The sequence below is a fragment of the Neoarius graeffei genome, chromosome 10 (genome assembly GCF_027579695.1).
Source record: "Neoarius graeffei isolate fNeoGra1 chromosome 10, fNeoGra1.pri, whole genome shotgun sequence".
Classification (NCBI taxonomy): Eukaryota; Metazoa; Chordata; class Actinopteri; order Siluriformes; family Ariidae; genus Neoarius; species Neoarius graeffei.
The window spans coordinates 90,511,817-90,655,995 of record NC_083578.1 but is presented as its reverse complement, the minus strand read 5'-3'; the positions used below and the strand labels follow the sequence as shown (position 1 = coordinate 90,655,995).

Genomic DNA, 144,179 nt, shown 5'->3' with positions numbered 1-144,179 from the left:
TAAAAGGACATGATGTTGATCTTTACTGCAAAATTTCCTGAGCATCTCCACAGCGAGAAATGTGTGATCTAACACTGGCGATGGAGAGATGGAAAAAAGAGGCATTATTGATTTTTTTCCAGTAGTTTGACTGAAAGGATGAAAGATGCTCTTGTGACTCAGGGAGATGTGTTAGAGGAAGAGTTGATATCCAGGAAATCCAGATTGATCAACATCAGACGAGCTAAAAACAACACAGCTCCACCAGCTCACAGCCTCGCACTCTGCCTGCTGATGAGCTCATCTCCTCTCCTCTCCTCTCCTCTCCTCTCCTCTCCTCTCCTCTCCTCTCCTCTCCTCTCCTCTCCTCTCCTCTCCTCTCCTCTCCTCAGGGTGACACATCAGCTGGTGGGTAGAGGGACACTTTAGAGGAAAAGGTCTCAAGCTGAGGTTAAAGCATCTAAACGTCGCTGAATATCCAGAGCGTTTGGGTGAACTGATGTGAAATGTTACTGCGAGTTAAATGGAGATGTTTCACGCTGCATTCGTGCAGGATCATAAATAAAACAATGGACAAATTTCTACAGTGAAATCTGAGCGCAACAGAGCTTCATTTCTTCAAACGAACACAACAGTTTTCATTACAGATGATGTCACTGTTATATAACAACTTGCTCCGCCCACTTTTTGCTTTAATGACAGCGTGCACTCGAGCTGCATGGACTCCACGAATTTGTGCAAAAACCCTATAATCCATTTTAGATCAAATGCACTGGAGTGTCGTCTGATCGCACGCTTCAATAGAAGAGATTAGACACTAGGAAAATCTGACCTTTTTTTTCTACAAAGGTCAAAGTCACACACTTAAATCAGGAACTAGAAATGGTGCAGAATCTTCGATATTAAATCTCATCTCATCTCATTATCTGTAGCCGCTTTATCCTGTTCTACAGGGTCGCAGGCGAGCTGGATCCTATCCCAGCTGACTACGGGCGAAAGGCGGGGTTCACCCTGGACAAGTCGCCAGGTCATCACAGGGCTGACACACAGACACAGACAACCATTCACACTCACATTCACACCTACGCTCAATTTAGAGTCACCAGTTAACCTAACCTGCATGTCTTTGGACTGTGGGGGAAACCGGAGCACCCGGAGGAAACCCACGCGGACACGGGGAGAACATGCAAACTCCGCACAGAAAGGCCCTCACCGGCCACGGGGCTCGAACCCGGACCTTTTTGCTGTGAGGCGACATCGCTAACCACTACACCACCGTGCCGCCCTCGATATTAAATATTCAACATATTGAACATTTCCTTGTTCAATTTAATTTTATATGTATATTTCAAAAATTCTAATAGGGCGGCACGGTGGTGTAGTGGTTAGCGCTGTCACCTCACAGCAAAAAGGTCCGGGTTCGAGCCCCGTGGCCGGCGAGGGCCTTTCTGTGCGGAGTTTGCATGTTCTCCCCGTGTCCGCGTGGGTTTCCTCCGGGTGCTCCGGTTTCCCCCACAGTCCAAAGACATGCAGGTTAGGTTAACTGGTGACTCTAAATTGAGCGTAGGTGTGAATGTGAGTGTGAATGGTTGTCTGTGTCTATGTGTCAGCCCTGTGATGACCTGGAGACTTGTCCAGGGTGAACCCCGCCTTTCGCCCGTAGTCAGCTGGGATAGGCTCCAGCTCGCCTGCGACCCTGTAGAACAGGATATAGCGGCTACAGATAATGAGATGAGATGAGAAAAATTCTAATATCTTCTGTTTATTTCCAATTTTAATTGAAAAACATTTAAAAATCCCAGATTGTCAGTTAGTGTGATCTCAGACGTTTGGAGCTCACCAGACGTCTGCTGTTAGCCTCGATGGCATCAAGTGACTCTGACTTACATGAATTAGAGGAAATGTTTATGAAAATGTGTTGAAATATTTATTGGATATGGACGTCCTAAATTACAGACCTGGAATTGGAACTGTAGGGCGGCCAAGGCTCGGAGTTGCAGGAAATTCATGTCCTTTGAGGGTGATTTCTCCAAAAGGTTTTAGAACTCTTGGATTAATCCGTAATAACTGATATGCCGGGATCACATTTTGTCACAGAAAATCTGCAAGTAAATGTATAAATTATAGAATGATTGGATGATTGTAATGATATTTTAAAAAGAAATAGTTCTCAGATTGTGTGGATTTATTTCCCCTTCAGTTCAGAGAATAAAGAGAGGAAGAGAAGGTTAGAGCTATTTAGAGAGAGAGAGAGATGAGAAGGTGATGAGCGAGAGAAAGGATGAAAGGGAGAGAGGGATGAAAGAGGAGAGACCAGAGAAAGAGGGATGAATTAATGAAAAGAGGATGAGAGGCTGCTGAGGGTGGGAGGTCGGCTTTGGTGAAAGGAAGTCACACTGACAACCATCTGCATTTTCTCTCCCTCTCTCTCTCTCTCTCTCTCTCTCTCTCTCTCTCGCCCCCTCCCCATCTCTCTCACTCTCTCTCTCTGTGTGATTTTCTCTCTCTCTCCCCCTTCTCTCTCACTTGCTCTTTCTCTTCCTTTCTCTCTCTCTCCCTCTCCCCCCCCCCCCCCCCCCCCCACTGTATTAGCTGTATATCAGTATATTAATTGTCTCTCAGTAACACACAGCCTGATCTCAGCTCTTGATTCTCCCCCCAAACCCCACACCAGGTTTATGGGACGTTCCTGCTGACCTGGAGAGACGACGGCAGGTTTTTGGACAAAACTTCATCCCTCCAAAGAAGCCAAAGACATTTCTCCAGTTAGTCTGGGAGGCGCTACAGGACGTCACACTCATTATCCTCGAGATTGCTGCCATCATCTCACTCGGCCTGTCCTTCTACCGACCGCCGGATGGAGAGAGTGAAGGTAAACAAGGTCGCGATTCTGGAATGAAGTAAATTCATCTGAGTGGCTCTTTTACAGCCGCAGGTGTGTTTTATCTGAGTTTCATCACATCACTCGAGTTCATCTCAAGAATGCTGAGTGTGATCACCACATACAAGAGGTTTATTCACTCAACTGCATACTGTACATTATTATTATTATTATTATAGACTACTACTCTACTTATGATACTTTATATAATTATTGATGCTCTTCATATTTAATTTATCTAAACTGTTGTAAAAACATCACGCTAATAAAATACACAAGTTTGATTGTAAAACTGTGTTGAAAGTGAAATCAATGACAACAGAAATTGTTGGTGGGATTTGCATACGTTCGTGTTATGGACTGATCTGATCATCTATAAATTCCAGCGAGAGTTTACATATTCACCGATTTCATCTCCGTGTGATTAAACTCACATCTGATTGGTGTTTGCACAAATTTGAGCATCATAATTTAACAACCTGAAAAGTGTTTGATCTGCAGTTATTAAATAATCCAAATCAATAGTAATATACAGTAATTAATTATTCTAGTAAGTATTGTATCTCGAAGAAGAGTGACAGTAGATAGATAGATAGATAGATAGGTAGATAGATAGATAGATAGATAGATAGATAGTCACAGGAATGGTGGTGCAGTGTTTATCACTGTTGCCTCACAGCAAGAAAGTTCTGGGTTCGAATCTCGTGGTTGATGTGGCATGTTCTCCTCATTCCTGTGTGGGTTTCCTCGGGGTGCTCCAGTTTCCTTCTACAGTCCAAAGACATGCCTTTGAGTTCAACTGGCTGCTCTAAATCCTCCAGAGGTGTGCGTGTGATGGGTTTTCGTCTCTCTGGCCTGTCCAGGGTGAACCCTGCCCCTCACCTGAACTCAGCTGGGATTGGCTCCAGCTTCCCCACAATCCTGACAGTTAAGCAGAAGAGCTATTGGATAAATAGTCACAGGATGTAATTTGTAATTGTGAATACATATGTTATAACATAGCGTAGCAAGAAATTGTAGCTATGTTATAACATAGCGTAACTAATCCCTCTCTCTCTCTCTCTCTCTCTCTCTCTCTCTCTGTTCCCACAGTTTGCGTTAGTGTGGTGGACGGAGTGGAGGATGAAGGCGAGGCTGAAGCTGGATGGATCGAGGGAGCGGCGATCCTCCTCTCCGTGCTGTGCGTGGTGTTGGTCACTGCCTTTAATGACTGGAGTAAGGAAAAGCAATTTCGCGGCCTTCAGAGCCGCATCGAACAGGAGCAGCGTTTCAGCGTCGTCCGGAACGGCGTTGTCGTCCAAATCCCTGTTGCTGAGATGGTGGTTGGGGACGTGGCCCAAGTCAAATATGGTCCGTAGCAAACCTTTATGTAGTTAAATTTAAAGCACACAGTACAAAAAGAACAACATGTGTTAGGATTAGGATACAGAGTTCGTTTTGGGAATTAAGATTTAAAGTTGGAATTAAAGGAAAAATAAATTTAGACCTTAAGTGTAAATGTAGTTGATAAACCAGGAGATCTTTTTGCAGTGCAGCATTGAGAATAATCTAGCTAACAAGCAGGGATGAATTACTGACCATGGCCACTAGGGGGCACTCTGTGAGCACAGATTTTAAGTGACTTTAGCCATTAAGTTGTCACATAAAACATGATACATTACACAGAACATGATCAAATCACAGGATCTGAAATAAATTGAGAAATGTTGTTGGTGTGTGGCTCTGAAATTGTAGCCAATGAGCCGTCAGTCAGGTTCTAACTGTTTTAACTGGAGCTAGATACTATAATATACTACACAATACTACGCTATACTATACTACACTACACTACACTACACTATATTAGAGCTAGATACTATACTATACTACACAATACTACACTACAGTATCTTTTGTATCACACTAGAGCTAGATAAATATATGTTATTTACCAGCTGGGAGGTCCATATTGTGGAATACCGTGACGAGGTCTTGAAAGTACTGAGCGAGGCCCTCTGGGCCGAGGTCAGTATTCAAGGCCGAGGTCACGGTATTTCACCATATGGACCGACCTTAAACTGGTAAATAATATATTAATTTTTTTCTTTACCAAATTCTAACAGAAAACGAGAGCACCCGAAAGGGAAAACCAAGCCGAGCCACCATTTTGAATCCTCATTCACGGTTGTAATGCAAATTGCTTCCTCCTCGGTTTACAAGTGCACTTCCATGGCAGGAAAAATACTACATTTTGCCGCCTATGTAGTTCCCTATTTATACAAAATTGAGTCATTCAGGATTCAGCCATGTTTTTGCTCAGCGTTAGCAACAGTTACAGGTTTTTAGCTTTCTCCTGAAATGTTTTCTTTTATTTCTTCTTCCTCAGGGTAGTAAAACTCGCTTTCGCTGTGAACACTGTCGTTATCGCTATCCATGCTGTGAAATTAATGCTATTCTCCTGAGAAATGCGAAAATAAATGTTGACAAAAATTGCTACTATGTTTGTTGTTGTTGTGAATGAGCGAGTTGCCAGGGTCCGTAACTGGGGTCCATACCGTAGGATATGGACCCGCTCGCCAGCCAATCAGAGCGCAGGATTTGATGGAAACCAGACCATGAAAAAAATAATATATTATACGATACTAGAGCTCGATACTACACTACACTGTACTAGAGCTAGATACTATACTATTTTGTATTATATCCCTCATCAACCAATTCCCATGCAGGGATTGGCCAAGAATGGCTCATGTGACATAAAATAGTTCTACCATTGATTAAAGGTAGGCTGGCTTTTGGATTTTTCAAGTGTAGGTTATAAAAAGAATTTTCCCCGACACCCAGTTATTTTTTGTTTAGTGACCAAAAGCTACTGAATTCGAATCACATACTTCCAATTTAATTAGTTTTTTTTCTAATAGAACAGTTAATGAATGTAGGGCCATGTGGCCCGAAATTCTCTGCTATTTTTTCCTGCTTCACCATGACCCAATTCAAAATATTATGTCATGCATCACGTGGTGGGCTTTCCCCGTTCACACAAGGCATTGTGGGATACAAATTTGAAACAGGAGAGAAAAATGGAGGACATGAGTGTGCGAATGAAATGTGAAAGAGCGACTACAGTAACGGAAAGAAAGCGAGAAGAAAAGACATTATGTTATATATGAAGGAAAGGAAACGCAGGACCAAACTAATAAATATGGGCGCTCAGCGAGCACCTCGGTGTGATCAGCTGTTCGTTTAGCGACAGAATGATGGAACTGTCAGTGCATGCTCAAAGGGAAACCTGTAGATGGCAGTAATGTAACACTATGGATGCCAGCTGCCGTAAAACGCAAAAGAAGAAGGTAAACCTGCACATGCGCACACGGACTTCCTCTGTCTGCTTGACTGCATGAAGCGAGCGATTTCATGCACATTATTTGCTTTAATCCCCTCAAATTAAATAACTTCCCAGCCACAGAACGGCCTGATATTTTGTGAGATATTACAGAAATATCTTCTTCTTCTCCGTGCTCTCACGGAAGGCAGTCACATTCTCTCCCTCTCCCTTCCCTTATCTTTCCTGCTTCTGCTTCTGCTGTCTCGTCTGTCTAGTGTCTATATTTCTGAGAGACTCTCTCCGCATTGCTCTCCGAACTAAAACCCATGGAATTGATAAACTGGTCTCTTCACGCAATTGACACAATCTTCTCGACGAGAAGCCTGGGTTCGGGGGAACCCGCCTGTCCTACTGGAACGTTCGCAGCCAGCTACACGACGGATGCGTGGGAGCGGTGGTGGGTCATGTGCCTGGCAGTTCTTTCTGTGGAGGACATTGAAGACATCTACCTATTCGGAACCATGATTACAGGACTTTTGCTGATTGGATTAGGCATTGCCCTGGTTTATCGAGGAAATCAGAAAACGGTGACAGCTGTTCAAAGCCCCATAAAGCTGCCCGACATGATTGAAGCGGTGGGCAGAGCTGTCGGCACTCGGACTGTGGCTATTCAGAACTTGAACTGCAACGTGGATAATATCTTGGAGAAGCTTTCAGCTTTGCAATGGAAATTAGATCGTTTTGGAGACCAAGATGGACATACAGCATAGGCGTAGGCATGCAAAAGAATGCGTCTGCTCGCTAAGACCAAACAAATTCCAATCTTATCTATTTCAGCTCCCTAGCCAGCACTGGCCTTGGCCAAGGTCGTTGCTGGGACAACAGTTCCCCTGGAGAACACTGCTGTTAGACTCTCTCTCGTATTCCTTCCCCCACTTCCCACGGTCACCGCTTTCACCCCCAGTGTGACAAGCGGGTGCATGACCAGCGCCCTCATGGCTGCAGGAGCGGACGGCTGCTTGCTTGCGCTGGATTACTGCTATCTCCTCCCCTCCCCCCCTTACCACCCCTGATCGCCCCCCCTTTCCCCTCTTCCCCCCCAAGTCCCATGTTTTCATGTTGTAATGTGTACTTGTGTTATTTTGTGCTTATGTGCTGAGGTTTGTTTAATGTTCCCACACTGTACTCCTCACAGGAGCATAGGGTGGGGGTCACTTTTTTTCTCCTCTCTTTTCCTTTTGTTACTCTGTAATTTTCTTTTTTCCCTGTCTTCCTGTCCTGTCTACTCCCCCTCTGACAATTATGTGTATGTATGTATGTAAGGACAGGTTGATGGTCAATTTCACTGGTACAGTGATAATAAAGGGTTCATTCATAAAAACCATGGAATTGATAAACTGGTCTCTTCACACAATTGACACAATCTTCTTGACGAGAAGCCTGGGTTTGGGGGAACCAGCCTGTCCTGCCGGAATGTTCGCAGCTGGCTACACGATGGATGCGTGGGAGCGGTCGCGGGTCGTGTGCCTGGCGGTTCTTTCTGTGGAGGACATTGAAGACATCTACCTATTCGGAACCATGATTACAGGACTTTTACTGATTGGATTAGGCATTGCCCTGGTTTATCGAGGAAGTCAGAAAACGGTGACAGCTGTTCAAAGCCCCATAAAGTTGCCCGACATGATTGAAGCGGTGGGCAGAGCTGTCAGCACTCGGACTGTGGCTATTCAGAACTTGAACCGCAACATGGATAACATCATGGAGAAGCTTTCGGCTTTGCAGAGGAAATGGATTCGTGAGACCAGTATGGACAATCAGAGTAGTCATGTAAAGGAATGTGTCTGCTCGACCCAAGACCAAACAAGCCCAATCTTATCTGCTTTCGGCTCCCTCAGACAGCACTGGCCTTGGCCAAGGCTGTTGCTGGGAAAACAATTCCCCCCCAGAGGTCACTGCTGTTAGACTCTCTCATATTCCTCCCCCCTCTTCCCGAGGTTGCTGCTTCACCCCCAGTGTGACAAGCGGGTGCGTGACCAGCGCCATCGTGGCTGCAGGAGCGGATGGCTGCTTGCTTGCGCTGGGTTACCTCTACCTCCTCCCCTTCCCCCTCCCCTCCCCCCTTTACCCCCCACCCCTGATCACCCCCTCCACCCTTCCCCCCCTCAAGTCCCGAGTTTTCATGTTGTAAAGTGTACTTGTGTTATTTTGTGCTTATGTGCTGAGTTTTTTTTAATGTTCCCACACTGTACTCCTCACAGGAGCATAGTGTGGGGGTTGCTTTTTTTCTCCTCCCCTCTCCTCATGTTACTCTGTATTTTTTCTTTTCATCCCTGTCTCCCTGTCCTGTTACTCCCCCTCTGTCGATTGTGTGTATGTGTGTATGTAAGGACAGGTTGATGGTCAATTTCGCTGGTACTTGTGACTAGTGATAATAAAGGATTCATTCATTCATTCATTCATTCATTCATTCATTCAAATAAACATATATCACAATGACCACATTTCAGAGGGAACTAAATTTCACTGGTTTTATGAAATCTAAAGGCTGACTAGCTTTGATTAATGTAACTTGTGATGTCAAAGATTAAAAAAAATAATGGATATGGTGTAAGTCACTCATGGCATATCCTGGATATACCATGAACTGATGTCACAATTTCAAGCTATATGGCCGAGTTGAGACTTTTTTTTAATTTTACAATAAAGATGGTAATTAAATATACCATGCACTGAGAGGCACTGGTAATTATGGATTCTCTTTGATTACTGGCATAGTACTATTTTATTTGGGGCTGCGCCCTTTAGTCACCACAGAGAATCCATAATTTCAACTGGAGCCTCTCAGTAAATGGCACATTTGATTACCATACAATAATCTACTATACTGGAGCTGGATATTAGATACTGTACTATTCGATTCATGTACCTTAAATTCTGATATTTTATCAGTTTAGTTGTGATAAACGAGTGACTCTTGGCTAAACATGTCATAGATGATTGACTACATTTGGTGTGAAGGATTTTTTAACATTTCTTTCTGGTCAAATTTTTAGGAAAGTTGAGCTAAGACTATATTTGGCTACAACACCTTTGAGGTTGCAATCTAATTTCTGGTGTTGTGTGTGTGTGTGTGTGTGTGTGTGTGTGTGTGTGTGTGTGTGTGTGTGTGTGTGTGTGTAGGTGATCTCCTTCCTGCAGATGGAGTTTTGATTCAGGGAAATGACCTGAAGATCGATGAGAGCTCTCTCACCGGAGAGTCGGATCACGTACGGAAAGCTGTTGATCGAGATCCGATGCTGCTGTCAGGTGTGTAGCCGTGACTTTCGAGGACATTAAAAGAAAACTCCACACTGATATACGTTAACTATGTTGATGTTGAAATATTTGTGATGAGTTCTCATCTCATCTCATCATCTCTAGCCGCTTTATCCTGTTCTACAGGGTCGCAGGCGAGCTGGAGCCTATCCCAGCTGACTACGGGCGAAAGGCGGGGTTCACCCTGGACAAGTCGCCAGGTCATCACAGGGCTGACACATAGACACAGACAACCATTCACACTCACATTCACACCTACGCTCAATTTAGAGTCACCAGTTAACCTAACCTGCATGTCTTTGGACTGTGGGGGAAACCGGAGCACCCGGAGGAAACCCACGCGGACACGGGGAGAACATGCAAACTCCACACAGAAAGGCCCTCGCCAGCCACGGGGCTTGTGTTAGGACTAGGACTGTTTTGGCCTCTAGAGGCCGCTGTTATTTCCTTTTCATGTCGTGTTTATTTTGGCCTCTAGAGGCCGCCACTGTTCCTGTGTTTTGTGTTTGTGTTAATTGCCTAATTATCTTCACCTGTGTCCTTAATTAGTTTGTCTATTTATACCCCTGAGTTCAGTCCTCTTGTCACGGAGTCTTTGTGCTGTTATGTTTATCTCCAGTTTCCTTTGTACTGTGTTTTTTGATCTTCTTAGCTTTTGAATTTTTGCACTTTGCTTTTCTTTTGGATTATACTCTTTGGGTTTTTTTTGTCTTTTGTTTTGCCCTGTATATAGTGTATATAGTTTAAATAAACCTTTTGATTCTTTTTCTACTTCCGCCTCACGCCTCTGCATTTGAGTCATCCCCCTGGTGGCCTAGTGGGGGTTTGCTGGATTATCACACCAACGAACCAGGTTCGAATCCCAGCAAAACCCTAACAGAAAGACTCCGTCATGACCGACTCAGCAGAGGCTGCTTCAACTGTCTACCCGGCCAACCTTCAGGGAATTATGGCAGCTTTGACACGCTTCGGAGCGACCATGGACGCTCATGGACGTACGCTCACCAGCCAACGTGAGGCCCTCGCTCGCCACGAGGAACTGCTTCAGCAAATTGGGAAAACCCTGGCACAGCTGACATCTCTGCCTGCATCTCCTGATCCAGTTCCTGCTCCTGATCCAGCTCCCACTCCTGCTCCAGTGCCTCCTGCAATGCTGCCTTCTTCACCTCGCGAACCCAGCCTTCCTGCACCACAGAGGTATGACGGCAAGCACAGTGAGTGCCGAGAGTTCCTTACCCAGTGTCAACTCACCTTTGAGCTTCAGCCTACCACCTACACTACGGATCGCCGCAAGATTGCCTTTGTGATCACCTTATTAGCTGGTAAGGCGCGAGCCTGGGCTACTGCTATCTGGCAAAGACAGGGACCTGAGTGCTTTGATTTCCAGCTGTTTTCTGAAGAGATGCTTCGGGTCTTCGATCAGGCAGACATCAGTACCGACGCAGCCCGAAAGCTCATGTCCATCCGGCAAGGAGGAAGCGTCGCAGATTACGCCATCTCGTTCCGAACACTCGCAGCAGTAAGTGGATGGAACGAGACTGCCCTGGTGTCAGCCTTCCACCATGGTCTGTCTGACCCCATCAAGGACGGTCTGGCCTCTATTGGATGCCCAAGTGACCTCGAAACCCTCATCTCACATGCTATTCGTCTGGACAACAGGATGAGAGAACGCCACCAAGCCTTGAGCCCCCCCAGCCTCCCTACCTCTACCTGGAGACCGTCTACCTCCTTCAGGGACTGTCCAGAACCCATGCAAGTGGGTCGTACTCGCCTCTCCGCATCTGAGAGGGAGCGCAGAAGGAGGGACAAGTGCTGCATCTACTGTGGCAAGCCTGGTCACTTCCGAGCATCATGTCCCGAACTCTTGGGAAAAGGACCGCCCCGTCCAGCCGAGGGAGGGTTGTGACGGGGCCTACCCTCTCTCCCGGACTCCCTGGCCAAGGAATCTACATCCCGGTCTCCATCTCCTGGGGTGAGTCTGTCCACTCTTGTCAAGCTTTGATAGACTCAGGGGCGGCTGGGAACTTTATGGATATTCACTTCGCCCAAAGCATCAATATTCCGACTGCACCTCTTGAAGTCCCACTGTCTGTGTCTGCCCTCGATGGCCAAGCGTTAGGTGATGGAAGAGTCACCCAAGTTACTTCTCCAGTTTTCCTCCAGTCTCAAGGTCACAAGGAAGAAATATCCCTGCACCTGATTCCTTCACCTGAGTTCCCAGTTATTCTAGGCCTTCCTTGGCTTACTCGCCACAACCCTCGCATAGACTGGGTAACAAGCCAGGTTGTGGAATGGGGCCCTGCATGCCATGCCTCTTGTCTTCTCTCTAGCTCTCCTGTGTCTCCTGCCGAGTCCCCTGATCTCACCGAGTTATCTCAAGTTCCCACAGAGTACTGGGATCTCAAGGAGGTATTCAGCAAGAGCAGGGCCGCCGTTCTTCCTCCGCACCGGGCCTACGACTGTGCCATCGACTTGCTCCCTGGGACTACCCCTCCTCGTGGCAGACTGTTTTCACTCTCTCAGCCAGAACGCAAGGCCATGGAGGAATACCTCAAAGATGCCCTGGTCTCTGGGTTTATTCGACCCTCCACTTCACCTGCTGGAGCCGGCTTCTTCTTTGTCGGCAAGAAGGATGGGGGGCTCCGACCATGTATTGATTACAGGGGCCTGAATAAGATCACTGTGCGCAACCGATATCCCCTTCCGCTGATGTCCACAGCTTTCGACCTGCTCCAAGGCGCCACCGTCTTCACCAAGTTGGACCTACGGAACGCATACCACCTCATCCGTATCCGACAGGGAGACGAGTGGAAGACTGCCTTTAACACCCCGTCTGGGCACTACGAATACCAGGTGATGCCCTTCGGACTCACCAACGCACCAGCTGTTTTTCAGGCCCTAATCAACGACGTCTTAAGGGACATGATTAACCTATACGTTTTTGTCTACCTCGACGACATCCTTATCTTTTCCAAGACCGTGCAGGAGCACCGCCACCATGTCCGCCAGGTTCTCCAGAGGCTGCTACAGAACAATCTGTTCGCCAAGGCCCAGAAATGCGAATTTCATGTTCCCGAGGTCTCCTTTCTGGGATTTATTGTACGGACAGGCCAACTCCAAATGGACCCTGCCAAGACCCTGGCCGTCCGGGACTGGCCTACTCCCAAGTCCGTTAAGGAGGTTCAGCGGTTCTTAGGATTCGCTAACTTCTACCGCAAGTTCATCAGGAACTTCAGTTCTGTGGCAGCACCCATGTCAGACCTCACCAAAGGGACAGGTGGATCTTATGGCTGGTCTCCTCAGGCAGAAAAGGCGTTCAAAGACCTCAAGGACCGCTTCTGCACGGCACCCATTCTGGTTCTCCCGGACACCTCCCAACCATTCATCGTGGAGGTGGACGCCTCGGACAGTGGTGTCGGCGCGGTGCTCTCTCAACGTTCGGAAGGAAAGCTGCACCCCTGCGCTTACTTCTCCCACCGCCTGAGTCCTGCTGAGTCCCGGTACGATGTGGGGGATCGAGAACTGCTAGCGGTCAAACTGGCCCTTGAGGAGTGGAGGCACTGGCTGGAGGGAGCACAACATCCATTCCTGGTTTGGACTGACCACAAGAACCTGGAGTACCTCCAGCAAGCCAAGAGACTGAACCCTCGACAGGCTAGGTGGGCCCTGTTTTTCAGTCGGTTTGACTTCACCCTCTCATACCGCCCCGGCTCCAAGAACACCAAACCTGACGCACTGTCCAGACTGTTCTCTGCCACTAACAGGGAGAATGAAGTCGGGCCTATTATCCCTGTGTCCCGGATTGTGGCCCCTGTCCGCTGGGGTATTGAGGAGGCTGTCCGACGAGCCCAACGCCAGGACCCCGGTCCTGGGACGGGGCCACCAGGCCTCTTGTACGTCCCACATCAAGCCCAGGCCAAGGTTCTCCAGTGGGGTCACTCTTCCCCTCTCACCGCCCACCCGGGAGCTCGGAGGACCCTGGACTTCCTGAAAAGACGCTTCTGGTGGCCTAACATGGAGAAGGAAGTAAGGTCATTTGTCCTGTCCTGTGAGGTTTGCACCAGAACCAAGAACCCACGACAGCGTCCCCAGGGTCTCCTGCATCCTCTGACCATTCCCCGGCGTCCCTGGTCCCACGTGGCAGTCGACTTTATCACGGGTCTCCCTGAGTCACAAGGTAACACGGTCATTTTGGTCTTAGTTGACAGATTCTCCAAGGCTTGCCGCTTCATACCACTGTGCAAACTCCCCTCTGCTCTTGAAACTGCGAAACTTTTGTTTAATCATGTCTTCCGAGTCTTTGGTCTTCCACAGGACATCGTCTCAGACCGAGGGCCCCAGTTCTCCTCCCGAGTGTGGCACGGGTTCTGCAAGGTCATCGGAGCCACTGCCAGCCTCTCCTCTGGGTTTCACCCACAGTCCAATGGTCAGACGGAGAGGCTCAACCAGGACCTGGAAACCACCCTGCGAGGCCTGGCTATGGATAACCCGACATCGTGGAGCACCTGGCTGCCATGGGCGGAGTACGCCCACAACACCCTGCAGTCATCGGCCACCAAGCTGTCGCCATTCCAATGCCAATTCGGGTTCCAGCCACCTCTGTTCCCGGACCAGGAGGAGGACGCGGGGGTGCCCTCGGTCAACCAATATGTGAGACGGTGTCGCAAGACCTGGAGCAAGGTCAGGAAGACCCTCATACAGACCTCCAGAACCAACCAGACTCAGGCCAACCGCCATAGAAGACCTGCACACGCTTTCCGCCCTGGGCAGCGTGTTTGGCTGTCCACTAAGGACCTTCCACTGCGGGTGGAGAACCGCAAGCTTGCTCCTCGCTACATTGGCCCCTTCAAGGTGGTGCGCAGGGTGAACCCTGTCTCCTACCGGCTCCAGTTGCCCCGGACTCTGAGGATCAACCCCACTTTCCATGTTTCCCTGTTACGGCCCGTACTGACATCTACGTATGCCCCTGCCCCTAGGAACCCCCCACCCCCCCGCATCTTCCAGGGGCAGACTGTGTTCACTGTGAATCGCCTGCTTGACTCCCGCCGGGTCCGCGGCGGGTTGCAATATCTGGTGGACTGGGAGGGCTATGGTCCTGAGGAGCACTGCTGGGTTCCTGCTCGGGATGTCCTTGATAAAGAACTATGTCGGGACTTCCATTCGGCCCATCCGGATCGCCCTGGGAACGTCAGGAGACGCTCCTAGAGGGGGGGGTCCTGTTAGGACTAGGACTGTTTTGGCCTCTAGAGGCCGCTGTTATTTCCTTTTCATGTCGTGTTTATTTTGGCCTCTAGAGGCCGCCACTGTTCCTGTGTTTTGTGTTTGTGTTAATTGCCTAATTATCTTCACCTGTGTCCTTAATTAGTTTGTCTATTTATACCCCTGAGTTCAGTCCTCTTGTCACGGAGTCTTTGTGCTGTTATGTTTATCTCCAGTTTCCTTTGTACTGTGTTTTTTGATCTTCTTAGCTTTTGAATTTTTGCACTTTGCTTTTCTTTTGGATTATACTCTTTGGGTTTTTTTTGTCTTTTGTTTTGCCCTGTATATAGTGTATATAGTTTAAATAAACCTTTTGATTCTTTTTCTACTTCCGCCTCACGCCTCTGCATTTGAGTCATCCCCCTGGTGGCCTAGTGGGGGTTTGCTGGATTATCACACCAACGAACCAGGTTCGAATCCCAGCTAAACCCTAACAGCTTGAACCTGGACCTTCTTGCTGTGAGGTGACAGCGCTAACCACTACACCACCGTGCCGCCCTTGTGATGAGTTGTTATTTGTATTTATTGGAGAAGTTGCATGATGTCATAATGCCAATGCAGTTACTGTGATGTTTAATACAAGCAAAATGGACCTCAAAGATTAACAAGAAATCCAGTGGAGACGTAGTGGAGACATTGGAGCAAATACTGGACTCAAAGTCCCAGAATGCAGTGCAGCTACATGACACAGTTGCACTGAATGAAGGCAGAGGGTTCGTTCGACATCTCAGGAGGAGTCGAGCACGACAGCAAGGCATCAAGAACCATTCGAAACTGATCCAACTCTCGATTCCTGTTTTCTAAGATGCTTTCAAACAGCTCTCAGTTGAAGGCAACATCACTGTATCCTCCATGCTGCCTATTATCCAGAAATCTGTGTGGCTGCTCCCTCAAACAACAGAAGAAATAAAAAAGATGGTGGACTGAACTTCACAGAAAAGTGATTTTGTTTACAAGTATAAATTTTTGGGCTTAAATTTTGAAACGTTTCCAATAAATAAACATTACACTCTTATAACTCTGTGACTGTAACCAAATCAGTGTGTCTGATATGATTTGTATGATTTATGAGGCGTCTGTTAGCCAACTAGCTACTCTTTGGTTTAGTTACATGGCGTGCTGACGCGTCACACGTTACTGTAAACACCGTCCTAAAAGGTCGTTCAAAACAAAGACACCTTCAGTGGAAAGTCCTGCCTTATGAGACACCTGTCTGTTACAGCAGCAAGGAAACAAAGCAGCGACCTTCTGTTTCGAACACAGCTAGTTCACGATTTACAAGATGTTTGAAAAATGCTTGCAAAGCGCTTTGACGTTGATATTAAATGGACAGATTAAAAGCCTAAAGTGCCGCTGCATTGCTCTTGCGCTCATGAAATAGAAATGATGTGAGGGTTAATCCCACTGCCCCGCTTCCAACAGGAGCTGAATGGCATGGTGGGTAGCAGAAGTGAAGACAGAATAATCAGAATCTGATTAGAAAATAAATCCATTAAGGGTCACGTTTTAATTATAAGTCATGAAGATTAATATGCACATCGTTGTGGGTGGATTTTTCCTTTCATGGCTGCTGGTTTGATCAGATTTCCTTATGTAAGCTGTATTATCATCGATGCATCACAACACCTCGAAATAGGATCCGCCCAGGCCTCTTCACTCCGCCGTGCCCTATCGTGGGCATGTACCTACAATTTTAATGTTCGAGAGCAAACTGGAGATTTTCCAGCCCACACCTGAAATCCCACACAGTATGGAGTGAGCTCACTTACGCTGGGGCAGAATTCATCAAAACTCTTCATCAAAACTCTTCATCAAAACTCTTCATACTGTATCTGAGGATGGCTACGAGGGACAAAGTCCATTAATGGTTCAACTATATCCTCCCTCTCTCTCTCTCTCTCTCTCTCTCTCTCTCATGACGCTAATAAAGAGCTAATCAGATTTCTGGTTGTTTTCTGTTTCCTGGAAAATCACCATAAAGCATGTTACCACCATTACACACGATGCTCTGTTTGTTTAATCATCACGACCCACAGCAGCATCTCGACTTCTTCCTCATATCAGACCTTCTTCACAATTACAAACAGACAACATTTCTTACTAAACACTCTTTATTTTAATTCGTATTGTATTGTAGTAGTGTCAGAGCTATATACAGTACTGTGCAAAAGTCTTTTTTTTCCCCATACAAACTTTGTTATAGATTTCTATTTTATGACTTCTGCAGTTGTATCGAGTCAAAACATTACAGAAACATTTTAGAGTTCCAAAAGTTTGTGGGTTTTTTTCCCAGCACAAAATTAAATGTTACAGGAAAAAAAAAAACCCAGTTTGTGATATGTCTGAGCAGCGTATTCCATAAGAGAGCACTTTTCAGATGAAAAAAGAAACCATAATGAAGGCTGCTGGGTTTTGGTGTAAAATGAAGAAGTGAGTGTGACAGTCAAAGTGTCCAGAAGAACTGCGGCTGGTTCTGTAAGATGCTCAGGAAAACCTACAGATCATTTCCGCATAAAACTGCACTCACTGGACCTCAGACCACTATTTTGTTTTTGGTTTTTACAGCAAAGGGTCGTCTCACACCAAATATTGACTTTGTTATATTGATTTATTACGGTTTACTGATTAACGTTTATAGTATTTTTTTTTAATCTTGAAACATTTCATTTCATTATTTTTTCAGCCATTTTTGGTCGACATCATTTCTTGACGTGTCTAAGACTTTTGGACAGGACTGTATATGATAAGTTCATAGCAGTGAAATAAATCCTCCAAATTGAAACTGTATGTTTTATTAGCTTGTCATTCGGTTCAGATTTTGAAGACTTGCCTGATTATAAATCGTTCCAGCGTACAGGTGGAGAAGAATAAAGACACACATAAGACACACAGAGTGTGTTCACAGGATGTTCAATGTGAGCAGATTGTGATTAAAAGTCCTGCAACAAGCAGCTGGATGGTGCTTATGATCCAGAATGTTTATGATCCATCCAAGGACGCGTTATCCTAATGGGCTTCATGGGCAGCTGCCCAGGGCCTCGGCCACTAGGGGGCCTCGGAGATAGCAAGATCGGAAAATCTCATCTCATCTCATTATCTCTAGCCGCTTTATCCTTCTACAGGGTCGCAGGCAAGCTGGAGCCTATCCCAGCTGACTACGGGCGAAAGGCGGGGTACACCCTGGACAAGTCGCCAGGTCATCACAGGGCTAACACATAGACACAGACAACCATTCACACTCACATTCACACCTACGGTCAATTTAGAGTCACCAGTTAACCTAACCTGCATGTCTTTGGACTGTGGGGGAAACCGGAGCACCCGGAGGAAACCCACGCGGACACGGGGAGAACATGCAAACTCCACACAGAAAGGCCCTCGCCGGCCCCGGGGCTCGAACCCAGGACCTTCTTGCTGTGAGGCGACAGCGCTAACCACTACACCACCGTGCCGCCCCAAGATCGGAAAATATGAAACAATATTTTCAGAAGTTTTGATCATATTGATAACATTTTTGATGCATTTCGCCACCCGTAAGGAAGCCCACCTTGTCCCATCGCATAAATCACCCGTCATTGTCAATATGATCACTGTCCACCATGTCTTCACACGCTACGCCAGCTTGAGTTCAATGATTTAATTAATGACTTCGCTTTCCAGAAAAGTAGGAAAGTGCCCTTGTAAGTTGACCCATGGCTGTCAAACTGAATGCGCTAAGCTGTGTGCCGCTGCTGTTTGGGACATTACGTGTGTGAAAGGATGAAATGTTTCACACAGCCTAACATTTTGAGATTTATTTCTGAGAAGCAAGATATTTTTCCCTCTTTGTTATCGCTCTTTGTTTTCACAAGTTAAAAGTCGCCTGGATTCCAAAATGAAAACAAACGTTTATATACCAAATGAATGTTCTTGTTCTGAATACTAAAGAAACTGTTGTAGGCCTCGGTTATGTTCTTGACATGTTGTTCATTGACTCACTCATTCAAAGGCTTCTTGAGGCTAAACTTTAGTGAAGCAGACTTGTTAACCGTGATGTCTGATGGATTTTTTCACCATGCAGTTGCCTATTTCACCATTGCTTTTTCTCGATTAAATAGATGTTGATGGATATAAAGTTTTATCGTTCAATAGTGTTTCTAATTGTGCCACTGTCATTATTTAAGTTTCTGTGTCTAGTTAGACAGGCATGTCTGAGGGGGTGAATTTGCTGAGCGCAGTTGACAACAGGCGGGGGTGGGGCTTCGGGGGGGTGTCTGCCCAGGGCCTCGGGGGGTCTGCTCAGGGCCTCGGCAAGGGTTAACGCCCTGGATCCATCATCAGTCCAGCTGTCTATCGCACAGATTCTCCGATAAAGCGGGTCTTGTAAGTAAGAGTGTTGAGGGTGATTTGTAAAGAAGAATCGTGTATTTGATGAATTCGGACCCCACAGAGACTGGAGAAGTAAAATTGAAGCCTTTACGATGTTTTGTCATTAAGCAGTGAGTATAAAAAGGAGAATAAATGCACTAAGAGACTTCAGAAAACTGTTTACAATGTGACAGGGATTAGAAAATTAAAGTGTAGACATGAGTGTATGAGATCTGGTCATATATCAGGATGTTTAAGTATATTCAGGTTCATTTCCTTCCTTATTATATATTATACATTATTTTAAAATGTTACCATGGACAACATTTAATGTTTAACCCCAAAACGAAGCACAAATCAGTAAAAAATGTAATAAAACGTGAGATTCTGAAGAGCGGTGATTCTGTGGTTGTGTTTCAGGCACACAAGTGATGGAGGGATCAGGGAGAATGCTGGTGACTGCAGTCGGGATCAACTCCCAAACTGGAATTATCTTCACCCTGCTCGGAGCTGGAGAGGTCGAGGAGGAAAAGAGAGAGATAAAAAAAGGTAAGAAAGGTGTTTACTCTGTGAAGATGCCATTATTTAAAAAAAAAGCATCATACCTTCCTGAACTTGATTATTTTCCTATAACTGCATGTGTTTTATTCCTTTTACACCACAGCGACTTGCAAGCGATTACGATTTCTATTAATTAAAGAACATCATATGTTTTAAGTCAAGTCAATTTATTTGTATCGCACTTTTAACAAAAGCAGCTTTTACAGAATGTCAGAGTGCAGGCACTTACAGATGTATGTGCAGATGAAGGCAGGAAGCAAACTATTAACAAAGCCAAAACGAGAGACTACAATCGTGGTTGGTAAACTAGCGAGGGTCAGGCAATCAGCGAACAATGTAGAAGAGAGAAGACAAAAGGGCGAAAACATGAAAGGGAATGCAAAGAGTCAGTAATCAAGAGCCAGTCAGAAGTAACAAGGCTTGGTATGAACTGGCAGAGCAGAACAATACTTCGCACTGGAGTAGTGTGGGAAAGTGGCTTAAGTAGGGAGAGCGGTGATTAGGAGAATACGTGTCAGCTGTACTCAGTAATTGGGAGACAGAGGGTGCTGTGAACCTTGGGGATTGTAGTTTAAGGTGGCCATGTTTGTAGTCAGAGCATTGTCAGCAGGTTTACTGACACAGAAAAACAAAACCTTAAACATCTAAAGCCTGCTCATTTTATCTGTTTATAGTTACGTTTAATGCTATGGAACATCCTTGGAATGTTAGTTTGTGTTCTCACTTATGTTATGGCAGCTATAAACAGTCATCCCATCACCGGCCTCAATTTTTTAATCTCTTGAAGTTAATAAGACAAAAAAATTAGCCTAAATGAGGCTGGAGCTCATACCGGCCACTGCTGTTGTGTGTGAGTTTGAAATCAGATCAATCTTGTAGGAGGAGTAATGATTTTTGTGAAATTGCATATGTCCCCTGTGTAGCTGCATCCATGGCAAGTGGCGCCACCTGGTGAACAACTCTTGTTGGAATATGTCTTTAGAGTCTTCTGGGTGAGTTTCAGTGAAAACATCCCAGCAGTTTATGAAGAGTAGTGTTTAATGGGACGAGTCACCCAAAAATTTCAGACACCCATAAAATTGTAAATATGACAGGTGGTGCTACCATCTTGACAACTTTTATGCAGATCCAGCTGGGGAACATTGTATGTGAGTTTGATAAAAATCCGATCACTCCTGTGGGAGGAGTAGCGATTTTTGTGAAATTTCATATGACCCCTCTGTAGCCTCATCCCTGGCAAGTTGCGCCACCTGGTGAACAGCTCTTTTTGGAATATGTCTTTAGAGTCTTCTGGGTGAGTTTCAGTGAAAACATCCAAGCAGTTTATGAAGAGTAGTGTTTAATGTGACGAGTCACTCAAAAATTTCAGCTGCCCATAAAATCATAAATATGACAGGTGGTGCTACCGTCTTGACAAATTTTAGGCACACCCACCTGGGGAGCACTGTATGAGAGTTTGATCGAAATCCGATCAATCCTGTTGGAGGAGTAGCAATTTTAAAAAATTGTAGACGGATAATGCGTGATCGCACAAGCTCATCCGGCCTGGCCTGCAGCCCGATGAGCTAAAAAGCGCTGTTACAAAGTGCTAACACTGGAGACTCCTTCCATAGATGCTAAATATGGTAAATAAACGTCTCCTGTTGATTTACCTGTTACTATGGAAACAATAATGTATTAGAATGAGCAGCTGTTATGGAAATTAATCAGTGCCTTCTGACCAATCACAATCCAGAATCCAGCAGCGCTGTGGTCTAAAAGTGAAGTAAAGAAACAGCCGGAACTTTCTGTTTCCTGAGCAAACATGAAGCACCTTTAGTAGAGGTCATGTTAGCTTTACAGCGGAGTTGTTCTGTAACCTCATGAACAGAAATTTAATGTTTCATTCCCTCCATCTCTTATTTCCACAAAAACCACACACACACACACACACACACACACACACACACACACACACACACACACACACACCTGAACACACACACACCTGAACACACACCTGCCATCCCGGAAGGAACTTTGTGGCTCCATTTCCATCAGGATTGTTTATTCGGATCATCTCTGACATGAAAAGAAGAACAGGGAATGATTACTCATCCGTTTTGTTTATTTATTCTTTCTATTTAACGTTATTGTCTTCTCATTCTTTGTTTTGCATGGCCCCCTCATCCCTGTTTGCTAACCGCAGCAGAGGTCAGTAGTAGCTCATCCATCCAGTTTTCTGGCATTTCTACCAAAACGTGCAGCGTTGTTAATGGTAGGTGAGAGACACATCAGTAGTAAACTGTGCATGTGTTCATCAGTTATCAAAAAAAAAGCTAAATGTGTGTCACGCTGCAGCGTTTGAGTTTCAGAACCTGAGACTGCTAATTTTTTTTTTTTAAATCAAAGGGTCGTCTCACACCAAATATTGACTTTGTTTCATTTATTATGGCTCACTGCTTACTGTTTATAGTATTTTTTTAATGTTGAAACATTTCATTTCATTATTTTTAAGTCATTTTTGGTCGACAGCATTTCTTTACATGTGCCTAAGACTTTTATACAGTAGGTACTGTACATATATTTATAAAATCCCTAAACTGTAAATATAGATGAAGTTATTGAGCTCTTGGCATATTATTGCGATCCAGCCTACAGACTGATCGACTAATAAACAAGTGCAACTTGTGTGGACACACACCATCACACAACATGCTCATAGCACCAGGGCATTAACGACATTCTAATGATTTACTTAAAATGAATTTCTGAAATTAATAATTAACATTCAATCTATAATTTGTGCGTTTAAGCAGAGCTCATTAGTCAGTATCAAAATATCACTGAAAATAAAGAAACTCAGAGAGAAGGATCTTACTTTTCCTCTTCCTAAGATCTCCAGGAAATTCTGATGATGCAACTTGCTGTTGAACATGTGACCTGTGAAATCACAGTGTCGTGAGGATCATGCGGGACACCTTCGTTTTTGATAACTGATGAAATCAAACCAGTTCTTGGTCGTGCACGTAGTTTGGATGTGACTCGGTGACTCTGCGTTTAGTTTCAATGTTTTTTATTCCTCTAGGAAAACAAGATGGCGCTCTGGAGAACAGTCAGAGCAAAGGTGAGGGAGCAAACACACACCACACACACATCATTATCATGATAAAGCGAGTGAGGTTCTGATTGAAATGAAAAACAGGAACCTTCATTTGATGTCGACAGATAACTGTAATTTATTCCTCTATTAGTGATTTGTTTTTAGTGTTAATATATCAATCTCTGGGTGGCACGGTGGTGTAGTGGTTAGCGCTGTCGCCTCACAGCAAGAAGGTCCGGGTTCGAGCCCCGTGGCCGGCGAGGGCCTTTCTGTGCGGAGTTTGCATGTTCTCCCCGTGTCCGCGTGGGTTTCCTCCGGGTGCTCCGGTTTCCCCCACAGTCCAAAGACATGCAGGTTAGGTTAACTGGTGACTCTAAATTGAGCGTAGGTGTGAATGTGAGTGTGAATGGTTGTCTGTGTCTATGTGTCAGCCCTGTGATGACCTGGCGACTTGTCCAGGGTGTACCCCGCCTTTCGCCCGTAGTCAGCTGGGATAGGCTCCAGCTCGCCTGCGACCCTGTAGAACAGGATAAAGCGGCTAGAGATAATGAGATGAGATGAGCTGTCAATCTCTGTTATTAATGCAAAGACTAATTTAATAATAATTTAATTTGTAAATATTTTTATGGTGCAGAAGAGCTGCTGATGTGGAAGGAATTAAATTATTGTTTAATTTTTATGGTAATTATGTCAGCGTAACATCTGTCTAATATTCTGGGAATTTTTGTTTTCTGAATTTTTGGGGAGATTTTCAGACTTTCAAACATTTTTTTCAGAATTTCTGATTTTCTGGAACTTTCTCAGATTATGAGATTAAGATTACACCTTTACGCCTTCCTCTTTTATGACTTTTAGATCTTACCACAATTTTATTTTCAAAATATCAGACTGATTTTTTTAATTTCCTGATTTTATGACTTTATGACATTACATTTCCAATTTCTTGAAATTTCTAATTTCCCAATTTTCAGATTTTCTTTTTTTTTTTAGTTTTTTTTTTCATTTTATGATTTTTCAATAATCCAGCTCTCTGAATTTCAGATTTCCAAACTGTCTAATTTTTTGACTTTCCTTTTTTAGTTTAAGATTTCCAGACATTTCAATTGTCCTGATTTCTAATTTTCCATTTTTCTGATTTTCTCATTTTTTTCCATTTTCCACCTTTCTGAACTTTCAACTCTCTGAATTTCATATATTGTATTTTGATTTTATTTTATTTCTATCTCAATTTTGATTTGTTCCTGATTTGCTGGTTAACAGGGAATAAACAGGACGATGCCGTTGCCATGGAGATGCAGCCTCTGAAGAGTGCAGAGGGCGGAGAGATGGAGGAAAAAGAGACAAAGAAATCAAGTGTTACCAAAAAAGAGAAATCGGTGCTTCAGGGAAAACTCACCAAACTGGCAGTGCAGATCGGGAAAGCAGGTGAGTGCTGTGTGGAGGAAATACGATCGATACAGAGTCAGAGATCAAATCAGATCAATCTGTCCTTCTGTCCCCTCCAGGGTTAGTGATGTCAGCGATCACTGTGATTATCCTGATGCTGTACTTCGTCATAAAGACATTCATCATTCAGAGGCGCTCGTGGCTTCCCGAGTGCACCCCCATATACGTTCAGTACTTTGTGAAGTTTTTTATCATCGGGGTGACCGTGTTGGTTGTGGCTGTTCCGGAAGGTTTGCCCCTTGCCGTGACCATCTCGCTGGCGTATTCTGTAAAGGTGAGTTAGAGTTTATCATCAGATCATTTATTCAGCAACAGTCCAGTTCACTTTGTGTTACGTTTATATAAATGTGAACCACCGAGATGTGAGTTCATGACCCTTACCCGAACCTTACCCGATGTTCCCATGATCACCCAACAGGCGATGGTTAATTTTTAACGTTCGTGTGTGACACAGAGCCACGATTTCAGCAATGAGTGACAGTTTTAGCTCATCTGGCCGCAGGCCAGGCTGGATGAGTTTATGTGATCATGCATTGTCTGTCGTCATCCATCCAGAATTGACAAAAATCGCTACTCCTCCAACAGGATTGATCAGATTTCAATCAAACTCACATACAATGTTCCCCAGGTGGGTATGCTTAAAAGTTATCAAGACAGTGGCGCCACCTGTCATATTTACGATTTTACGGGCATTTGACATTTTTGGGTGAGTCGTCAGATTAAACGCTACTCTTCATAAACTGCCAGGATGTTTTCACTGAAACTCACCCAGAAGACTCTAAAGACATATTCCAACAAGAGTCATTCACCAGGTGGCGCCACTTGCCATGGATGCGGCTACACAGGGGTCATATGCAATTTCACAAAAATCACTACTCCTCCCACAGGATTGATCGGATTTCAAACTCACACACAACACCAGTGGCCGATATGAGCTCCAGCCTCATTGAAGCTATTTTTCAATTCAATGCAAATTAGTTCTTACTCTAAAGAGAAAGACAAATCCAAACAAAGATTCCTCAGACGAATCTGATGGCATTTCTTCCCTCACAACTTCACTTCCTACCTGCAGTCAGTTCCATTTACTGTTTGATGCAAAAATGGAAGAAAGACTTCTAAGCATAGTTTTTTATCTCATCCTGTCTGATATGACATGTCTCGTTAAACAGGTATCAAGAGGTTATGAATTAAAATCAAACTTAGAAGGAAGTAGCAAAGATCTTTGCTGCCTCTGGTGAATGTACGTAGCGAGTACAGTTAGCTTTGCTAATCCACCAACAAAGCTAGCATGAAGCCGAGCAAATAACAACAACAACAATAAATATTTTCACACTGATTAGCATATTTCTTAAATATTTAATTAATTTAATTTGCTAGCTTGAGTTTTTTTTAATTTAAAGTTAATTTTTTTTAAACTCTTGAGACTATAAAAACTTGAACTGACTCTTAATCATTTACTCAAACACTGTTTATTTTACTCTGATGATGATGATGATGATGATGATGATGATATCAGTGACATTGAAAAGTCAGTTTATGATATCACTAGCTTTTATTGTTAAATGTATAACAAAAGTTGTAAAAGTTGATAGTGTGAACATAGATTTAATTCCATGAGCCAGGAGAAAACAAGGGGAGTAATAATTACTGAGCAAAACACGCAAGCTAGCTCGCTAACGTTAGCCAAGCTCGCGCATATACAATTCAATTCTTTGTTAAGTAGCAGATTAAGTCTGGTGTAATTTAGTGCTGGGTGATATGATATCGATATTGTGATATAATAATATCATGATATCAAGTATCATTGTTACCATTAGGTATCAGTGCTTTTGTGAAAATGATTTTTGTACAAATTGCTTCAGTTTACCTCCTTTACGTCATGAAATACCTAAATTATTTTTATAAACACGAGGTCATATTAAACATCCCCACAACCCGTGTAAATCCTGCTTTAATTATACATCCAATATTCAAATCTGTGAGAGAAATCCTTGTATGAAACTCAACTCATGAATATTTATGTTGTGTATTATTGCCCCTGCTGCTATTAGCCAATAGGAACACAGCAAATAGGAGTGTAGAAAGTGAAGGAGATCATGATTACGAAATACAGTTTGACAACATTTGTAAAATCTCATCCAGAAAATGATGAAGGACAACAATCTGGTGCGCCATCTGGACGCATGCGAGACGATGGGCAACGCAACGGCAATCTGCTCCGACAAAACAGGAACGCTCACCACCAATCGCATGACAGCCGTCCAGATCTACGTAGGAGATCAACACATGACGGAAATCCCAGAGCCGCAGCGTATTAACACACACACACTGGAGCTGCTCGCCAGTGCCATCTCCATCAACAGCGCCTACACCTCCAAGATCACGGTGAGCAGCTGCCACAAGCAGGAAGTGTTCAAATCCTGGGTGGGAATTTCTGGGCCAGATGTCTGTGACTTATCCCAGAACTGTTACTATAGCAACGTCATATCAGTGTTTACATCTTTACTGTTATTACTTTCAGGAAACAGGGACACTTGGACTGTGCAACAAACACACACTGCTTTAACATGATACAAGCACAGGTCAGTGTGAGACTAGCGTGAAGTTGGGTTGGAGATGGCATGAGAGTGATGGTCGGTCGGTTGGTTGGATGGTGTGAGGTTACTGAAGACTAGCATGGCAGTGTAAGGCTAGTAGGATATTAGCATGACGGTATGAAGTTACTGTAAAGTTAGCATGAGGTTGGTTTGAAGTTGGTGTGAGATTAGCATGAGATTCATGTGAAGTTTGTATGAGGTTGGTGTGAGGATGGAATAATTCTGGTCTAATGCTAGCATGAGGGTGGTGTGAGGTTGGTTAGATGCTAATGAACAGTTAGTGGGAGGTTGGTGTGAGGTTGTCATATGGTTGCTCTGTTTGTAAGGTTGAACTTTAGTATGAAGTTGGTCAAATTTTAGCACTTTTGTCTTCATTGAGGCTACTGTGCGATGGATGTGATGATGATGATGATGATGATGATAGTTTATTTCAAACATGTAAACAAACAATAAATAAGCAGAAAACAAGAAAAGCAAAACAGCATTTGCAACAAGAACCCATAAAAAGCCACTAAATTAGAAAATAAACTATAAATAATACAGGTAATAATAATATCAAATCAAAACAAAAGAAAACAAAACAAAAATACAAACAAGGACGCACTAAGCAGTTTTGAGTTTACATGTCTGAAAAGGGGGCGGCACGGTGGTGTAGTGGTTAGCGCTGTCGCCTCACAGCAAGAAGGTCCTGGGTTCGAGCCCCGGGGCCGGCGAGGGCCTTTCTGTGTGGAGTTTGCATGTTCTCCCCGTGTCCGCGTGGGTTTCCTCCGGGTGCTCCGGTTTCCCCCACAGTCCAAAGACATGCAGGTTAGGTTAACTGGTGACTCTAAATTGAGCGTAGGTGTGAATGGTTGTCTATGTGTCAGCCCTGTGATGACCTGGCGACTTGTCCAGGGTGTACCCCGCCTTTTCGCCCGTAGTCAGCTGGGATAGGCTCCAGCTTGCCTGCGACCCTGTAGAAGGATAAAGCGGCTAGAGATAATGAGATGAGATGTCTGAAAAGGAGTGGGCTGAAGTAAAAACTTATTTAATCCCAGCCCTCTTCTTTAGTCAATATAAATTGATTTATCTAGCTTCCTTTTATATATATATATATATATATATATATATATATATATATATTTACTTACTTATCCTCTTCATCCCGTGTGGGACATAAGGCTGTGAGTTTCCTCCACTGGGGCCTGTTCTGTGCTAAGGACTGAGCTGCATCCCAGGTGATCCCTATGGCCGCTAGATCTCTAGCCACAGTACGTCTCCATGTAGTTTTAGGACGTCCTCGTTTCCTCTTCCCCTTAGGGGCCCATTGTAGGGCAACTTTGGGGATACGGTCATCCGACATCCGTAGAACATGGCCCAGCCATTTTAATCTTCTGGTGGAAATTTCAGTAGACAGTTGTTTTGTGTTTGTTTTTCTGTACAGTTCTTCGTTACTGATTTTGTTAAGCCAGTAGATATTACATATTCTACGCAGACAGTTATTGTGAAATACATCGATTTTCTTCATGTCTGACTTTGTAACTCTCCTGCACTCAGAACCATACAACAGGATGGACTTTACGTTGCTGTTATAGAGTCTGAGCTTTGTTTTTAGGCTGAACGATTTAGACTTCCAGATGACACGGAGGCGACTGAAGGATCCTCTAGCTTTGCCAAGTCGGGCCTGAATATCCTTTTTTACTCCATTGTCGGCACTCATGACACTGCTTAAGTATGTAAAGTCTTCCACACACTCCAGAGGCTCTCCATCAATGCAAATTGGAGGCACTGTAGGTGTGTTAGTGCACATTACTTGGGTCTTTTTCTTATTGATGTCCAGTCCAGTTTGTTTGGCATGTTCATTTAGTAGGCTGGTCTTTTCCTGGAGCTGGTTATGTATGGAAGCTAAGGCTGAGAGATCATCAGCAAAATCAAGGTCTTCAAGGTAGGTAGTGGAGCTCCATTTAATACCTCGAGGACAGTCAGAAGTTGTTTCCCGCATCACCCAGTCAATCACAATTACAAACAGGATGGGGGAGAGGATGCATCCTTGCCTTACTCCAGAATTGACACTGAACGGTTCGCTCAAACTGTTTTCAAGAATTACACTACATTCAAAGTTTTCGTAGAATTTCCCTATGATAGAAACGATTTTGGATGGTATGCCATATGTCCTTAAGATTTTCCACAGACTTTCCCGGTGAACGCTGTCAAATGTCTTTTTGAAGTCAATAAAGTTTATGAGTAGTGGGGGGTTCCATTCTATACACTGTTCTATGATGTTTCAAAGGGCAAAGATCTGGTCTATACAACCTCTTCCTTTACGAAATCCTGCCTGTTCCTGTCTCAACTTGGTGTCAATGGCAGTATCAATTCTCTTAAGGAGAACTCTACAGAAGACCTTACTCGGAATGGATAGGAGTGTTATTCCTCACCAGTTGTCACAATTGCTGAGGTCACCTTTCTTTGGAATTTTAAAGATAAGGCCCTTAGACCAATCATCCGGAATGGTTTCATGTTCCCAAATCTTTGCAAACAGATCAGTAAGTACAAGAGTGGCTGTGGCACAATCCACTTTCAATAGTTCTGCCTGTAGTGAGTCAATGCCAGGTGCCTTACCATTCTTCATTGCCCTAATGGCTGCCTCTACCTCGGCCTGGGAAGGCGGGCTGCTGTCAATGGTGTCATCATCAGAGGGTTCAGAGTCTACGGGTTCGTCAGGGTCTGGTCTATTAAGTACCTCTTCAAAGTGCTGTACCCACCTTGCTGCTTGTTCCCTTTCAGTTGTTAACATTTTGCCCTGCTTATCTCTGATTGGAACAGAACTGGTGGTGTTTTGGTTACATAACCTTTTGGTGATCTTATACACTGTACTCAGTTCCCTCCTTGATGCAGCATTTTCAGCTTCACTGGCCAATTCCTCCACGAAGGCTCTCTTATCCCTACAAGCACTTCTCTTGACTTCTTTATCCGTTGCCCTATACTCAGCCTTTACATGTTGTATCTTAGTACTGAATAATTTACTTTTCATGTTCCTTTTGTCATCTATTTTGTTCCAAATCTCTTGTGTTATCCACTCTTTGTCTTGCCTCTTTCTGAAGCCTAGGACACTTTTTGCCGTGTCTCTGTACACTGTCATAATAGTGTCCCAGGTTGTTTCCACAACATCCTGGTTCTCTGTGTCTTCTGTGTTTTCTAGGGCTTTGAAGTTGTTTCTAAGTTCAATGGCAAACTCCTTCCTGATTTCGGGTACACGCAGTTTGTGGACGTCATATACTTTGCGTCTTTGTTTGGTGGGAGGTATTGCCCTTAGTTTCAGCCTGACCTTGGCTACCACTAGGTGGTGGTCACTGCCAACATCAGCCCCACGGTAGACTCTGACATCCAGGAGTGATCTCTGCCACTTCTTATTAATAATAATGTGATCAATTTGGTTTATGGTATGCCCATCTGGGGACATCCATGTCAGTTTGTGAATGTTTTTTGTGAGGAAAGATCATCCCTCCAATTACGCACCTATTACTAAGGCAAAGGTCAACTAATCTTTCCCCGTTGTCGTTAATGACTCTGCACCCATGTCGTCCCATTGCATACTCCCTTCCAGAGTTATCGCTCCCAGCTTTGGCATTCATGTCTCCTGAGATTGCCCGTTGCAACTGTTCGTACCATTCATCTTTTGCCTCTTCTTCTGCTTCATTTGTGGGAGCATAGCATTGCAGGACTGTTAGCCTACAGAACCTAGAATCAAACCTGCTCTAATCAGCCTGTCGCTAATGGGCTCCCACTCTAAGAGAGATTTTGTTGTTTGTTTGTTGACTAACAGAGCTACACCGTTGGCATGTTGGCTGTCTTTGCCTGAGTAGAGGATAGTTACGCCATCACTAGTTGCCTTGCGCCCTGAGCCAGTCCACCTACACTCGCTTACACCAAGTATGTCTAAGTTGTAGTTTTGCATTTCTCTACTGACTTGTGCTGTTTTTGAGGTTTCATACATTGTATGCGCATTCCATGCTCCAATAGGAATTGTACTTTTAGGGCCGAGGAGACTCCAATTCAAGCTTCCGGCTTCCTGAGGGAGGCTTTCATCGGGAGCTGTCATGGTGCCTGCATGTTGGCTAGAGCCTCCTCTCTGGCCCTGGGATCTGGTTTCTCTCACAGTTTCAATAACAGGTGTAAAGTTTTACAAGATGGGGTTGTTGACCCCATGCCAACCCCCAACCTGGAGGATACATACATATACACTGTATATTACTTATTATTTCAACTATTCACATATCAATTCTCTATGACTATATCATATAATAATTATATACAGTGGGGCAAAAAAGTATTTAGTCAGTCACCAATTGTGCAAGTTCTCCCACTTAAAAAGATGAGAGAGGCCTGTAATTTTCATCATAGGTATACCTCAACTATGAGAGACAGAATGAGAAAAAAAAATCCAGAAAATCACATTGTCTGATTTTTAAAGAATTTATTTGCAAATTATGGTGGAAAATAAGTATTTGGTCAATAATAAAAGTTCATCTCAATACTTTGTTATATACCCTTTGTTGGCAGTGACAGAGGTCAAACGTTTTCTGTAAAGCTTCACAAGGTTTTCACACACTGTTGCTGGTATTTTGGCCCATTCTTCCATGCAGATCTCCTCTAGAGCAGTGATGTTTTGGGGCTGTCGCTGGGCAACACGGACTTTCAACTCCCTCCAAAGATTTTCTATGGGGTTGAGATCTGGAGACTGGCTAGGCCACTCCAGGACCTTGAAATGCTTCTTACGAAGCCACTCCTTCGTTGCCCAAGCGGTGTGTTTGGGATCATTGTCATGCTGAAAGACCCAGCCACGTTTCATCTTCAATACCCTTGCTGATGGAAGGAGGTTTTCACTCAAAATCTCATGATACATGGCCCCATTCATTCTTTCCTTTACACGGATCAGTCATCCTGGTCCCTTTGCAGAAAAACAGCCCCAAAACATGATGTTTCCACCCCCGTGCTTCACAGTAGGTATGGTGTTCTTTGGATGCAACTCAGCATTCTTTCTCCTCCAAACATGACAAGTTGAGTTTTTACTAAAAAGTTCTATTTTGGTTTCATCTGACCATATGACATTCTCCCAATCCTCTTCTGGATCATCCAAATGCTCTCTAGCAAACTTCAGACGGGTCTGGACATGTACTGGCTTAAGCAGGGGGACACGTCTGGCACTGCAGGATTTGAGTCCCTGGCGGCGTAGTGTGTTACTGATGGTAGCCTTTGTTACTTTGGTCCCAGCTCTCTGCAGGTCATTCACTAGGTCCCCCCATGTGGTTCTGGGATTTTTGCTCACCGTTCTTGTGATCATTTTGACCCCACGGGGTGAGATCTTGCGTGGAGCCCCAGATCGAAGGAGATTATCAGTGGTCTTGTATGTCTTCCATTTTCTAATAATTGCTCCCACAGTTGATTTCTTCACACCAAGCTGCTTACCTATTGTAGATTCAGTCTTCCCAGCCTGGTGCAGGTCTACAATTTTGTTGCTGGTGTCCTTTGACAGCTCTTTGGTCTTGGCCATAGTGGAGTTTGGAGTGTGACTGTTTGAGGTTGTGGACAGGTGTCTTTTATACTGATAGTGAGGTCAAACAGGTGCCATTAATACAGGTAATGAGTGGAGGACAGAGGAGCCTCTTAAAGAAGAAGTTACAGGTCTGTGAGAGCCAGAAATCTTGCTTGTTTGTAGGTGACCAAATACTTATTTTACCGAGGAATTTACCAATTAATTCATTAAAAATCCTACAATGTGATTTCCTGGATTCTTTCCCCCCATTCTGTCTCTCATAGTTGAAGTGTACCTATGATGAAAATTACAGGCCTCTCTCATCTTTTTAAGTGGGAGAACTTGCACAATTGGTGACTGACTAAATACTTTTTTGCCCCACTGTATCTCCATATGTCTACACATAAGTTTACTACTAATACCACGCTCACAATGGAGAACAAGATAAAAACAAAACAAATAGACGATGACTCAAAAAAGAACAAAATAAAAAAAAATACACAGTAAACAGCCAGTTATGATTAATTCCCTTCATCCTTATACCTTGTGAAAATCAAATTTTTGTACATCTTTTTAAACCGCTTCATGTCTGGACATCCCTTGAGCTCCTCATTCAAACTGTTCCACTGCTTCACCCCACAAACGCAAATACAAAAACTTTTCTTGGTTGTGCGCACCCTATAAATTTAAATAAACCCCTTAAATTATAACTCCCATCTCTTTCAGTGAACAGTTTTTGAATATTATGTGGTAGCTGATTATTGATGTGATTATTGTGTTGTATGTGAGGTTGGTCTAATGTTAATGTGGCGTTGATGTGAGGCTGTGTAACTTTAGCTAAAGCTGATGTTAGCATGACTTCAGGGTGAGTTGAACATTAGCTTGAGTTTACTGTAAGTTGCTCACTGAGTCAAAGATCTGACACAAGAACACACTTTCTAACATGAGGCACAGGAATTATATAGATAGTTCATAGTAGTGGACCATATGAAACATCTCTTCATTCTGTTCTCTCTCTCTCTCTCTCTCTCTCTCTCTCTAGGCAGCAGAGAAGGAGGGGGGTTTACCTAAGCAGGTAGGGAATAAGACGGAGTGTGCACTGCTGGGTCTCGTTCTGGATCTGAAACGTGATTATGAGTCTATACGGGAGCAAGTTCCGGAAGAGAACCTTTATAAGGTCTACACCTTCAACTCCGTCCGCAAGTCCATGAGCACCGTCATCCAGCTCCCAGACGGACACTTTCGCATCTACAGCAAAGGAGCGTCTGAAATCCTGCTCAAAAAGTGTGTGTGTGTGTGTGTGTGTGTGTGTGTGTGTGTGTGTGTGTGTGTGTGTGTGTAGGGCGGGATCATTGGTTATCCCTGTATTTACTAATAAACTAACAATAACCCTGAATGAAACTTAACTCAAACCAGGGGTGGATCCAGACTGATGCAACTAATGCACGTGCATCAGTCAGAAATATATGTGCACCACTTGGCACTGGCCACTGAGTGTTTGTTTACTTTACCGCTAGCCGGCTACATGGGCTATAGCCATGCTCAACCAACAGACCAATGGTTCAGGATCCGACCCCCTGTGGTAAGCGGTGATGTTTACCTGACCTAATTACTTGTATTCTCATAATCATTTGTATAGCATGACCTGAGACACAGAATCTAGGTCAAACCAATAAAATGCTCCAGAAAGAGGTCGAAAATCAAAATTCGCCGCAAATAATGGGCTGAGATGCAGTCGTAGAGGGGCGAGCCTGGGCTGTTTCGAAAGGCCTCAGGGAGAGGGAGGTGCCTGTAAAGTTTGGCAGGGCTCCGACTTTCAGTGGCTGAGTTATGAATTTTTAAATCCCAGCGTGCGCACATGGCTGGAGCCAGGGCTCATATTAAAGTTTTCAGTGAGCCACGGTCACACGGGGGGTTATGGGTGCGAATAGCAGGCTGAGCCACAGTCATAGTGGGCCGTGGCTGCCCTCTTCGGAAAGGGCTTGGCATGCTGTACGCACCTGTGAAAATCCAGAGTGATCTGGTAAAATTAGTGAAAATATTTCTGCAAATGTGCAGATTCTGTCAGATTCTTGAGCTGGATCCATCCCTGCGAACCAGGGCCGGCTCTAAGTCTTTGACTGCCCTAGGCGAGATTGAGTTTTGGCGCCCCCCCCAAGGGAAAAAACCTCTTATAACATCTAAATAACACTTTAATCTAATCACTCTATTCTATTACTATTAAACAATGTACGGTGCATGGACAATAAACAAGAAGTCATTTTTATCTTTTTCATTATTGTTATTATTGTTATCATTATTAACATAAAGTGTCACAAAGTAAAATGACCACACAAATTCAATACATATCTCCATATAATGGGCAAAAACTCTTCCGCACCCTGTTCAAAGTGTAGTGCATGGACAATAAACAAGAAATTATTTTTAGTTTCTTTTTTGCTATTAAAAGTTGTCATCTCTGAAGAATTAACAAATTAAATGAATAAAAAAGTCTACATTTCTAAATTGTGCAAACTTAAGCACCCTGTTAGGACATCAATGGGCTGTATTTTCAAACAAAAGTGCTATTATGGGTACTTTGTTATTGAAGTCTATTGCTGTTTGCATCTCGTTAGCTAGGCAGACATTGATTCAGGTGTCTAAAATATTAATTTGCCACTATAATGGTTGATATGAGAGATTAGATCAGACTTACGACTTCGCTCTATTTGTTTCTTCCTGTAGCCTTCGTTTGCGCCCTTGCGCACCCGAGAGTCTGGATTTCTTCATTTAAGCACTTGTAGTCTGGGCTACTTTTTGCAGTGGATAGCCATTCTCATTCCCCGATGAGCACCGCTCCCCCCGCCCCCCTTATAACCTATCATTGTGCATTTTTAGTAGGCATAAGGAAATCACCAACCACTACTGTGTAGGCTACACTTGTTTTTCAACCTTTTTGAGCCAGGGCGCACTTTTTCAATGAAAAAATCTCAAGGCACATCACCAATAGAAAATGTTGACTGAAACTAAAACGCTGTTGCCAATATTTACAATATACAGTCATTCTATAATTTTCCACGGTACACTTGGTGATCTCTCATGGCACACTAGTGTTCCGCGGTACTAGAGTTCGGCAGCACAGTGGTTGAAAACACTGTACACCACTGATGCACTTGGTAACATCTCCATTCAATAACTCCATCCCTCCTTTTTGGTGGGGTTTTGGTCGCCCTTGGCGCCCCTGGGCACACTTTGCACTTAGGCTATTACATGGCCAAAACAGAGAATAGCCGCGGATGCGCACTTGCGCGCCCGAAGACACACTATAGACAGGGCGAACCACTGTTGAGCGCTTATTGTTTCATGATTAACAACCACCACCCCACCCCACCCCGCTTTTTTTGACAAATCGCACCCTGACTACATGCTTTGCTGTACAATTAAATTAGGCTAAGACATTATAATGCTGACTCATTTTCAGAATAGTGGAAGTCATAATTTTTCTCCCCCCGTTTCTGCGCCCCTGGATGGACGCAGCGCCCTTAGCATTTGCCTATATTGCCTATGCCACGGGCCGGCTCTGCTACGAACCGTATCTAATCCTGATTAATCCCCTACAAAACTAACCTGGACTAATTTAATCCTAACTAATTGGGATGATGATTAAGTTATCTCTGACTGAGTGAGTACAAATCCAAAATAAATAGATTTTTATACCTCACTAACTTGACGAACTGTATCTAACCCTCCCTTGTAAAATAAACCTGAACTAAATTTAATCCTAACTAAAGGATCTCGGATTGTCCGAGCACTAACCCTAACCCTAACTCTGGCTGATCTAACCCAGACTAAATTAACCCAGTCTTTATTAACCTATGTTAAGTTCTCCTTAACTAATTTACCTGTGATTAATCTGGACCAGGCTAATTTATTCCTAATGCTAAATTATCTCTGCCTCTGTGTCACGCATGAAACACATGCCTCTGTGTTTCCTCTCTTTCTGTAGATGCTCTTCCATTTTGTCCCAGAGTGGTTCTGCTCGTCCTTTTGGACCTCGAGATCGTGATGAAATGGTGAAGAAGGTGATTGAGCCGATGGCGTGCAATGGCCTCCGTACGATCTGTGTAGCGTATCGCGATCTTCCTAGTGATCCGTTGCCGGAGTGGGACAATGAAGCTGAGATCATCAGCAGCCTCACTTGCATCGCTGTAGTAGGGATTGAGGATCCAGTTCGGCCCGAGGTGAGCAAATTAAAGAATTTAATTAAAGATTCTTCAGGAAAAGCAACCTGACTGCATTTTCAACTTATATTATATAGTTTAATTGTAGCCAGCTGCTTCTGATTGGTCAGTTTACTATGAGGCTTGTCTCTCACTGTCCAATCAGGTTCCGGATGCTATCAGGAAGTGCCAGAGGGCAGGAATCACGGTGAGAATGGTTACAGGAGATAACATCAACACAGCGCGTGCCATCGCTGCAAAATGTGGCATCATTAACATTGGAGACGACTTCCTGTGCATGGAGGGGAAAGACTTTAACCGGCGAATCAGGAACGAGAAAGGAGAGGTACAGTGTGCTGTTAGCCAATCAGACGCTATTCTCTGATGTTAGTAAGCAAAATGCAACTATAAGCTCCACCTCTCAGATATCAGAATTTTTTTAGTTGTGTAACAGAATGGAAATGTCATTTGAGATGTTAGCTGTCACCAGCCAATCAGATTGTTTTATTTGTTCCTTGATGTTGTATTTTTTATTCTTGTATGAGGAAATCATTTGTGTTTTTTATCACAGTTCTAATGGCGTTTAATTAATTAGCCATCACATTAATGAGAAACCCAGAGTAGAACTTGCGGAGATGTTGGTGTAAACACTGGACTCTAAGTCCCAGAATGCATTGCAGCTATTTGAAGCTGAGTTGAAGCAGAGACTTGGTTCGGTTAATTAGTGAGCTATGAGGTGACGAGAATGAAGGAGTTGGTTGAAGTTTTGGAAGCTGATCTTTTCGAGCAGAGTGTACAGATAAGGAATTAAATGAGCTGGACCGACTAAAGGACTAAAGTGCTGCTGCATCACAGTCTTTATGTAGAGATGAAGCAAGGCTACATTCCTAGTCAAAAGGCATTATGGGCGACATGGGAAACCTTGGATGCTGTTCAAGATCCTGTGTTAATTATAAACATTAATATGCAATTAGTTTTTACTTTAATGAAATAATTGATATCATATTCATCACCACAATAAGACAGTGTGGCAGTGGGGGCGTGGTCAAGCGTCGGTCTGTGAACAGAGGGTGGAGTCAGGGAAGGTAAGTGGCAGAATCACTACACCTGATGTTAGTTAACCTGTGTTTGTGTGTCTTCCCCAGTGACCACGCCCTATAAAAGGAGAGAGAGAGCAGAGGAAGGGAGCTCTCTCCCCAACCAGACAACTTATGTGTGTGTGTGTGTGTGTGTGTGTGTGTGTGTGTGTGTGTGTGTGCTGGGAGAGTGTAAAACACACTGAAAAGTGAAAAATAAAGAGTTTTTGGAAACTCAGTTCTGGCCTGCCATACTTCTGTGCTCCACCCACCCTCTCAAAGTTCTACAGTGGTGCTGAAACCCGGGATCGGAGTACAGATGAGAACAGCCCCATGGAGTCCTCCCCCTTCGCGGACCTAATCCACGCCTTAGCCACGGCCCTGTTGTGTCAGCACCAGGGCCTCGAACCTTTGCTCTTGCTCCTTTCGGAGGGCGACCAGTACCTGGTGCTGGCTCTTTTGGGCCATGGCGAGGGCGTGGATCAGTTCCGCAAAGTGGGAGGACTCCATGGAGCTGTTCTCATCTGTGCTCCGATCCCAGGTTTCAGCACCACTGTAGAACTTTGAGAGGGTGGGTGGAGCACAGAAGTATGGCAGGCCAGAACTGAGTTTCCAAAAACTCTTTACTTTTCACTTTTCAGTGTGTTTTACACTCTCCCAGCCACACATACACACACACACACACACACACACACACACACACACACACACACACACACACATAAGTCGTCTGGTTGGGGAGAGAGCTCCCTTCCTCTGCTCTCTCTCTCCTTTTATAGGGCGTGGTCACTGGGGAAGACACACAAACACAGGTTAACTAACATCAGGTGCAGTGATTCTGCCACATACCTTCCCTGACTCCGCCCTACGTTCATAGACCGACGCTTGACCATGTCCCCGCTGCCACAGACAGTTTATTTTATATCCCTCTTATAACTCATTCACATGCCTGTGATTATATAACACCAGAATGTCAAGGACTTAGTCGCTCATTTGTCCTGCCATCAAAATAACCATGACGACCAAAACATCAAACAGAACTGAAATGTGACGATGTGAGAGAGAGAGGACCAACCTCCATGACAAACTGCTTACAACAGGAACATCAACAAAGGACTAAATTTTGTTCCCTGAGGGAAGATCGACCCAAAACATCAATCAGAACTGAATTCGCATGATAAATGAGAGATACAATTCTAGTCAGAAGGAATGTGTTAAGTGACTTAATGACTAATTTGTTTGCAAGAAATTGAGAATACAATGACCAAGTGTTGTGCAGAAGGTCGAGTTCTTTCAAATAAAACAATCAGAACTGAAATCTATTGAGAACTGAGGGAGGAGATATGATTTAACTGAAAATAAACAAAGTTGTAAACAAATTGTTTACAACAGGAAAATCAACAAACAAACAACCAAGTCTTGTTCCTCATGGGAAGATCGACCCAAAACATCGATCAGAACTGGAATCGGATGAGAAATTAGAGAGATACAATTCTATTGAGAGGCCTGGAAAATTCGTTAATTTGGCCTAATTACCAAAAAATTTGACAAAACAACGACCAAGTTTTGTGCGGCGTGATGAGTTCTTTCAAGCAAAACAATCAGAACAGAAATCTGTGGAGACTCGACAGAGGAGATACGATTTAACTGAATTGTGGATGACGGATGCCACACCATGGCAACAACTCATCGGCCTCATGGTCAGAAGCGCTAATAAGACCATTTGAATGACATTATAAAGTCCATCCATCCATCCGTTATCTCTAGCCGCTTTATCCTGTTCTACAGGGTCGCAGGCAAGCTGGAGCCTATCCCAGCTGACTATGGGCGAAAGGCGGGGTTCACCCTGGACAAGTCGCCAGGTCATCACAGGGCTGACACATAGACACAGACAACCATTCACACTCACATTCACACCTACGGTCAATTTAGAGTCACCAGTTAACCTAACCTGCATGTCTTTGGACTGTGGGGGAAACCGGAGCACCCGGAGGAAACCCACGCGGACATGGGGAGAACATGCAAACTCCGCACAGAAAGGCCCTCGCCGGCCACGGGGCTCGAACCCGGACCTTCTTGCTGTGAGGCGATAGCGCTAACCACTACACCACCGTGCTGCCCCACTTTATAAACTCATTAATGCTAATTATCTCTTCTTTCCAGGTCGAGCAGGAACGCATCGACAAGATCTGGCCCAAACTCAGGGTACTGGCTCGCTCATCTCCCACAGATAAACATACACTCGTCAAAGGTATTCACACACACACACACACACACACACACACACACACACACTACAGTCTTTAACTTCACGTCCTTCATCTTCTAAATCCATTTTTATAGCTCTTTTACAAATAGAAATGGCCACACAGCATCTTTATAGAAATCAGTATTTATATCTTGATCTTGATCCAAGATTCTTATTTTTGTCCCTAATTTTCTCCAGAACTGCAGGCAGAAAGTAGGCCTCGAAGCTGGTCAAAGACGTCATTGTCTAGAAATATCCATGTCGAAAGTCAAACAAACTTCAAACACAATCAAACACACTAATGTTTTGTGGCCAAATCTGTCTACAAATTTCCTCCAGATTGACAGAAAGTTTTGCTGGTTTTCTTATCACTCACTTGTGTATGTTGATCAGCGGTAATCAGCTGTAAACAATACATTTACATTTAAGCCATGCCAACAAAACAAAATAAAAAGCAAAACTCACAGAGAGCTGAAAATGAATCGAATTGCGACTAAACAGTGAAAGAGCGTCTCCTCGAAAATGCGGCTAAATCTTCCAACAATGCAGCTTAGCCACTGCACTGCATCAGCTACCACAGGCACGTCATCTTTTTAGAGGGTGCCATTACTTTTGTCTTATTTGAATTTATTTGTCCTAATTTATGGACTGTTTTGGAATTGTTTTGTTTCAATACATTAGTCAAATCAAATCAATTTATTTGGAGAGCGATTTTAACAATAGACATTGCCACAAAGGTATAAACATTGTCACGTAAAGGTTAAGAACAGTATACATTTTGCGCCGAGTGCAAGCAGGGACGCCGACAAAACTAACTATGACAGCATCACTAAAAAGGAGAGCCAGAAGGTAACACAGTCATGAGGGAGCCCTGGGGCATAAAGCAGCAGCCACTACACTGTCAACAAACCCGAGTGAATGTGTGAGAGTGGGGGGGTGACAGCATCCATACATCCCAGTTTAAATAAAAAACTATTAACAAAAGGCTTGACTAAACAGATATCTTTAAAGCCAAGACCTAAACACTGAGACTGTGCCTGAGTCCTGAACACGACCTGGAAGGCTGTTCCATAACTGTGGAGCTTTGTAAGAGCAGGTTCTCCCCCCTGACGTAGACTTCACTATTTGAGGTACCAACAAATAGCCTGCACCTTTTGATCTAAGTAGGTGTGGAGGGTCATAAAAGACCAGAAGTTCGCTCAGGTATTGTGGTGTAAAACCATTCAGTGCTTTAAAGGTCAATAGTAGTATTCATCTCATCTCATTATCTGTAGCCGCTTTATCCTGTTCTACAGGGTCGCAGGCGAGCTGGAGCCTATCCCAGCTGACTACGGGCGAAAGGCGGGGTTCACCCTGGACAAGTCGCCAGGTCATCACAGGGCTGACACATAGACACAGACAATCATTCACACTCACATTCACACCTACGCTCAATTTAGAGTCACCAGTTAACCTAACCTGCATGTCTTTGGACTGTGGGGGAAACCGGAGCACCCGGAGGAAACCCACGCGGACACGGGGAGAACATGCAAACTCCACACAGAAAGGCCCTCGCCGACCACGGGGCTCGAACCCAGACCTTCTTGCTGTGAGGTGACAGCGCTAACCACTACACCACCGTGCCATCCCAATAGTAGTATTTTATAATCAATATGAAATGTGATTGGGAGCCAATGCAGTGTGGATAATACAGGGGGGATGTGATCATATCTTCTAGTCCTAATAAGTAGGACGCGTTAGTATGACGTGACTGTGTTACATAAAATGTTCATTTAATTGGGGTGTAACTGAAGTAAATAAGTGATTTAAACTCACATTAGTGAGAGTTCTTAAATGGAAATTTATGTAAACTCGGAGGAGTAAAGTGTTTTTCTGAACTAACAGGATTCTCATGAATATATTCTCATATTTCTTGTGTAATCACTTTTACCTCTCTGAGGAGTGCACTCAGGCTTTCAGTGCTGACATTTATGGCCGTACTGCGACAATATTTTGTGTGTGTGTGTGTGTAGGTATCATAGACAGCACTATTGGAGAACAGAGGCAGGTTGTGGCAGTGACCGGTGATGGTACGAATGACGGTCCTGCATTGAAGAAAGCCGATGTTGGTTTTGCCATGGTGAGGAAAAAATCATTATAATAATAATTATAATCATATTTTTAATAATAATGAAATATACAGATACGTCCTAAAGCCTGTGTCCATGTCCGTGTATCTGATATGGACACAAGTGTTTTACTGGGAAAAACACCACTCGTATTTTTCATCCAAGCTCCATCCGGGACATGGAGAACCAAAACCGTGACATAAATCTCTATCTGTCACTCGTGAGGAAATCGATGAATTGTTTTCATAAATTTGGGGACTTTTTGTTTGTGAAATTCTCTCAAAATCTGTGTTTAACAAAGCAAACCTGGCCGCCATGTTTGTTTACAGATTATCCCAGTCACTCGCTAGCGCAGAAGTTTTACGTCTCTGACGTGTGATGTCATGTTGTCTTGACAACCATGCAATATCGTAAACCATATTCAAAGCTCATTCTCCATTGGGTAGCGTGACATAATACATGTAGGATAAGCGATATGCTAACAATATTGTATGCTATCAAACCAAATGAATGAAACCTGCTAGAAGGGAATAGAACACATGGCTTTATTCCGTCAAAAAAGTGTCCTGTATGGATAATAATTCCAAATATTTCACTCTGATGACGTCACTCCCAGTGTTTTCCCACTGACTAGATGTGTGTTATCAAAATGCCAAACCGGTTCAAGATTAAAATTCTTTTAATTAACTTGTGTATTTTTTTTGGATGTGTCCATATAATATAAAGAACGTTGCACGAAGGTGCAAAGATATGACGTTTACCTTCTTGTGTTGAAAATATTTTCACTCATTCGCTTTGCTCAGTAGTGAAATATACAGTCACCACTCGAAGCTTCATATCGTCACATGACCGTGTAATATCCACTATTTATTTCATGCTATTTTATTGTCTATGTAGCTTTCATTCAATAAAAACTGTACGTTTTAGAGTGTGTGTGTGTGTGTGTGTGTGTGTGTGTGTGTGTGTGTGTGTGTGTGTGTGTGTGTAGGGTATTGCAGGGACAGACGTGGCAAAGGAGGCATCTGACATAATTTTAACAGATGATAACTTCAGCAGCATCGTGAAGGCGGTGATGTGGGGCCGAAATGTTTACGACAGCATCTCCAAATTCCTGCAGTTTCAGCTGACAGTCAATGTGGTGGCAGTTATAGTGGCTTTCACTGGAGCCTGTATTACACAGGTACACACACACACACACACACTGTGTCGCACAGTCGCTAGAGCCATCATTCCCTCACCAGCTTGTCTTTTTCTCACGCATGAAGTTAATAGGACAAAAAAAATGAAAACGCAGCTTGTCATATTACTGAGAAACTGCACAGACGCATAAACTCCTCTGTCCTGAAGATGTTAAAGTTACAGCTTTACCTCTGACAGGAGACTCCTTATCAATTATTTGATTATACTTGTACAATCCGTTTGTGTGGAGTGTCTGTCATATGCGTCCTTGTGAATGAGCTGTTGTTATACAAACGATAACGTATGAGAAAGCGCACTGATTTAAACCTGTGATTTGCAGCTGGGCTACTGTGTGTGTTTGCAGGACTCTCCTCTGAAGGCCGTGCAGATGTTGTGGGTGAACCTGATTATGGACACGTTTGCATCTTTAGCTCTAGCCACCGAGCCTCCCACAGAGTCCCTTTTATTACGAAAACCTTACGGCCGAAACAAGCCGCTCATCTCCAGGACCATGATGAAGAACATCCTTGGACATGCGGTGTATCAGCTCATCATCATCTTCACACTTCTGTTTGTTGGTGTGTGTGTGTGTGTGTATGAGAGAGAGAGAGAGAGAGAGAGAGAGAGAGAGAGAGAGCATTTAAGAGAATTAAGAAGAAATTCTGAATAAATCATTGTTGCATCTCTATTGTAATAAATCCTTCTTGTTCTCCTCCTCAGGTGAGAAGATATTTGATATCGATAATGGCCGTGATGCTCCTCTCCATGCTCCTCCATCTGAGCATTACACCATCATCTTTAACACATTCGTCCTCATGCAGCTCTTTAACGAGATCAATGCACGGAAGATCCACGGCGAGAGGAACGTCTTCGACGGCATCTTTGCTAATCCCATCTTCTGCTCCATCGTACTTGGCACCTTTGCTATACAGGTCACATTTCGTGAACATTTCATTGACTGCAGTTGTGCTCATCTCTTTAAATTTTATAGGAACACGATTGTAAACAAAGCCGTGTGTGTGTGTGGTTTAGATTGTGATTGTGCAGTTTGGAGGGAAGCCATTTAGCTGTTCACCACTGAATGTGGAGCAGTGGCTCTGGTGTCTGTTTGTAGGAGTGGCAGAACTGATCTGGGGTCAGGTAATACTGTTTATTACATTTTATTTTTAAACACAAATCTCCTTAATTGCATATTTAACATAAAACAAAACATTTTTTTTGTTCATTGGTGTTTACTGCTATTTTGATTACAATATCAGGCATGTTTATGGACAAGGTTCGTCTTGGAAGACGACTCGATTGCACTATTCTATTACTAGGACAAAAGCTGGGGCAAGTGTTAGGTCTGGAGTTGTGACAGAACCTGGGACAAGAGCTGGGACAAATGTATAAATAGATACTAGGATAGAACCTGAGACTGGGACAGAAGCTGGGAGCGAAGCTGGGGTTTATTTTGTGACAGAACTGGGACAGCAGCTGGAGCAGAAACTGTAATAAAAGCTAGGATACAGATACAGGGGAATGCGCTGTTGCTAAAGAAGGCAACTGGACTTGCTTGAAATCCTTGAAGATGTTTCACCTCTCATCCCAAAGGCTTCTTCAGTTCTGTCTGACTAGTGGGGAGTTTCAGGTATTTATCCTCTAGTGGACCAAAAACAACCCTAAGGAGAGTTGTTGAGGTCACATGCGTTATTGACCCTGTCAGTCATCTTTAGGGTCACTGGAGGTCGGGAGTGAACAGTGTTAGCAGCCTTGAGAGTCGTTAGGGTGATCTGTGGGTCGTTGGCTCTCTCTGCCATCATGTGCATCATTGAAGTCAGCAGAGTCTTGGTGTGGATGTGTATTCAGTTCTCTAGGAAGTGTGCCAAGGACTGCATTGTAGGTGACTGATAAGTGGTGTCTCAGGCTACATCCACACGACAACGGCAACGAGATGTTATTTAAAAATATATCGTGTCCAAATGGGCAACGATCAGTAAAATATCAGGTCCATATGGCAACGCAACACTTGCTGAAAATGATGCAATACACATGCCATACCTCTAGGGGCGCTGTAAGACGGTCCCTTCGGAGACACCAGAACAATAGAAGAAGTAAGGACGCATGCGCATAAACTATTATGCGCGAGACTTCATATTAGCCACAAAGTCAGGAAAATCTGTTCGTAAAATTACATTATAATGACCAAATACAATGAAAAGTATTTTTCCAGTCTCACCTGTGAAAGGTAATCCCATGTGATCTCGTTTGGACGGCAAACCTGTTGGTACAGCTAAACGCAGCTAATCTTTAGTTTCCGCTTTGACCTATCCAATATGGCGGCGAGGATGACGTATGATTCTACGCGGAAGGCGGCGTCTTTAATGGTCCGGAATAAATTGAATGCTACACGTTGATGGATTAATTTGTTGTTTCTCACCTGTGAAAGGTAATCCCATGTGATCTCGTTTGGATGGTAAACCTGTTGGTACAGTTAAACGCAGCACATGAATCTTTATTCTCCGCTTTGACCTATCCAATATGGCGGCGAGGATGACGTATGATTCTACACGGAAGGCGGTGTCTTTAATGGTCCGGAATAAATTGAATGCTACACGTTGATGGATTAATTTGCTCTTCTACGCCCTTTTTGAGGAATGTATTGTAGGACTTAAACCAACATCTGAAGAGGTGAGATCGCTCCTTTTTTTCCCTATTTTTGCTGGCGGGATTGACTCTGCCCTAAGGGCTATTCTCTCTCTCTCTCTCTCTCTCTCTCTCTCTCTCTCTCTCTCTCTCTCACTTTGCACCATTACACAATAAATATTCACAGTGAAAATATTTTGTAAGCGCGTTTCATGAACCAAGTTATAGGATTTGTTGACAACTCGCATCGAGTTCGTTACACTTCTACCCGGCGTGAAGCACTCACAGTCATGTGGTTGTGACGTCATTGTAAACAAATCCGTTCTACTCATCCAGACGACTTCACAACGGCAACGTTGCCAGATCTTTCCACTCTGGAACCCGTTCTCAAAAAGATTGCGTTTTGGGCACCCAAAACGCCGGTGCCGTGTGGACGCCAGGCCTAAACGATAAGCAATTGTATCGGAGTCACCTGAATCCGTTGCCGTGTGGACAGGGCCTCAGACCACCTCTGTTCAGTGATGGTTGTTCCAGGTTGATGAAGATGGCTTCTTTACTCCTTTTTCAAGCCACTGGTCTTCTCTGGCTAAAATGTGTACATTTCAGTCTTGAAACAAGTGTCTTTTGTTATTGAGATGAAGATAAACTGCAGAGTCCTGGCCTGAGGAACTGGCTCTCCTGTGTTGAGCAATGCGCTTGTGAAGCGGTTGTTTTACCTAACGACCCTCTAGGCTGCTAACACCATTCACTCTCGGCCTCCCCACTAGTCAGACAGAACTGAAGAAACCTTTCGGATGAGAGGTGAAATGTCTTCAAATATTTCAAGCAAATCCAGTTGCCTTCTTTAGCACCTATGGATTCACTCAACTCCCCTCACATTTTTCCTGCTGGTCCCTGGAATCAAACCGGTGACCCTTTTGGCCCAAGGCTACTTCTTTAACCTTCAGGCCATGGCTACCCCTCAGAACCTGGGGCAGAACCTCAGGCTGAAATAAATGCTGGGTCAGAAGTTGGGTAAGGAACTGAGACAGGATCTGGAGCAGCAACCAGAAGAGGAGCTGGGACAAAAGCATGTGGCAGGACCTAGGCTAGGATCTGGGCAGCAGCTGAGACAGAAGTTAGGACAAATACTAAGACAAAAGCTGAAGTAGGTGCAAGGAAATAACCTGGGTCAGAACCGGGGACAGTAGCTGGGGAAAAAGCTGAGGCAGGAGCAGGGATCAAAGGCTAACACAAAAGCTGTCCCAGCTCCTCTCCTGGTTGCTGCTCCAGATCCTGTCTCAGTTCCTTAACCAACTTCTGATCCAGGTTCTATTTCAGCTGGGGTAGAATTTGTAACAGCTGCTGGAACTAAAGCTAGGACAGGGTGCTAGGTCAAATACTGGGGCAGAAGGGCTCCTGAGTGGCACAACAGGCTGTAATACCAGGTAATATGAGTATTTTTGATCTCCAGTCATCCAGAGATCGCAAGTTCAAATGATGCCCCAGCAATCCATGGCTGGGAGCCTACAAGAGCAAAATTTGACCTGCAGAGGAGGAGTGGCATACTCTCTGTCCCCTGTCAATTACAGCAATATGAGCCAATCATGGGCATCTGTGAACTCATGTACTGTATATGGAAGTTACCAGAAAGCACATTCCTTAGAGTGTGTTAAGCTGCCCCTAGTGTTGCAAAAGCAGCAGTTTGAAAAGATGGAGGAAGCCTGTGATGACCTTTGCCCTTCTTGGTTGGTAGCTGTCATGTGATGGGGAAGATCTGTCTGGTGGGTGGGAATTGGCCATGACTAAATTAAGGAGGGAGCGGCACGGTGGTGTAGTGGTTAGCACTGTCACCTCACAGCAAGAAGGTTCTGGGTTCGAGCCCAGTGGCTGGCGAGGGCCTTTCTGTGTGGAGTTTGCATGTTCTCCCCGTGTCTGCGTCAGTTTCCTCTGGGTACTCCGATTTCCCCCACAGTTCAAAGACATGCAGGTTAGGATAATTGGTGGCTATAAATTGACCGTACGGTAAGTGTGAATGTGAGTGTGAATGGTTGTTTGTCTCTGTGTGTCAGCCCTGCAATGACCTGGCAACTTGTCCAGGGTGTACCCTGCCTCTCACTTATAGTCAGCTGGGATAGGCTCCAGCTTGCCCACAACACTGCACAGGATAAGCGGTTACGGATGATGGATGGATGAATAAATTAAGGGGGGACTGCTGGGGCAGAACTTGGGGAAAGAGCTGAAATAAAAGCTGGCACAGAAGCTGGGCAAGGGTGACACGGTGGTGCAGTGGTGAGCACTATTGCCTCACAGCAAGAAAGTTCTGGGTTTGAGCTCAGTGGCTGACAGGGGCCTTTCTGTGTGGAGTTTGCATGTTCTCCCCATGTCTGTGTGGGTTTCCTCCGGGTGCTCCGGTTTCCTCCCACTGTTCAAAGACATGTAGATTAGGTAAAAAATACCCAGCCAGTGGGGTTGCACAAGCCAGTGCATACTTAGTTCTGGTCCCAAGCCCGGATAGATTGGGAAGGGTTGTGTCAGGAAGGGCATCCGGTGTAAAACCTATGCCAAATCAAATATGCGGATCCAAATGATCCTCTGTGGCGCCCCCTAACGGAAGCAGAAGAGTAAAAGAAGAAGACAGAAGCTGGGTAAGGGACTAGGACAGGAAGTGAGTTCTGGGGCACTAACCAAGTCAGTAGCCTGGGGCAGGAACTGGGACAGAAGCTGGGGCATAGCCTGTGGGAGGAGCTGAAATAGATTTGGGACAGGCAGGAGCTGGTACTCAACCTGGGGCAGCACTTGAAGCTGGTGCAGAAACTAGGGCAGGATCTGCAATAGGAGCTGTAGTAAGAGGTGGGGCAAGAATTTGAATAGAATCTGGGATAGGACGTAAGCTGGGGCAGAAGAAACAGAAACTGGCAGAAAGGAGTCTGATCATGACCTGCTCATTTTACGTCTGGATTATTTGTCTGTGTTGACAGGTGATTGCATCTGTTCCAACGAATCAGCTGAAGTTTCTGAAGGAGGCAGGACTTGGGCCAGCAGCTGATGATATCACTGATGAAGATCTGGCAGAGGATGAGGAAGAGATTGATCATGCAGAGCGAGAGCTGAGACGAGGACAGATCCTCTGGTTCAGGGGACTAAACCGTATTCAGACGCAGGTGATGAGTTCAAGTCTCTGTCAGACGTTAATGTGTGATTAACTTGAGAGAATTGTTACTTCCGATACTACTTCCGTTTCTCATTGTGCGTGTGTGTGTGTTTCCTGCAGATGGAGGTAGTCAGCACGTTTAAGCGAAGTGGCTCATTTCAGGGCGCTGTCCGTCGCCGCTCCTCCATCCTCAGCCAGCTGCACGAAGTAACCAACACACACACACACACGTAGGTCTGTCAGCGGGGCGTGAACTCCATCCCTCCGCTGACGGCCAGGACACACACTCCAACACACACACACATGAACAATGACTTCCACACAATCTAGAGACCTGAACACTGCTGCCAAAAAGTGTGTGTGAGACAGAAGTTCACATTTCAGTCTTACTGTTTGTCTGTCACACTGTCTGTACTGTGTGTGTGCATCGTCTCAGGTTCGATCTTTCTTTCTTTCTTTCTTTCTTTCTTTCTTTCTTTCTTTCTTTCTTTCTTTCTTTCTTAACCTTATTCTCTCACTTCTTTCCTCTCTCACACACTCACCCTCCCTCTTTCTGTCTTCTCTCGTTATCCATTTCTGCTTTTCTTTCCTTCACTGTGTTGTGAAACAAAATAAGAAAAGATAATTTAAGTTTATTGTTTTTTAAATGTCTTAATTGTTGGAACAGGAGTTGGAATAACCGAGAAGAAAGTGACGGTTGTAAAGAGACGAGTGTAAACCTATAACCTGCACTTTTTTTTATCACCTGTAGGAATAAACGCATGCTTATCTGCTACCGCATCCTCATTTCTTACTTATTGTTGTTTTTCTTTTTTGTCCTCGATTCCTTTTTACAGTTAACTTCTTAACAAGTTGCAGTTTAACTTAAAACTAAGTTTCATTCATATACTGTCTGAAATTGATTCGATATATTTATTGTCTTTTTCAGTGCCTTATTGTAATCCGCCTTTTTTTCTTCTTTTAAACACTCTCACCAGGATTGTCGTAAACAACACCTTTGTTTTATTTCATCCGTTATGGGTTTTACACTCCAAACAACTACAACGTCATCACCAGGAAAATTATTTTAATGTAAAAAAATTGCATATATTGTTTGCATAAAAATTTGAATCACTTTAATACGTGTAAATTAAAAAGGCTCTGTGGAAAAAACAATTACCTTCAGACTGAATGTCTCTGTGGTGTGTTTGCTGTAAACTCTCTCCTCAGGCCTGATGCTTCAAGTCATCGCTCAGTTCTTTTGGTCTAAACAACCATGAATATGAGTGTTAAATCAGTAAACTCAGTGTTCATCCATCTTTTTAAGACGTGCAGTCTGATCTGATCTGTGGGACAGGGTTTGACTTGTGAATAATATGCATGAATTTATTTGATTGATTTTGTGTATCTGTGTGTGTGTGTATTTTGTGTGTATTTCATTCTCTGATGAGCTTTCATGGCTTTGTGTAACATGTGTCTCTGATGTAAGTGTGAACTGAGTTTGTGTGCACATTGTCTGTGTATTGTACACAAATGCCTTACACACACTGAGCCAAAGCCGGCAGAAGTAAATGACTGCTTCAACACTTTGCTTAATTTTTTTATGAACTTTAAAGCTAGACGGCCTTTCGATTTCATAAAACCGGTGAAATTTAGTTCCGTCTGAAATGTGGTGATTGTGATATCTGTTTATTTCTGTAATATCTCACAAAATATCAGGCCATTCTGTGGCTGGGAAGTTATTTAATTTGAGGGGATTAAAGCAAATAATGTGCATGAAATCGCTCGCTTCATGCAGTCAAGCAGACAGAGGAAGTCCGTGTGCGCATGCGCAGGTTTACCTTCTTCTTCTTTTGGGTTTTACGGCAGCTGGCATCCACAGTGTTGCATTACTGCCATCTACAGGTTTCCCTTTGAGCGTGCACTGACAGTTCCATCATTCTGTCGCTAAACGAACAGCTGATCACACCGAGGTGCTCGCTGAGCGCCAATATTTATTAGTTTGGTCCTGCGTTTCCTTTCCTTCGTATATATCATAACGCCTTTTCTTCTCGCTTTCTTTCCGTTACTGTAGTCGGTCTTTCACATTTCATTCGCACACTCACGTCCTCCATTTTTCTCTCCTGTTTCAAATTTGTATCCCACAATGCGTTGTGCGAACGGGGAAAGCCCACCACGTGATGCGTGACGTAGTATCTTGAATTGGGTCATGGTGAAGCAGGAAAAAATAGCGGAGAATTTAGGGTCACGTGGAGATAAATTCATTAATTGTTCTATTAGAAAAAAATCTAATAAAACTGGAAGTCTGTGATTCGAATTCAGTAGCTTTCAGTCACTAAACAAAAATAATTGGGTGTCGGGGAAAATTCTTTTTATGGCCTACACTTGAAAAATCTGAAAGGCCGTCTACCTTTAAAACATTTTTGAATAATGTAAATGTGATTTTAAAAAAAATAAAATTAATTAAACATTAAATATTATTCTATCCCCATTCACTGGATATGAGCAATCGCACGCTCTGATTAGCTACTCTACTACTAGGATATCGACTCATATACAGTGAGTAGAGAAAAACAAAATGGTATTGCGTGGTATTGAACCAACCAAGGATGACATAAAAACTCTACGCGAAAACAAAACCCGAGAAATACAAAAAAATACCAAAAAAGCAACAAGATCTGGAATGAAAGTATTTGATGCTAGGAATGTATTTATCTTTTTTTATTTTTCAATAATAATAATAATAATAATAATAATAATAATTATTATTATTATTATTAGCGCATTTTTCACAAATTGCTCCTGTCTTTTTGCTGGTTTGTTTACATTCTAAGTGGAAATGATTTTGTTGGACATTTTGTATAAAGTTTTTATTTATCGAATTTGCAAAAAATAAAAATAAAGATGCATTGTTTCTCTAAATTCAGTGAATGTGGAGAGAATAAAACAGTTATTCCACTCAATCTTGTCCTACATGGCTAACAGACACCTCGGTGCGGCTATCAGCTCATGTATGAGTTGATTTCGTGGAATAACTCTTAATTGTCAGTCTGCTGTGAGAGATGCTCAAGGTCACACTTTGAATTCTACTCTCTTTTCTTCTTCCTCTGATCTTTTTTTTAAAACTCTCCTCTCCTGATTGGTTGATCCATAGATCCGAGTGGTGAGAACGCTCCACAGCTCTCTGTATGATGGAATGGAAAAATCGGACCTTCCTGACCCTGGTCTTGAGTTCCAAGCCCCGCCCGAGTTCATCATCTGCGACGCTGGATGCAGGATTCCGCTGATCGACGAGACGGATGTAGATGACCAATCAGAACGCTCCGATTACAACCACGTGACTCATCATCATCGTAAGAGTCCTTTGCGTTACCCTCATCGTCAACAAAGTCTCCCTGTGAAGCTCAACTGCAACAACAACACATCCGAGAGAAGAGTGTGCGTGTGACTGGAGGTCAAAGGTCACTCGTCGTACCTGTCCACGAGTCACACTGTGGAGATTTTATAGAATGAGATTTTATATAAAGTATTAAAATGAATTCTGATCATTTTCACTCCTGTAGACTGATTTCTTTGCTTAGCCGTGTTACACCTGACACACTGAACATGTCGACTTTTTGCTCTACTTGATTTTAAAGCCAATAAACTTCACTAACTTATAGATATATATTTAAAATGTGTGTGTATATATAATATTCATAATTAATTACACCTTTTAATTGATAATGTTACTGTTCTGAATATAATTATGGCTCCAGTATGATTATATGTAAATTAGATACTTAATGTGTTAACTTTATATATATGTGTGTGTGTGTGTGTGTGTGTGTGTTTATATATGACTTGTTAGTATTGCTGTCTTTGTTTATTCGTCCTTACAGTCTTGTGTTTCTGATTTTTGAGTGTGTTGTGTGTTTGTCGTGTTACTGAAACAATAAAGAAATTGTACATTAGGAATATAACTAAAGCAAATATAACAAAACACGCTGCACACGAGGTTTATTCGATGCTGATGGATCTTAAAGGAGATTTCTATCTTTTCTTTCTTTTTTTTAAAGAGAGAAAATTCGAGGAATGTTAGAGATGTGTCACATTCTGAGGAAAAACACGTGGATTTGTATGTGTTTGCTCTGTGGTTTTATAGGAAGTATATTTTTTTTAATTATTATTATTTTTTTGTTTCATGACGCATACCCTCTGCTCATCATTACTGCTGTGTTCGGTGTATGTTCAAGTATAATTCAAATATATTTTACAGAATTAAATATATGCGGAGTTTTCATTTCCATCTATCAAGTGAATGAAGCGAAAAATCATCCCGGTTCAGAACTTTTTCAGTACAGGATTGGAGCAGATGAGTCATAAATATGTTAGCGAGACCACTAGGCAGGTAAATCCTCCAGTGTGCCGCCCAGATCCATGGTTTTGTTGCCTGGAAAGCTAATTGATAAGGCTAAAAACGTGGCAGCTAGCATAAAGTAATAAGCAACATCACACTAGTTAGCTAGTGCATTAATACACTTGCTATGCTAGCTAAATGAGGGTATGTGATCACTCAAAATGTGCATTTTCTATCCAGTTGAGGATGAAACAGCAGATTTGTTGGAGAAATCATGGAATGGATTATTACAAGTGCATCATAATGCATAGAAATTCAAACTGTATTACTGTGTAAGTCATCCAAAGTGCAAAGTCACCCTTACTTAGTTTACTTAATGCTCAGAGAGAACCGTGTGCTAGCTTGCTCCTAGCATGAACTAGCATAGCATAGAGTAAAGCTAAATTTACTGACTACAAAAAGTCTAAGGGCCCGGTCCCACAACACCGATAACTATAACTGTACCTATAACTCCAACTCTGACTGTCCCTCTGCCTGAGTTTAGTTCCAGTCTGGAGCAGAAACACCACAACTATAATCCCCACTATAATCTCGGTTGGGCCTGACACTCAGGGAAATAAACGCATGCAATTTAGGAATAGTCATGGAAGTTTTTTCCAAGTAGTAGCACATTATTCCGGGTCATACTGTACAGCTCGGACTTCAAAACAACCCATGCACACACTCCGGTGGTTCATAAAATACAGACAGGTTACGGATTATGGAAATATAATCAAAAAGGATACAAAATACAGAGTGGTTACGGATTTTAATGCGGCTGTATCGTGAATGCTGATAATTTACGGATTGGTCACGGATGTTTCAGTATATTACAGATTGGTTACCGATTTCATAAGGGATGATGCATCACGGATAAAACATTAAAAAGTCGAAAACAATTAAATGCTTGGACTGCCGAAGTTCATAATTAAAATATCTTACCTGTATTTATATGTTTACTTTATTAATTTACTGTTGATATTTCACAGAAAATCACATATCCGTGAATGAAAGATCCGTGCTTTGTGTTATATTTTTTATTTTTCGTGAATCCATATTCAGTGACTTCATGATGCAGCAAGGATGTACAAAGATTCCCCGGAGAAAAATAGCATGTGCTCAGACAACGTCACATGGAAACAATGACCTGATTAGTCAGATGTTTTATCAGATCAGGTCCAGACCTGGAAAAATTGCTCCGGAAGCAACCTCACCGATACGGATGAACCCAGGCCTGGGCTATAGGGATCGTTATTGCTCTTATGTGACCACTGACCACATCAACTGCAAGGAACCCATTTATTTATAGCTATAGTTATAATTATAGTTATCGGTATTGTGGTACCAGGCCTTAATTCCTTAAACAACTTTGTGTTTATAAGGAATGAAATATGACATGGTTTCAAAGGATTTTTATCTTACAACAGCATGTCCTGAAGCATTTCATTCCTCTTATACTACAGCAGTTTGCCAATGACTCCAATACGTGTTTTTTTTTTAATCCATTCATAGTTACATTTAACAGAACATCCATGAAACAAATTAGTTTCTGTTCTCATTACATTATAGCAGCTATAAACAGTCATTCCATGACCAGACTCTCTTTTTTCCTCTCACCTGAAGTTTAATAACAACAACAACAACAACTTTTCATGTGACTGAGACACCACAAAGTGTAAACCCCTCGGTCCTGAAGATGTCTGAAAACATAGTTACAGCTTCACCTCTGACTGTTACAAAGCGCTGACACTGGAGACTCCTTCCAGAAATGTTACATAAATAAATATTTATTCTAGTTACAGAAACCATATCAGCGGTTACACACGGATGTAATCTGTTTATGTGGAGCATCCGCTGTACACGACCCTGTGAACGAACTGTTACTATAGAAACGATAATATATTAGAATAAGCACATTAATTAAATAATTAGAGATGTGATTTGTGGCTGCGACTCTAAATTGAGCGTAGGTGTGAATGTGAGTGTGAATGGTTGTCTGTGTCTATGTGTCAGCCCTGTGATGACCTGGCGACTTGTCCAGGGTGAACCCCACCTTTCGCCTGTAGTCAGCTGGGATAGGATCCAGCTCGCCTGCGACCCTGTAGAAGGATAAAGCGGCTACAGATAATGAGATGAGATGAGATGAGATTTGTGGCTGCAGTATTGTCAGAGCTGCTGTTATAGAAAATTAATCAACACCTTCCAACCAATCAGAGTCCAGAACTCAAGTCATGGCCTCATTATACATTGAGTAACTTTGTACTCTCACTAGGAAATCAATCTCGATATTTTAGTTTTGTGTTGTCCAAGTTTCCTGCAGTATGACTTTAATTTTTATTTTTTAATCATGGATGGATCCGTTTTAATAAATAGGAATGCTTTTGGTTGTTGTTCCTGATCACTCCAGCCCAGTGGTGGCGCTAATGAGTCCAATAAACCGATCACCAACTTCAGGAACACAGGAAAGAAGCAGCAGCTGATCTGCAGGGCTGCCTGGTCTGTGGCCCCTTTCTCAGCTGATAGAGTTCTGACCTCTTCTGACCTCTAATAATGAAACCAGGAGGAAGCAGGAGACCCAGGAAGACCTCATGCACACCTGGACCTTCTCACTCACAGGTAAGATTACATTATAATGATCAGGGGTATAGGTGTGTGGTTTTATTATTATTATTATTATTATTATTATTATTATTATAGGTGCAGTTTAATGATGTAATTCTAGCAGTGATGAACTTCATGGTGACTCATTTTTTGTCCATCAAACACAGACTATACAGAAAAAAAAATAAGTCTGGACACACTTTCTAATTCAGTGTTTTATTTTGTTTATTCCCTTTTTATTAATTAAACGTCACTTGATATCTTAATGTAATGATGGATGTAATTTCTGTTTATTTAGTTGTTCAGTTCTTGATATAATACTGTATGGATCACTACGGTTGTGGATGGAATAGGGCTATTTATTTATAGTATATTTATTATTTGCTATTTACAGTTTGATGTCAAACGCATTAAGAAGGCAAAAACCTCATCTGCTAATGACCTTTTGACGAGACGCACCTGTTAATTGAAAAGTATTCCAGGTGACTCCTTCATGAAGCTGGTTAAGATAATGACAATAGTGTGTAAAGTGTCATCAAGGTAAACACTGGATACCCTGAAGAATCTAAAATATCAAACAAATTGCTTTTTTTTAAACACTTATTATATAATATATGGACATGAGTGTTTGAATTTTTGAATTTATTTTTATTTCGAACATGTATAAAAAAAATGTATGTAACTATTTGTACATACAAAAGAAAGAAAACAAGAAAGTGACAAAAAAATTAATAAATAAAATTACATAAAGAGCTCAGACATTACAATACACCGCACAGTGTTCGAAAAAGGAGTGGGAAGAAGTACAATACTTTTTAAATTTCCCACCCCTTTTTAACTACCCCGAAATCCAAACTTCATGAATACACCTATAAAAATATATACCATATATACACTTCATGAATATCTATATAAATATTTAATTAAAAAAATAAATATCTACTACATTCCATATATACACTTCACAAATATCTATATAAATATATAATTACAAAAAATATATATATACTATATACCATATATACACTTCATAAATATCTATATAAATATATAATTACAAAAATAAATATCTACTACATACCTATCCCTGTAAATATGAATATATAAACTATCCCCATAAATAAATATATACCATATATACCATATACTAAGTTAGTTCTAATATAACAATCAACTCTATTCTATTTATAGATTTATCCCTCATCATCCTCTGTTAACATACTTCCTCTTCGATATACTTGTTTAAAAATATTTTTTGTACCTTTTTTTAAACAGATTTATATTTGCACTTTGTTTTATTTCTGTCTCCAGTCTGTTCCATAAAGTCACCCCACAGCTCGATACGCACATGCTTTTCATATTTGTTCAAACCTTTGTTTTTTTAAGATTTAGGTCTCCCCTTAGATTATTGAGGTATTTCACCTGACGTCACAGGGTCACGTGACGCCCCGGTGTCCACCATTTTGGACGGCAAGCTAGCTAATGTCAACAACAGTAGCTGGTATGTTACTGTAGCAATATTTACGTTCAGTCATTTGGATGACTGTTAAAACCTTTCAGTTTCAAGTTTTTCCTTTACTGGATTTACTAGTTTACTGAGCTAGCGCGCGATAGCTCCCGGCTTGGCCGGCAAGCGCGCGATGGCTCCCGGCTTGGCCGGCAAGCGCGCGATGGCTCCCGGCTTGGCCGGAGAGCGCGCGATGGCTCCCGGCTTGGCCGGAGAGCGCGCGATGGCTCCTGGCTTGGCCGGCGAGCGCGCGATGGCTCCCGGCTTGGCCGAGCGCGCTAGCTCAGTAAACTAGTAAATCCAGTAAAGGAAAAACTTGAGACTGAAAGGTTTTAACAGTCATCCAAATGACTGAACGTAAATATTGCTACAGTAACATACCAGCTACGATGTTGTTGACATTAGCTAGTGCTAACAGCTAGTTGCTAATACACTGCTACAACTACACCGACCTTAATAATACAGTTCTTGGTCATTGCCTGGTAACAGCAAATTTATAACGGGCCATGTCTCAACAGACTAAGAAGTTATTTCAATGACATTTAATAACATTTTGTTTATCCTGAGGACCGAAAGTAAATGAAAATGTGAACAAACCTTAGCTGTAATCAGATGGCGACCACCGGCTCCAGGGACGACCCGCTGATGTAGGCATGTTACCCAGCCTGACACAAAATATTTGTAGGCATCCAAATATTTGTAGGCATCCAAACTCGTATATGCTTTCAGATCAATACCTGTGTATGGCGATGGGTTTTTAACGACATAGGTATACAGATCATGTGGGCCGAAGTCAGGTAAAGACGAGGGCTTCGTGTACTTCCGTACGTCAGTGAACAATCCTGGTGGAAGCAGGTAAACGTCGTTCTCTAAGCCTGCTAACCTCAATTTTTGCAAATACCTCTCCCTCTGCTCGCCCTGTAAATGCCCTACGTCGCTGGATAGTGAAGGTGTTTTCTGCATCTCTCTCCTTTTTCTTTTATGTTTTTCATTTGTCGCCTTCCTCGCATTCAAACTGATTCGAGCCGTGCCGTCCAAAATGGCAGCGTCACATGACTTGGTCACGTGAGTGAAATACCTCAATATCCCCCCTCTCTCTCACTAAACATTCCTTGTATATTTTTTGGCAATAGATTATTTCTCGCTTTATACATTATTTGTGCTGTTCTGAATTTGACCAGATCCATAAATTTCAACATGTGTGATTTTATGAATAGTGGGTTTGTGTGATCTCTGTATCCTGTTTTGTTTATTATCCTTATTGCTCTTTTCTGTATTGTACATATCGGCTGGGAAATACACCACTGATATTTTTCATCCAAGCTCCATCCGGGACATGGAGAGCTAAAACCATGACGCAGATCTCTATACATCAGTGCGTCTTTTTCTCTTTCAGAATTCTCTCAAAATCTTCTGTATGTAACGAAGTAAACCTGGCAGCCATGTTTGTTTACAAATTGTCTGTCACTCACTAGTGCAGAAGTTTTATGTCTCTGACGTGTGACATCATGTTGTCTTAACAACCATGTAATATTGTAAACCATATTCAACGCTCATTCTCCACTGGGTAGAGTGATGTAATACATGTAGGATAAGCGGCATGTTATCAAACCAAATGAATGAAACCCGCTAGAAGGGAATAGGACTTTTTTTTTTTTATTCCATCGAAAAAGTGTCCTGTATGTATAATAATTCCCGATATATCACTGACGTCATTCCCAGTGTTTTCCCACTGACTAGATGCACATTGGCAAAATGGTGAACCGGTTCAAAATTAAAATTCTTTTGATTAACTTGCGTATTTTGTTTTTTTTGTGTGTAGATGTGTCCATATAATATAAAGAACATTACATGGTGGAGTGAAGATATGCAGTTCATCTTCTTGTGGTGAAGAATAATCAGTTGTTCACTTCACTCACTTGCCAAATGTACATTCACCACTCAAAGATAAACTGCATTTCTTTGTACAGCCATGTAATGTCCTCTATTGTTACGCTTCTGTGAGCGCTCAAAGTCGTCACATCTATATATGTTCCTTCCTGATGTTATTTCATAGTTTTGATGTTTTCAGTTTTGTTCTACAATGTAGAAAATAGTCAAAATAGAGAAAATCCTATGAATGAGTAGGGGTATACAAACTTTTGACTGAAATTTTGTGCGTTTTATATAAGGGATGAAACAAATGGTGGTAATATTCTAAAAGGAGATCAATATGAGGTGCATTATTACCAGAAAGGTTCACAGGGCTCCTGGTCGGGAACAGAAGTGTGCATCAGGACTGGGATCATCTATATTTAAAAAAAAAAAATACACAAGTGTGAGGGTTTGACTCTTGTGCAGGTGTGGGACAAAGAAAGTACAAAGAACACATTCATTAAAATGAACAGAAGAAATATCACTGAGAAGTACAACTACAGTGGTGCTTGAAAGTTTGTGAACCCTTTAGAGTTTTCTATATTTCTGCATAAATATGACCTAAAACATCATCAGATTTTCACACAAGTCCTAAAAGTAGATAAAGAGAACCCAGTTAAACAAATGAGACAAAAATATTATACTTGGTCATTTATTTATTGAGGAAAATGACCCAATATTACATATCTGTGAGTGGCAAAAGTATGTGAACCTCTAGGATTAGCAGTTAATTTGAAGGTGAAATTAGAGTCAGGTGTTTTCAATCAATGGGATGACAATCAGGTGTGAGTGGGCACCCTGTTTTATTTAAAGAACAGGGATCTATCAAAGTCTGATCTTCACAACACATGTTTGTGGAAGTGTATCATGGCATGAACAAAGGAGATTTCTGAGGACCTCAGAAAAAGCGTTGTTGATGCTCATCAGGCTGGAAAAGGTTACAAAACCATCTCTAAAGAGTTTGGACTCCACCAATCCACAGTCAGACAGATTGTGTACAAATGGAGGAAATTCAAGACCATTGTTACCCTCCCCAGGAGTGGTCGACCAACAAAGATCACTCCAAGAGCAAGGCGTATAATAGTCGGCGATGTCACAAAGGACCCCAGGGTAACTTCTAAGCAACTGAAGGCTTCTCTCACATTGGCTAATGTTAATGTTAATGAGTCCACCATCAGGAGAACACTGAACAACAATGGTGTGCATGGCAGGGTTGCAAGGAGAAAGTCACTGCTCTCCAAAAACAACATTGCTGCTTGTCTGCAGTTTGCTAAAGATCACGTGGACAAGCCAGAAGGCTATTGGAAAAATGTTTTGTGGACGGATGAGACCAAAATAGAACTTTTTGGTTTAAATGAGAAGCGTTATGTTTGGAGAAAGGAAAACACTGCATTCCAGCATAAGAACCTTATCCCATCTGTGAAACATGGTGGTGGTAGTATCATGGTTTGGGCCTGTTTTGCTGCATCTGGGCCAGGACCGCTAGCCATCATTGATGGAACAATGAATTCTGAATTATACCAGAGAATTCTAAAGGAAAATGTCAGGACATCTGTCCATGAACTGAATCTCATGAGAAGGTGGGTCATGCAGCAAGACAACGACCCTAAGCACACAAGTCATTCTACCAAAGAATGGTTAAAGAAGAATAAAGTGAATGTTTTGGAATGGCCAAGTCAAAGTCCTGACCTTAATCCAATGGAAATGTTGTGGAAGGACCTGAAGTGAGCAGTTCATGTGAGGAAACCCACCAACATCCCAGAGTTGAAGCTGTTCTGTACGGAGGAACGGGCTAAAATTCCTCCAAGCCGGTGTGCAGGACTGATCAACAGTTACCGCAAACGTTTAGTTGCAGTTATTGCTGCACAAGGGGGTCACACCAGATACTGAAAGCGAAGGTTCACATCCTTTTGCCACTCACAGATATGTAATATTGTAATATATTCATTTTCCTCAATAAATAAATGACCAAGTATAATATTTTTGTCTCATTTGTTTAACTGGGTTCTCTTTATCTACTTTTAGGACTTGTGTGAAAATCTGATGATGTTTTAGGTCATATTTATGCAGAAATATAGAAAATTCTAAAGGGTTCACAAACTTTCAAGCAACACTGTAAAAATAATAGCAGTGTGAGGACTAACAAAACGAGCCAATAAACAACAGAACCAGCGTTACTCATTCTGACGAGACGAGCGCTTCACAGAGAACCCTGGTTTATTTGGAAGAGGACCAAGACCTTGATTATTAAATCCATTAAAAGGAACCAGATGAAAGAAATTTGGTTTGTTTTATTTTCGTTTTGAAAGCCCATATTTGTGACTCAGTGTTGATGATCTTTGTTTTGTTTAAGAAGTCTTATTGTTGTTTGTTCTTTTGCTTTGTGAGGCTGTGAAGACGGAAGAGACCTCAGATGAAACGACATCGATCTCTGTAGGACACATCGACTCTGTGGATGGAGAGAATGGAGGATTCCTGAAGAAGCCTATAAAAAAGGAGGAAGATGAAGACTACCTTTGTAAGACAGCAGAATTCATCACGTAACCCTGTTCTATTTCTGGTTTAACAGGAATCTGAGGCTCCTTGAAAACTTGCAAATTGAAGATTGGAAGAAAGATCAGGCCATGTTTTTCTGATCTTCAGTTGTCCAGTAGCTTCCTGAGGTTCCTGTTCTTGCCTGACTGGAGAGGAACCTGATGTGGCCTTCTGCTGTTATAGCCCTGGATTGATGTGTTGTGTGTTCTGAGATGCTTTTCTGCTCATCATATTTGTAAAGAGTGGTTATTTGAGTTACTGTAGACTCATGCCAGTCTGTCCGTTCCGTTTTCCTTTCACTGGTCTCTTTCTGCCCACAGAACCTCTGCTCACTGAATGTTTTTTGTTTTTTGGATTATTCTGTGTAAACTCTGGAGACTGTTGCATCTCTGCAAATCACAGGAGATCAGCAGTTTCTGAAATACTCAAATCAGCAATCATGCCATGGTTAAAGACGCTGAGATGTCCTCTTCCCTCGTTCTGATGTTTGATGAACATTAACCGTAGCTCTTGACCTGTATCTGCATGGTTTTATAATGAATGTTCATGGAGATTTTGCTTATCTCTTTCTTCCTCTGTGAGGAATTGGGTTTGTTCTGGTTTAGTTGGAACAAAAATCTGCAGCCACAGTGGGCTTTTGTGGTATTCCTACTCCTTCCATATCAAAGATCTAGATTACAATCACAGTACACACACAATCTAACCATTTCTTCACTGAAATCGTGTTTTTAGTTTAAAAAAAAAATTCCAAAAGGTACGATGTAAATTTTTAGTGATGAAATGGGTAACCCAGAAAACTGTCATTTCGTACCAAGGTTGGACAGAATAAATAATAAACGTTGTTGGAAACAGGACCTTGACTTTGATGTGACTGAGTCAAAATTCCCATCAGTGTGGTTGTGGATGTGAGACTTCAAACCAGGCAATGAACAGAGTTCCAAACAGTAAGAAATCTTAAAGGATTTTCAAAGCCGTCTTTTTTTGTTTGTTTCATTTCTTGTCTTCGTTGTATTCTCTCCTTCCAGACTGTGAGCACTGCAGGACCTTCTTCACCAGTGAGTGTAATGTTCATGGTCCGGCTGTCTTTGTCCCTGACGCTCCTGTTCCTATGGGAGTCTCTGACCGAGCCATACGAACCCTTCCCCCTGGTCTAGAGGTTCAGGTGTCCAGTATTCGTAACACAGGCCTGGGCGTGTTCAATAAAGGCGAGATTATTCCAGTTGGTGTGCACTTCGGACCCTACAAGGGAGATCTCGTAGACAGAGAGGAAGCGATGAACAGTGGCTACTCTAGGGTGGTGAGTCTGTTAGTTAATATGCATTTTTATAGCACGTTGTCGCAAAGCGGCTTTACAAAAACCTCTGGGTTTGGCTTGGTGGTGCCTCCCAATGAGAAATCCTTGATCACCATGATCGAGTCCTCCACAAGCTGGCAGGTGATGGATTTAAAAGGGTGTCTGTTGTAGAAATGATGCTTTGCGTCATTTCGCTTGTGCATGTTGTTGATCTCATGGTGGCATGGACAGGGTTTCTACTGGGTTCTGAAAAATATTCTCCACTTTTTTTCCTTAAAAAATAATAAAAATAAAGTTCAAAAAGTATTCTTCACATCTTCTTAGTCTGTATTTTTTTTTCTTAGTTACTGACTTATCAAAGTGGACTGAATACAGGTTTATTCCAACCAAAATGGTACAATTCAAATATGTGTACAGTTCCAGCTCGGCCTCTCCTTTACATATCAATTTGGGCTCCAGTCTCTAATAAGAGAGCCTTGATTTTGGGCCCCTGTGCACCATCAAGCTAAAATAAACCTCTTTAGTTTGAGCTTACTGAAGGTTATTTTAGCAGGGAATTATTCAGAAATGGTATTAGGACTCCCTTTAGCCTTTACTTCAACACAAATTTGACTTACAATTGAACGGAGTCGAGAAGAGCCTTGGAACAAACAACAGTGAAGGAATCCGAATTTCCCGTCAATTTATAAACCGAACACAAAATGACACTGCATTTTACATCATATGTTCACCACGGGGACTCAACATGCCACACACCCCAGAACATAGCTCCCTTCAGTTGCTTGCCTTTTTAAATTAATTTATTTTTAAACCTGACGGTGTCCGATGTGCTCGGGGACAGTTGGGGCTCGGAGTGTGCCTCCCTGTGGCTGTTTCAGCCCTTAAATCATCTTCAGTGCTTGAAGAACCCCACCCAAAAAACCTTTGCCAGCTCAGACTGCGTCATTGTTTATTTCACGCAGAGATAATTACACCGCTACACCAGGCCCATTTAAGAGGCACTGCGATTGGCCAAAAGCTTGGTGCTCATTTGGTCATTGTGTGTAGTTGGTTTTTATTGGTCACAAACGCGTGCTGATTGTTTACACTCTCTGGCTTCCTGCCATCTCTTCACTGGGGTTGGATTTCAGTAAATGGAGGGATTTCTATAAAAGATGACTTATGATAAAGATGACATACATTCATCACCGTGACGACTGCTAGTAATTTTTGTCACTGATAGATTATGTTCGTCAATGACGAGTGCCAGTGGGAACCCTGCATGGATTTGGTTATGATGAATTAAAGGTTTTTTTTTTTATTTTAATTTTTATTTTTTTAATGAAACCATCACTTGAGGGTCTAAATGCAACTCGTTGATCCAGGAAAGGTCTCCAGTGATGAACAGGATGTCGAAACGAACAGTTTAATTCTATTTTTAATTGGATAAAGAATTTTAAACTGTTGGTAGATGATAACCAGGAGTTCACACAGGTCTTCCACATGCTTATAATGTTCCAGATGACACGGGCCAAGCACTGGAGCACTGCTGTCTGGAGCACTTATTGTCTGTACGAATGGATTTAGAGTAAATTTCCATTTTTTTTAAAGATATACAGGAGCAAGCAGAGTGAGGAGTACATAGATGCCAAGAGCGAGAAGCGAGCTAATTGGATGAGGTGAGGAACACAACACTGAAATGAAATCTGCTGGCTGTTCTTTTTAGAATTGAGTCATTGATTATTACACTTCCTGATTTTCTTCATCTTCCTACAGCTACTTGTTGATCACTTACCTTTTCACTCTCTTCTGAACATTTATCCCTCGTTTTTCCAGGTATGTGAATTGTGCTCGTAATCACGATGAGCAGAATCTGGTGGCTTTCCAGCATCAAGGGGGAATTCTATACCGTTCCTGTCGACCCATTAAACCAGGACAGGAGCTCTTGTTATCGTATGAAGAGGATTATGCCAAAGATCTCAGCATCACGTTCGACTCCATCTATAACAGAAAGAGCTCAGTGAATGGTAATGAACAAACACTGTGATTTTAAATCTTTTTCTTTGATACGGTCAGGCCAGTGGTTTTCTGTTCTTGAACACTTAATTTAACTTTTCAACTAATTAAATTTGGCCTCAGCCTGAGGCTAGACCCAAATATACTGTACAGTTAAAAGTATGTGCACCCCTGACCATTGCATCACCTGTATGTCCTTGTTGAACGTCTCATTCCAGATTTATTCTCCTTTGATGTTATAATGGGCTCCATTATTCTCTTCTGTTCTGTGAAAGATATCTGTGCATTCAGCTATCTGTGAGATCCGACACCGATGTTGGTGATGTTGAGGTTCCAGTTTGTCCCAAAGGTGTTCAGTGGGGTTGAATTCGGTCAGAGCTCTGTGCAGGACACTCGAGTTCTTCATTCCAATGTTCACACACCATGTCTCCATGGAGCTCGTTTTGTGTACAGGAGCATCATCATCATCATGCTGGAATAGATTTGGGGTCTCTTGTTTCCAGTGAAGGGAATCTGTAATGCAACATTTGTACAAAACGTCTCTATTTTGTGTGCTTTAAACTTTGTGGGAACAGTTTGAGGAAGGAACACACACGGGTGTGGTGGTCGGGGTGCACATACTTTTGGCCATATAGTGCACTACAGAGTCTCTCAGAGAAGGGCACAAGACAAGCTCTATAGCTTAGTTGTAACATGAGACTTAGGAGTGGTTGATCTGGTGTATTTCCTTGAACACTTGACAGAACCTGCACCTGAATCCATTTGCACCCAGAGTTTGGTAGGTTTAGTCGAGTATGAAGATGTTTTTTGGTGCAGTCTGCTGTCTCTGGTCCACATGATTGTAGGGCTGGACAGCAGTCAACTTGAACCTGCCATGTTGGGTCTGATTTCCAGTTTCACTCTAGCAATCGGCATGCAGCGATAAATCAAGATACAAATTTGATTATTTCGAATTGATGAAATAAAAAATTAACCATGATTTATTATCATGCTGCATAAACTCGTAGATTTATTTTTCTAGCTGTAATTGCAATGTTTATTTAGAAAGTAGAGCTGGAATACATGTGACTTCACTGTAGGTGGAAGTAACACAGCTCTAATGCTGCAACAACACAAAACTGATCTAAAATGGGAAAGAATTGTGTGGTTGTGTGCAAACAGATTTAATAAGAAATCAGGGCTCTCTTTGTACGGCCTGCTGAAAGATAAAGAAAAGAGAAGCAAATGGAGGAAGAACAAATTTGTTCTCCAAAATTCTTCACTTTTTAATAAAAGGAATATTTTAGTTAATAGATGATTTTTGTTTTACTCCAACCTTTACAAATGTGTGTAAATTATTCATTTGTGCTAGCAGTGCTGGCACAAATTGTTACTCTCACTCAGGATTTTTCTACTTTATTCTTCTTATTATCCTCCTAACATTTTTAGGGTGCTATTTCTCCCTCAGCTTTCTATCCAATCATCACCAAATTTCACATGAAGAATACCTCTGGGCTGAATTAAGTTGCTATGACTTTTGGTGCCGATCTGGATCACTACGCTAGAATGATCCATGAAAAACAGGCTTTTTTTTCCCTCACTAAGCGTCATTCTCTGCCTCTTACTGTTCCAGATCTATAGGGTACGGTGACCAGACGTCCCGTTTTGTAAGAGCTAGCGCAAATCACTGTGACTTTAGTCACAGTCTCTATGTAGTTATTGTTGGTTATTATAAAAATGAAACAAAAGGTGGGTTTATTTTTTTATATTTATTTTATTTTTTACACTAATTTAACAAAAGGAATATTTAAGTTGATAAAGTATAGGAAAATGTTACTTTTTTTTGGTAATAAAATTTTCATAATTTTTTTCCTCAAAAATAATATAGGAAAATCAAATCATGAGCCCAATATGGTGAATTGTTACTTGCCTCACTGTTAATAAATGGCATGTTTGTAACCTTTGGATAAACTAGATAGAACTCGACGCCAACGGCGTCGATGGGGATGCCTCCGCCCGGTAGACTACACGCCTTATTAAGTTGTGATTTGGGGATGGACATTTGACCTCACAGTAACTTTGATCTGGTGAAATTACTTGTATCAGCCTTGGAGACATTGTGTTTACAAGGTTTTCGGACAGACATTTGACCTCACTGTGACCTTGACCTTAGACCCTTTGATCTCAAAATCTAATCAGTTCATGTTTGTCCCAAAGCGCACGAATGGTGAAAGTTTGGTGAAATTCCTTTTATTAGCCTTTGAGATATCGTGTTCACAAGGTTTCCGGACGGACGGACGGACGCACGGACAGACGGACAACCCGAAAACATAATGCCTCCTGCACCTTACGGTGGCGGAGGCATAAAAACAGTGCCTTATTTTTGATGTATGCGTCTTACTGCTTAGACATGATCAGTGTAAACTACAAACTAGTTGTCTTCAATGTGATGTTAGCACAAACATTCAACTTGGACATGATTGCAATTGCCAGCCTAATTATTAATCAATATTGAGATTTTTTTTTTTAAATCCAGTAAAGGAATTTACCTCTCTGAAACATGTTTGGTTTCCTGTCTGTCCCTCTGTTTTACTTCAAATAATAACAAGAACTGTTTCACACAGGAGAGAAGCGGTATCAGTGCTCACAGTGCAGGAAGAATTTCACCAGACACAGTCACCTCCAACGCCACCAGCGCATTCACACGGGAGAGAAACCGTATTATTGCTCACAGTGCGGCAAGAGTTTTACTCAACAGAGTCATCTCCAGCAACACCAGCGCATTCACACCGGAGAGAAACCGTATCACTGCACGCAGTGCGGGAAGAGGTTCACCGGACAGAGTCATCTTCAAGTGCATGAACGTGTTCACACAGGAGAGAAACCGTTTCATTGCTCACAGTGCGGGAAGAGTTTTACTGAGAAAGGTACTCTCAAGGCCCACGAACGCATTCACACCGGAGAGAAACCGTATCGCTGCTCACGCTGTGGGAAGAGTTTTACTGAGAGAGGAAGCCTCAAAACGCACCAACGTGTTCACACAGGAGAGAAACCGTTTTACTGCTCGGAGTGCGGGAAGAGTTTTACTGAGAGAGGGAGTCTCAAAACCCATGAGCGCATTCACACAGGAGAGAAGCCGTATCACTGCTCAGCATGTGGACGGAGATTCACTTACTCTGTAACGTTCAAAACACACAAGTGCACCAACGCAAAAACATCGTGATCTGAGGCATGAAAATGTGTATTTTTCATATTTGTAAAGCTAGTGATCATGAGCACTTTGTTGAAGGCAAAACACTTAAAAAAAAGAGAATAAATAATTTAGTATTTATTTGATATTACTATTAAATATTAGTTTGTTCAAGAAACAAACTGCTCGGTAACATTTCTGTAAAATGTTCCATTAGGTATTTGGTTAATACTGTATGTAGATCAACATTTCAAGATGTGTCTGTAATTTACATCTCATTATGGATAGCTATCAATTCCTGTTCGGATTCCTGTGAATAAGTCTGTGCTGGCTTTTTTTTTTTTTAAACCCTTTTCTTCAACAGTACAACTGATATTTAAAAAAAAAAACTGACGTGTTTTACAAGATGTGCATTTTATTTGGATCTCTTAAAGGAAATGCAAAGTGAACCACTTCTGTTACCATGGTATGCTATGTAGCTATAAAGATGTTGAACATCACGTACAGTATGTATGAGCTTTATGTGCCTTAACACGGAGCCTCCAGTCTTCCAGGAAGACTTTCTGCTAAATTTTGAAACATGGCTGCAGGGATTGGCTTCCCTGAGCACTAGTGAGCTTGGGTATTGATTGGTGTTGACTGTTCCACACCAATCTCAAGCAATCAGACCTTCACAGACCTGAGGGGATATTGTCATGTTGGAAAAGGAGAGGAAAAGAAAGGTCCTGCTGCAACGTTGGAAGTTCTTCAGTATGTTCTTGTATGTCTCAAGACCCAAACTATAAATGGAGATTAGGGTGCATCAGTTGCCCTCACTTTCATAAAATCTGATGTATTTTTGTTTGGGTGTTCCTTTTCACCAATAAAGACATCCTGTAAAATTTTTTGACCATATTCAAAAGTCTAATGGTGGCACTATGAGGTTCATTTTTTGCCAAAAAAACGCTTATTTTATGTTTTCGCGTAAGGTTTGAATCACAATGTTGGACTTCATTTATTGATTCCTTGTGAGCCAGAGATCATGTTAAGAACCTTTGCAAGGGATTGAGAAGCATTAATGTGATTCATAATACATTTGTATTGTTTAAAAGTAGTTGAACAATGATTCAATGAACAGCTAAAACTCAAACTGTGCTTGAGAATATATTTAGAATATGTACTAAAAATGTGTATCTAAGATATTTGGTATACTCTATAAGGTGCCATAATGTTTCATGAAGAGCGATTGAAATTTTGTCATCAAAGTCATAAAATAGCAGCTTTTTCCATAACTTTGAGCTCCTGGTGCCACCATTAAACTTTTGAATTTTGTCAAAATATTTCACCCAGTGTGCTTTCTTACCAAAAGGAACATCTCATCTCATTCATCTCATTATCTCTAGCCGCTTTATCCTTCTACAGGGTCGCAGGCAAGCTGGAGCCTATCCCAGCTGACTACGGGCGAAAGGCGGGGTTCACCCTGGACAAGTCGCCAGGTCATCACAGGGCTGACACATAGACACAGACAACCATTCACACTCACATTCACACCTACGCTCAATTTAGAGTCACCAGTTAACCTAACCTGCATGTCTTTGGACTGTGGGGGAAACCGGAGCACCCGGAGGAAACCCACGCGGACACGGGGAGAACATGCAAACACAGAAAGGCCCTCGCCGGCCCCAGGGCTCGAACCCAGGACCTTCTTGCTGTGAGGCGACAGCGCTAACCACTACACCACCGCGCCGCCCACCAAAAGGAACATAAAAACAAAAATGCATCATGATTGGAGGAACTTTTCATTTTTAGGGGGCAACTGATGCACCCTAATGGAGATAGTTTAGAAATTTCACACCTCAAGTGTAACTCCAGTACTCACTCGCTTTCCATTTGTGAAAAAGTTTCTACCCCCCCTCTGTCCTACTGAAGAGTCTTTAGTGCAAAGCAGACTCTACTCAGACCTCCAGCCCAGGTTCTCAGAGTTCTTTCATCTTTTTAACAGTTACAGAATCAGTCGTGCCATTTAGTTGAGGGTGTGGGCTGCACTCTCAAACTTCCACTTGTCTGCATACTTTTGGCTATAGATACAGTATATATCGCTGTCTATGGGGAATGGATTGATAATGGGACTTTCACTTTTCCATGTTTGTGATACCGGAACTTATCTTTGCACGACTTCCCCTACAGCAACAACAATGCAGTGATATAAAGCCAAATTGAATAACATAACATTTAGCCAAAGGTGCATCAGTGCCGAGTTTTATAAGCTATGTCACTTAGCCACAATTTGATAATTTTCAAATAATACATACACCATCAACTACAAACTGTGAATGAATTCTTCCACAAAATGTTTATACAGGTTGTCGTCGACTTACGACTGCGTTTGGTTACGACTGACCGGTTGTAAACCGATCTGGTCGTAAGTCGGCCTATGTTAAATGAACGTAAGTATATTGGGATGTGTAATGATATTGTAATCATCTTAAAGTCTTATTTTATCAACATTTTCTTATTTCATTACCTTGGCTCATTATTTGGTTTAAGTCAAACACTGCATACTACACTGCGTACAGTACAATTCGTTTAATATGTGCAAAACAAAAAATACGAAATACAGGTGTGAAAAATAGAAAATATTTTAGTTTGAAACATACCAAAATGCAAATGTAAAACATAGCAAAATACAAAATTTAGTGACCGCTGGCATCACTGGTGCTTGGCTGTGGGTCGTCTACGTTATCATCAGCTGTTGCAGCGCTCGGGCTGGCGGGAGCATTTGCTCGTTTCATAAACCAGGAGCTGGGGCGGAAACTGTATGACGGAGTGCGCGAGAGAGACTGTGCGTGTGCCGGGTGCTGGGGCGGAAACTGTCATACGCTCAGCTAGCTCAGCTGGGAAACACTTGCCAGTCATAACCAGACAGTCGTAAAGTTGATCGGTCGTAAGTCGCATAGGTCGTAAGTCGACGACTACCTGTATACTGTAATTTATTCAGCTTGGAATCCTTCGCTGTGTAATTCAGCAACAATTCTGGACACATTTTCCAGCATTTCCATTCACACACATGTGCTTTGTTAATGAGGAATGATTGTTCATAGCGTTCGACTGATATACCAAAAGACTGATAAGATCACCCGATCATTTTTTACAATATACAACCATCAGTGGGCGGCACGGTGGTGTAGTGGTTAGCGCTGTCGCCTCACAGCAAGAAGGTCCGGGTTCGAGCCCCGGGGCCGGCGAGGGCCTTTCTGTGTGGAGTTTGTATGTTCTCCCCGTGTCCGCGTGGGTTTCCTCCGGGTGCTCCGGTTTCCCCCACAGTCCAAAGACATGCAGGTTAGGTTAACTGGTGACTCTAAATTGAGCGTAGGTGTGAATGTGAGTGTGAATGGTTGTCTGTGTCTATGTGTCAGCCCTGTGATGACCTGGCGACTTGTCCAGGGTGTACCCCGCCTTTCGCCTGTAGTCAGCTGGGATAGGATCCAGCTTGCCTGCGACCCTGTAGAACAGGATAAAGCGGCTAGAGATAATGAGATGAGATGAGAAACCCTGTGTCTCATGTCCTGCTGTATTTACACTTGCTATTTTGAGTGCATACCGGTAAGTGTGTTCACACTGACAATCATGGCCACATGCTATGAGGACTAGGAGAACCCGATGGTGCACTCAAACAGTCAGAATGTACACTTCTCACCCTCAGTGGTCACCATCTTGCCTATGTAGCAGAAGGGGAGGAACCAGCAACCTATTTTCAGCCAGATGGAGGAGGGCATGTCATTGATACAGATGGTGTTTTAAATTCAAATGACACAGGCCGATATGCTGGTTCAGGAATCATTTAATCCCCTCCCCTTTCTGAATTGTTTGAGCCGATACCCATCCCCATAGCTGGTATGGATCATCTTGTTTCAATACATTTTATTTCCTAACGCGGGGCGTCCTAACCACATGTCAGTCTGTTTACAAACCGCTCGCTCAGCAGCCAATTCAGAAAAGTCACGTGAGGTCATGTGCGGGTCAGAGGTCGTGACTGCGGAGCCACAGCAAACATGGCGGATCACCCAGATCGAACTAAAGACTGAAGACTCCTAAATTGAGACAAAAAACAACAATTTTAAGAAAGTACCTGACATTGTCAGAGGCAAAACGTGCCAGAAAAAACAACAAACACGGCAGACAAGCCGAGGAAATATTACTGGCCAGCTTTCTTGATGGAGGGCGCTGGTTCTGTCATGTTTGTTGTGACCTCGCTCATTATAATATTATAATGAGGATAAACTTCAGCTGTTTCTGTACCCAAGTGTAAACATTAGCACGCGGTGTTTTTCCAGCTCATTCACAGGCATGAGGCAGCGGGCAATACAGCGCATGGTTCAAGTACCTCGGGGTTATTCTAGTTCAACAGGGTACTATTCATCTTTTTAATACATCGACCCGTGTCACTCTAAAAAATTAAGAATGAGTTCATTTTTTAAAGGTGAAAAAAGCGCCAGGCAATAGGTTTTGGCAGGTTATGCAACAATTACGGCCAAATGTTGCGATCGTTATTTTCAGTAAGTGCACAACTTGACGTGTTCGATTTGAGACCATGTCGAAACACACACAGCACAAGTAAGTAGTCGAGATAGTGTACTACATGGAAGTGTGCTAACAGAAGTACGCAAATTGAAAATGGTGTACGACTGGGACTGTGGGCTAACTAGTGGGTTGATGCTAGTGGGGAAGCATAGAGACGGCAGTTGTGAATACTGTGGAGTCCTGGAGAGAGTAAAACATCTTGATGCATTGCGCATGCTCTGTTAGGGAAAGGAGGATTTTATTTCTAGAATCAGGCAAATTAACATTGAAAATATTCCCTCTGAACACTGCTGGGGGGGGGGGGGGGGGGGCGGCACGGTGGTGTAGTGGTTAGCGCTGTCGCCTCACAGCAAGAAGGTCCTGGGTTCGAGCCCCAGGGCCGGCGAGGGCCTTTCTGTGTGGAGTTTGCATGTTCTCCCCGTGTCCGCGTGGGTTTCCTCCGGGTGCTCCGGTTTCCCCCACAGTCCAAAGACATGCAGGTTAGGTTAACTGGTGACTCTAAATTGACCGTAGGTATGAATGTGAGTGTGAATGGTTGTCTGTGTCTATGTGTCAGCCCTGTGATGACCTGGCGACTTGTCCAGGGTGTACCCCGCCTTTCGCCCATAGTCAGCTGGGATAGGCTCCAGCTTGCCTGCGACCCTGTAAAAGGATAAAGCGGCTAGAGATAATGAGATGAGATGAGATGAGAACACTGCTGGGAGGAGAGAGAGAGAGGTTGCAATGAAGCCTCTACACCAGTGGGTGGCAGCAGTGTGCTAAACCGTGCACTAAACTAAACAAAAGAAGAAGAAAGCTCTTCATCCATGCAGTTTGCACATCTCTTTAATTTAAAAGCTAATTCTTAACCAGTTATGGTGATTTGACCTTTTTTCAGGATTATTATTATTATTAGGCTGTTTATGATGGAACCATCAGAAATCAGCACGTGTTCTAGACCTCCTGAGTGCCAGGTAAAGGTTACTGATGCAGCCTTATGTTTATTCCTGTCTTTAAGAATGTACAGCTGAGTATTGAACAGATAGAATAACAAGCACAACGCTCATTTTCAGGTGAGAAAATCCAATACAATCACAGCAGGTGTTAATTTGTGCATGGACAGGCTGTGCTACAGCACAACTCTTTGTCAGAAATTGTTAAGCAGAATAACCCACAGTGCACAGGGCTTGTGTGCAGATGTACAAATTCCAAACTAGAGTGAATGCTTAAAATACAAAACCTAAGATAAACTACCTGTTGAACTTGCTACAAGTGTTGCACACTTCACTTTTGTGGCAAGTTTCAGGATTTAAGAGGCACCCCCATCATTTCACATTTCTTCCTATAGCACAGGTTCCCCAACCTGATTCTGGAGTTCCCACTGTCCTGAACATTTTTAGTGTTTTCTAACCTTAGAATGGAGCACTTGCATGTGACGTCACAGCCGATCCAGATTGTGACAGACGCCATCTTGTCGGTCAAACGCCATTTTCCGCCTTCTACTTCTACCTTTTCTTCTGGAAAACCCTGTTATATACAATTCTACTACAACGGCTGCGGCTACAAGCTCTCCCTACCTGTGCACGTTTTTTATGTTTTTTGTGTGTATTTTTGCGTGTTGTTCATCTGTACCGGACTTCAATATCCACTACAACCGTATGGACTTACTGGACATTGGTTTCCAGCAGAAAATGACGGTTTGTAGCGATTTCCATCGCATGCACAACATTCCAGACGAGATAGCGAGACCAGCGGGGTCTCCGTGGATTGTTATCGGAAGCAAAGCGAAGGAGGCGGCGTCGGGAGCGGAAGCAAAAGCGAGGCTGCAGGCAGAGCCGGCCTGTTGACTAAGCTCAGAAAACAGCCACTCAAATCTCCACTGCTAAGCCTTTACCTCTCCAACGCCAGAGACGGACGATTTGGAATTACAGCTGGAATTACCTTATTCTATAATCGGCTGGTCAGTGCTATACTCAATACTTAAGTGACTTACCCGTCCAATGAGGATTATTTTCTTGTTTACAAGATGCCGCGGCTGACAAATCCTGAATTTCTGTAAAGATAACTGTCCAGAGATTTATAAGCACGCAGTGCTTCACCACTGAACAGCGAGGGAAAGTTAATGAGGTAATTATACACGTCTGGGTATTCCACTGGCAGTTCAACATCCACTGACACGGTCGTGAAAACTCCGTCCGGTAAGCCATAAGGGTCAAAAATCTGTACATCATTTATTTTAGACATATATCTAATTATCTGTTCATTAGAAAAATGAGCCGTGTAGTCCATCGGTTGAAATTGATCCATTCTGTACACAAGTGCAGCAGTATTCAGCTGTGTTTTTTACCGACAAGATGGCGGCTGTGTACTTTCTGGTCACGTGACTGCAAGATCTCTATAGAGGGAATGAGGTCTTCATAATGGAGGAGAAAGGAGGAAGCTATGGCCTAAAGGTTAGAGAAGCAGCTTTGAGACCAAATGGTTGCCGTTGTTCTGATAAACGGTTCTACATCCGCGAAGCGTCCTACGGTAGGAGAGGATGTCAGACATGTCTGTCGAGCAGTCCTACATTGCAGGAAATCCTACAGTGTGATTCAACTTTAACTTTTAGTCATAGTTCGCGGTTTTTCCCTCTGCAAAGAACAGCTTCTACACTGATACAACATCCACCAACCCTGTCAGAATTCATATGAATGTAGGACATTCTGACAATTCAAACGACTCCGTCAGAATATGTAGAATTAATAGTTGTTGGTTTTTTTTGGTCACTATTCACAAGTACCATTTGCTCTATTAAAATGAGTGTAGGACGTTATTACAATTCAAATGACGCCGCAGGACGTTCTCACAACTCATATGACCCCATCAGAATATGCTTCTACATTAATAAATGAATGTAGGATGTTCTGACAATTCAAAAGACCCCTTCAGAATATGCTTCTACATTAAAATATGAGTGTAGGACGTTCTTACAATTCAAATGACGCCACAGGACGTTCTGACAACTCATATGACCCCGTCAGAATATGCTTCTACAGTAAGTAAGATGTTCTGACTATTCAAATGACCATCGGAATATGTTTTTACAATATATGAATGTAGGGTGTTCTGACATATGCTTCTACATTAAAATAGGAGTGTAGGACGTTCTGACAGTTCAAACGACCTCGTCGGAATATTCTTTTACTTTAATATATGAATGCAGGACTTTCTGACAACTCAATGACCATCAGAATATGCCTTTACATTAACAATGGTTAGAAATCAGCATTATGTTAGATTAAGTAGTAAAGATTGAATGCATGCCGTTAATCTGCACCGTTAATAGCACAGCTGATGTAGGACAAAAATCTGTTCAAATGCCAAGAAATGACGTTTTGTGCTCTGCGCATGCGCAGTGGGGCTTTGTAGGATGCATTGGCGTGTAGGACAGTTTATCAGAACACCGGTTTGATTCCCTGGACCAGCAGGAATGGCTGAAGTGCCCTTGAGCAAGGCACCGAACCCCAAACTGCTCCCCGGGATGCCCACTGCTGTTTCAGGATCCTGTTGTACGTCACACTGGATAAAAGCTTCTGCTAAATGCCTGCAATGTAATGTAGTACTGATTGACAAGAGGGAGAGAAGTGTTGGTGGTAAAGGAGAGGGGAAGATGCAGTACTGATGGAGTAGAAGTAGAGATGGTACTGATGGAGAAGAGAGGAATGTGTGGTAGTGATTGAGGAGATTTGAAGTTCAAAAACAATTTTTATTTACTTTCTCTGTTTTAATAATTATTGTTCTTTGGTCATTAGCTTTCTGAGGATGTGAAGACAGGGTCAATGTCAAGTGGAAGCTTATCAAGTGTTGTGGGACACGTCATTCCCACAGACCAAGAGAACAGAGAATTCCCAAAGGAGGAGCCTGAAGATGAAGACTACCTTTGTAAGACAGCTGTCCCAAAATATGCTGCATTTGAAATCACACCCTGATTCATTCATTCACTATTTACTGTTCTGATTGTTCGGAGTTGAGCAGCAGTGAAAGGAAACACCAGGAACGTTACAAGTTATTGAGACAGAAAGTATGATGTCATTTTTAAAAATAAAGTTAGAGTATAATTATTGTTGACAAATTGCTGTGGTATAACAGGAATACGACACTTCAGAGTGATCACAGTAACTCCACTTCGTCACGCTATGTATGTAAATTTGCAAGTGAAACATCTTGACACACACAGTCATGAATGTCAGGGCAATATTTGGGCTTTCAGTAATTTCTTTGAACGGTTCTTTTTCTGGCAGAATGATTGTACAGCATACATTTTTAATTAAAAAAAAAAAAACCTGGAATTTGGTGCACAAGTTTTAATTTTCTTTGGGTTTCCTGAAATCAACGCAAGGTCAAAAATTTACATACACTCACTTAGATTATTAATTCAGAGGTGCTGAAACTTCCAAAAATGTCTCTTATCTTGCCAAGGCCGAGGTCTCTTAACTTTCTGTTAGTGATCATGATTGACTACAGCTGGTAGCTTCTCTGTGCCTTCATAAAAAGGGTTAGCACTCATTAGATTGACCAACACATAGTAAAATGGGAAAGTCCAAGGAGCTCAGTGCATATCTGAGAAAGAGGATCACGGATATACACAACTCTGGAATGTCTTTTGGAGCCATTTCTAAACAACTGCAAATTCCAAGATCAGTTCAAACAATTGTATCCACGTTACTGTAAGGTGTAGTCACTTTGCATCAAGAAAACCCAAGCTGTCACCCTCAGCTGAAAGGAAATTGGTTTGGATGGTCAGGAACAACCTGGGAACCACCATGGCACAGCCCTGCCATGAACTGGAAGCTGATAGATCACTGCCTGCAGTTCAGCTTACCATGGACTAAGAGGCTGCTATCCAAGAAATAACCCCCTGCTCCAAAATTGACACCTTCACGCTTAACTAAAGTTTGAAGCTGACCACACGGACAAAGAAAAAGCCTTATGGAGGAAAGCTGTATGATCAGATGAGACAAAGATTGAGTTGTTTGGTCACAATGACCACCATGTACAGAGGGACACTGTACCAGCTGGTGGTAGTGGTAGGATCATCATGCTCTGGGGCAGTTTTTCTGCCAGTGGAACTGGTTCATTCCACAAAGTGGATGGAATAATGAAGGAGGAGGACTACCTCAGAATTCTTCACCATAAACCATCAGAAACTTGAACACGACTTGGGAGTTACAACAGAACAATGAACCCAAACACGCATCAGAGCTGGTTGTGGAGGATAAAGCAGGCTAACATTAAGCTTAAAACAAGTCCTGACTTCAACCCTATTGAAAATGTATGGACCGTGCTTATAAGTCGAGTCCATGCCAAGAAAAAAAAATTTGAACTCTACCAATTTTACCATGAAGAGTTGTGAAATATCCAACCAGAATTCTGCCAGAAGCTTGTTCATGGTAAACAAAAATGCTTGATCAAGATGAATCTTGGCGGCACGGTGGTGTAGTGGTTAGCGCTGTCGCCTCACAGCAAGAAGGTCTTGGGTTCGAGCCCCGGGGCCGGCGAGGGCCTTTCTGTGCAGAGTTTGCATGTTCTCCCCGTGTCCGCGTGGGTTTCCTCCGGGTGCTCCGGTTCCCCCCACAGTCCAAAGACATGCAGGTTAGGTTAACTGGTGACTCTAAATTGAGCGTAGGTGTGAATGTGAGTGTGAATGGTTGTCTGTGTCTATGTGTCAGCCCTGTGATGACCTGGCGACTTGTCCAGGGTGTACCCCGCCTTTCACCCGTAGTCAGCTGGGATAGGATCCAGCTTGCCTGCGACCCTGTAGAACAGGATAAAGCGGCTAGAGATGATGAGATGAAGATGAATCTTGTGAAGAGACATTTTACCCAAATATTAGGTGTGCTGTACAGGTATGTATATTTTTGACCCTGTATGTATAATTTTGACCCTGTGTTGATTTCAGAAAACCCAAAGAAAATTAAAACTTCACCAAATTCTAGGTTTTTTTTAATTAAAGATGTATGTTGTACATTCTGCCACAGAAAAAGAACAGTTCAAAGAAATTATTGAAGGCCCAAATATTGCCGTGACATTCATATCCAAGATGACATTCCACTGTATGTAAACTGTACATGCAGAAGAAACTTTACGAAGAAAGCCTATTTTTTCATTTCTTGCTTTTCTTGCATCTTCTCTTTCCAGACTGTGAGCACTGCAGGTCCTTCTTTACCAATGAGTGTAATGTTCATGGTCCAGCTGTCTTTGTCCCTGACACTCCTGTTCCTATGGGAGTCGCTGACCGAGCCATACAAACCCTTCCACAAGGTCTAGAAGTTCGAGAGTCTAGTATTCCTGAGGCAGGCCTGGGTGTCTTCAATAAAGGCGAGATTATTCCAGTTGGTGTGCACTTTGGACCCTATGAGGGAGATCTGGTAGACAAAGAGGAAGCTATGAACAGTAACTACTCTTGGGTGGTGAGTTTGGATCTTAAAAAATATTTAATTCATATGACCCATTAAGTTCTATTTGATTTAGATTCAAATCTCTTATAAGCAACCAAGAGGCAAAAGTGGCAAATTAAAAAAAAAAAAATCCCTGACATGAGGAATAAATCTGGAGAAAAACTGAATGACACCTGGATAGTGGAGTTTTGAGAGTTACAGTATACAACCATATAAAGAAAAAGCAGACTGTACAAAATGTGTTGAAAGAAAGAAAGCACAACTTTATTCATCACACACTTGTGAAATTCCTCTCTGCATTTAACCCATCTGAAGCAGTGAACACACACACATGCTCTCACGCAGTGGGCAGCCATGCTAACAGCGGCCAGCCATGCTAACAGCGGCCAGCCATGCTAACAGCGGCCGGGGAGCAGTTGGGAGTTAGGTACCTCGCTCAAGGGCACCTCAGCCCAAGGCCGTCCCATATTAATCTAACCGCATGTCTTTGAACTGTGGGGGAAACCATCAACATTTCCCCCATAACATCACAGTACTGAAACAGCATTGGTTAAAGTAGTAAATGACCTAATAATGGCCTGTGATTAGGGTTGTGTCTTCTTGTTTGTATGACTTGATCTCAGTGCTGCTTATATTGCATTACTCTTATAGCATTCTTCTGGACTATATCTTTCTTGGGAGTTCAGGGAATGGCACAGGTTTAATCTTCCTGACCATCACTTTCCACACACAAGTAAAGTTCCACAAGGTGTTGTTCTAGGGCTAATACTTTTACAGTTACATCCCTGTATGTGCTACCTCTGGGTAGAAGTATTTGTAAACATTGTATAAGCTTCACTGACTGCTGTGCTTATGACACACAGCTGTATATTTCAGTCAACTCAGATGCAGACTCCTGCTTAATGGTACCTGAGTGAACTGTTGGTCTATTATGACCTGCCTAGAATAGTGCTTAGGGCTGAATGTTTTCCCACAAAGCCAGCCAGCTATGGAATAGCCTTTCATCCTTCTTACCTGGATACTGCATCCAGGCTCAGTAGACAGTGATCACATTAGTCAAATGAACTGGACTTTGGAGGTCAAACATGCTCAGGTGAAGTATAGATTGCCGAGTGTGTGTACACCTGTACTGTATACTTTAGAAGTCTTGCTGCAATCATGAAGTGTGTGGGGCTTTTTTTTGTTTTTGTTTTTTTTAATTAATGTATTTTTTTCTGTGCTCATCCAAGCACTTTTACTCATAATGTTCTTATACGTAACATTACTCTCCTACAGCTGTGTATTGTAATTTATAATCCTACTCTCCAGGGTCTCAGAATAGGATGTGTTCTCTTTTAAGTCTGGTTTCTCTTAAGTGTTCTTCAGGGGGTTTTCCTTACCACTCATTTCTCTGGCTTGATAATTAGGGATCTAAATCTACATTTGAATTTCTGAAACAGTCTATTTTTAAAAGCACAATACAAATGGAATAGAATTGAATCATTTATGCTAGTATTTTCCCCCAGATATACAAATATAATCAAAGTGAGGAATACATAGATGCCAAGAAAGAGACACATGCTAACTGGATGAGGTGAGGAGCACAAGCTAAAATCTTCTGATTATTGTGTATTTGTTTAGATTTTTAGCGTTGGTAGTTTTTATCTAATTTATTTATTAAGATGTTATTGATTTTGCAGTTCCTTTTCTTTCTCCCTCCTTCTCTCAGGTATGTGAATTGCGCTCGTAATAATGAAGAGCAAAATCTTGTGGCATTCCAGTATCAAGGGAGAATTCTATATCGCTGCTGTCAAAACATTAAACCAGGACAGGAGCTCTTGGTGTGGTCTGAAGAGGAGCATGCTAAAGATTTTGACAGTATGTTTGACTGCCTCATTAAGAAGTAGTGTTCAGCTGATGATGGTATAACTAAACATAGTTATATTAGATGTTTTATTTGGTCTTGGAAGGGATTTGGAGACTTAAAACATATAATGTCTGGTCACTGTTTGTCACCATAAGGGTCCGCCCCCCCGTCACACAAATACCCTCCTCACATGTGCAGGGAGATTGTACACAGATGTACTTTTGAGATATCATGTTGTTTAGTCCACTAGGACTAAACCTAAACGGTTCTCTCATGCTGGCCAGTCCAATTCTCTAAAATGGCTTGTCAGTGTCTACTGTGAACAGAGCAGTTGGCATCCAGGAAAGACTGCAGGGTTGCCAGGGAAGATTGGCTGGCAGCAGGAAAGGCTGCACCAGGGGTGGAGAGGCAAGGACACCATAAATTAACGACAATAAGAACAAGAAGAAAACAGCTCTGAAGTCCACCAAGAGGTGGGATGGAAAATTGACCAATCGGGGTGGATAAAAAGGTAATGACTGATATGGCAATTACAAATGATCAGAGGATCCAGAGAGAATCCAGCTGTGGGTGGTCCAAAGTGAGGCCTACTTGGGCCTGTGAACCCACCAGGGGAAGGCAAAAGTGTGGGATTAGCAACCATATGTAAGCTGCGCAGCAGCAGGTTAGACAAGGACAAATCATAGCCAGGTTGAGTAGGACTGTGCTACTGATCCCACCATTGCAGCTGGTGTGAGAGAGCAAGAACTGTCTTCCCAGCAGGATTTGCAACAACAGCAGCACAGTCTGCAGCATGAGCATCACAATGAGGCACCAAACAGGGAACCTGCAAGAGGAGCATCAGAGAAGCCAAGCCGAAATTCAAGACCATTGTTACCCTCCCCAGGAGTGGTCGACCAACAAAGATCACTCCAAGAGCAAGGCGTGTAATAGTCGGTGAGGTCACAAAGGACCCCAGGGTAACTTCTAAGCAACTGAAGGCCTCTCTCACATTGGATAATGCTAATGTTCATGAGTCCACCATCAGAAGAACACTGAACAACAATGGTGTGCATGGCAGGGTTACAAGGAGAAAGCCACTGCTCTCCAAAAAGAACATTGCTGCTCATCTGCAGTTTGCTAAAGATCACGTGGACAAGCCAGAAGGCTACTGGAAAAATGTTTTGAGCACAGATGAGACCAAAATAGAACTTTTTGGTTTAAATGAGAAGCGTTATGTTTGGAGAAAGGAAAACATTGCATTCCAGCATAAGAACCTTATCCCATCTGTGAAACATGGTGGTGGTAGTATCATGGTTTGGGCCTGTTTTGCTGCATCTGGGCCAGGACGGCTTGCCATCATTGATGGAACAATGAATTCTGAATTATACCAGCGAATTCTAAAGGAAAATGTCAGGACATCTGTCCATGAACTGAATCTCAAGAGAAGGTGGGTCATGCAGCAAGACAACGACCCTAAGCACACAAGTCGTTCTACCAAAGAATGGTTAAAGAAGAATAAAGTGAATGTTTTGGAATGGCCAAGTCAAAGTCCTGACCTTAATCCAATGGAAATGTTGTGGAAGGACCTGAAGCGAGCAGTTCATGTAAGGAAACCCACCAACATCCCAGAGTTGAAGCTGTTCTGTACGGAGGAACGGGCTAAAATTCCTCCAAGCCGGTGTGCAGGACTGATCAACAGTTACTGGAAACGTTTAGTTGCAGTTATTGCTGCACAAGGGGGTCACACCAGATACTGAAAGCAAAAGTTCACATACTTTTGCCACTCACAGATGTGTAATATTGGATAATTTTCCTCAATAAATAAATGAGCAAGTATAATATTTTTGTCTCATTTGTTTAACTGGGTTTTCTTTATCTACTTTTAGGACTTGTGTGAAAATCTAATGTTGTTTTGGGTCCCATTTGTGCAGAAATATAGAAAATTCTAAAAGGTTCACAGACTTTCAAGCACCACTGTACAACACCATACAGATCATTCTAAGAGACAGCATAACCTCTAAACTGAAGATATTTCACATCATCTATGAGAAAGGCAAAGAGAGATTTGGAGAGATGCCTCGGAGGTGGATCATTCCCAAGCAGAGTGGGAGACAGGAGAAGGAAATCCTCCAGCTGGTAAAGCACTGACACCTCTTGCAAAAATCATGAAGGAGAGCCAAAGACAAAGAAAAGGAGGGCTTGAGGAACTTGTGGAACTGGATCAAAATAAGACTTGCACAACTGAGGTGGGCTGAAAGGATCAGGAATTGCAGAAGCTGCAGGGAGAAAGCAAGGGTTAGCTTATTCTGGGACTGTTTTGAGTACACCCGAGGCCTGCTGGAGGAGAATACTGGGACACTGCAGACAACTGAGCAGGGGCTGGAGAAATGCATCAAAGACCAGCTCAGTGGTAGCCAAAAGCAGAGCACCCTTGGATCTCCAGGGCATGTACTTCACCCACACAAGCCCTCCTCACAGCTTGACACCACTCCACCCAAATGGCCAAACAGGTGGTAAAGCAAGCAAGAGCTGCATCAGCACCTGGACCAAACAGCATACCCTATAGCAGGGGTCTTCAATCCTATCCACAAAGGGCCAGTGTGGCTGCAGGCTTTCATTCCAACCAAGCAGGAGCTACACCTGATTTCACTTGTTTAATCATTTCACCCTCGTCTCCAGTCAACAATCAAATGAGCCTCCAATTTGGCTGTAATGAAAGCCTGCAGCTACACCGGCCCTTTGCGGATAGGATTGAAGACCCCTGCCCTATAGGATATACGAGAACTGCCCTAAGCACCTGAAACTATTGTCGAAGCTGATGGGCAATGCCCAGAAATCCCAATCCATCCCATCAGTGTGGAGCAGAGCAGGCACTACTTTCATCCTGAAGAAGAAAGACTCCCACATCAGCCAATACAGAGGCATTGCTGTGCTAAATGTGGATGGGAAGATATTTTTCACGGTGGTGGCAAAGCACAGGAGCATCTGTCTCTTGGCAAAAGACTGTCATCAGCAGTTGTCAGACAGGTGTCCCAGAGTTTCCTGGTTGTGTGCAGCACTCTGGAAATACCCTGATGTGTCCTAGCACATCCTAAGATGTACAGTTGAAATTAGAAGTTTACATACAACTTAGCCAAAATTATTTAAACTCAGTTTTTCACAATTCCTGACATTTAATTCTAGAAAACATTCTCTCTTAGGTCAGTTAGGATCACTACTTTATTTTAAGAATGTGAAATGTCAGAATAATAGTAGAGAGAATTGTATATTTCAGCTTTTATTTCTTTCATTACATTCCCAGTGGGTCAGAAGTTTGCATACGCTAGTGTGTAATAGTATTTGGTAGCATTGCCTTTAAATTTTTAAACTTGGGTCAAACATTTTGGGTAGCCTCCCACAAACTCTTGCAGTAAGTTGCTGGAAAATTGGCCTATTCCTCCAGACAGAACTGGTGCAACTTGGTGTAATTTGGCCTGGTTTGATTGCCTGAACCAGCAGGAATGACTGAAGTGCCCTTGAGCAAAGCCCCTAACCTTCAAGGTCCCCAGGCTGCTCTGAGTATGTTGTATGTTGCTCTAAATAAGAGCATCTCTCTAAATAGAGCATGTATTAATGAGGTGCCCTTGAGCGAGGCACCGAACTCCCAACTGCTCCCCGGGCACTGTTAGCATGGCTGCCCACTGCTCTGGGTATGTGTGCGCGCTCATGTCTGTGTGCATGTGTGTATTCACTGCTTCAGATGGGTTAAATGCAGAGAGGAAATTTCGCAAGTGTGTGATGAATAAAGTTGTGCTTTCTTTCTTTTCTGTAATGTGGGGAAAGCAAGGATCAGGGGGCAGTAGGGAGATGTCCCCACCACACTGCTCCATCACCTTGAGATATTCCAGGATTAAAGTTGTGAAACATCAGTAAAGGGCAGCCCCTGGCTGATGACCCTCCAGCTGGCACAATAGCACCTTTGGAGGTGTGTCAGGCATAAATGCTCAGCAGGTGGACCCTTCACATATGAAGGGGGCCATGATATGTACACATGGTTAAAAGGTACATTTGGGATGACTCAGCTGGAATTTGTAGCATGTGAGACAAGCCATTTGCCCTCTGTGGACCATCACTTTGTTGTGGTGGAGGGCCTTGTGTGTCTTGATGATCCCGAGAACTATGCTGGCAGGAGCTATTTATAATGAGAAGCAGGGAAATTCATTCCCATGGTTCAAATATTAGAACCAACAGTTTATCCTATTTGGATGCCCCGCCTCATTCAGCACAGTCTTTAATAAGGGGAAAGTATAGGAAAGTTAATGTGACCTTAACTTGCACATGCTCTCCTTTGAGTGTTGCCAGTTGATTAAAAGGTGTTATTCTGTGACTGCTCCGGAGGTAATTCTGAGTAAATCTGATGCTAAGGCTAATGACTGCATGCATCAACAATTCCTTTGTCTTGCTACTACTGTGGGCATTCCAGAAGTTGGCTATCAACCTACAACTGGACCCTAAACACCACAGACTCAAATGTGTCCTGATCTCAATGAAAAGAGCCATGGAGTAACTGGTGATGCAGGACATTCCAAACTGAATAAGTCCAATTTGAAGTGGTGCTCTTACAGGCTGCAGGGTGGTGTGGTACCAGAGAGATTTACCCCCACTCCCCCCAGTGCAACATCAGAACCCATCAACCAGTTGGTGTTGAGATTGGTCTATCTGGACTTAAAGTTCTTGCTATGAATTTCCTGCAGGTTTTTAGAATTCTCCAGCTGTTGGTCTGCGCGAGTCATGTGGTTACAGTCAGCTCTATCAACTCTGTGGGCAGCATGAAGTTGGACAACTCTCTTTGCCTTGCGCAGAATCTCCCATGAACACTGACAGCTAAAAGTTTACAATGATAACATTTTTACAACTTTCTCTGTCAAAGTGACAGGTAAGGATTAATTTTAGCACACTTCCTGCTTAGAAGACATGTTTTCTTGGCGAAGGGTATTTGCGTTATTGGTTGCGCCACACAACATTGTCTGTCTTTAATGCAAGGTTTCAGTCTGTGTTCAGATTCCCAGGGAGTATGGATTACAGTTTTTACCACTTCTGGTCATCAAGCTCTTTTGTTCTTGTTTCTTCTTCTCTTCCTCTGTGTCTTGATTAGTATTCATATTATTCCAAACATTATTTGATAATGTTGTTGCATTTCATGTATATACAATGTAACTTTTTTTTTTACTTTCTTTCAGAAATGAACAGCATTCTTTTGCAAGTCATCTCTTGCTCCTTGCATCCACTCTGTGATAAATCTCAAATTTATGTACGCAGACGTATTAGGAGATGCCAGTATCGCAAATATGAGCGAACACAGGAATCCACAGAGATTAAATGTGCAGAGAATCCAATGGCCACAAGGAGCCCTGATAGTCGGCATGTATCTGATAGCACTCTTCACCTTAAGTTTCGCAGACGTATGCAGAAGGAAATTCACCAGTGCTCAGACTGTGAAAAGAGTTTTCCTCATTTAAGTCATCTCAGAGAACACCAGCGCATTCACACAGGAGAGAAGCCCTATCGGTGTTCACAGTGTGGGAAGAGTTTTAATCGAGCGAATCATCTTCAAGCACACCAGCGCATTCACACAGGCGAGAAGCCATATCACTGCTCACAGTGTGGGAAGAATTTTTCTGAATACACTACCCTCCGACGCCACCAGCGTATTCACACCGGAGAGAAACCGTATCACTGCTCAGAGTGCAGAAAGAGTTTTCGTCAAGGGACTCATCTCCAACGCCACCAGCGCGTTCACACAAGAGAGAAGCCGTATTACTGCTCACAGTGTGGGAAGAGCTTTAGTCGAGAGAGTACTCTTCAAGAACACCAGCGCATTCACACCGGAGAGAAACCGTATCACTGCTCACAGTGCAGAAAGAGTTTTCGTCAAGGGAGTCATCTTCAACGCCACCAGCGCGTTCACACAGGAGAGAAACCGTATCACTGCCCACAATGTGGGAAGAGTTTTAGTCGAGAGGGTGCTCTTAAAGGACACCAACGCATTCATACAGGAGAGAAGCCTTATCAGTGCCCACAGTGTACAAGGAGCTTTACTCATCAGAGTAATCTCCAAGTACACAAGCTCATACACACAGGGGTGAAGCCATATCACTGCTCACAGTGTGGGAAGAGTTTTCATAAGATTGGGAATCTCAAAACACACCAGCGCATTCACACAGAAGATTAACCATGTTTGTGTAAAACCAGTGCTTATTTTGTTGACAGACATTTACTTGTACTAGAGCATTACAGACACACACAACTAACACTAACAAGGCCATTGTTGTCATCAGCTGTCCATTGCTAGCGATGATGACTGCTTCATTAGGATACGCAGATAGGCCGTGAGGCCTGCACCAGAGCCATCTGCAGTGGTGGCACGAATGGCCCGGCCGAGCTGCCATGGAATGCCTGGCCTCATGAGCTCTTGTGTACTATTCTCCTCTCCTTATAAAGTGCCTTGCACAGTAAGGTAAGACAGATGATTTTGTGCCCCCACTGTGTTGTCTCTCTGGACCTCCAGACCTGATGCCAAGTGGTGCCCAAAAGTGCCACAGACCTGACTGGTATGGAAGTTGCCCCACAGTAACAACTGACTTGCTGAGTGATGCCATCCATTGGCCATTTGAGTGGCTCTTCTGCATGCCATCTGGTGGTGTGCCATTGACCCTGTTGGCTTCATCTGCTACATTGCACTGAAAAGCGCCCTGCTGCCAGCATCTTACTGGTGATGTATTATGTAACCCATAGCTGGAACCCAGGCAGGTGTTACCACTCCAGGTCAGAGCCAACCTGGGAGCAATGGTGATTAAGGGGTAACTCCACTAACAAGGCTGTTGTAATGTGAATTGGTCACGTCAAGGAACTAACAATATCAGTTTAAATGTTAATTGTAAAATTTTAAGTTTTAAATTCTTTGATGTGATGGTAAATTGAATGAATATTAAAACCCCAAATCATAAAATGTTGACAGTATGGTAAAATTGAAATTAAAACTGAAAACAATGATTTGTAAATAACCTTTGACCTGTATTGCACTCAAAACAATATAATGGCATATTATTTATTTCATGAAGTGTGTGTGCGTATTTCTTTTTTTTTTCACTTAACACACATTTTCATTTTTGCAACACCTTTTAAAAATAAAAGTTGGTACGCTAAAGCATTTATCACTTTATAATGTCTCCATTCTTTCTCAGCACTTAAAAGATATTTAGGGACTGAAGACACCAAATGATGAAGTGTTTCAGGTGTTATTTTGTCTCATTCTTAGGGGAAAAAGGTCTTAAAGGAACAGTCCACTGTACTTCCATAATGAATTCCATAACTTCAATTTCATATCTGAATTGAGACGAGCTGCTCCGTACCTGTCCGAGCTTTGCACGACCTCCCAGTCAGTCAGACGCACTGTCACTCCTGTTAGCAATGTAGCTAGGCTCAGTATGGCCAATGGTATTTTTTGGGGCTGTAGTTAGATGCGAACCAACTCTTCCGCGTTTTTCCTGTTTACATAGGTTTATATGACCAGTGACATGAAAAAAGTTCAGTTACACAAATTGAAACGTGGCGATTTTCTATGTTATGGAAAGTCCGCACTATAATGACAGGCATACTAACACCTTCTGCGCGCTTCGGCAGTGCATTGATACGGAGCTCAGATATCACCTCCGAGCCCAGAGAAGTCAACGGTGCTTCTGGATACAGTTAACATAAGGCTTCCTTTTTGCACAGTAAAGTTTTAACTGGTGTTTGTTGCTGTAACTCCGTATTGTAGGTTTATAAAGGTTTGCCAAAGTAATCCTGAGCCCATGTAGTTCTATGAATGACAGTTCTTGATGCAGTGCCATCTGAGGGATTGGAGATCACGGGTGTTCAGATTAGGCTTGAGCCCTTGCCCTTTACGCACTAAAATTCATTTTGATACACATTTTGATAATTTTCTCACTCATTTGTTGACAAACTGGAGATCCTCAGCCCATCTTTGCTCCTCAAAGACTTGGCCTTTCCTGGAGACTTTTTTTTTTTTTAAATCAAATCATGATTAAAGTCACCTGTAGACGTCACCTGTTTCAAATCACATCGTTATTTAATTGTTGTACCTCATTATTAGCCCAAAATTGCCCTCATCCCAACCTTTTTTGGAATGTGTTGCAGGTCTGAAACGTATGAAATGAAATGTTGGAAAAGTTGACCAACAAAGTATTAAATATCTTGCATTCATTTTATCTGTAGTGAAATACAAGTCAGAGTAATGTTAGAAATCACTGCTTTCTTTTATTTGCATTTTCCATACCGTCCCAACTTTCTGATTAAATAATTGTCTTTGGGTTCAATTAATTTTTTTTACCTTTCAATCTATTCTGCATCTTGTCTGTAAAACTAATCTCCTTGTCTCAGAACAAAATTATTCATGTATTTGAAGGCTTATTTTTTAGACATGATTTTTTTCTTTGTCCACCATTGAGCAGTATTTTGGCTAAGGTCCACTGCTTGTTCTTATTGTTTCACATCATTCCTTAAAAACAAAAAAGCAAAGAACAAATGAGAAACTGATCCCAGTATTTGGACTCCCATACGTAGCAATAACGAACTTAACTGTAAAAATCACTGACTGATTCAAACTAATACTGAAAGTCAAAGGCACACAATTCTCTAATTAGAGCCCAAGCACTGTAGGTGCAAGGACATGCAAAGCAATATTCATAACTTATTCACACAATATTGGCACTTGTGGTGCACAACTCTATTTACTTGTAAACTGTTGATTGGCTAAAAGGATTCAAACATTAATTAACTGATAATTTTTTGTGCCACAAAGCAAATATTAGGAACTTGTGTCTAATGGTGTCTTCAAGCCAAGGTTTTTTTTTTTAACATATTAAATTGTGTGGATTTTTTTTTTTGGTGGAATTCAGGACTGTGATTAATTTTGGCCATATAGTGCACCTTTTTACCACTTGAGTAGCGTTTAAGGGTAGATTGTAAAACTTGAATAACAATAAACTTCCAAATCAAAAAAACAGCTTCAGCATTGTGCGTGACAGTTCTCATTTCTTCTCTTGGTTATATAAACTAGTTTCCAAGGGGGAACACTGCCTATAAATAAATCTCCTATTTGGGACGTCTTATAGTCAAGGTGAAAATGCGATGTAAACTGTAAACTGCTTCACAAAAACCCTGACAATGAGCATGTTTGAGCTGATGACCATGAATGTCATGAAATACCGTCGTCCTGGCAGTTGCATCCACGATGCACTAAGTTTGAGTGAAGCAGCTGTTCATGGTATCAGGGAGTTTAACTTGGCATTTTAATTTTTTAAAATTGCTGTGGTTATAATTTGTTTAATAAATGATAAATTGAGCATTTTAACCTGAATGTGAACCACTTGTCAAGTGTTACGGGTAAGAAATAACTTTTGGACCTGTACCAGTGTAGTGTACATTTGAGAAAGGACACATTACAATACAGTAGATCAGGGGTTCTCAACCTTTTCTGCTTTAAGGCCCACCTATTCATACTTGTAATGAGTCGGGGTCCATTAAAAAAGACCCGTAATTATTTTGCCTCATCTATTCTATTAGAATCTAATAATTTAACTGTAAAGTGCATTAATGGGATGCAACATCACTACCTGTTACAGATGGGAGCCCAGGAAGTAGATTAGATTAGATAAAACTTTATTGATCCCTTTGGGAGGGTTCCCTCAGGGAAATTAAGATTCCAGCAGCATCATTACAGATAAACAGAGGAAAGAAATAGAGAAAACTTCTAGATAAATTAAAATAAATTAAGTATTTACGTATACAAATATAAAAGAATAAGATATGGGGAAGGGGGGAGGGGGAAAGGAGGGGGAGAAGTGAGGTTAGGGTGAGTGTGTGTGTGGGGGGGGGCAGGAAAGATATTGCACATTATATTGCACATTGTCTGGCATTGCTTATTGTTAGGCTAGGCTACTGCTCCTTCCCGTCCTCTGTCCTCCTGTTACCCCTCCTCCCCCCCAGAGAGGAGTTGTACAGTCTGATGGCGTGAGGGACAAAGGAGTTTTTGAGTCTGTTCGTCCTGCACTTGGGAAGGAGCATTCTGTCACTGAACAGGCTCCTCTGGTTGCTGATGACGGTGTGCAGAGGGTGACTGGCATCGTCCATGATGTTCAATAGTTTGTCCATAGACCTCTTCTCTGCCACCGTCACCAGAGAGTCCAGCTTCACGCCGACCACAGAGCCAGCCCGCCTGATCAGTTTGTCCAGCCTGGATGTGTCCTTCTTGGATGTGCTGCCCCCCAGCACACCACGGTGTAAAACAGGACACTGGTGACCACAGACTGATAGAACATCCACAGGAGTTTCCTGCAGATGTTAAAGGACCGCAGCCTCCTAAGGAAGTATAGCCTGCTCTGTCCCTTTCTGTATAAGTGATTGGTGTTGCAAGTCCAGTCCAGCTTGCTGTCCAGCCACAGCCCGAGGTACTTGTAGGAATCCACAGCCTCCACCTCGACTCCCTCGATCAGAACTGGTCATGACCTTGGTCTGGACCTCCCAAAGTCAATGACCAGCTCCTTGGTCTTCGAGGTGTTGAGCTGCAGATGGTTCCTGTTGCACCACACAGCAAAGTCCCTCACCAGGCTCTTATACTCCTCCTCTCTGTCGTCACTGATACACCCAACGATGGCTGTGTCATCGGCAAACCTGTAGGAAAACATCAAAGACCAGCTCAGTGGCAGTCAAAGAGAGAGCCCCCTTGGATCTCCAGGGCACATACCTCAATGAGTTCAATTTGGAGTGGTGCTCTTACAGGCTGGGGGGCGGTGTGGTACCAGAGAGATTTACTCCCACTCCCCCCCAGTGTAACATCAAAACCCATCAACCAGTTGGTGTTGAGGAGGTTGGTCTATCTGGATTTAAAGTTCTTGCTGTGAATTTCCAACAGGTTTTTAGACTACTCCAGCTGTTGGTCTGCGCGAGTCATGTGGTTACAGTTAGCTCTATCAAATCTATGGGCAGCATGAAGTTGGACAGCTCTCTTTGCCGTGTGCAAAATCTCCCATGAACGTTGACAGCTAAAATTTACAATGATAGCATTTTAACAACTTTGTCAAAGTGACAGGTAAGGTAATTTTAGCATACTTCCTACTTAGAAGACATTTTCTTGGCGAAGGGTATTTGCGTTATTGGTTGTGCCACAACATTGTCTTTAATGCAAGGTTTTAGTCTGTGTTCAGATTCCCAGGGAGTATGGAATACAGTTTTTACCACTTCTGGTCATCAAGCTCTTTTGTTCTTGTTTCTTCTTCTCTTCCTCTGTGTCTTATTAGTATTCATATTATTCCAAACATTGGTGCATTTCACATATATACAATGTAACTTTTTTTTGCTTTGTTTCAGAAAAGAACGGCATTCTTTTGCAAGTCATCTCTTGCTTTTTGCATCCACTCTGCAATAAATCTCAACTTTATGCACGCGGACGTATTAGGAGATGCCGGTATCGCCAATATGAGCGAACACAGGAATCCAGAGAGATTAAATGTGCAGAGAATCCAACGGCCACAAGGAGCCCTGATAGTCGACATGTATCTGCTAGCCTTACTAAGTTTCACAGACGAATACAGAAGGAAATTCACCAATGCTCAGAGTGTGAGAAGAGTTTTTTTCAATTAAGTCATCTCCGAGAACACCAGGGCTGCATACCTAAACATAACATCAGGTACAGGTACTGGTACAGAGGTTTAGGTACAGGTCCGGACCTGTACCTGTATCTGAACAATTTGACAAATTCTTCTGAACTTCTTTAATAATGACGGAAACATTAATAAACTGTTGACAACTTGTCAGTATCTTTATTCAAATAAAACCGAACATAACTAGGTTTCCTACCTCACTTCTCAGTCACCCTCTCAGTCTCACACTATAGTTAACTTGGGACAAAAAGTCATAAGTTGTCTCACAGTGAGAAGTGACTACGCTAGAGTACTACAGACTATGCGCAGTCCGCGGCCTTTAACTTACGCGGCAAAATTACACAAAGCAGCAAAGACTGCCAATGCCAGCAAAGGAAAAATGGCTGACCTGATTTTGAGTCTTTTTGACCAATCAGAATGCTGGATCAGCCAAGCTCTCGCAATGTCTCGTGAGACTGTGGTGAGAGGATCTCAAATCAAAGATGGCTCTGATTTCAAGTTTCAGCGCGGCATTTTATGTCTTTTTCAGTGCTAAATGTTCGTCTTTGTGGTAGGATTTACGCATCTTCAGTCACAAAATAAGCAGATACTTGGTGTAAATTTATATCAGTACAGTACCGGTACTTCATGATCCGGTATTTTGGACCTGTACCGAATCGATTTTCACGGTACAGTACTGGTACACAGTACCGGTACGTAGCCCTATTACAGACACCATATTGTTTGATTGTATATCCTCCAACATGGCGATGGTCAATGACGTAAGCAATTTTGGTCAATTTTTTGCAAACGAAGAATTTGGCTTCAAACTTGGGGGAAAAAATCGCTGCCCACTAGATGGCGCTCGGCGGCCCAGTGGTTGAGAAGCACTGCAGTAGAGCACTGGAGACAGCGCTGAAGCTGCCATAAACACTCCAGGCCTGTGGGTGGCGGTAACGTGCTGAGTTTTACACTGAAGAAGAAAAAAAAAATCTCTGCAGTGCTTGATCCTCTTCACACGCGCAGTTTGCACATCTCTTTAATTTAAAAGCTAATTCTTAACCAGTTATGGTGATTTGACCTTTTTTCAGGATTATTATTATTATTAGGCTGTTTATGATGGAACCATCAGAAATCAGCACGTGTTCTAGACCTCCTGAGTGCCAGGTAAAGGTTACTGATGCAGCCTTATGTTTATTCCTGTCTTTAAGAATGTACAGCTGAGTATTGAACAGATAGAATAACAAGCACAACGCTCATTTTCAGGTGAGAAAATCCAATACAATCACAGCAGGTGTTAATTTGTGCATGGACAGGCTGTGCTACAGCACAACTCTTTGTCAGAAATTGTTAAACAGAATAACCCACAGTGCACAGGGTTCAAGTTAATGCTGAAAGTACAAACCAATGGAATTAAACCCTCCTGTTGAGCTTGCTACCAGTGTTTCAGTTTACTGGCAGGTTTCAGGGTTGAATCTTCCTGTTCTGTTCATTTCGTGTTAATTAGTTTAGTGTCCAGGTCAAAAGTGACCCCCATTATAACCGATAATGATTCCATAATAATGCACATATTACCACCTAATGTTGTGATAGCTCTTTTTATCAACTCGGATTGCTAGTGCATCTCAAAAAATTAGAATACCAGGAAAAAGTTCCTTTTTTCATAATTTACCTTTTTGAATTAAATTTTCATATATTCTATATTCATTACATGTAAAGTGAAATATTTAAAGCCTTTTTTTGTTTTAATTTTGATGATTATGGCTTATAGCTCATGAAAATCAGAAATCCAGTATCTCAAATTATTAGAATATTCCCTAAGATCAATCAAAAAAAGGATTTACAATACAGAAATGTCCAACTTCTGAAAAGTATATTCATTTATACACTCAGTACTTGTTTGGGGCTCCTTTACCATGAATTACTGTATCAGTGCGGTGTGGCATGGAGGTGATCAGTCTGTGGCGCTGCTGAGGTGTTATTGAAGCCCAGGTTGCTTTGATAGTGGCCTTCAGCGTATCTGTATTTTTGGGTCGGGTGTTTCTCATCTTCCTCTTGACAATACCCCATAGATTCTCTATGGGGTTCAGGTCAGGCAAGTTGGCTTGCCAATCAAACACAGTAATATCATGGTCAGCAAACCATTTGGTAGTAGTTTTGGCACTGTGGGTAGGTGCTAAGTGCTGCTGGAAAAGGAAATCAGCATCTCCAAAAAGCTCATCAGCAGATGGAAGCATGAAGTGCTCTAAAATCTCCTGGTAGATGCTGTGTTGACTTTGGACTTGATAAAATACAGTGGACCAACACCAGCAGATCACATGGCACCCCAACTCATCACAGACTGTGGAAACTTCACACTGGGCTTCAAATCCCTTGGATTCTGTGCCTCTCCACTCTTCCTCCAGACTCTAGAACCGTGATTTCCAAATTAAATGCAAAATGTACTTTCATCTGAAAATAGGACTTTGGACCACTGAGCAACAGTCCATTTCTTTCTCTCCTTAGCCCAGATAAGACACTTCTGACATTGTCTCTGGCTCAGGAGTAGCTTGATATTAGGAATGTGAAAGTTGTATCCCCTTTCTTGAAGATGTCTGTTCGTGATGGGTCTTGATACACTGACACCAGCCTCAGTCCACTCCTTGTGAAGCTCTCCCAAGTTCTTGAATCCACTTTTTTTGACAATCCTCTCAAGACTGCGGCCATCCCTGTTGCTTGTGCACCTTTTCCAGCCACCCTTTTCAGCAATGACCTTTTGTGGCTTACCCTCCTTGTGGAGGGCATCAGTGATCATCTTCTGGACAACAGTCAAGTCAGCAGTCTTCCCCATGATTGTGGTTGTGTGTACTGAACTAGACCGAGAGATACACTGTGTTCATACTGTTTTACTCAAACTCGAAGTGAAATATTCTAATATTTTGCGATGTTTTTTTTATGTTTTTGTACTGTATGCCATACTGATTAAAATTAAAATAGAAAAATGCTTGAAACATATTTTAGTTTGTGTAATGAGTCTATAATATATAACTTTCACTTTCTTAAATAACTGATGGAAAATATTGAACTTTTTCACAATATTCTAATTTTTTGAGATGCACTAGTATAGTGAGAATTGTAAGTTTTGAACACCTGTTTGCTATTTATGGCCTGTAGGCCTCACTGACCTGAGCTCATACAACTCCTTTTTGAGTAAAAAAAAAAATGTATGAATTATGTTGACTCCAACAAATAGTTGGATTAAAACCAATATTGTGCTATTCTTCAAGGACTACTCTGTGTCAACATCAAAGACCATTGAAAAGGTTTTTAAATACTTGTGGCTGCACCTACGATGACGGTCCTACATGGTGCACAGTAAACCTTTTTTTTTTTTTTAAACCTTTTTTTAAATTATTCATCACATGCACACTTCAAGCAGGGCTGGATTATGGGGGGTCTGGGCCCCGGGGCCAGGAGTTCGCAAAGATTGTTGATGAGAGGTAGGACACAGAGCCTTTGCCCTTGCCTCCAAACCTTTGGAGATGGTCAGCTAGAAAAGGGTCAAATTTGGCCAACAGTTCGACAATGCCCAAGAAATTACCATTGTGAGGTGATCCCAGCTGCTCGTCTCCCCTGAAAGCAAGGCCCCTCTCCCCCAAAAACTGGATCACAGCAACAGCTCTTTTCAAAACTTCCCGCCAGTATTGCCTCTCTGCATCCATTTGTTTGACAAGATCAGAATCAACTCTTCCTGTGTTTTTGGAGCGATTGTGTAATGCTAGCATGCAAGCCCTATGCTCCTCACTCCTCTCATGCTCACCGATACGCTCAGAATGTTTCCAATCAGAAAACCCATGGACACACGCATTGTGCTTACTTGAAAATAGCTTGCAAGCAAAGCAAAAGATGCAACCAGTTGAAGGGGAGTAAAGTAGCCACTGCCTAGTCACAGATTGGCCATTAGATAGAGAACATTTGAGTAAGGAATTTGTGAAACTCCTAGTCATGCCCCCCATTGTCCTATCCCTACTTGAGGCAGGGTACTTTTCACTTCGATTTTGAAAAGCAGCTGCTCCTCTACTAACCAGAATCGACTTGGCTTGTTCAGTAATGGAACTTGGCCATAAAGCAGGGTCATTATCTGTTTCTCGCCAAGAGTTTGAACCCCCAGCTTCTGGTGTGATGCTGGTCTCGGTGTACCCCTTCTGACTTGACAAGACTTTCTCAGGCGATGCCTGGTCTGACAGTGAGTCTCCTGTACTAACAAGAGTGCAGTCTTGGTTGGTTGTGGTATTTGGCTGTAAAGCAGGGTCATTAAGTGTTTCACAACTGGAGTTGGAGTCCCAAGCTTCTGGTGTGAAACTGGGCTCCGTGCACTCCTCCTCACTTGGAAACACTTTCTCAGGCGATGCCTGGTCTGATTGTGGGACTGAGGCCTGAGCCTGACAGGTCGGGTCTACGTTTGATTGGGCCTGTGAGGGCTCCTGTATAATCAAGCCAGTAATGATCTCTTCATTGCTACAACTCGGGCCACTGATGACATTATCAATACTTGAATCTTGAGGCTTGTCGAAAAAGTTAGAAATCAGAGGCACATTTTTTTTAAAAATCGGCCTGCTTTGTCTCCCTAATTTTTTTGGCTTTTCGTTTTGAAGCCCCACTTTTTTGTTTGCAATCCATATTACTGATGCCAAGTGTAATGTGGGAGTGTTATATCTATTGGATATTCACTGGGACTTCCTAAATTTCTCACAACTGATTAATAATATACACACACACACACACATACATACACGCAATACAATAATTAAAGGCAATGAGCCTTTAAAAAGGCTTTGAAGGTGCAGTGTTGTTTCTAGTAATATAATATATAATGAAATATAATATAATAATTAAAGACAATGAGCCTTCACAAAGGCTGTTAGAAATGCACTAGCCTTTTACAAAGGCTTTGAACCTCTGAATGTACAGTGATGTGTTATAATATATAAATGGATATAAGCCTTTAAAAAGGCTGTTGGATGCTAAACTGCTGAACAAGTCTGGTTGAACAGGCTGAACACAGAGCAAGTTGTCAAGCTGAACGGTCAGAATGTTGTGAGGAGTACTGAAGCAGGGAGCATATATATATATATATATATATATATATATATATATATATATATATATATATAAATCAAGTTTATTTGTATAGCGCTTTTAACAATAAGCATTGTCGCAAAGCAGCTACAGAATTTGAACGACTTAAAACATGGGCTAATTTTATCCCTAATCTATCCCCAATGAGCAAGCCTGTGGTGACGGTGGCAAGGAAAAACTCCCTCAGACGACATGAGGAAGAAACCTCGAGAGGAACCAGACTCAAAAGGGAACCCATCTTCATTTGGGCAACAACAGACAGCCTGACTATAAGGCCGAATCCCATTTCACCCCTTGGACCAACCCCTTGGCCCTTCCCCTCCATTTTGCGCGTTCACGTGAAGGGGTAGGGGTATCCCAATCCCAGTTAACGCGGAGGGGTAGGGGAAGGGGGAGGGCTTCTGTACCCCTCCAAACGGAGATTTTCCTGGAGCTGACTCCGAACGAAGGGGTTTGAGTGATTTCCCACAATGCCATGCGGATTTCATAAAGATGGCGGTTCCCGCGGCGAAAGATTGTCATAAATGTATTTTCTCCATTATTTACGTGTTTTAAGTTGTTATCCAGAGGAAACACGCCGCTTGATTCGCTTTCGAGCTGAGAATGAGCAGCGATTTCTGAACTCCAAGCTGCTGCTGAAAAGCTTTGGGAGTGAGTATTGTTTTTGGTTGCTTTACTGCGTACGTTTTGTTCTGTTATTCTCGCTTTTATTGTTTACATGAGTGTTCTGACACCTCATTCTGTCGGATGTGGTGCACGAAGCGCCAAAGATATCCCATTCAGTGGTGTTAGTTAACAAATCACACCCTGCCAGCAGAGATTTCTGGCTCTGACTGTAGCGGCTGGTCGCAGCCAATGACGCATTTGGTTGCGTTTTGCTAACGTAAACGCTGACGGAGGTACGCGATGACGTATGCGATCGTTGAAGGGCTATCCCAATACGTAGGGGTTGAATTTCAAGCCCTATCCCTTGTAGCTCAGTTTCAAGGGGAAGGGCCAAGGGGAAGGCGGAGGGGAAGGGGGAGGGGTAGGGGTAGAAATTAGAATTGGGATTGGGCCTAATATTAACAGTTTTAACAGATATAACCCTCAACTGTCCTCATGGGGCCGTCCTTCACAGGAGCGGTGCGATAAAACTCCGACCAGACACAGGGCACCAGGATGGATCAAGCAGGTCCGAGGGGCAGAAGAGGCCAGCATCTCAATCCCAGGATCAACATGTAACTCAGAGGGACAGATTGGGGGGGGGGGAAGAGAGAGAGAAAGAAAACACGTTGTTAGGTATGCCCTAAAAATGACAAGTATTAAATCTGTGTGGTAGGCTCGCAGAGACGAGAGTCTTTACATCAGGCATAACACACAACAATGGCATGTTAATATGGTAAAAAATATATCATGACCTGCTCTGGCTGGATGCTTGATTGGGTGATGGGAGCACACTCCTCAGCAATGATGAGATGCAGATGGGACCCTTAGGGCTGGCCAAGACAATTCAGTTACATTTCACCGGGTCTGGGACATGCGACAGAATGTCTGACGGCCGATTCCCTGCAGGCTACGATAGCCAGTCGAGGTCTCCACCCTCTCCACCAAAAGATTTCCTGTTGACTCCATGTAACTCAGAGGGACAGATTTGGGGCGGGGGGGGAGGGAAAGAAAACACAGGTGGTTAGGTATACCCAATGTCACCTGAATAAGTAGGAACAGTATACATATTGCACCGAGTACAAGCAGGGACTCCGGCAACTAACTATGACAGCATAACTAAAAGGAGAGAGCCAGAAGGTAACACGGGCATGAGGAAGCCCCGGGACATAAAGCAGCCAGCCACTACACCGTCAACAAACTCGAGTGAGCAAGCGAGTGGGGACTGACAGCATCCATACATCCTAGTTTACCAAAACACTCTATGTCTGAGGACCCTCCAGATCTACACCTTTACCTCATAAACACCATTAACAAAAGGCTTGACTAAACAGATATGTTTTCAGCTTAGACTTAAATGCTGAGACTGTGTCTGATTCCCGATATATCTATATATATATCAAGTCTCTGCCCCTTCTGGTCAGTCCATTAAAAAATCGATATTAGATTTTCACTTAGACTTCCGAAATTTCTCACTGAAAATACACTAGTCCTTACAACGGCTTGGAGGTCGTAGCGGCGAATCAGATCGATTAAAACATTTATGTTGTTGATTTGATTGGCCGCCACAGGCGAAATTCGCTCCTCATTTGCATAATATTAAACTTGGCCAAATATTTTCACTTCGCTTCGCCCTGTTCGCTTGCCTTCGCCCCACTTCGCTTCCCTCATAGGAATGAATGGCGAATTTCGCTTCACTTTGCCAAATTCGCATGTATGTGTCCCCGGCGTGAGGCACACAAGGCATGTTGTTATCTGCCTATGACATGACATGAAGTAAGGAACAAAAACGAACCCCAACACCAAAACCCTTGGTAAATCAGAGGACCTTTGTAAGGACGTTTGTAATCAGAGGGCTCTCTTCAGGGGTGTCGAAGTAGGGGGGAAAGTGGGACTCAGTCACCAGGGCCCTACGTATCGGGGGGGCCCCATAGGGAGTCAGTTTTTTTTTTTTTGTAGGGGGGGTCCATTTGAGCTAGGTCCATAGGGCCCAGAATTTGGTGCTACTCTTAACAGTACGCTTTCCCGTTAGGGCTCTCTCTAGGGCCCCCAGATAGCCAGAAGTCACGACCCTTAGCAGAGGCTTTCATAATCATAGGATCCTCTGAAAGCATTCCCCTACTTCCTTGAACCCCTAGTTGGCAGATGTTACGGCCTCAGGAGGTTTCACGAGAGGCACTACAGCAGGGCCAGGGGCCCTCTGATTGCCATCCCCCGCCACCCACCAACCCACCCCTTCCCTCTGTTTTCTTCAAATATGCCCTATAACAGTGTAAGTAGTCATAAGATCCTAGAGAATAGAGGCCCTCTGATGTCACAATTGGCATCGGCATCGCTATGGGCCCCCCTGGACCCCTTGGGCCCCTAGGTGCCGGCCCCACTGGCCCGGTCCGTAATCCGGGATAGACTTCAAGCACAGTGAAATTCATCCTCTGCATTTAACTCATCTGAAACAGTGAACACATGCGCACACTCAGAGCAGTGGGCAGCCACACCAGAGCGCCCGGGGAGCAGTCAGGGGTTCGGTACCTCGCTCAAGGGCACCTCAGCCCAAGGCCGCCCCATGTCAACCTAACTGCATGTCTTTGGACTGTGGGGGAAACCGGAGCACCCGGAGGAAACCCACGCAGACACGGGTAGAACATGCAAACTCCACTCAGAAAGGCCCTCACCGGCCGCTGGGCTCGAACCCGGAACCTTCTTGCTGTGAGGCGACCATGCTAACCACTACACCACCGTGCCGCCGAAGACAGTAGAACCCCTTGGCAAGAAAATCCTGGTAATCGACGGCACAGCTAAGCTGAGACAGCCGCAGGGAGTCTCTTGTTGCGAGGAGCCAGAACTGCTGCCGAGTTGACGGACAGAACTGCCATTTGTCTGTAACTCTAGGTAGGGAGGCAAGAGGGTACTATCACTTGCCCAAGGTGAACCCTCAGATTAGTGGAGGGAAGGAGTTGTCTGTCTTGTCCATTCTAGACCAGCTCCAAGCAAGGTCTAGCCACTGCCCTTAAATACTGGCACAAAACATCTTTTGTGTTCCTGGTCAAAATGACCGGTATGATTTTATTAGTAATAAAGAAACGGCATAGCGTGAGATGGACAGGCGGATTGGGGTGGCATCAGCAGTGATGTGGGTGTTGTACCAGTCTGTCGTGGTGAAGAGGGAGCTGAGCCGGAAGGCAAACAGCCTCAGGTTTATTATATCGTTTGGTCATTGTGCTGACACAGAATGAACTGTTAGCAAGGTCTGAACAAAGCTTTATGTACCAGCACTGCAAGAAAAGTTTTGTGTACTGTTGAAACATTGCAACTTTTTTCGTGAGTGCCAGCAAATGCGACCCTCACGGGAGTAATATTTTTATTGGGAAAGGGTCCTGTGGGGGTAGCCATGAGAGACAATGGGGGGGCTGTGTCCATCTGATGAATGGGCATGCCTGCTCAATTTTACACACTTACGGTAGTTTTTTGACCAGGAACACCATCTGTGTACTAAAATTAAATAATATGCTCAATTTAATGAAAATGATCAAAAGTTATTTTGTGCATTTGGATTCCCTGTGTGGACAAAGTCATGGAACCTCATGACAGTCAGATTAAAGGAACTACGTTTTTAGAAAGAACTTTTAAATCGGTCAAATTTGACCGGAACACAATAGGAGAGTTAAGAGGCGCACACAATTTCGCACTTCTTCTTTTAGCACATGTTCCCCACCCTGGTCCTGGAGTTGCTTACATTTTACTGTTTTCTGGGAAAGAGGGAAATAGGTGGTAGTGATGGAGGAGACAGGTAAGATCTAGTACTGATGGAGTAGAAGTAGAGGTGGTAACGATGGAAGAGAGGGAAAGAGGTGTTGGTGATGATAGAGAGGGGAAGATGTAGTACTGATGGAGCAGAAGTAGAGATGGTAATGATAGAGTGGGGATGAACTTGCAGGATGGAGGAGAGAGGAACGTGTGGTAGCGATTGGGGAGATTTGAAGTTAATGCACAAGTTTTATTTCCTTTCTCTGTTGAACATTTATCATTCTTTGGTCATTAGCTTTCTGAGGATGTGAAGACAGAGACTTGTTCAATGTCAAGTGGAAGCTCATCAAGTGTTGTGGGACACGTCATTCCCACAGACCAAGAGAACAGAGAATTCCCAAAGGAGGAGCCTGAAGATGAAGACGACCTTTGTAAGACAGTTGTCCCAAAATATGCTGCATTTGAAATCACACCCTGATTCATTCATTCACTATTTACTATACTGGGGGTGGGTTTCCCAAAAGCCTCTTAACGCTAAGAGCTTCTTAACTAGGAGAGAGGGTGTTCATTGTGCTGCTCGCCCTACCATTTAACGATGAGCTTTGTGCTGCGATGCTTTTGGGAAACTCAGGCCTGATTGTTCAGAGTTGAGCAGCAGTGAAAGGAAACACCAGGAAAATTACAAGTTATTGAGACAGAAAGTATGATGCCATTCTTTAGTGAATTTAGAGTATAATTATTGCTGGCAGATTGCTGTCATTGCTGTGGTATAACAGGAATACAAGACTTCGGAGTGATCACAGTAATTCCACTTCGTCACACCATGTATATAAATTTGCAAGTGAAACATCTTGACACATACATGCAGAAGAAACTTTACGAAGAAAACCTATTTTTTCCATTTCTTGCTTTTCTTGCATCTTCTCTTTCCAGACTGTGAGCACTGCAGGTCCTTCTTTACCAATGAGTGTAATGTTCATGGTCCAGCTGTCTTTGTCCCTGACACTCCTGTTCCTATGGGAGTCGCTGACCGGGCCATACAAACCCTTCCACAAGGTCTAGAAGTTCGAGAGTCTAGTATTCCTGAGGCAGGCCTGGGTGTCTTCAATAAAGGTGAGATTATTCCAGTTGGTGTGCACTTTGGACCCTATGAGGGAGATCTGGTAGACAAAGAGGAAGCTATGAACAGTAACTACTCTTGGGTGGTGAGTTTGGATCTCAAAAAATATTATTTAATTCATATAGCATGCTTGGTTCTATTTGATGTAGAGTCAGATCCCTAATAAATAGCCCAGAGGCAAAAGTGGCGAGTTAAAAAAACAAACAAAAAAAAATTCCTGAAATGAGGAAGAAATTTGGAGAGAAACTACGAGGGTAAGTCAAAAAGTTCTAAGACAAATTGAAAAAAGTTTTTATTTATGAAAATAACAAAGCTGTTTCTCTACATATCCTCCATTTAAGTCTAAAAACTTCTGCACGCGGTGTTTCCATCTGAGAATTCTTTCTTTGTAGAATTCTGGGAGATGTCTTTCACACCTTTTGAAATTATAACATCTGTCTGAGAACTTTTTGACTTACCCTCATATGTGTGTCACCAGGATAGTGGATTTTTACCCCCAGAGTACAGCCATATATAGAAAAGGCAAACTTTACAAAATGTTTGGTAAAAGCATTTTATGTACGAGACTCTAAGAATAAGTGCAAGAAAGTCTTTATAATCACCGCAGCAAATTAATAGGAAATAGATTATCCACTAAATCAGGAATACAGGTCATGGGTAAAAATAATTTTTGGGTCAGGGCTTTTCACTCCGATTTCAGGCCTCATCATAGTACTGGAACAGCATTGGTTAAAGTAGTAAATGACCTACTATTGGCCTGTAATTCGGCTTCTGTCTACTTGTATGTATTGCTTGATCGCAATGCAGCTTGCATTACATTATTCTTATAGAATTCAAGAAGGGAACAACACAGGTCTCATCTGCCTGACTGTTATCAGTTTGCATACACAAAATTCCAAAAGGTTTTGTTGTTCTGCCAATACTTTTACAGTTTTCTCTCTATATATATGCTATCTCTGGGTGCAATTATTTTTAAACATGGTACTAATTTCACTGCTGTGCATATGACACACAGCTGTATGTTTCAGCCAAATCAGATGACAGACTCCTGCTAAATAAAGTTGAGTAATATGGAAAGGGCATTAACCACTGGATGCTGAGTAACTTGGTCCTACTCAATACTGACACCTCTTGATTGCCGTTAATGGTGCCAGTCTCTGATTTAAGGTTCATGTATATAGCGTTTCTAGAACAGCCCTTTTTCATTTAAGAAATATAAAGCAATTTATATAATGCAGAAAAACTAGTTCATGATTTTGTTACCTTGAGGACTCTTGGAATAACTTGCTAACTTTATGCATAAAGAAGCTCCAATCCTACTATATCCTATAACTTCTCAGAATTCTTCCTGTAAACATTCAGACGAGCGGCATGGTGGTGCAGTGGTTAGCAATGTCGCCTCACAGCAAGAAGGTTCCAGTTTCAAACCTCACGGCCGATGGGGAGCCTTTCTGTATGGAGTTTGCATGTTCTCCTCGTGTCTGCGTGGGTTTCTTCTGGGTGCTCTGGGTTCCCCACCATCTAAAGACATGCAGTTAGTTTAACTGGCTACTCTAAATTGCCCATAGGTGTGAATGTGTGTGAATGGTTGAAAGGAGAAAACCTCTATAATAATCCAGTAGGAGGCAACAGGAAACAGTACTGTAGTTCTTCCATAGCCTGGGCCCGCCCATCCTAAGCGTGACGCAACACGAGGGCCTGTTGCGAGCTTAGTCTGGCCAGGCAAGCTATCTACAGCTCTTCCAAGCTCCCGAAAAATCGGGAACCAATTAACTTTGAGCATCTCCAACGGCCCTGGGTAGAGGCGTGTTCAAGGCACTGACGTAGTAGAACTGCGACCGGAAGCCATAGATTGTTTACAGAATCTATGCCGGAAGCGCTTCATTCACGCTTCCGCATCTATTACGCATAGATGCTGTATTGAAAGCATTCAACAGGAAGTTCTCATTGAAAACGGAGCAAAGAGCAGCCCTGGAGGTATTTATTGAAAGGAAGGACATTTTCGCCTTGCTCCCGACCGGCTTCGGTAAGAGTTTAATCTACCAGTTAGCCCCGTCGCGTCACATACGTCAGAGGAAAGTGTGATGTGATTGGTTTAAGCTTCGTCACAGCCTTTTCTGGCTTCGACCAGTAGCAAACTGAGGCATTTCAGGGAGGCGGGTCAACCACGGGCTCTGGGAAATGGTTGGGCTTAATATCTTGGCCAGACCAATAGCTCCGAGAGCTTTGAAGTCGCGTTAGCCAGGCTAGTTCTCCCCTAGGCTTTGATGGCTGGAAGAAAAAGCCGTCAGAGCGGCCATGTCACTGCAGTGATATGCCAAATAGAGAGAAAATCATTAAGACTTTTCTGTGCTCATCCTAGAACATGATGCATCTCCTTTAAAATCTGGTTCCTCTCAAGGGTTCATCAGGGGGGTTTTCTTTGACACTCTTGCCTCTGGCTTGCGCAGTCAGGATCTAAATCTACATTTGAATTTCTGAAACAGTCTATTTTTAAAAGCACAATACAAATGGAATAGAATTGAATAATGTATGCTAGTATTTTCCCCCAGATATACAAATATAATCAAAGTGAGGAATACGTAGATGCCAAAAAAGAGACACATGCTAACTGGATGAGGTGAGGAGCACAAGCTAAAATCTTCTGATTATTGTGTATTTGTTTAGATTTTTAGCGTTGGTAGTATTTATTTATTTATTTATTTTTAAGCTGTTATTGATTTTACAGTTCCTTTTCTTTCTCCCTCCTTCTCTCAGGTATGTGAATTGTGCTCGTAATAATGAAGAGCAAAATCTTGTGGCATTCCAGTATCAAGGGAGAATTCTATATCGCTGCTGTCAAAACATTAAACCAGGACAGGAGCTCTTGGTGTGGTCTGAAGAGGAGCATGCTAAAGATTTTGACAGTATGTTTGACTGCCTCATTAAGAAGTAGTGTTCAGCTGATGATGGTGTAACTAAACATAGTCCTTTTATTTGGTCTTGGAAGGGATTTGGGGATTAAAAACATATAAAGTCTGGCCAGTGTTTGTCACCATAAGGTTGTTCCCCCCCCCACCCAAACCCCCACCCAAACCGAAATCAGGAACTACTTCGGGTGAGTCTTTAGCATGTGACATAGTATTGTTCCCTGGGCAGCTGCCTGAGATGGTGCCATTTTAATGAACCTTCAATTTCATGTGGAATCAGAGCTCAACATGCAGCCGGCTATGAAGGGGTAAAACTTGTCTTGGACGCAAAATGTGGTCGGGTTGAATTCCATTTCTATTTTATTGACACAATGTGCAAAACACGTTGGAAGCTATTTGTGTATCTGCAGACTGATCGAGATTAAACAAACAGTGATGCAGGGAGATTGTACACAGATGTACTCACAAAGGCTGCACCAGGGGTGGAGGGGCAAGGACACCATAAATTAACTCAAAGAACAAAATAGCCCTGAGGTCCACTGAGAGGTGGGATGGAAAATGGAACAATCAGGAATGATAAACCAGTAATGACTGATATGGCAATTACAAATGATCAGAGGATCCAGAGAGAATGCAGCTGTGGGTGGTCCAAAGTGAGGCCTACCTGGGCCTGTGAACCCACCAGGGGAAGGCAAATGTGTGGGATTAGCAACCATATGTAAGCTGCACAGCAGCAGCAGGTCAGACAAGGAGGAATCATAGCCAGGTTGAGTAGGATTGTGCTACTGATCCCACCATTGCAGTTGCTGTAAGAAAGGAAGAACTGTCTTCCCAGCAGGATTTGCAACAACGGCAGTCTGCAGTTATGAGAAGCATCACAAGCAGGGAACCCACAAGAAGAACATCAGAGAAGCCAATCCGGAAATCCAAAATCAAAAGGCCAAATGCCAGTGGCTGATATCATGGAGAAGCTTTGACCAGAGCCTTTACAACACCGTCCAGAACACACTAAGAGGCAATATAACGTCTAAACTGAACATCTTTCACATCATGTACAAGAAAAGCAAAGAGAGATTTGGAGAGATGCCTCAGAGGTGGATCATTCCCAAGAAGAGTTAGAGAGAAATGGCTGAAATTCTCCAGCTGGTACAGGAGTGATGCCTCTTATGGAAATCATGGAGGAAAGCCTAGGATCAGGAAAAGGAGAGCTTGAGGAACCAGATCAAAATAAAACTGGCACATGAGGTGAGCTGAAAGGATCCGGGAATGCAGAAGCTGCAGGGAGAAAGCAAGGGTTAGCATATTCTGGCACCCTTTCAGATACACCTGAGGCCTGCTGGAGGAGAAGAATCCTGGGACACTGCAGATCACTGAGCAGGAGCTGTAGGAAAACATCAAAGACCAGCTCAGTGGCAGTCAAAAAGAGAGCCCCCTTGGATCTCCAGGGCACATACCTCAGTGAGTCCAATCTGGAGTGGTGCTCTTACAGGCTGGGGGGTGGTGTGGTACCAGAGAGATTTACCCCCACTCCCCCCAGTGTAACATCAAAACCCATCAACCAGTTGGTGTTGAGATTGGTCTGTCTGAACCTAAAGTCCTTGCTGTGAATTTCCTGCAGGTTTTTAGAATTCTCCAGCTGTTGGTCTGCACGAGTCATGTGGTTACTGTCAGCTCTGTGGGGAGCATGAAGTTGGACAGCTCTCTTTGCCTTGCGCAAAATCTCCCATGAATGTTGACGGCTAAAATGATAACACTGATAATATCACAATGATAACATTTTAATAACTTTGCCTGTCAAAGTGACAGGTAAGGTAATTTTGGCACACTTCCTGCCCAGAAAACACATTTTCTTGGCGAAGGGTATTTGCGTTATTGGTTGTGCCACAACGTTGTCTTTAATGCAAGGTTTCAGTCTGTGTTCAGATTCCAAGGGAGGATGGATTACAGTTTTTAGCACTTCTGGTCCTCAGGCTCTTTTGTTCTTGTTTCTTCTTCTCTTCCTCTGTGTCTTATTAGTATTCATACTATTCCAAACATTATTTGATAACATTGTTGCATTTCACATATATACAATGTAACTTTTTTTTTTGCTTTGTTTCAGAAACGAACGGCATTCTTTTGCAAGTCATTTCTTACTCTCTGTATCCACTCTGCGAGAAATCTCAACTTTATGTACGCGGACGTATTAGGAGATGCCGGTATCACCAAGATGAGCGAACACAGGAATCCAGAGAGATTAAATGTGCAGAGAATCCAGTGGCCACAAGGAGCCCTGATGGTCGACATGTATCTGCTAGCCTTACTAAGTTTCACAGACGAATGCAGAAGGAAATTCACCAATGCTCAGAGTGTGAGAAGAGTTTTTTTCAATTAAGTCATCTCCGAGAACACCAGCGCATTCACACAGGGCAGAATCTGCATCACTGCTCACAGTGTGGGAAGAGTTTTAATCGAGTGCGTAATCTTCAAATACACCAGCGCATTCACACAGGCGAGAAGCCGTATCGCTGCTCCCAGTGTGGAACGAGTTTTTCTTCGTACACTACCCTCCGACGCCACCAGCGCATTCACACACAAGAAAAGCCGTATCACTGCTCACAGTGTGGGAAGAGTTTTAGTCGAGGGACTACTCTTCAACAACACCAGCGCATTCACACAGGAGAGAAACGCTATCACTGCTCACAGTGTGAGAAGAGTTTTAGTCGAGCAGGTACTCTTAAAGAACACCAACGTATTCACACAGGGGAGAAGCCTTATCAGTGCCCACAGTGTACAAGGAGCTTTACTCAGCAGGGGCATCTTCAACAACACCAGCGCATTCACACAGGCGAGAAGCCGTATTACTGCTCAGAGTGTGGGAAGAGTTTCAATAAGAGCAGTAATCTCAAAGTACACCAGCGCATTCACACAAGAGATTAAACATATTTGTATAAAACCAGTGTTTAGGATGTCTACAGATATTTACTTTTGCTAAAACGTTAAACTGACCCTCGGACTGTGGCATATGACAAATTGTGGATGTGTCATTTAGGTTTAATTTGGTAAAACACAGTTACTGGCAAACGCGTGAGATGTCTACATAATATTCATTACATTTTACATTAAAAACAACAAAAAAACAGGGCTTTCCCCAACGCACAGATACGCGGCGCTCCGTCGCACTGTGTGGTGTTAGTGCCGTGCTATCACTTGCACACCAAAAATAAAAAAATCAGTACCATAAATTGAACAATGCAGAGTACTTTCTGCACCTAAATATATCCTGTTCTCGTCTGAAAATGAGCAATAACTACAGAAATAAGATATTGTAATATATCGGTCTAGACTATCCTGCTACTCAACCCAGAAGTGAAAATAAAGGGATTCACTGTGTGCACTGACTACCATTCACAACCGTACATAAAGCCACCTTTGAGGTGCTGGTCGCTTGATGGCGCTGTTGCTCAATTTGACCTCGATTGTGTTCCTGGAACCCTGGAATTGGAAAATGAAGAGGCGTGCTATGAAGTGTTTTCATTTCAAATCTAATTTTGTCTTTTCAATTTTGCTCCTTGCATATTTGACAAGGGGCGGCACGGTGGTGTAGTGGTTAGCGCTGTCGCCTCACAGCAAGAAGGTCCTGGGTTCGAGCCCCGGGGCCGGCGAGGGCCTTTCTGTGCGGAGTTTGCATGTTCTCCCCGTGTCCGCGTGGGTTTCCTCCGGGTGCTCCGGTTTCCCCCACAGTCCAAAGACATGCAGGTTAGGTTAACTGGTGACTCTAAATTGACTGTAGGTGTGAATGTGAGTGTGAATGGTTGTCTGTGTCTATGTGTCAGCCCTGTGATGACCTGGCGACTTGTCCAGGGTGTACCCCGCCTTTCGCCCGTAGTCAGCTGGGATAGGATCCAGCTTGCCTGCGACCCTGTAGAAGGATAAAGCGGCTAGAGATAATGAGATGAGATGAGATATTTGACAAGGTAAAAAACAAAGTTTAATAGTGTTGAATTGTGCCTAAATCAGCCCTAGATGTCACCAGAATGCAAGATTTGAAGTCTCTAATTTCAAAGTTTTCTGGTGGAGCATGGCCCTGGGCCCGAACCCTATAGCAACCTTTAGGGCCTTCCAGGTCGGGCCAGCCCTTACGGGCTCTGCATCAGTAGCACCGATCTGATAATTTTTTCTGGGGAAAGCCCTGCTTCAATGAAATACAAAGCAGTCAAATTTCATTAATGTGATATGCTAGATAGCCAAAAGTTTGTAGACACCCGAGTATCACGTCCATATGGACTTGAACCCCAGTTTGTTTGCTGTAATGGTCTCTATTGGGAATGGTTTCCATTAGATTTCATATCATGACTTCAGCAAGTTGCAGATCAGACAGTGATGCTTGGTGAAAAGGCCTGGCTTTAATTTACAATTCATCTCCGTTATTTCATACAGTTTCAGCCAGTTGGGTTCTTGCAGGCCAGTCGGGTTCTTGCAGGCTTGTCAAGTTCTGCCACACCAAACATGGCACACGATTTCTTCATAGACCTCACTTTGTGCAGGGCAACATCATCATTGCTGAATCATGATAATCAAGCTGAAACAAACTAATGCTGAAAATCAAAGGCACATAATTCTCTAATTTGGGCCCAAGCACCGTAGGTGCAAGAACCCTATTGGATCCGTAAGAAGGTTTTTTTTTCTTCAAGACTTGACCATTTTTGAGGTGGTTCCAATGGGCAAAAACTTGTGAAATTTAGCACACACGTCAGTGTTGGTGACAGCTACTCCAGGAAAGAGCTTTGGCCCAGTGACTCTATAGTGCCACCATTTGTAATTGAGTCTTGTGCCTAGCATATAGTTTCATGTACACACACCAAACTTGGTACACGAGGGCGTCCCTAAGAAACACATTTATAACGTATTGATTTCACCACACCCAACAGGAAGGGAGTTGTTTTGGATTTTGTGCGTTTAGACACCTGTTACATTTTGAAATACTGTTTATCAGTTTCAGTCAGATTTGGTAGACATGAGCTGTTGCTGATGTTAAATTGTGAAGGGATTTTTGATACGTTGCACGGCATTCAAATATCAACACAATTTCTCTCACCAGGCACACAGGAAGTGACACATTTTCCATGCATTGCTTGATAAGGCTCAAAGTTCACATTATTGGTTATGTTGGTTATCATTACATCCACATGTTGTGGCAGCTCTGATCTCAAACATTTCCCAAGGAGACCAAGCGGAATAATAATCAGAATAGATAGCTTAGACCTAAGAGTGTTAAGCAAACATTGTATTTAGTTACCTTGGTTAATTGTGGTGTTAATTTGTGATTATCAGGGATTAACTTTGACAAACTGTTCCTGATCTGTCTCGAGCTTTACACTAAACTCTCCACTGCTCAGGTAACAGCACAACTCGTATGAGTTGCACCTGTTTCAGTTTATATATGAAATCATCGATATTCTTCACAAGTATGATAGTAATGCATCACAAACCAGCTTATGAAGTTTAAATTACACTAAATATTTCGACATTAAGCTTTATGACTTTACAAACCAAAACTGAGTTCTGCCTCTATACCCCGTCTTCCTTCCACAAAAAATGGTTAAAACTCAGGACCTTTACTACACACAGCTAAAGTAACTGTACATGCAAAACTGGATAATTTATCACATGCATACAGAATTTAGTCTGCATGATGTAAGCATGGCTGAGAATCTGAATGTTTGATATGCGAAATGATGTAATGAATATAGTGTGTTGTGGCACATGAGGCATGCTGGTTCATTCCACATTCACTCATGAAGTGATTGAATTTGAGCAACATGATTGACACCTGAACTGTATCCTTGTAGTTGAGCCACAAAAACTGATATTTCCAATGTTTAAGTCTCTTGACTTTTTTCCACGTGTAAAGGCGATGTCTGAAAATGGAATGTTACCTGCATTTTACCATTATACATGGAAGTAAGAAAAACGGGACAGATGCATACAACCCCAATTCTAAAAAGTTGGGACGCTGTGTAAACTGCAAAACCAGAAGGCGATAATTTGCAAATCGTGGAAACCCAATATCAAAAATAGTACAAAGACAACATATTAAATGTTGAAACTGAGAAATTGTATTGCTTTTTGAAAAATATAATTTTGCTCATTTTGAATTTGATGTCTGCAACATGTTTCAAAAAAAGTTGGGACAGGGGTGTGTTTACCACCGTGTTGCATCACTTCTACTTTTAACGACATTCTGTAAACGTTTGGGAACTGAGGAGACCAATTGCTGTAGTTTTGAAAGAGAAATATTGTCACATTCTTGCCTGATATACAATTTCAGCTGCTCAAAAGTTTGGGGTCTCCTATGTTGTATTTTGCACTTCATAATGCGCCAAATGCTGTAAATGGGAGACAGGTGTGGACTGCAGCAGGCCAGTTTAGCACTCGGACTTTTTTACTACAGAGTCATGCAGTATTAATATGTGCAGAAAGTGGTTTGGCGTTGTCTTGGTGAAAGAAGGAAGGCCTTCCCTGAAAAACATTTTGTCTGGATGGCAGCATATTGCTCTGAAATGTGTATATATCATTCAGCATTAATGAGGCCTTCCCAGATGTACAAGCTACCCATGTCATTTGCACTAATGCCCCCTCATACCATCACAGATGCTGGCTTAACAAGCCGGATGGACCCTCTCCTCTTTAGCCTGCAGGATGTGGTGTCCATGATTTCTTATGGTTAGATTCCCCTTCACTGAGACTGAAGGGCCCAGCCCAGGCCACCATTTACTGTCCATGTATTTTTTGCCTTTCTACTACCCTTTCTTTCTACGATACAACCGCTCCTACCTAAGAGTTGGGGAATTATTTCCTGTTTTTCCAAGATTGTGATACATGATTTTATCACTGAGATCAATTCAGTTCAGTGTGATTTCACTGAGAGGCTGAGTTCACTCATAATATCTACATGGTATGTGTCTGGTCCTTGATCACTCCTAAAATGTAGACGTATCTGTTATCAGGTTATAATGTCTTCGTCCTGTAGTTTTAAGTCTTTGTGTTTTTCTTTTCATGTTTTTCTCGTGTCTAAAGACTTGGGTTTTATTATCTAGTAAAGTGCTTTTTGTACGAACACATCAGCATAGTGTCCATATAAAAGCTAACTGTAGCCACCTTTTTGTTTCGACAGATTTGATACTGTGTGAACTGCTGTTTACTCAGGGTTTTTTTTTCTCTTTTTTCTACACAATAAACTTTTTCTCACCTGATTCTTCTGTCATCTTACTTCTGGTGAAGCTGTAGTATTTTTGCATCCAGAAAAATTTACAATGCAGTCTTTAACATGAAGTGGTTGCCACTCAGAACTCCAGGCCAGGTTCTCTGAGTTCTTTGCTATTTTTAACAATTTAAGTTGTTTATTTGAAGGTGTGGTCTGCACTCACACGGCAAGTTCCACATGTCCACATACTTTTGGCTATATATATCACTATCTTTCTGGAATGGATCAATATATATGGGATTACCAGAGCTAATCTTTACAGGGTGAATTTACTTCTGCTACAGCAACAACAATGCAGTGATGTAAAGAAAAATGGAATAATATCACCTAACATTAGCAAGACGTGCTATCGGTGATAACTTTACCAAGTTTCACCTCGCCACAGTTTGATCATTTTGAAATAATACATGCATTACCAGTTGACTCAGTGTCATGCCACACGTCATTAATGATACATGTAGCACGAAATTTGACAAAATGGCGGCGGAATCTTGGCTTCATTTCTATAGAATGGTAGAGAATGGAGCCAAGCCATCCATGTTTTGGTTTATTAATTACTTACTTACTTACAGGCATTATTCTGGACACATCTTTAAAGAGCAAGCGATTCCATTCACACACGTGCTTTATTAGTGAGGAATGATTGTGCATAGCAAGTTTATTAACCTTTAATAAAGTGACATGTAAAACAATGTTCATAACTTACACATACAATAGTGATTATATGACATGATATGACTTTCATTTGAAAAGAGGACTTTGGACCACTGAGCAACAGTCCAGTTCTTTCTCTCCTTAGCCCAGGTAAGACACTTCTGACATTGTCTCTGGCTCAGGAGTAGCTTGATATTAGGAATGCGAAAGTTGTATCCCCTTTCTTGAAGATGTCTGTTCGTGATGGGTCTTGATACACTGACACCAGCCTCAGTCCACTCTTTGTGAAGCTCTCCCAAGTTCTTGAATCAACTTTTCTTGACAATCCTCTCAAGACTGCGGCCATCCCTGTTGCTTGTGCACCTTTTTCAGCCACCCTTTTCAGCAATGACCTTTTGTGGCTTACCCTCCTTGTGGAGGGCATCAGTGATCATCTTCTGGACAACAGTCAAGTCAGCAGTCTTCCCCATGATTGTGGTTGTGTGTACTGAACTAGACCGAGAGATACACTGTGTTCATACTGTTTTACTCAAACTCGAAATGAAATATTCTAATATTTTGAGATGGGTTTTTTTATGTTTTTGTACTGTATGCCATACTGATTAAAATTAAAATAGAAAAATGCTTGAAACATTTTAGTTTGTGTAATGAGTCTATAATATATAACGTTTTCACTTTCTTAAATAACTAATGGAAAATATTGAACTTTTTCACAATATTCTAATTTTTTGAGATGCACTAGTATAGTGAGAATTGTAAGTTTTGAACACCTGTTTGCTATTTATGGCCTGTAGGCCTCACTGACCTGAGCTCATACAACTCATTTTTGAGTAAAAAAAAAAATGTATGAATTATGTTGACTCCAACAAATAGTTGGATTAAAACCAATATTGTGCTATTCTTCAAGGACTACTCTGTGTCAACATTTAACAAAGACCGTTGAAAAGGTTTTTAAATGCTTGTGGCTGCACCTATGATGACGGTCCTACATGGTGCACAGTAAACCTTTTTTTTAATTTAAGCCTTTTTTTTATTATTCATCACATGCACACTTCAAGCACAGTGAAATTCATCCTCTGCATTTAACTCATCTGAAACAATGAACACATGCGCACACTCAGAGCAGTGGGCAGCCACACCAGAGCGCCCAGGGGGCAGTCAGGGGTTTGGTGCCTCGCTCAAGGGCACCTCAGCCCAAGGCCGCCCCACGTCAACCTAACTGCATGTCTTTGGACTGTGGGGGAAACCGGAGCACCCAGAGGAAACCCACACAGACACGGGGAGAACATGCAAACTCCACTCAGAAAGGCCCTCGCCGGCCACTGGGCTTGAACCCGGAACCTTCTTGCTGTGAGGCGACCGTGCTAACCACTACACCACCGTGCCGCCGAAGACAGTAGAACCCCTTGGCAAGAAAATCCTGGTAATTAACGGCACAGCTAAGCTGAGACAGCTGCAGGGAGTCTCTTGTTGCAAGGAGCCAGAACTGCTGCCGAGTTGACGGACAGAACTGCCATTTGCCTGTAACTCTAGGTAGGGAGGCAAAAGGGTACTATCACTTACCCAAGATGAACCCTCAGATTAGTGGAGGGAAGGAGTCGTCTTACTTCTCCATTCTAGACCAGCTCCAAGCAAGGTCTAGCCACTGCCCTTAAATACTGGCACAAAATAACATCTTTTGTGTTCCTGGTCAAAAATGACCGGTATGATTTTATTAGTAATAAAGAAACGGCATAGTGCGCCATGGACAGGCGGATTGGGGTGGCATCAGCAGTGATGTGGGTGTTGTACCAGTCTGTCGTGGTGAAGAGGGAGCTGAGCCGGAAGGCAAACAGCCTCAGGTTTATTATATCGTTTGGTCATTGTGCTGACACAGAATGAACTGTTAGCAAGGTCTGAACAAAGCTTTATGTACCAGCACTGCAAGAAAAGTTTTGTGTACTGTTGAAACATTGCAACTTTTTTCGTGAGTGCCAGCAAATGCGACCCTCACGGGAGTAATATTTTTATTGGGAAAAGGTCCTGTGGGGGTAGCCATGAGAGACAATGGGGGGGGGGGGGCTGTGTCCATCTGATGAATGGGCATGCCTGCTCAATTTTACACACTTACGGTAGTTTTTTGACCAGGAACACCATCTGTGTACTAAAATTAAATAATATGCTCAATTTAGGGTGGCACGGTGGTGTAGTGGTTAGCGCTGTCGCCTCACAGCAAGAAGGTCCTGGGTTCGAGCCCCGGGGCCGGCGAGGGCCTTTCTGTGTGGAGTTTGCATGTTCTCCCCGTGTCCGCGTGGGTTTCCTCCGGGTGCTCCGGTTTCCCCCACAGTCCAAAGACATGCAGGTTAGGTTAACTGGTGACTCTAAATTGAGCGTAGGTGTGAATGTGAGTGTGAATGGTTGTCTGTGTCTATGTGTCAGCCCTGTGATGACCTGGCGACGTGTCCAGGGTGTACCCCGCCTTTCGCCCGTAGTCAGCTGGGATAGGCTCCAGCTTGCCTGCGACCCTGTAGAAGGATAAAGCGGCTAGAGATAATGAGATGAGATGAGATGCTCAATTTAATGAAAATGATCAAAAGTTATTTTGTGCATTTGGATTCCCTGTGTGGACAAAGTCATGGAACCTCATGACAGTCAGATTAAAGGAACTACATTTTTAGAAAGAACTTTTAAATCGGTCAAATTTGACCAGAACACAATAGGAGAGTTAAGAGGCACACACAATTTCACACTTCTTCTTTTAGCACATGTTCCCCACCCTGGTCCTGGAGTTGCTTACATTTTACTGTTTTCTAGGAAAGAGGGAAATAGGTGGTAGTGATGGAGGAGACAGGTAAGATCTAGTACTGATGGAGTAGAAGTAGAGGTGGTAACGATGGAAGAGAGGGAAAGAGGTGTTGGTGATAAAAGAGAGGGGAAGATGTAGTACTGATGGAGCAGAAGTAGAGATGGTAATGATAGAGTGGAGATGAACTTGCAGGATGGAGGAGAGAGGAACGTGTGGTAGTGATTGAGGAGATTTGAAGTTAATGCACAAGTTTTATTTCCTTTCTCTGTTGAACATTTGTTATCGTTCTTTGGTCATTAGCTTTCTGAGGATGTGAAGACAGAGACTTGTTCAATGTCAAGTGGAAGCTCATCAAGTGTTGTGGGACACGTCATTCCCACAGACCAAGAGAACAGAGAATTCCCAAAGGAGGAGCCTGAAGATGAAGACTACCTTTGTAAGACAGCTGTCCCAAAATATGCTGCATTTGAAATCACACCCTGATTCATTCATTCACTATTTACTATACTGGGGGTGGGTTTCCCAAAAGCCTCTTAACGCTAAGAGCTTCTTAACTAGGAGAGAGGGTGTTCATTGTGCTGCTTGCCCTACCATTTAACGATGAGCTTTGTGCTGCGATGCTTTTGGGAAACTCAGGCCTGATTGTTCAGAGTTGAGCAGCAGTGAAAGGAAACACCAGGAACATTACAAGTTATTGAGACAGAAAGTATGATGCCATTCTTGAGTGAATTTAGAGTATAATTATTGCTGGCAGATTGCTGTCATTGCTGTGGTATAACAGGAATACAAGACTTCGGAGTGATCACAGTAACTCCACTTCGTCACACCATGTATATAAATTTGCAAGTGAAACGTCTTGACACATACATGCAGAAGAAACTTTACAAAGAAAACCTATTTTTCCATTTCTTGCTTTTCTTATATCTTCTCTTTCCAGACTGTGAGCACTGCAGGTCCTTCTTTACCAATGAGTGTAATGTTCATGGTCCAGCTGTCTTTGTCCCTGACACTCCTGTTCCTATGGGAGTCGCTGACCGAGCCATACAAACCCTTCCACAAGGTCTAGAAGTTCGAGAGTCTAGTATTCTTGAGGCAGGCCTGGGTGTCTTCAATAAAGGCGAGATTATTCCAGTTGGTGTGCACTTTGGGCCCTATGAGGGAGATCTGGTAGACAAAGAAGAAGCTATGAACAGTAACTACTCTTGGGTGGTGACTTTGGATCTCAAAAAATATTATTTAATTCATATAGCATGCTTGGTTCTATTTGATTTAGATTCAGATCCCTAATAAGTAACCCAGAGGCAAAAGTGGCGAGTTAAAAAAAAACCAAACAAAAAAAATTCCTGAAATGAGGAAGAAATTTGGAGAGAAACTACGAGGGTAAGTCAAAAAGTTAAGACAAATTGAAAAAAAGTTTTTATTTATGAAAATAACAAAGCTGTTTCTCTATATATCCTCCATTTAAGTCTAAAAACTTCTGCACACAGTGTTTCCATCTGAGAATTCTTTTTGTAGAATTCTGGGGGATGTCTTTAACACCTTTTGAAATTATAACATCTGTCTGAGAACTTTTTGACTTACTCTCATATGTGTGTCACCAAGATAGTGGATTTTTACCCCCAGAGTACAGCCATATAAAGAAAAGGCAAACTGTACAAAATGTTTGGTAAAAGCATTTTATGTATGAGACTCTAAGAATAAGTGCAAGAAAGTCTTTATAATCACCGCAGCAAATTAATAGGAAATAGATTATCCACTAAATCAGGAATACAGGTCATGGGTGAAAATAATTTTTGGGTCAGGGCTTTTCACTCCGATTTCAGGCCTCATCACAGTATTGGAACAGCATTGGTTAAAGTAGTAAATGACTGGCCTGTAATTCGGCTTCTGTCTTCTTGTATGTATTGCTTGATCGCAATGCAGCTTGCATTGCATTATTCTTATAGAATTCAAGAAGGGAACAACACAGGTCTTATCTACCTGACTGTTATCAGTTTGCATACACAAAATTCCAAAAGGTTTTGTTGTTCTGCCAATACTTTTACAGTTTTTTCTCTCTATATATGCTATCTCTGGGTGCAGTTATTTTTAAACATGGTATTGATTTCACTGCTGTGCATATGACACACAGCTGTATGTTTCAGCCAAATCAGATGACAAACTCCTGCTTAATAAAGTTGAGTAATATGGAAAGGACATTCACCACTGGATGCTGAGTAATTTGGTCCTATTCAATACTGACACCTCTTGATTGCCGTTAATGGTGCCAGTCTCTGATTTAAGGTTCATGTATATAGCGTTTCTAGAACAGCCCTTTTTTATTTAAGAAATATAATGCAATTTATATAATGCAGAAAAACTAGTTCATGATTTTGTTACCTCGAGGACTCTTGTAATAACTTGCTATCTTTATGGTTTAGTAAGCGCATAAAGAAGATCCAATTCTACTATATCCTATAACTTCTCAGAATTCTTTCTGTAAACATTCGGATGAGCGGCACGGTGGTGCAGTGGTTAGCAATGTCGCCTCACAGCAAGAAGGTTCTAGGTTCAAACCTCACAGCCGATGGGGAGCCTTTCTGTTACCCCTTTTCCACCAAATCAGTTCCAGGGCTGGTTCGGGGCTGGTGCTGGTTCACAACTCGTTCAACTTGTGAGCCAGCTGAGAATCAGTTTGCTTTTCCATAGCTCGCGGTGCTAAGGGAAGCCTCATCATTACGTCGCTGTATACGTCAGTTCCGTCGTTGTATATGTCATTACGTCGCTGTAAACGTCAGTTACATTGTTGTATATGTCATTACGTCACTGTATACGTCAGTTACGTTGCTACGTTTGCATAAACCTTGGCGCGAATATCGAAGCAAAAACAACACGGAAGAAGCAGCAGCAACAACAATAATAATAATGGCTGACTTCGCATTTGTACAGCTGCTGCTTCTCGTTGCTTAAAAATGGCGATCTTTCGCGGTCTTGTTATTGTTCTTGGTCTTAACAACTCCGCCCCCCCGCTGACGTAAGCGGTTCTTTCCTCTGGCCCAGCAGAGAGTTGGTGCTAGCCTGGAACCGTTTTTTCTGGGCCCAGAGCCAGTTCTTTGTCAGTGGAAACAGAAAACCCGGTTCCAAACTAAGCACTGGCCCCGAACCAGCCCTGGAACTGCTTTGGTGGAAAAGGGGCATGTATGGAGTTTGCATGTTCTCCTCATGTCTGTGTGAGTTTCCTCTGGGTGCTCCGGATTCCCCACCATCCAAAGACATGCAGTTAGGTTAAGTGGCTACTCTAAATTGCCCATAGGTGTGAATGTGTGTGAATGGTTGAAAGGAGAAAACCTCTATAATAATCCAGTAGAAGGCAACAGGAAACAGTACTGGAAGAACTACCTCGGCTTTGATGGCTGGAAGAAAAAGCCGTCAGAGCGGCCATGTCACTGCAGTGATATGCCAAATAGAGAGAAAATCATTAAGACTTTTCTGTGCTCATCCTAGAACATGATGCATCTCCTTTAAAATCTGGTTCCTCTCAAGGGTTCATCAGGGTTTTTTTTCTTTGACACTCTTGCCTCTGGCTTGCGCAGTCAGGATCTAAATCTACATTTGAATTTCTGAAACAGTCTATTTTTAAAAGCACAATACAAATGGAATAGAATTGAATAATTTATGCTAGTATTTTCCCCCAGATATACAAATATAATCAAAGTGAGGAATACATAGATGCCAAGAAAGAGACACATGCTAACTGGATGAGGTGAGGAGCACAAGCTAAAATCTTCTGATTATTGTGTATTTGTTGAGATTTTTAGCGTTGGTAGTTTTTTTTATTTATTTATTTATTTATTTATTTATTAAGATGTTATTGATTTTACAGTTCCTTTTCTTTCTCCCTCCTTCTCTCAGGTATGTGAATTGCGCTCGTAATAATGAAGAGCAAAATCTTGTGGCATTCCAGTATCAAGGGAGAATTCTATATCGCTGCTGTCAAAACATTAAACCAGGACAGGAGCTCTTGGTGTGGTCTGAAGAGGAGCATGCTAAAGATTTTGACAGTATGTTTGACTGCCTCATTAAGAAGTAGTGTTCAGCTGAAGATGGTATAACTAAACATAGTCCTTTTATTTGGTCTTGGAAGGGATTTGGGGATTAAGAACATATAACGTCTGGCCAGTGTTTGTCACCATAAGGTTTTTTTTCCCCTCCAAACCAAAATCAGGAACTACTTTGGGTGAGTCTTTAGCATGTGACATAGTATTGTTCCCTGGGCAGCTGCCTGAGATGGTGCCATTTTAATGAACCTTCAATTTCATGTGGAATCAGAGCTCAACATGCAGCCGGCTATGAAGGGGTAAAACTTGTCTTGGATGCAAAATGTGGTTGGGTTGAATTCCATTTCTATTTTATTGACATAATGTGCAAAACACACTGGAAAGCTATTTGTGTACCTGCAGACTGATCGAGATTAAACAAACAGTGATGCAGGGAGATTGTACACAGATGTACTCACAAAGGCTGCACCAGGGGTGGAGGGGCAAGGACACCATAAATTAACTCAAAGAAAAAAACAGCCCTGAGGTCCACTGAGAGGTGGGATGGAAAATGGAACAATCAGGAATGATAAACCAGTAATGACTGATATGGCAGTTACAAATGATCAGAGGATCCAGAGAGAATGCAGCTGTGGGTGGTCCAAAGTGAGGCCTACCTGGGCCTGTGAACCCACCAGGGGAAGGCAAACGTGTGGGATTAGCCAACCATATGTAAGCTGCACAGCAGCAGCAGCAGGTGAGAAAAGGAGGAATCATAGCCAGGTTGAGTAGGATTGTGCTACTGATCCCACCATTGCAGTTGCTGTAAGAAAGGAAGAACTGTCTTCCCAGCAGGATTTGCAACAACGGCAGTCTGCAGTTATGAGAAGCATCATAATGAGGCACCAAGGAGGGAACCCACAAGAAGAACATCAGAGAAGCCAATCCGGAAATCCAAAATCAAAAGGCCAAATGCCAGTGACTGATATCATGGAGAAGCTTTGACCAGAGCCTTTACAACACCGTCCAGAACACACTAAGAGGCAATATAACGTCTCAACTGAACATCTTTCACATCATGTACAAGAAAAGCAAAGAGAGATTTGGAGAGATGCCTCAGAGGTGGATCATTCCCAAGAAGATTTGGAGAGAAATGGCTGAAATTCTCCAGCTGGTACAGGAGTGATGCCTTTTATGGAAATCATGAAGGAAAGCCTAGGATCAGGAAAAGGAGAGCTTGAGGAACCTGTGGAACCAGATCAAAATAAAACTGGCACATGAGGTGAGCTGAAAGGATCCGGGAATGCAGAAGCTGCAGGGAGAAAGCAAGGGTTAGCATATTCTGGCACCCTTTCAGATACACCTGAGGCCTGCTGGAGGAGAAGAATCCTGGGACACTGCAGATCACTGAGCAGGAGCTGTAGGAAAACATAAAAGACCAGCTCAGTGGCAGTCAAAAAGAGAGCCCCCTTGGATCTCCAGGGCACATACCTCAGTGAGTCCAATCTGGAGTGGTGCTCTTACAGGCTGGGGGGTGGTGTGGTACCAGAGAGATTTACCCCCACTCCCCCCAGTGTAACATCAAAACCCATCAACCAGTTGGTGTTGAGATTGGTCTGTCTGAACCTAAAGTTCTTGCTGTGAATTTCCTGCAGGTTTTTAGAATTCTCCAGCTGTTGGTCTGCACGAGTCATGTGGTTACAGTCAGCTCTGTCAACTCTGTGGGCAGCATGAAGTTGGACAGCTCTCTTTGCCTTGCGCAAAATCTCCCATGAATGTTGACAGCTAAAATGATAACACTGATAATATCACAATGATAACATTTTAATAACTTTGTCAAAGTGACAGGTAAGATAATTTTGGCACACTTCCTGCCCAGAAAACACATTTTCTTGGCAAAGGGTATTTGCGATATTGGTTGTGCCACAACGTTGTCTTTAATGCAAGGTTTCAGTCTGTGTTCAGATTCCAAGGGAGGATGGATTACAGTTTTTAGCACTTCTGGTCATCAGGCTCTTTTGTTCTTGTTTCTTCTTCTCTTCCTCTGTGTCTTATTAGTATTCATAATATTCCAAACATTATTTGATAACATTGTGCCAATCTCCTTGTGGAGCATGTCGATGATTGTCTTTTGGGTAACTGTCAAGTCAGCAGTCTTCCCCATGATTGTGGTTGCATGTACACAGGAAATTTTCCTGAGTAAAATTTACTCAAACGGACGCCAGATAACATTTGGTCTCTCTCTAAAAGTTTTCTTCAGTTTGAGTAAATTTTACTCAGGAAAATTTCCAGTGTACTGAACCAGACCAAGGGTGGCACGGTGGTGTAGTGGTCAGCACTGTCGCCTCATAGCAAGAAGGTCCTGTGTTCGAGCCCAGTGGCCGGCGAGGGCCTTTCTGTGCGGAGTTTGCATGTTCTCACCATGTCTGTGTGGGTTTCCTCCCGGTGCTCTGGTTTCCCCCAAAGACATGCAGGTTCAGATAATTGGTTGCCCTAAATTGACCGTAGGTGTGAATGTGAGTGTGAATGGTTGTGTGTCTCTGTGTGTCGCCCTGTGATGACTTGGCGACTTGTCCAGGGTGTACCCCGCCTCTTGCTCATAGTCAGCCGGGATAGGATCCAGCTTGCCTGTGACCCTGTAGAACAGGATAAGCGGCTACAGATGATGGATGGATGGATGGATGGATGAACCAGACCAAGAGACACATGGTATTTATACTGTTTGAATAGTCATTTACTAAAACTTGAAGTGAAATATTGCAATATTTTGAGATTTTTAAAAAATGTTTGCACTGTGGTCCATAATTATCAATATTAAAATAGAAAAATGCTTCAAACACTTTAGTTTATGTGTAATGACTCTGGACTATATTAAATTTTCACTTTCATAAATAACTGGGGCGGCACGGTGGTGTAGTGGTTAGCGCTGTCGCCTCACAGCAAGAAGGTCCTGGGTTCGAGCCCCGGGACCGGCGAGGGCCTTTCTGTGTGGAGTTTGCATGTTCTCCCCGTGTCCGCGTGGGTTTCCTCCGGGTGCTCCGGTTTCCCCCACAGTCCAAAAGACATGCAGGTTAGGTTAACTGGTGACTCTAAATTGACCGTAGGTGTGAATGTGAGTGTGAATGGTTGTCTGTGTCTATGTGTCAGCCCTGTGATGACCTGGCGACTTGTCCAGGGTGTACCCCGCCTTTCGCCCGTAGTCAGCTGGGATAGGCTCCAGCTTGCCTGCGACCCTGTAGAAGGATTAAGCGGCTAGAGATAATGAGATGAGATGAGATAAATAACTGATGGAAAATTAAATTTTTTGAGATGCACCTGTAAGCTCATTTCCAAGGTGGAACACTGCCTAAAAATAAATCTCCTATTTGGGACATCATATCTCCAATAAAACAAACTGCTTCACAAAACCCCTGACAGCGAGCATGTTTGATCTGATGGCCATGAACGTCATGAAATCCAGTCGTCCTGGCATCATGTTCATGACTTCAGGGAGTTTAACCTGGCATTTTAATTTTTGTAAAAATTGCTGTGTTTATAATTTGTTTAATACTTGTTAAGTGTTATGGGTAAGAAATGATTACACTGGTACAGGTCCAGAAGTTGTGTATGTTTGAGAAAAGACACAGTAGAGCACTTTAGACAGCTCTGAACTTGCCATAAACACTCCAGGCCTGTTGGTGGCGGTAATGTGCTGAGTTTTACACTGAAGAAGAAGAGGGAAATCTCTGCAGTACTTGATCCTCTTCACATCTCTTTAATTTAAAAGCTAATTCTTAACCAGTTATGGTGATTTGACCTTTTTTCAGGATTATTATTATTATTAGGCTGTTTATGATGGAACCATCAGAAATCAGCACGTGTTCTAGACCTCCTGAGTCCCAGGTAAAGGTTACTGATGCAGCCTTATGTTTATTCCTGTCTTTAAGAATGTACAGCTGAGTATTGAACAGATAGAATAACAAGCACAACGCTCATTTTCAGGTGAGAAAATCCAATACAATCCCAGCAGGTGTTAATTTGTGCATGGACAGGCTGTGCTACAGCACAACTCTTTGTCAGAAATTGTTAAACAGAATAACCCACAGTGCACAGGGGTCAAGTTAATGCTGAAAGTACAAACCAATGGAATTAAACCCTCCTGTTGAGCTTGCTACCAGTGTTTCAGTTTACCGGAAGGTTTTGAGGTTTAAGTGGCATGCCGATAATTTCACACTTTTTCTTCTAGCACGTGTTCCCCACCCTGGTCCTGGAGTTCCCCCTGTTCCTCACATTTTACTGTTTTCTAGGAAAGAGGGAACTAGGTGGTAGTGATGGAGGAGAAAGGAAGGTGTGGTAGTGATGGGGGAGAGGGCATGAGGTGTTAGTGATGGAGGAGAGGGGAAGATGCAGTACTGATGGAGTAGAAGTAGAGACGGTAATGATGGTATGTAGGTGAACCTGCTGTACTGATGGAGGAGAAGAACGTGTGGTAGTGTTTGAGGAGATTTGAAGTTGATACACAAGTTTTATTTACTTTCTCTTTAATAATTGCTATTTTTCTTTTGGTCATTAGCTTTCTGAGGATGTGAAAACAGAGACTTGTACGATGTCAAGTGGAAGCTCGTCAAGTGTCGTGGGACACGTCATTCCCACAGACCAAGAGAACAGAGAATTCCCAAAGGAGGAGCCTGAAGATGAAGACTACCTTTGTAAGACAGCTGTCCCAAAATATGCTGCATTTGAAATCACACCCTGATTAATTCATTCACTATTTACTGTTCTGATTGTTCAGAGTTGAGCAGCAGTGAAAGGAAACACCAGGAATATTACACATTCTCTCGACAGAAAGTATGATGCCATTCTTTAATGAATTTAGAGTATAATTATTGCTGGCATTGCTGTAGTATAACAGGAATACAAGACTTCGGAGTGATCACAGTAATTCCACTTCGTCACGCTATGTATATAAATTTGCAAGTGAAACATCTTGACACATACATGCAGAAGAAACTTTACAAAGAAAACCTATTTTTCCATTTCTTGCTTTTCTTGCATCTTCTCTTTCCAGACTGTGAGCACTGCAGGTCCTTCTTTACCAATGAGTGTAATGTTCATGGTCCAGCTGTCTTTGTCCCTGACACTCCTGTTCCTATGGGAGTCGCTGACCGAGCCATACAAACCCTTCCACAAGGTCTAGAAGTTCGAGAGTCTAGTATTCCTGAGGCAGGCCTGGGTGTCTTCAATAAAGGCGAGATTATTCCAGTTGGTGTGCACTTTGGACCCTATGAGGGAGATCTGGTAGACAAAGAGGAAGCTATGAACAGTAACTACTCTTGGGTGGTGAGTTTGGATCTCAAAAAATATTATTTAATTCATATAGCATGCTTGGTTCTATTTGATTTAGATTCAGATCCTGAATAAGTAACCCAGAGGCAAAAGTGGCAAGTAAAACAATCACTGAAATGACATGCAGAAGAATTCTGGAGAGAAACTGTGTGTGTCACCTGGATAGTGGGATTTTTTTTTTTTACAGAGTACAGCCATATAAAGAAAAATTAAACTGTAAAATATTTGCTTACAGAATGTTTGATAAAAGCATATTACGTATCGGACTCTTAAGAATAAGTGCAAGAAAGTCATTATAATTTGCAGCAGCAAATTAACAGGAAATGCAAGTCCTTACAGTATCCTGGTGAGATTATCCACTAAAACAGGAACACAGGTCATGGGCAAAAAACATTTTTGGGTCAGGGTTTTTCAGTCAGAGTTCTAGCCCCATCATAGTACTGGAACAGCATTGGTTAACATAGTAAATGACCTACTATTGGCCTGTAATTCGGCTTGGGTCTTCTTGTCCAGTGGCGCTTGAAAGTTTGTTAACCCTTTAGAATTTTCTATATTTCTGCATAAATATGACCTAAAACAACATCAGATTTTCACACAAGTCCTAAAAGTAGATAAAGAGAACCCAGTTAAACAAATGAGACAAAAATATTATACTTGCTCATTTATTTATTGAGGAAAATGATCCAATATTACATATCTGTGAGTGGCAAAAATATGTGAACCTTGCTTTCAGTATCTTGTGTGACCCCCTTGTGCAGCAATAACTGCAACTAAACGTTTGCAGTAACTGTTGATCAGTCCTGCACACCGGCTTGGAGGAATTTTAGCCCGTTCCTCCGTACAGAACAGCTTCAACTCTGGGATGTTGGTGGGTTTCTTCACATGAACTGCTCGCTTCAGGTCCTTCCACAACATTTCCATTGGATTAAGGTCAGGACTTTGACTTGGCCATTCCAAAACATTCACTTTATTCTTCTTTAACCATTCTTTGGTAGAATGACTTGTGTGCTTAGGGTCGTTGTCTTGCTGCATGACCCGCCTTCTCTTGAGATTTAGTTCATGGACAGATGTCCTGACATTTTCCTTTAGAATTCTCTGGTGTAATTCAGAATTCATTGTTCCATCAATGATGGCAAGCCATCCTGGCCCAGATGCAGCAAAACAGGCCCAAACCATGATACTACCACCACCATGTTTCACAGATGGGATAAGGTTCTTATGCTGGAATGCAGTGTTTTCCTTTCTCCAAACATAACGCTTCTCATTTAAACCAAAAAGTTCTATTTTGGTCTCATCCATCCACAAAACGTTTTTCCAATAGCCTTCTGGCTTGTCCACATGATCTTTAGCAAACTGCAGACGAGCAGCAATGTTGTTTTTGGAGAGCAGTGGCTTTCTCCTTGCAACCCTGCCATGCACACCATTGTTGTTCAGTGTTCTCCTGATGGTGGACTCATGAACATTAGCATTAGCCAATGTGAGAGAGGCCTTCAGTTGCTTAGAAGTTACCCTGGGGTCCTTTGTGACCTCGCCGACTATTACACGCCTTGCTCTTGGAGTGATCTTTGTTGGTCGACCACTCCTGGGGAGGGTAACAATGGTCTTGAATTTCCTCCATTTGTACACAATCTGTCTGACTGTGGATTGGTGGAGTCCAAACTCTTTAGAGATGGTTTTGTAACCTTTTCCAGCCTGATGAGCATCAACAATGCTTTTTCTGAGGTCCTCAGAAATCTCCTTTGTTCGTGCCATGATACACTTCCACAAACATGTGTTGTGAAGATCAGACTTTGATAGATCCCTGTTCTTTAAATAAAACAGGGTGCCCACTCACACCTGATTGTCGTCCCATTGATTGAAAACACCTGACTCTAATTTCACCTTCAAATTAACTGCTAATCCTAGAGGTTCATATACTTTTGCCACTCACAGATATGTAATATTGGATCATTTTCCTCAATAAATAAATGACCAAGTATAATATTTTTGTCTCATTTGTTTAACTGGGTTCTCTTTATCTACTTTTAGGACTTGTGTGAAAATCTGATGATGTTTTAGGTCATATTTATGCAGAAATATAGAAAATTCTAAAGGGTTCACAAACTTTCAAGCACCACCGTATGTATTGCTTGATCGCAGTGCAGCTTACATTGCATTATTCTTATAGAATTCAAGAAGAGAATGACACAGGTCTCATCTGATTGACTTATCAGTTTGCATTCCAAAAGGTTTTGTTGTTCTGCCAATACTTTTACAGTTTTTTCTCTATATATACTATCTCTGGGTGCAATTATTTTTAAACATGGTATTAATTTCACTGCTGTGTATATGACACACAGCTGTATGTTTCAGCCAAATCAGATGACAGACTCCTGCTTAATAAAGTTGAGTCATATGGAAAGGACATTAACCACTGGATGCTGAGTAACTTGGTCCTACTCAATACTGACACCTCTTGATTGCCGTTAATGGTGCCAGTCTCTGATTTAAGGTTCATGTATTTTGCGTTTCTAGAACAGCCTTTTTTCATTTAAGAAATATAAAGCAATTTATCTCTCATCTCATTATCTCTAGCCGCTTTATCCTGTTCTACAGGGTCGCAGGCGAGCTGGAGCCTATCCCAGCTGACTACGGGCGAAAGGCGGGGTTCACCCTGGACAAGTCGCCAGGTCATCACAGGGCTGACACATAGACACAGACAACCATTCACACTCACTAAAGCAATGTATATAATGCAGAAAAACTAGTTCATGATTTTGTTACCTCTAGGACTCTTGTAATAACTTGCTATCTTTATGGTTTAGTAAGCGTATAAAGAAGCTCCAATTCTACTATATCCTGTAACTTCTCAGAATTCTTCCTGTAAACATTCAGATGAGCGGCACGGTGGTGCAGTGGTTAGCAATGTCGCCTCACAGCAAGAAGGTTCCAGGTTCAAACCTCACGGCCGATGGGGAGCCTTTCTGTATGGAGTTTGCATGTTCTCCTCGTGTCTGCGTGGGTATCCTCTGGGTGCTCCGGGTTCCCCACCATCTAAAGACATGCAGTTAGGTTAAGTGGCTACTCTAAATTGCCCATAGGTGTGAATGTGTGTGAATGGTTGAAAGGAGAAAACCTCTATAATAATCCAGTAGAAGGCAACAGGAAACAGTACTGGAATAACTACCTCGGCTTTGATGGCTGGAAGAAAAAGCCGTCAGAGCGGCCATGTCACTGCAGTGATGTGCCAAATAGAGAGAAAATCATTAAGACTTTTCTGTGCTCATCCTAGAACATGATGCATCTCCTTTAAAATCTGGTTCCTCTCAAGGGTTCATCAGGGGGGTTTTCTTTGACACTCTTGCCTCTGGCTTGCGCAGTCAGGATCTAAATCTACAATTGAATTTCTGAAACAGTCTATTTTTAAAAGCACAATACAAATGGAATATAATTGAATAATTTATGCTAGTATTTTCCCCCAGATATACAAATATAATCAAAGTGAGGAATACATAGATGCCAAGAAAGAGACACATGCTAACTGGATGAGGTGAGGAGCACAAGCTAAAATCTTCTGATTATTGTGTATTTGTTGAAATTTTTAGCGTTGGTAGTTTTTATCTATCCATCTATCCATCTATCTATCTATCTATCTATCTATCTATCTATCTATCTATCTATCTATCTATCTATCTATCTAATTTTTTAAGCCGTTATTGATTTTACAGTTCCTTTTCTTTCTCCCTCCTTCTCTCAGGTATGTGAATTGCGCTCGTAATAATGAAGAGCAAAATCTTGTGGCATTCCAGTATCAAGGGAGAATTCTATATCGCTGCTGTCAAAACATTAAACCAGGACAGGAGCTCTTGGTGTGGTCTGAAGAGGAGCATGCTAAAGATTTTGACAGTATGTTTGACTGCCTCATTAAGAAGTAGTGTTCAGCTGATGATGGTATAACTAAACATAGTCCTTTTATTTGGTCTTGGAAGGGATTTGGGGATTAAAAACATATAATGTCTGGCCAGTGTTTGTCACCATAAGGTTGTTCCCCCCCCACCCAAACCGAAATCAGGAACTACTAAGGGTGAGTCTTCGGCATGTGACATAGTATTGTTCCCTGGGCAGCTGCCTGAGATGGTGCCATTTTAATGAACCTTCAATTTCATGTGGAATCAGAGCTCAACATGCAGCCGGCTATGAAGGGGTAAAACTTGTCTTAGACACAAAATGTGGTAGGGTTGAATTCCATTTCTATTTTATTGACACAATGTGCAAAACACGCTGGAAGCTATTTGTGTACCTGCAGACTGATCGAGATTAAACAAACAGTGATGCAGGGAGATTGTACACAGATGTACTTTTGAGATATCATGTTGTTTAGTCCACTAGGACTAAACCTAAACAGTTCTCTCATGCTGGCCAGTCCAATTCTCTAAAATAGCTTGTCAGTGTCTACTGTGAACAGAGCAGTTGGCATCCAGGAAAGACTGCAGGGTTGCCAGGGAAGATTGGCTGGCAGCAGGAAAGGCTGCACCAGGGGTGGAGAGGCAAGGACACCATAAATTGGGATGGAAAATGGACCAATCAGGAATGATAAACCAGTAATGACTGATATGGCAGTTACAAATGATCAGAGGATCCAGAGAGAATGCAGCTGTGGGTGGTCCAAAGTGAGGCCTACCTGGGCCTGTGAACCCACCAGGGGAAGGCAAAAGTGTGGGATTAGCAACCATATGTAAGCTGCACAGCAGCAGCAGGTCAGACAAGGAGGAATCATAGCCAGGTTGAGTAGGATTGTGCTACTGATCCCACCATTGCAGTTGCTGTAAGAAAGGAAGAACTGTCTTCCCAGCAGGATTTGCAACAACAGCACAGTCTGCAGTAATGAGAAGCATCACAATGAGGCACCAAGGAGGGAACCCACAAGAAGAACATCAGAGAAGCCAATCCGGAAATCCAAAATCAAAAGGCCAAATGCCAGTGACTGATATCATGGAGAAGCTTTGACCAGAGCCTTTACAACACCGTCCAGAACACACTAAGAGGCAATATAACGTCTCAACTGAACATCTTTCACATCATGTACAAGAAAAGCAAAGAGAGATTTGGAGAGATGCCTCAGAGGTGGATCATTCCCAAGAAGAGTTAGAGAGAAATGGCTGAAATTCTCCAGCTGGTACAGGAGTGATGCCTCTTATGGAAATCATGGAGGAAAGCCTAGGATCAGGAAAAGGAGAGCCCGTGGAACCAGATCAAAATAAAACTGGCACATGAGGTGAGCTGAAAGGATCCGGGAATGCAGAAGCTGCAGGGAGAAAGCAAGGGCTAGCATATTCTGGCACCCTTTCAAATATACCTGAGGCCTGCTGGAGGAGAAGAATCCTGGGACACTGCAGATCACTGAGCAGGAGCTGTAGGAAAACATCAAAGACCAGCTCAGTGGCAGTCAAAAAGAGAGCCCCCTTGGATCTCCAGGGCACATACCTCAGTGAGTCCAATCTGGAGTGGTGCTCTTACAGGCTGGGGGGTGGTGTGGTACCAGAGAGATTTACTCCCACTCCCCCCAGTCTAATCTTAGAAGACATATTTTCTTGGCGAAGGGTATTTGCGATATTGGTTGTGCCACAACGTTGTCTTTAATGCAAGGTTTCAGTCTGCGTTCAGATTCCAAGGGAGGATGGATTGCAGTTTTTACCACTTCTGGTCATCAGGCTCTTTTGTTCTTGTTTCTTCTTCTCTTCCTCTGTGTCTTATTAGTATTCATAATATTCCAAACATTATTTGATAAAATTGTTGCATTTCACATATATACAATGTAACTTTTTTTTGCTTTGTTTCAGAAAAGAACGGCATTCTTTTGCAAGTCATCTCTCGCTCTTTGCATCCACTCTGCAATAAATCTCAAATTTATGTACGCGGACGTATTAGGAGATGCCGGTATCGCCAATATGAGCGAACACAGGAATCCAGAGAGATTAAATGTGCAGAGAATCCAGTGGCCACAAGGAGCCCTGATGGTCGACATGTATCTGCTAGCCTTACTAAGTTTCACAGACGAATGCAGAAGGAAATTCACCAATGCTCAGAGTGTGAGAAGAGTTTTTTTCAATTAAGTCATCTCCGAGAACACCAGCGCATTCACACAGGGCAGAATCTGCATCACTGCTCACAGTGTGGGAAGAGTTTTTCTTCATACACTACCCTCCGACGCCACCAATATATTCACACCGGAGAAAAACCGTATCATTGCTTACAGTGTGGGAAGCGTTTTCGTCAAGGGAGTCATCTCCGACGCCACCAGCGCATTCACACACAAGAAAAGCCGTATCACTGCTCACAGTGTGGGAAGAGTTTTAATCAAGTGCATTATCTTCAAGTACACCAGCGCATTCACACAGGCAAGAAGCCCTATCATTGCTCACAGTGCGGGTCAAGTTTTACTCAACTGAGTACTCTCCAACAACACCAGCACATTCACACAGGCAAGAAACCGTATCACTGCTCAGAGTGTGGGAAGAGTTTTACTCGCCAAGGTTCTCTCCAGTTCCACCAGTCCATTCACTCGGGAGAGAAACCATATCACTGCTCACAGTGTGAGAAAAGTTTTACTTACTCCAGGACTCTCCAGCTTCACCAGCGCATTCACACAGGGCAGAATCTGCATCACTGCTCCCAGTGTGGGAAGAGTTTTAATCGAGTGAGTAATCTTCAAATACACCAGCGCATTCACACAGGCGAGAAGCCGTATCGCTGCTCCCAGTGTGGAGCGAGTTTTTCTTCATACACTAACCTCCGACGCCACCAATATATTCACACCGGAGAAAAACCGTATCATTGCTTACAGTGTGGGAAGCGTTTTCGTCAAGGGAGTCATCTGCGACGCCACCAGCGCATTCACACACAAGAAAAGCCGTATCACTGCTCTCAGTGTGGGAAGAGTTTTAGTCGAGGGACTACTCTTCAACAACACCAGCGCATTCACACAGGAGAGAAACGCTATCACTGCTCACAGTGCGAGAAGAGTTTTAGTCGAGCAGGTACTCTTAAAGAACACCAACGTATTCACACAGGGGAGAAGCCTTATCAGTGCCCACAGTGTACAAGGAGCTTTACTCAGCAGGGGCATCTTCAACAACACCAGCGCATTCACACAGGCGAGAAGCCGTATTACTGCTCAGAGTGTGGGAAGAGTTTCAATAAGAGCAGTAATCTCAAAGTACACCAGCGCATTCACACAAGAGATTAAACATGTTTGTATAAAACCAGTGTTTAGGATGTCTACAGATATTTACTTTTGCTAAAACGTTAAACTGACCCTCGGACTGTGGCATATGACAAATTGTGGATGCGTCATTTAGGTTTAATTTGGTAAAACACAGTTACTGGCAAACGCGTGAGATGTCTACATAATATTCGTTACCTTTTACATAATGACATTTTCATTAATCTTTTGATGTCTTAAACATATAAACTTGACTGAAATGTTTTACCTCATACATTGTATTGGGATCTCTTAAACAGGGCTTTCCCCAATGTTTAAGCACTCCACTGCTATCACTTGCACACCAAAAAAAAAAAAAGTTAACCCTAACCCTAAATATCTCCTATTCTTCTCTGAAAATAAGTAATAACTACAGAAATAAGATATTGTAATATATCGGTCTAGACTATCCTGCTACTCAACCCAGAAGTGAAAATAAAGGGATTCACTGTGTGCACTGACTACAATTCACAACCGTACATAAAGCCACCTTCGAGGCGCTGGCTGCTAGTTGGCACTGTTGCTCAATTTGACCTCAATTGTGTTCCTGGAACCCTGGAATTGGAAAATGAAGAGGCGTGCTATGAAGTGTTTTCATTTCAAATCTAATTTTGTCTTTTCAATTTTGCTCCTTGCATATTTGACAAGGTAAAAAACAGAAAGTTTAATAGTGTTGAATTGTGCCTAAATCAGCCCTAGATGCCACCAGAATGCAAGATTTGAAGTCTCTAATTTCAAACTTTTCTGGTGGAGCATGGCCCTGGGCCCGAACCCTATAGCAACCTTCAGGGCCCTCCAGGCCAGGCCAGCCCTTATGGGCTCTGCATCAGTAGCACCGCTCTGATAATTTTTTCTGGGGAAAGCCCTGCTTCAATGAAATACAAAGCAGTCTAATTTCTTTAATGTGATATGCTAGATAGCCAAAAGTTTGTAGACACCCGAGTATCACGTCCATATGGACTTGAACCCCAGTTTGTTTGCTGTAATGGTCTCTATTGGGAATGGTTTCCATTAGATTTCATATAATGACTTCAGCAAGATGCAGATCAGACAGTGATGCTTGGTGAAAAGGCCTGGCTTTAATTTACAATTCATCTCCGTTATTTCATACAGTTTCAGCCAGTCGGGTTCTTGCAGGCCAGTCGGGTTCTTGCAGGCTTGTCGAGTTCTGCCACACCAAACATGGCGCACGATTTCTTCATGGACCTCACTTTGTGCAGGGCAACATCATCATTGCTGAATCATGATAATCAAGCTGAAACAAACTAATGCTGAAAGTCAAAGGCACATAATTCTCTAATTTGGGCCCAAGCACCATAGGTGCAAGAACCCTATTGGATCCGTAAGAAGTTTTTTTTTTTTCCTTCAAGACTTGACCATTTTTGAGGTGGTTCCAATGGGCAAAAACTTATGAAATTTAGCACACACGTCAGTGTTGGTGACAGCTACTCCAGGAAAGAGCTTTGGCCCAATGACTATAGTGCCACCATTTGTAATTGAGTCTTGTGCCTAGCATATAGTTTCATGTACACACACCAAACTTGGTACACATGGGTGTCCCTAAGACAAACACATTTACAACATGTATTGCTTTCACCACGCCCAACAGGAAGGGAGTTATTTTGGATTTTGTGCGTTTAGACACTGTCATGGTGCAGGCACTTACGGTCGTGTGCACAGAAGAGGAGTGTAGAGCAAACAGTGAACAAGCCAAAACGTGAGACAAGAATCAGAGTCAAGGAACTAGCGATGGCCAGGCGAAGGGCAAACGAGAGAGGACAAGAGTGTAAACGTGAAAGAGGGAAGTAAAGGTCAGAAACACGAAAATCAGTCAGAAGAAACAAGGCTTGGTATGAACTGAGGATAGCAGAACAATACTTTACAATGAAGTGGTGTGAGAGTGAGGTTTAAATAGGCAGAGGGACTAATTAGAGTGATGAGTGACAGGTGTGGTTAATAGTCAGGAGACAGAGGGCGCTGTGAGTTCTGGGAAGTGTAGTTCAAGGAGTCCATGTTTGTAGTTTGGACGATATTAGCAGGTTTACTGATGGAGCCCCCCCCGAGGAACTCCGACCGGGAGCTATAGATTTTCTAGGGCGCCCCCTACCTCTGGGTGCAGGTTTGTCTGGATGTGTGGCATGGAATTCTTGCTTGAGGAGTGGATCCAGGATGTCTTTGGCAGAAACCCAGCATGTTCCTCGGGTCTGTAATCCTCCCAATCTGCCAGGTACTCGATCTGCCCTCTTCTTCATCTAGAGTTGATGATCTTGTTTACCTGTTAGATGGGTTCACCTTCTAAGTCCAGAGCTGGGTGTTCCTGGCTTGGTGCGTTTTCAGCGCGAGGGCCCGGGATAGCAGGTTTTAGATAGGATACATGAAATGTGGGTGATAGTCTGCTGTGAGGGGGGAGCTCTAGCCGGTACCAAACTTCATTGATGCGGTTGGTGACTTTAAATGCCCCGATGTATCATGGTTGTAGCTTCCTGCATGAATTGGGCTCTCAGAGGTTCTTTGTTGCTGTCCATACTCTGTCCCCTGGGTTGTATGTAGGTTTGTCTGCATACTCTTTGTACTTGGCATTGACTGTTTCAATACGTTGGTGTACCTCCTCCCAAACTGTCTGGCTGTGTGAGAACCAATCTTCAACGGCTTGAACTTGGTTGGGCGAGTCCTCCCAAGGGAACGGGGTGGTTCGTAGCTGAGTATGCACTGAAACGCTGTTAGTTGGGTTGCAGAGTGCTTGAGGGAGTTCTGTGCATACTCGGCCCATGGAAGGAAGTGTGCCCAGTTCCCCTGGTTGCACATACAGAAGATTGTCAAGAAGCAGCTGATTTCTTGATTTGCTCTTTCGACTTGGCCATTGGATTGAGGGTGGTATCCGGATGTGAGACTCACAGAAACTCCTAATCTCCCCATGAAGTTCTTCCAGAAATGTGAAATGAACTGTTTGCCCCAGTCACTGACAGTGTCCTCAGGGAGACCATAGTAATGGAATACCTGCTGGAATAACAGTTCTGCTGTTTGGGATGCTGCAGGAATGCCAGGTAACGGAAGGAGTCTGAGGGCTTTGGAGAAACATGGTCGATTGTTACCATGATGGTGGTGTTGCCTAGTGAGGGGGGGAGGTCGGTGATGGAATCCATGGCAGTGTGGGACCAGGGACTCTGAGGAACAGGGAGGGGACAAAGTTTGCCAGCGGGAGGTGTTCTGGGAACCTTGGCTTGGGCACAGACGGAGCATGAGGTGATGAACTGGTTAATTTCTGTCAGCATGTTCTCCCACCAGTACTTTATTCTTGTTCATCTGATGGGTGCATTGGCTGGCAGGGTGTCCAGTGGCTGGTGAAGCGTGGGCCCACGTAATTATTTTACCTCTAAGATGCTTGGGCACACAGTAGACTGGGTGGAAGATTTTCGGGAAGTGTTTGGGGTTGAGAGTCTCTGATTTCTTTATCTAAATCCCAAGTAATGGACTGAAGGAAGCACTGAGATGGAAGTATGGGATGAGTAACGGGATCTTGGTGAGTGGGTGCAAAGATTTGTGATAGGGCGTCGGCCTTGGTATTCTTGGAGCCAGGATGGAATGAGATGGTGAAAAAATTAAATCTTGTGAAGAAAAGAGCCCACCTGGCTTAGTGAGGATTTAGCCGCTTGGTTTTCCTGAGATATTCAAGGTTCTTGTGGTCAGTGAGAATAACAAACGGGTGAGTGGCTCCCTCAAGCCAGTGTCACCATTCTTTGAGGGCCAGTTTTATGGTGAGCAGTTCCCGGTTTCCCACATCATAATTTCTTTCATCGGAAGAGAGTTTCTTAGAAAAGAATGCTACTGAATGGAGTTTCTGTTTTTACCCGAAGCGTTGTGATAGTACAGCCCCTACTCCTGTGTCTGATGCATTGACCTCCAGAGTGAAAGGTTTGGACGGATCTGGATGCTGCAAGATGGGAGCTGAGGTGAAGGCTTGCTTGAGACGACCAAATGCTTCTTCCGCTGTGGGGTTCTATTGAAGGCGTTTGGGTCCCTTCTTGAGTAGTGAAGTTAATGGGAACACGATGGAGCGGAAACCCCGAATAAAACTGCAATAGAAGTTGGCAAAACCTAGGAAATATTGAAGCTCCTTCACTGATGTGGGCCAAACCATGACCGCAGAGACCTTAGATGGAACCATACCGACTCCTTCGGAGCTAACGATGTAGCCCAGAAAAGAGATGCGATGCTGATGGAACTCGCATTTCTCTGCTTTGACGTAGAGGTGATTCTGGAGCAAGCAATTGAGGACTGTTCTAACATGCTCGATGTGACTTTCTTTGTCAGGAGAATGTATTAAGAGGTCATCGATATAGGCGATGGCATATCTACCTAGCATGTCCCATAACACGTCGTTGATGAGACACTGGAACATGCTAGGTGCTGAAGGAAGGCCATACAGGAATAATAATTGGAATAGATAGCTTAGACCTAAGGGGCGGCACGGTGGTGTAGTGGTTAGCGCTGTCGCCTCACAACAAGAAGGTCCGGGTTCGAGCCCCGTGGCTGGCGAGGGCCTTTCTGTGTGGAGTTTGCATGTTCTCCGCGTGGGTTTCCTCCGGGTGCTCCGGTTTCCCCCACAGTCCAAAGACATGCAGGTTAGGTTAACTGGTGACTCTAAATTGAGCGTAGGTGTGAATGTGAGTGTGAATGGTTGTCTGTGTCTATGTGTCAGCCCTGTGATGACCTGGCGACTTGTCCAGGGTGTACCCCGCCTTTCGCCCGTAGTCAGCTGGGATAGGCTCCAGCTTGCCTGCGACCCTGTAGAACAGGATAAAGCGGCTACAGATGATGAGATGAGCTTAGACCTAAGAGTGTTAAGCAAACATTGTATTTAGTTACCTTGGTTAATTGTGGTGTTAATTTGTGATTATCAGGGATTAACTTTAACGAGCTGTTCCTGATCTGTCTCAAGCTTTACACTAAACTTTCCACTGCTCAGGTAACAGCACAACTCGTATGAGTTGCACCTGTTACAGTTTATACATGAAGTCATCGATATTCTTCACAAGTATGATAGTAATGCATCACAAACCAGCTTATGAAGTTTAAATTACACTAAATATTTCGACATTAAGCTTTATGACTTTACAAACCAAAACTGAGTTCTGCCTCTATACCCCGTCTTCCTTCCACAAAAACTGGTTAAAACTCAGGACCTTTACTACACACAGCTAAAGTAACTGTACATGCAAAACTGGATAATTTATCACATGCATACAGAATTTAGTCTGCATGATGTAAGCATGGCTGAGAATCTGAATGTTTGATATGCGAAATGATGTAATGAATATAGTGTGTTGTGGCACATGAGGCATGCTGGTTCATTCCACATTCACTCATGAAGTGATTGAATTTGAGCAACATGATTGACACCTGAACTGTATCCTTGTAGTTGAGCCACAAAAACTGATATTTGCAATGTTTAAGTCTCTTGACTTTTTTCCACGTGTAAAGGCGATGTCTGAAAATGGGATGTTACCTGCATTTTATCATTCTACATGGAAGTAAGAAAAACGGGACAGATGCATACAACCCCAATTCTAAAAAAGTTGGATCGCTGTGCAAACTGTAAAACCAGAATGCGATAATTTGCAAATCGTAGAAACCCAATATCAAAAATAGTACAAAGACAACATATCAAATGTTGAAACCGAGAAATTTTGCTCATTTTGAATTTGATGTCTGCAACACATTTCCGTCCGGGGATTGGGCTGGCCACTCCATAACTTTAATTTTGTTGGTCTTGAACCCTGATGCTGCTCGCTTACTGGTGTGTTTGGGGTCGTTGCCTTGTTGAAACACCCATTTCAAGGGCATTTCCTCTTCAGCATGAGGCAACATGACCTCTTCAAGTATTTTGATATATGCAAACTGATCCATGATCCCTGGTATGCGATAAATGGGCCCGACACCACAGTAAGAGAAACATCCCCATATCATGATGCTTGCACCACCATGCTTCACTGTCTTCAGAGTGTACTGTGGCTTGAATTCAGTGTTTGGGGGTCGTCTGAAAAACTGTCTGCGGCCCTAGGACACAAAAAGAACAATCTTACTTTCATCAGTCCACAAAATGTTTTTCCATTTCTCTTTAGGCCAGTCGATGTGTTCTTTGGCAAATTGTATCCTCTTCAGCACGTCTTTTTTTTAACAGTGGAACTTTGCGGGAGCTTCTTGCCGATAGATTAGCTTCACACAGGCATCTTCTAATTGTCACAGTACTCACAGGTAACTTCAGACCATCTTTGATCACCCTGGAGCTGATCATTGGCTGAGTCTTTGCCATTCTGGCTATTCTTCGATCCATTCGAATGGTAGTCTTCTGTTTTCTTCCATGTCTCTCTGGCTTTGCTGTCCATTTTAAAGCACTGGAGATCATTTTAGCCGAGCAGCCCATCATTTTCTGCACTTCTTTACAGCATACGTTTTCCCCTCTCCAATCAACGTTTTAATCAAAGCACGCTGTTCTTCTGAACAATGTCTGGAACGACCCATGTTTCTCAGGTTTTCAGAGAGAAATGGATGTACAACATGTGCTGGCTTCATCCTTAAATTAGGGCCACCTGATTGACATCTGTTTTTTCACAGAATGAATGACCTCGCTAATTAAACTCCACACTGCTATTATTTTGAACACGTCCCTTTCACTTAATTATTCAATTACACAGACTCAGGAGCATGCATATCATGAATGTTGGGTCTGTTGGTTTTCTATGACTCTACTACACCTACTGGTAAATTATTTGCCATGTAGTAATATAATTTCTACCAAAAACAGTGATTGATCTGGTTAGTCATGTTGGACTGCTATTATTTTGAACGCAACTGTATATCATTCAGCATTAATGATGCCTTCCCAGATGTACAAGCTACCCATGTCATGTGCACTAACGCCCCCTCATACCATCACAGATGCTGCTTTTGGACTGTGCACTGATAACAAGCCAGATGGTCCCTCTCCTCTTTAGCCTGGAGGACGCGGTGTCCATGATTTCTAAAAAGAATTTCTACTTTTGATTCGTCAGACCTTGGGACAGTTTTCCACTTCACCTCAGTCTATTGTAAGAGAGCTTGGGCCCAGAGAAGATGGTGGTGTTTTTGGATATTGTTTGTACTAGTTTCAGTAAAATATAGGATTTCTATGATTTTGTAAAGCTTCACATTGTGGGGTTTTTTTTATTTATGTTTTACACAGTGTTCCAACTTTTTTGGAATTGGAGATGTATTTGCACAGCACATTTAAAGGGGTTATGGTCTGACTGCAGGTTACCTGAACAGGTGAAGTGTAAAAATGAGGTGTCAGTGTATGCAGTCACTGAGCATAATGAGATTTACATGTTTAAAGGTTCTTTTTCATGTAGTTTTACTTAGAGTAATGACACTGATGTCTGTATTGGCTAAGGATGCACACAAATATGAATTTACCAGTAACTTTAGTGTGTGTTTGCCAATATGCCAGCAAATGATTTGGTATTTGTTAATCTGTTGATTGCACCAGAGGTGTGAGGACCCTTCATCGCCATTTGTGGCTGGATTATATTATTGTATTGTTTATCATTTAGATTCCCCTTCACTGAGACTGAAGGGCCCAGCCCAGGCCACCATTTACTGTCCATGTATTTTTTGCCTTTCTACTATCCTTTCTTTCTACGATACAACCGCTTCTACCTAAGAGTTGGGGAATTATTTCCTGTTTTTCCAAGATTGTGATACATGATTTTATCACTGAGATCAATTCAGTTCAGTGTGATTTCACTGAGAGGCTGAGTTCACTCATAATATCTACATGGTATGTGTCTGGTCCTTGATCACTCCTAAAATGTAGACGTATCTGTTATCAGGTTATAATGTCTTCGTCCTGTAGTTTTAAATCTTTGTGTTTTTCTTTTCATGTTTTTCTCGTGTCTAAAGACTTGGGTTTTATTATCTAGTAAAGTGCTTTTTGTATGAACACATCAGCATAGTGTCCATATAAAAGCTAACTGTAGCCACCTTTTTGTTTCGACTCGGATTTGATACTGTGTGAACTGCTGTTTACTCAGGGGTATTTTTTTCTCTTTTTTTCTACACAATAAACTTTATCACCTGATTCTTCTGTCATCTTACTTCTGGTGAAGCTGTAGTATTTTTGCATCCAGAAAAATTTACAATGCAGTCTTTAACATGAAGTGGTTGCCACTCAGAACTCCAGGCCAGGTTCTCCGAGTTCTTTGCTCTTTTTAACAATTTAAGTTGTTTATTTGAAGGTGTGGTCTGCACTCACACGGCAAGTTCCACATGTCCACATACTTTTGGCTATATATATATCACTATCTTTCTGGAATGGATCAATATATATGGGACCTTTTCATCCTTCCAGGTTTGTTACCAGAGCTAATCTTCACAGGGTGAATTTACTTCTGCTACAGCAACAACAATGCAGTGATGTAAAGAAAAATGGAATAATATCACCTAACATTAGCAAGACATGCTATCGGTGATAACTTTACCAAGTTTCACCTCGCCACAGTTTGATCATTTTGAAATAATACATGCATTACCAGTTGACTCAATGTCATGTTACACGTCATCAATGGTACCAGCAATTAACGCTACCATACCCTGAAAGCTACAAATTAATGAGCCATAGGCAAATATTTATTTGAATACAGATATTACAACAAATGCTCAAATTGATCTCATCTCATCTCATTATCTCTAGCCGCTTTATCCTTCTACAGGGCCGCAGGCAAGCTGGAGCCTATCCCAGCTGACTACGGGTGAAAGGCGGGGTTCACCCTGGACAAGTCGCCAGGTCATCACAGGGCTGACACATAGACACAGACAACCATTCACACTCACATTCACACCTACGCTCAATTTAGAGTCACCAGTTAACCTTTGAGGGCCATATGTATATTCACATCACACACATCACATCACATTATCTGTAGCCGCTTTATCCTTCTACAGTGTCGCAGGCAAGCTGGAGCCTATCCCAGCTGACTACGGGCGAAAGGCGGGGTACACCCTGGACAAGTCGCCAGGTCATCACAGGGCTGACACATAGACACAGACAACCATTCACACTCACATTCACACCTACGCTCAATTTAGAGTCACCAGTTAACCTAACCTGCATGTCTTTGGACTGTGGGGGAAACCGGAGCACCCAGAGGAAACCCACGCGGACAACATGCAAACTCCGCACAGAAAGGCCCTCGCCGGCCACGGGGCTCGAACACGGACCTTCTTGCTGTGAGGCGACAGCACTAACCACTACACCACCGTGCCGCCCTGCTCAAATTGATGCTGTTGGATTTTGCAACACTTGTATTCCGTGTATACACAAATATCTAATATTTCTTAATGTATCAGAACCAATGTTGTTACATGTAGAGATGATTGTTCTGGCTCGATTCTGATACATGACTGGCTTCAGATGGCCCCAAAGAAAAAATCAAGTTCAATTCGATTTTCTGTTGTTAGTTTCGAAGGCATTTTGGATCTGAAATAAAAAGAAATGTATTAAATTTCATATAAGGAAAAATGCCTATGAATCCAGACTTTCTGAGAAATGCTGTAGATTATATTGAGCTTGGAATTCTTCACTGTGTAATTCACCAACTATTCTGGACCAGTGACTGTTAAAGACATGGACAGCGTAATGTCTCTCAAGAGTGAAGCAACCACAGGTCTAGCGTCCCTGCCGTCTGGCTGTGGTGTAAAGTGTAGCTCTGCCCTTTCCCTGAAACCTGTGTTCAGCAAGTCTCAGGCTGTTTCCCTTCCTCTCCATAGGCCCTGTGACTGTGGAATTGACCTTCTCCCCAGCACTGCACCACCCAAGGGGCAACTTTTAATCTCTCTCTCCCTCTGAAAGACAAGCCATGGATAAGAACATCACTGAGTCCTTAGCAGCTGGAATTATTCATTCCTCCTCTTCAAGTCAAGCCAAGTCAACTTTATTGTCAAATATGCTATACATGCTCAACATACAGCACAGATGAAATTTCAGTCCTCTCTGACCAATGGTGCAAACAGGCAATGCAATAAATAAAAATAGAATAATTGAAATAAAACAATATAAACAGTATAAACACTTTAGATAAGAAATAGACTTAGACTAAACACTTATATATACACACACACACACACACATATATATATATATATATATATATATATATATATATATATATATATATATAAATTGGAGCAAAAGGACATAAAATAAACAGTCAAGGGCACTTGAGGTATAGCAGGTAAACATGAAATAGGCAGTATAAACAATAAACCAATAGCTGTTAAGGTGAGGTAGTGTGGAATAGTGCAAATGAGCGAGGTAAAGTGAAATGTGCGGTCCCTGAGTTCAGTGTGCGAATGAATGTTGAGAGTGAGGGTGACATGATGTCAGATGCTGAAGGGGGGGGCAGGGGGATGTACGGGCAGAATCTGTGGCAGGGGGCAGAGGGGGGAGGAGGGGCAGAACAGGGAGGGGGTTGAGCTTCCTGACCGCCTGGTGAAAGAAACTGTTCTTGAGGCTGCTGGTTTTGGCCCGGAGACTCCGCAGTCTCCTCCCTGACGGCAGCAGGCTGAAGAGGCTGTGAGATGGGTGGGGTCACCTGCAATCCTGATGGCTTTGCGGGTGAGGCGGGAGTTA

At 42.8% G+C, this 144,179-nt stretch overlaps 5 protein-coding genes across 10 annotated transcripts in view; all 5 read left to right on the top strand.

Annotated features, from left to right (window-relative positions):
- Nucleotides 1–52,278, top strand: part of atp2b3a (ATPase plasma membrane Ca2+ transporting 3a) — a 57,267-nt gene extending 4,989 nt beyond the window's left edge. The window contains 21 exon segments of the mRNA XM_060930955.1: nucleotides 2,654–2,851; nucleotides 3,953–4,210; nucleotides 9,345–9,470; nucleotides 19,506–19,634; nucleotides 21,838–21,903; nucleotides 22,714–22,752; nucleotides 23,989–24,153; nucleotides 24,234–24,448; nucleotides 26,317–26,559; nucleotides 33,326–33,567; nucleotides 36,269–36,503; nucleotides 36,649–36,828; nucleotides 39,722–39,809; nucleotides 41,819–41,925; nucleotides 42,903–43,094; nucleotides 43,458–43,671; nucleotides 43,814–44,025; nucleotides 44,126–44,233; nucleotides 48,679–48,861; nucleotides 48,972–49,085; nucleotides 51,985–52,278. Of these exon segments, the coding sequence (XP_060786938.1) occupies nucleotides 2,654–2,851; nucleotides 3,953–4,210; nucleotides 9,345–9,470; nucleotides 19,506–19,634; nucleotides 21,838–21,903; nucleotides 22,714–22,752; nucleotides 23,989–24,153; nucleotides 24,234–24,448; nucleotides 26,317–26,559; nucleotides 33,326–33,567; nucleotides 36,269–36,503; nucleotides 36,649–36,828; nucleotides 39,722–39,809; nucleotides 41,819–41,925; nucleotides 42,903–43,094; nucleotides 43,458–43,671; nucleotides 43,814–44,025; nucleotides 44,126–44,233; nucleotides 48,679–48,861; nucleotides 48,972–49,085; nucleotides 51,985–52,278 (3,608 nt within the window).
- A 3,398-nt stretch (nucleotides 52,279–55,676) lies between these two features.
- On the top strand, nucleotides 55,677–68,682 carry LOC132893450 (zinc finger protein 664-like). 2 transcript variants are annotated; one of them, XM_060932603.1, is made up of 6 exons: nucleotides 55,677–55,824; nucleotides 61,619–61,748; nucleotides 62,791–63,062; nucleotides 64,650–64,717; nucleotides 64,875–65,065; nucleotides 67,658–68,682. In XM_060932603.1, exons 1-6 carry the CDS (start codon nucleotides 55,759–55,761, stop codon nucleotides 68,254–68,256), a joined length of 1,326 nt encoding a protein of 441 aa, XP_060788586.1. In that variant the 5' UTR covers nucleotides 55,677–55,758; the 3' UTR covers nucleotides 68,257–68,682. The 2 variants fall into 2 exon arrangements, with proteins under 2 accessions (XP_060788586.1, XP_060788587.1); XM_060932604.1 differs by adding an exon at nucleotides 56,204–56,291 and having other exon boundaries at nucleotides 55,773–55,824; nucleotides 61,619–63,062.
- A 4,900-nt stretch (nucleotides 68,683–73,582) lies between these two features.
- On the top strand, nucleotides 73,583–88,050 carry LOC132893449 (zinc finger protein 391-like). 5 transcript variants are annotated; one of them, XM_060932597.1, is made up of 6 exons: nucleotides 73,583–73,736; nucleotides 76,557–76,686; nucleotides 78,943–79,214; nucleotides 80,708–80,775; nucleotides 80,911–81,059; nucleotides 86,250–88,050. In XM_060932597.1, exons 1-6 carry the CDS (start codon nucleotides 73,686–73,688, stop codon nucleotides 87,239–87,241), a joined length of 1,662 nt encoding a protein of 553 aa, XP_060788580.1. In that variant the 5' UTR covers nucleotides 73,583–73,685; the 3' UTR covers nucleotides 87,242–88,050. The 5 variants fall into 5 exon arrangements, with proteins under 5 accessions (XP_060788580.1, XP_060788584.1, XP_060788581.1 ...); XM_060932598.1 differs by lacking the exon at nucleotides 73,583–73,736 and adding an exon at nucleotides 74,383–74,722; XM_060932599.1 differs by lacking the exon at nucleotides 73,583–73,736 and adding an exon at nucleotides 74,940–74,960.
- Nucleotides 88,051–93,697: 5,647 nt separating this feature from the next.
- Nucleotides 93,698–134,715, top strand: LOC132893568 (uncharacterized). The gene is made up of 17 exons (XM_060932761.1): nucleotides 93,698–93,878; nucleotides 102,514–102,649; nucleotides 103,152–103,423; nucleotides 105,891–105,958; nucleotides 106,096–106,244; nucleotides 108,349–109,164; nucleotides 111,561–111,625; nucleotides 117,233–117,368; nucleotides 117,870–118,099; nucleotides 120,607–120,674; nucleotides 120,824–120,997; nucleotides 125,296–125,371; nucleotides 125,501–125,636; nucleotides 125,996–126,267; nucleotides 129,735–129,802; nucleotides 130,010–130,158; nucleotides 132,093–134,715. Exons 1-17 carry the CDS (start codon nucleotides 93,828–93,830, stop codon nucleotides 133,496–133,498), a joined length of 4,272 nt encoding a protein of 1,423 aa, XP_060788744.1. The 5' UTR covers nucleotides 93,698–93,827; the 3' UTR covers nucleotides 133,499–134,715.
- Nucleotides 118,117–121,004, top strand: LOC132893452 (histone-lysine N-methyltransferase PRDM7-like). Its single transcript, XM_060932607.1, has 3 exons — nucleotides 118,117–118,141; nucleotides 120,607–120,674; nucleotides 120,824–121,004. Exons 1-3 carry the CDS (start codon nucleotides 118,118–118,120, stop codon nucleotides 120,999–121,001), a joined length of 270 nt encoding a protein of 89 aa, XP_060788590.1. The 5' UTR covers nucleotide 118,117; the 3' UTR covers nucleotides 121,002–121,004.
- Nucleotides 134,716–144,179: the final 9,464 nt, after the last annotated feature.

Bases quoted from the DNA above. Each gene is read 5' to 3' on its own strand.
- LOC132893450 (XM_060932603.1), top strand. From the start codon at position 55,759: ATGAAACCAGGAGGAAGCAGGAGACCCAGGAAGACCTCATGCACACCT. The intron at 61,749-62,790 runs GTAAGACAGCAG...CTCTCCTTCCAG, and splicing joins GGAAGATGAAGACTACCTTT to ACTGTGAGCACTGCAGGACC. The intron at 64,718-64,874 runs GTGAGGAACACA...TCGTTTTTCCAG, and splicing joins AAGCGAGCTAATTGGATGAG to GTATGTGAATTGTGCTCGTA.
- LOC132893449 (XM_060932597.1), top strand. From the start codon at position 73,686: ATGATGGAACCATCAGAAATCAGCACGTGTTCTAGACCTCCTGAGTGC. The intron at 73,737-76,556 runs GTAAAGGTTACT...TTTGGTCATTAG, and splicing joins CTAGACCTCCTGAGTGCCAG to CTTTCTGAGGATGTGAAGAC. The intron at 79,215-80,707 runs GTGAGTTTGGAT...ATTTTCCCCCAG, and splicing joins ACAGTAACTACTCTTGGGTG to ATATACAAATATAATCAAAG.
- LOC132893568 (XM_060932761.1), top strand. From the start codon at position 93,828: ATGATGGAACCATCAGAAATCAGCACGTGTTCTAGACCTCCTGAGTGC. The intron at 93,879-102,513 runs GTAAAGGTTACT...TTTGGTCATTAG, and splicing joins CTAGACCTCCTGAGTGCCAG to CTTTCTGAGGATGTGAAGAC. The intron at 120,675-120,823 runs GTGAGGAGCACA...TCCTTCTCTCAG, and splicing joins ACACATGCTAACTGGATGAG to GTATGTGAATTGCGCTCGTA.
- LOC132893452 (XM_060932607.1), top strand. From the start codon at position 118,118: ATGAACAGTAACTACTCTTGGGTG. The intron at 118,142-120,606 runs GTGACTTTGGAT...ATTTTCCCCCAG, and splicing joins ACAGTAACTACTCTTGGGTG to ATATACAAATATAATCAAAG. The intron at 120,675-120,823 runs GTGAGGAGCACA...TCCTTCTCTCAG, and splicing joins ACACATGCTAACTGGATGAG to GTATGTGAATTGCGCTCGTA.